General features: G+C 30.8%; 3 protein-coding genes across 3 annotated transcripts; 1 reads left to right on the plus strand and 2 right to left on the minus strand.

Annotated features, from left to right (window-relative positions):
- Nucleotides 1-2872: 2872 nt before the first annotated feature.
- LOC119612352 lies at nucleotides 2873-3557 on the plus strand (the record flags this gene model as incomplete). The annotated part of the gene is made up of 3 exons (XM_037968155.1): nucleotides 2873-2971; nucleotides 3031-3210; nucleotides 3273-3557. Coding segments are annotated over 3 exons (540 nt in total), but the record flags the coding sequence as incomplete, so codon positions are not given.
- Nucleotides 3558-7659: 4102 nt separating this feature from the next.
- Nucleotides 7660-67553, minus strand: LOC119612354. The gene is given in 8 exon segments (XM_037968157.1): nucleotides 7660-7761; nucleotides 7763-7912; nucleotides 7975-8154; nucleotides 8214-8311; nucleotides 8743-8749; nucleotides 18390-18512; nucleotides 18681-19187; nucleotides 67392-67553. Coding segments are annotated over 7 exon segments (1110 nt in total). The 5' UTR covers nucleotides 19131-19187; nucleotides 67392-67553.
- Nucleotides 67554-80017: 12464 nt separating this feature from the next.
- On the minus strand, nucleotides 80018-81699 carry LOC119612353 (UDP-glycosyltransferase UGT5-like). The gene is made up of 2 exons (XM_037968156.1): nucleotides 81388-81699; nucleotides 80018-81325 (listed from the first exon to the last, which is right to left on the minus strand). The coding sequence occupies exons 1-2, from the start codon at nucleotides 81638-81640 to the stop codon at nucleotides 80025-80027; spliced, it is 1554 nt and encodes a 517-aa protein (XP_037824084.1). The 5' UTR covers nucleotides 81641-81699; the 3' UTR covers nucleotides 80018-80024.
- Nucleotides 81700-103172: the final 21473 nt, after the last annotated feature.

Consider the following 103172-nt stretch of genomic DNA (forward strand, 5'->3'; position numbering starts at 1 on the left):
TAGGTCAAAATATATTATTAAATTATATGTAGTTATGTACTAAACATTTTGTTTGTTGTTTTTTAACCAAAAACAAATTATTTGTAGCATGAACATACCGCAAAAATTAGTTATTTTAGACTCGACATGGCTACTAGGTAAATCCCCAGTATTATTAAAAATAACTAAAGGTAATTAGTTTATCAGTATTTGATTTTTTTTTTTAAATTTTTTTTATAATAAAAATTTATGAAGTATGAAGTCACAGATGGTTTGCTGAGCAGCATACCGAAGTTTTTGCCACATTTGTAGTTAAATAATGTGACTAAAGCCACACAATTGTTGTAATCCAGAATTGTTTCAATTTTTAAAAATCTCAAAACACGGACATTAGTTACCTATGTAACTCGAGCAAATCGATTTCTCATTCTGTATATTGTTTATGTTTATTATAAATAATAATAAAATAAAACAAAAAAATATTTACTGATTCATAGCCACAACTACAACACATTTATTTTTGGAATACTTTAAAATAATTACGTAAGCTTTTTGCGGTAGACTCCGTCTTAAAAACAAACTCTAAAGAACGAGTTCACTCTATATGTTTATCGCCATCAGACATGCTACCACTATACCGCAAAATAAAAATACTGGGGTTCGTCTTTTTTTTTATGTTGTCCGTCCATCTCATTGTATGTGTTAAAAAAAAAACACAAAACACCAAGAACCAAAAAAAAAAAAGATTTTTGTTTAAATTAAGACCTTGACCTTAGTATTGAAATTGAAATGAATATATGTATACGAAAAAAAAGCGAAAAATTTATTAGTAATCCAGTGAATACTTGATTTTAAGTGTTTATTTTTATATGGGTCTTGATAATATTCTGTTGTTATTGTTGTTTCTCATAAAATAACTCATGTTCAAGGAAAAAGTTATCAACAGGGCTGAGATAAAGTTTCTGGAGCACTTCTGTTTCAGCTGGAATAATTAGAAAATAAAACTTGCCTCTTAGTCTAGTCTGTAGTCATGTCTATAGTCCAGACTACAGTCTATTCTATAGTCCAGACTATAGTCTTGTCTATAGTCCAGACTATAGTCTTGTCTATAGTCCAGACTATAGTCTTGTCTATAGTCCAGACTATAGTCTTGTCTATAGTCCAGACTATAGTCTTGTCTATAGTCCAGAATATAGTCTTGTCTATAGTTCAGACTATAGTCTAGTCTATAGTCCAGACTATAGTCTAGTCTATAGTCCAGACTGTAGTCTAGTCTATAGTCCAGACTATAGTCTAGTCTATAGTCCAGACGGTAGTCTAGTCTGTGGTCGAGACTATAGTCTTTTATATAGTCCAGACTATAGTCTAGTCTAAAGTCCACACTATAGTCTAGTGTATAGTCCAGACTATAGTCTAGGCCATAGTCTAGTCTATAGTCCAGACTTAAGTCTAGTCTATAATCCAGACTGTAGTCTTGTCTATAGTCTAGACTCTAGTCTTGTCTAAAGTCCACATTATAGTCTTGTCTAATGTCCAGAATATAGTCTAATCTATAGTCCAGACTATAGTCTAGTCTATAGTCCAGACTATAGTCTAGTCTATAGTCCAGACTATAGTCTAGTCTATAGTCCAGACTATAGTCTAGTCTATAGTACAGACTATAGTCAAGTCTATAGAACAGACTATAGTCTAGTCTATAGTCTAGTCTATAGTCCAGACTATAATTCAGTATATAGTCCAGACTATAGTCTAGTCTATAGTGCAGACTATAGTCTAGTGTATAGTCCAGATATAGTCTAGTCTATATTCCAGACGGTGGTCTAGTCTGTGGTCGAGACTATAGTCTTTTATATAGTCCAGACTATAGTCTAGTCTAAAGTCCACACTATAGCCTAGGGTATAGTCCAGACTATAGTCTAGGCCATAGTCTAGTCTATAGTCCAGACTCAAGTCTAGTCTATAATCCAGAGTGCAGTCTTGTCTATAGTCTAAACTGTAGTCTTGTCTATAGTCCAGACTATAGTCTAGTTTATAGTCCAGACTATAGTCTAGTCTATAGTCCAGACTATAGTCTAGTCTATAGTCCAGACTATAATTCAGTATATAGTCCAGACTATAGTCTAGTCTATAGTCCAGACTATAGTCTAGTCCATAGTCCAGACTATAGTTCAGTATATAGTCCAGACTATAATCTAATCTATAGTCCAGACTATAGTCTAGTCTATAGTCCAGACTATAGTCTAGTGTATAGTCCAGACTATAGTCTAGTCTATAGTCCAGACTATAGTCTAGTCTATAGTCCAGACTATAGTCTAGTCTATATTCCAGACGGTAGTCTAGTCTGTGGTCGAGACTATAGTCTTTTATATAGTCTAGACTATAGTCTAGTCCACACTATAGTCTAGGGTATAGTCCAGACTATAGTCTAGGCCATAGTCTAGTCTATAATCCAGACTCAAGTCTAGTCTATAATCCAGACTGTAGTCTTGTCTATAGTCTAGACTGTAGTCTTGTCTATAGTCCAGACTATAGTCTAGTTTATAGTCCAGACTCAAGTCTAGTCTATAATCTAGACTGTAGTCTTTTCTATAGTCTAGACTGTAGTCTTATCTATAGTCTAGACCATTGAGTTTTGTCCAGACTACAGTCTATTCTGTAGTCCAGATCTATGCTTTTATCTATTATCCAAAGTGTCTATATTCTTGTCTATAGTTTAATCTACATATATAATATAGTCGTTCTCGATTTTTTAAATATGTTCGTTTAAAAGATATTTTCCTGACTGTTAGTCGTCTTAGATATTTCTAGGGATAAGATTTTTAACAATATTTTAAAAACTAGTTCTATTCAAATGTACCACTGCTTACTTATAAAATAACCTTACAAATTTCAGGGACTTGCAGTAGAAATCGTACGTGTATTACCCGACAGTCCGCCACCTGGTTTAAGTAACATTTTCTGTAATGCCGATGAAGCCAATCCAGCTGATATGGTGAGTTATACAACGATTTAATATAATCGGTTAACCAAAATCTCTTCTATTATACACAGCTTATTACTTTCGATTGTGACGCCATGCCGGTATTGCAAGTTAAAACCTTCCGACAGAAATCAGGAAAAGTTGAGACTTCCCATTATAAGGTAACCGTTTCTAGATTCCGAGCACGCATAGCTAATGCCATGAACTACAATACCTTAAAGGGTGATATGAGAGTAGAAGGTTTTCCAGATGTAAGTTGAGACGGTATCATTTTATTCGATTAATTATAAAAATTCTACGTTTTTATTTTCAGATACGCATAGCCATGAACAGTGTGGGCGCTATTAAGCCCATGGATCAGGATGAACAACAATTCCAGGCCCAAGTTTCGGAAATTTTAACTAGAGCTTTACGTGATACCATTTATCCTGTAGATTTCTCTATGTATACCACTTGTCCTCGTGCCGATATTGAACCCATGGATTTGCCTGTAATTTATCCCATTCCATATGATACTATGGCGGTGAGCGTAAGAACATTGAGAAGAGAATTTTGCTTAAAATATAACACATGACATATAGACATGTGTCAGTAAACATTACCATGACATGTCATGTTTTCTCTTTTAATTTTTTGTTCATTTCCTTTACAATTTTTTTAATCCTGTTACTGTTATTTTGGTGTTATGGACTTATCTTTATGTTATATGAATTACTAAAGGGATGTGGTCCATAGTTCGGGATTATATTTATTCTATTCCAGACAGAAGTCTATAGACCACTATAGTCCATAGTCTCTAGACTAGACTATACACTAGACTAAAGACTAGACCATAGACTAGATTATAGACCATATAAACTAGAATATAGACTAGACTATAGGCTAGACTATAGACTAGACTATAGACTAGACTATAGACTAGACTAGACTATAGACTAGACTATAGACTAGACTATAGACTAGACTATAGACTAGACTACAGACTAGACTGTAGACTAGACTGTAGACTAGACTACAGACTAGACTATAGACTAGACTATAGACTAGACTATAGACTAGACTATAGACTAGACTATAGATAGACTCTAGACTAGACTATAGACTAGACTATAGACTAGACTATAGACTAGACTATAGACTAGACTATAGACTAGACTATAGACTAGACTATAGACTAGACTATAGACTAGACTATAGATAGACTATAGACTAGACTATAGACTAGACTATAGACTAGACTATAGACTAGACTATAGACTAGACTATAGACTAGACTATAGACTAGACTATAGACTAGACTATAGACTAGACTATAGACTAGACTATAGACTAGACTATAGACTAGACTATAGACTAGACTATAGACTAGACTATAGACTAGACTATAGACTAGACTATAGACTAGACTATAGACTAGACTATAGACTAGACTATAGACTAGACTATAGACTAGACTATAGACTAGACTATAGACTAGACTATAGACTAGACTATAGACTAGACTATAGACTAGACTATAGACTAGACTATAGACTAGACTATAGACTAGACTATAGACTAGACTATAGACTAGACTATAGACTAGACTATAGACTAGACTATAGACTAGACTATAGACTAGACTATAGACTAGACTATAGACTAGACTATAGACTAGACTATACTAGACTATAGACTAGACTATAGACTAGACTATAGACTAGACTATAGACTAGACTATAGACTAGACTATAGACTAGACTATAGACTAGACTATAGACTAGATATAGACTAGACTATAGACTAGACTATAGACTAGACTATAGACTGGACTATAGACTAGACTACAGACTAGACTATAGACTAGGCTATAGACTAGACTACAGACTAGACTATAGACTAGCTATAGACTAGACTACAGACTAGACTATAGACTAGACTATAGACTAGACTATAGACTAGACTATAGACTAGACTATAGACTAGACTATAGACTAGACTATAGACTAGACTATAGACTAGACTATAGACTAGACTATAGACTAGACTATAGACTAGGCTATAGACTAGACTATAGACTAGACTATAGAGTAGGCTATAGACTAGACTATAGACTAGACTATAGAGTAGGCTATAGACTAGACTATAGACTAGACTATAGACTAGACTATAGACTAGACTATAGACTAGACTATAGACTACACTATAGACTAGAGATAGACTAGACTATAGACTAGACTATAGACTAGACTATAGACTAGACTGTAGATAGACTATAGACTAGACTATAGACTAGACTATAGACTAGACTATAGACTAGACTATAGACTAGACTATAGACTAGACTATAGACTAGACTATAGACTAGACTAAGACTTAGACTATGGCCTACTATAGTCTAGTCTATAGTCTAGTCTATAGTCTAGTCTATAGTCAGTATAGTATAGTCTATAGTCTAGTTAAGTCTAGTCTATAGTCTAGTCTAGTCTAGTCTAGTCTATAGTCTAGTCTATAGTCTAGTCTATAGTCTAGTCTATAGTCTAGTCTATAGTCTAGTCTATAGTCTAGTCTATAGTCTGTCTATAGTCTAGTCTAGTCTAGTCTATGTTAGTCTATAGTCTAGTCTATAGTCTAGTCTATAGTCTAGTCTATAGTTAGTCTATAGTCTAGTCTATAGTCTAGTCTATAGTCTAGTCTATAGTCTAGTCTATAGTCTAGTCTATAGTCTAGCTATAGTCTAGTCTATAGTCTAGTCTATAGTCTAGTCTATACTCTAGTCTATAGTCTAGTCTATAGTCTAGTCTATAGTCTAGTCTATAGTCTAGTATAGTCTAGTCTATAGTCTAGTATATAGTCTAGTCTATAGTCTAGTCTATAGTCTAGTCTATAGTCTAGTCTATAGTCTAGTCTATAGTCTAGTCTATAGTCTAGTCTATAGTCTAGTCTATAGTCTAGTCTATAGTTAGTCTATAGTCTAGTCTATAGTCTAGTCTATAGTCTAGTCTATAGTCTAGTCTATAGTCTAGTCTATAGTCTAGTCTACAGTCTAGTCTATAGTCTAGTCTATAGTCTAGTCTATAGTCTAGTCTATAGTCTAGTCTATAGTGTAGTCTATAGTCTAGTCTATAGTCTAGTCTATAGTCTAGTCTATAGTCTAGTCTATAGTCTAGTCTATAGCCTACTCTATAGTCTAGTCTATAGTCTAGTCTATAGCCTACTCTATAGTCTAGTCTATAGTCTAGTCTATAGCCTAGTCTATAGTCTAGTCTATAGTCTAGTCTATAGTCTAGTCTATAGTCTAGTCTATAGTCTAGTCTATAGTCTAGTCTATAGTCTAGTCTATAGTCTAGTCTAGTCTAGTCTATAGTCTAGTCTATAGTCTAGTCTGTAGTCTAGTCTATAGCCTAGTCTATAGTCTAGTCTGTAGTCTAGTCTATAGCCTAGTCTATAGTCTAGTCTGTAGTCTAGTCTATAGTCCAGTCTATAGTCTAGTCTATAGTCTAGTCTATAGTCTAGTCTATAGTCTAGTCTATAGTCTAGTCTATAGTCTAGTCTATAGTCTAGTCTATAGTCTAGTCTATAGTCTAGTCTATAGTCTAGTCTATAGTCTAGTCTATAGTCTAGTCTATAGTCTAGTCTATAGTCTAGTCTATAGTCTAGTCTATAGTCTAGTCTATAGTCTAGTCTATAGTCTAGTCTATAGTCTAGTCTATAGTCTAGTCTATAGTCTAGTCTATAGTCTAGTCTATAGTCTAGTCTATAGTCTAGTCTATAGTCTAGTCTATAGTCTAGTCTATAGTCTAGTCTATAGTCTAGTCTATAGTCTAGTCTATAGTCTAGTCTATAGTCTAGTCTATAGTCTAGTCTATAGTCTAGTCTATAGTCTAGTCTATAGTCTAGTCTATAGTCTAGTCTATAGTCTAGTCTATAGTCTAGTCTATAGTCTAGTCTATAGTCTAGTCTATAGTCTAGTCTATAGTCTAGTCTATAGTCTAGTCTATAGTCTAGTCTATAGTCTAGTCTATAGTTAGTCTATAGTCTAGTCTATAGTCTAGTCTATAGTCTAGTCTATAGTCTAGTCTATAGTCTAGTCTATAGTCTAGTCTAGTCTAGTCTATAGTCTAGTCTATAGTCTAGTCTATAGTCTAGTCTATAGTCTAGTCTATAGTCTAGTCTATAGTCTAGTCTATAGTCTAGTCTATAGTCTAGTCTATAGTCTAGTCTATAGTCTAGTCTATAGTCTAGTCTATAGTCTAGTCTATAGTCTAGTCTGTAGTCTAGTCTACAGTCTAGTCTACAGTCTAGTCTGTAGTCTAGTCTATAGTCTAGTCTATAGTCTAGTCTATAGTCTAGTCTATAGTCTAGTCTAGTCTATAGTCTAGTCTATAGTCTAGTCTATAGTCTAGCCTATAGTCTAGTCTATATTCTAGTTTATATGGTCTATAAATCTAGTCTATGGTCTAGTCTTTAGTCTAGTGTATAGTCTAGTCTAGAGACTATGGACTATAGTGGTCTATAGACTTCTGTGGAATAGAATAAAATATAATCCCGAACTATGGACCACATCCCTTTAGTAATTCATATAACATAAAGATAAGTCCATAACACCAAAAATAACAGTAACAGGATTAAAAAAAATTGTAAAGGAAATGAACAAAAAAATTAAAGAGAAAACATGACTGTCATGGTAATGTTTACTGACACATGTCTTATGTCATGTGTTATTTTAAGCAAAATTCTCTTCTCAATGTTCTTACGCTCACCGCCATAGTATCATATGGAATGGGATAAATTACAGGCAAATCCATGGGTTCAATATCGGCCACGAGGACAAGTGGTATACATAGAGAAATCTACAGGATAAATGGTATCACGTAAAGCTCTAGTTAAAATTTCCGAAACTTGGGCCTGGAATTGTTGTTCATCCTGATCCATGGGCTTAATAGCGCCCACACTGTTCATGGCTATGCGTATCTGAAAATAAAAACGTAGAATTTTTATAATTAATCGAATAAAATGATACCGTCTCAACTTACATCTGGAAAACCTTCTACTCTCATATCACCCTTTAAGGTATTGTAGTTCATGGCATTAGCTATGCGTGCTCGGAATCTAGAAACGGTTACCTTATAATGGGAAGTCTCAACTTTTCCTGATTTCTGTCGGAAGGTTTTAACTTGCAATACCGGCATGGCGTCACAATCGAAAGTAATAAGCTGTGTATAATAGAAGAGATTTTGGTTAACCGATTATATTAAATCGTTGTATAACTCACCATATCAGCTGGATTGGCTTCATCGGCATTACAGAAAATGTTACTTAAACCAGGTGGCGGACTGTCGGGTAATACACGTACGATTCTACTGCAAGTCCCTGAAATTTGTAAGGTTATTTTATAAGTAAGCAGTGGTACATTTGAATAGAACTAGTTTTAAAATATTGTTAAAAATCTTATCCCTAGAAATATCTAAGACGACTAACAGTCAGGAAAATATCTTTAAACGAACATATTTAAAAAATCGAGAACGACTATATTATATATGTAGATTAAACTATAGACAAGAATATAGACACTTTGGATAATAGATAAAAGCATAGATCTGGACTACAGAATAGACTGTAGTCTGGACAAAACTCAATGGTCTAGACTATAGATAAGACTACAGTCTAGACTATAGAAAGACTACAGTCTAGATTATAGACTAGACTTGAGTCTGGACTATAAACTAGACTATAGTCTGGACTATAGACAAGACTACAGTCTAGACTATAGACAAGACTACAGTCTGGATTATAGACTAGACCTTGAGTCTGGATTATAGACTAGACTATGGCCTAGACTATAGTCTGGACTATACCCTAGACTATAGTGTGGACTAGACTATAGTCTAGACTATATAAAAGACTATAGTCTCGACCACAGACTAGACTACCGTCTGGAATATAGACTAGACTATAGTCTGGACTATAGACTAGACTATAGTCTGGACTATAGACTAGACTATAGTCTGGACTATACACTAGACTATAGTCTGGACTATAGACTAGACTATAGTCTGGACTATAGATTAGATTATAGTCTGGACTATATACTGAACTATAGTCTGGACTATGGACTAGACTATAGTCTGGACTATAGACTAGACTATAGTCTGGACTATATACTGAATTATAGTCTGGACTATAGACTAGACTATAGTCTGGACTATAGACTAGACTATAGTCTGGACTATAAACTAGACTATAGTCTGGACTATAGACAAGACTACAGTTTAGACTATAGACAAGACTGCACTCTGGATTATAGACTAGACTTGAGTCTGGACTATAGACTAGACTATGGCCTAGACTATAGTCTGGACTATACCCTAGGCTATAGTGTGGACTTTAGACTAGACTATAGTCTGGACTATATAAAAGACTATAGTCTCGACCACAGACTAGACCACCGTCTGGAATATAGACTAGACTATATCTGGACTATACACTAGACTATAGTCTGCACTATAGACTAGACTATAGTCTGGACTATATACTGAATTATAGTCTGGACTATAGACTAGACTATAGACTAGACTATAGTCTGTTCTATAGACTTGACTATAGTCTGTACTATAGACTAGACTATAGTCTGGACTATAGACTAGACTATAGTCTGGACTATAGACTAGACTATAGTCTGGACTATAGACTAGACTATAGTCTGGACTATAGATTAGACTATATTCTGGACATTAGACAAGACTATAATGTGGACTTTAGACAAGACTAGAGTCTAGACTATAGACAAGACTACAGTCTGGATTATAGACTAGACTTAAGTCTGGACTATAGACTAGACTATGGCCTAGACTATAGTCTGGACTATACACTAGACTATAGTGTGGACTTAGACTAGACTATAGTCTGGACTATATAAAAGACTATAGTCTCGACCACAGACTAGACTACCGTCTGGACTATAGACTAGACTATAGTCTGGACTATAGACTAGACTACAGTCTGGACTATAGACTAGACTATAGTCTGGACTATAGACTAGACTATAGTCTGAACTATAGACAAGACTATATTCTGGACTATAGACAAGACTATAGTCTGGACTATAGACAAGACTATAGTCTGGACTATAGACAAGACTATAGTCTGGACTATAGACAAGACTATAGTCTGGACTATAGACAAGACTATAGTCTGGACTATAGAATAGACTGTAGTCTGGACTATAGACATGACTACAGACTAGACTAAGAGGGCAAGTTTATTTTCTAATTATTCCAGCTGAAACAGAAGTGCTCCAGAAACTTTATCTCAGCCCTGTTGATAACTTTTTCCTTGAACATGAGTTATTTATGAGAAACAACAATAACAACAGAATATTATCAAGACCCATATAAAAATAAACACTTAAAAATCAAGTATTCACTGGATTACTAATAAATTTTTCGCTTTTTTTTCGTATACATATATTCATTTCAATTTCAATACTAAGGTCAAGGTCTTAATTTAAACAAAAATCTTTTTTTTTTTTTGGTTCTTGGTGTTTTGTGTTTTTTTTTAACACATACAATGAGATGGACGGACAACATAAAAAAAAAGACGAACCCCAGTATTTTTATTTTGCGGTATAGTGGTAGCATGTCTGATGGCGATAAACATATAGAGTGAACTCGTTCTTTAGAGTTTGTTTTTAAGACGGAGTCTACCGCAAAAAGCTTACGTAATTATTTTAAAGTATTCCAAAAATAAATGTGTTGTAGTTGTGGCTATGAATCAGTAAATATTTTTTGTTTTATTTTATTATTATTTATAATAAACATAAACAATATACAGAATGAGAAATCGATTTGCTCGAGTTACATAGGTAACTAATGTCCGTGTTTTGAGATTTTTAAAAATTAGAAACAATTCTGGATTACAACAATTGTGTGGCTTTAGTCACATTATTTAACTACAAATGTGGCAAAAACTTCGGTATGCTGCTCAGCAAACCATCTGTGACTTCATACTTCATAAATTTTTATTATAAAAAAAATTTAAAAAAAAAAATCAAATACTGATAAACTAATTACCTTTAGTTATTTTTATAATACTGGGGATTTACCTAGTAGCCATGTCGAGTCTAAAATAACTAATTTTTGCGGTATGTTCATGCTACAAATAATTTGTTTTTGGTTAAAAAACAACAAACAAAATGTTTAGTACATAACTACATATAATTTAATAATATATTTTGACCTAGATTTGATGCACTTTAATTTTAATAAAATTCAAATTAAGTTTTTACTTGTTTAAATAATTTTAAAAAGTGTCGCAAAAAAACAAACTACATAATTATAGTTTGTTAACAAAATTAAAATTATACTATAGCCTGGCCAATAGACAAGAATATAGAATGGTCTATAGTTCAGACTATGGACTATAGATATAAAGTTAAGACTATAGACAAGTCTATAGACAATACTAAAGTCTGTAGCTGGACTATAGACAAGACTAAAGTCTGGACTACAAACTAGACTGTCTAGTCTAGAGTCAATAGACAAGACTATAGGCAAAACTATAGACAAGACAGATCTTTGGACAAGACTATAGACTGGACTATAGACAAGTCTATAGACTGGTCAATAGAAAAGACTATAGACTGGTCTATAGACAAGATTATAGACTGGTGTATAGACACGAATAGACTGGTCAATAGACAAGACTATAGACTGTTCAATAGACAAGACTATATACTAGTCAATAGACAAGACTATATACTAGTCAATGGACAAGACTATACATTGGTCAATAGACAAGACTATAGACTGATCTATAGTCAAAACTATAGACTGGTCTATAGACAAGCCTATAGACTGATCTATAGACAAGACTATGGACTGGTCTATAGACAAGAGTATATACTGGTCAACAGGCAAGACTATAGACTGGTCAATAGACAAGACTATAGGCAAAACTATAGACAAACTGATCTATGGACAAGACTATAGATTGGACTATAGAAAATACTATTGACTGGACTATAGACAAGACTATATACTGGTCAATAGACAAGACTATACACTGGTCAATAGACAAGACTATACACTGGTCTATAGACAAGACTATAGACTGGTCTATAGACAAGACTATAGACTGGTCAATAGACAAGACTATACACTGGTCTATAGACAAGACTATACTCTGGTCTATAGACAATACTATATACTGATCTATAGACTGATATATGTATAAACAAGACTATAGACTGGTCTATAGACAATACTATAGACAGTACTATAGACAATACTATATACAAGACTATAGACTGGTCTATAGACAAGAGTATAGACTGGTCTATAGACAAGACTATAGACTGGTCAACAAAAAAGACTATAGACTGGTCAATAGACAAGACTATAGACAAAACTATAGGCAAGACTGATATATGGGCAAGATTATAGACTGGACTATAGACAGGACTGTAGACTGGACTATAGACAAGACTATAGACTGGTCTATAGACAAGAATATATACTGATCTATAGACTGGTATATAAACAAGACTATAGACTGGTGTATATACAATGCTATTGACAAGACTATATACAAGACTATAGACTGGTCTATAGACCAGACTATAGACTTGTCAATAGACAGGACTATAGACTGGTCAATAGACAAGACTATAGACATGTCAACAGTATATAGACAAGACTATAGACTGGTCTATAGACAAGACTATAGACTGGTCTATAGACAAGACTATAGACTGGTCTATAGACAAGACTATAGACTGGTCTATAGACAAGACTATAGACTGGTCAATAGACAAGACTATACACTGGTCTATAGACAAGACTATACTCTGGTCTATAGACAATACTATATACTGATCTATAGACTGATATATAAACAAGACTATAGACAATACTATAGACAAGAATATAGACAGTACTATAGACAATACTATATACAAAACTATAGACTGGTCTATTGAAAAGACTATAGATTGGTCTATAGAAAAAATTTCAGACTGGTCTATAGACAAGGCTATAGACTGGTCTATAGACAAGACTATAGACTGGTCTATAGACAAGACTATAGACTGATCTATAGACAAGACTATAGACAGGTCTATAGACAAGACTATAGACTGGTCTATAGGCAAGACTATAGACTGGTCTATAGACAAGACTATAGACTGATCTATAGACAAGACTATAGACTTGTCTATAGACAAGTCTATAGACTGTTATATAGTCAAGACTATAGACTGTTATATAGTCAAGACTATAGACTGTTATATAGTCAAGACTATAGACTGTTATATAGTCAAGACTATAGACTGTTATATAGTCAAGACTATAGACTGGTCTATAGACGAGACTATAGACTGTTATATAGTCAAAACTATAGACTGTTCTATAGTCAAGACTATAGACTGTTCTATAATCAAGACTATAGACAGTTCTATAGTCAAGACTATAGACGGTTCTATAGTCAAGACCATAGACTGTTATATAGTCAATGCTGTTCTGTAGTCAGAACTTCTATAGACTTTTCTATAGTCAAATCTATAGAGTACTTTATAGTTATGATTATACACTGATATACCATCAAGACTATAGATTGTACTACTGACATGACTGGAAGACTGAAAGAAAACATTAATTTAATTTTCCCTTAATTCAAGCAATTAAAGGGTCAGATCATATAAATTCTATTAATATAAATATTCTATTCTTTCATAATATTATTACTACATTTTACTATGTCATCTTATGACCCCGATAACAAGTTAAATGGCAAGAAATTGACAAGTGTCATTCATTCATACGAACGGTACGGATAGTTGCATGTATGCATGAAAACTTTTTCATTGACCTAGACATTATTGAAAAGCAAACTGTGACACAAGTCATCATACTATATATGGGCACATGAGATATTTTTACAATTAATGAACAACTAATGAGAACATAGTAGTATAATGTAAATCAAAACCAAAAGATGATGACTATTGATACTTGAACAAAACAGAAAAAAACTAATATGGTAAATTTAACCAGGCGTGACGTGAAAAATTGTTATAAAAAACCAATGCCACGGACCAAATACTTGTACGAATTAGCAACAAGTAGTATGAGTTGGAAAAACCAATGTTGTTGTAGGGGCCAAGAGCTTAGTGTAATGGTAGGGGGCTACAATTATATTAATAGTAAAACTATTATCAAGGTTTGTGATTTCTGATATGTAACTAATTTAATATTTGTTCTATTAAACTGTGATTACCCCTATTATGAAATATTTGCTACATTCTGGTTTATATTAATAAATATGCAAATAGCATATTAAACATATGATTGAAATGTTTATTAAAAACGAATTCTAAAAATTGAAACCAGAGTATATAGAAACTGATATGTAAGAATCTATAATTGCTGTAAAAATATGGATGACGTGTTGGTCATGACATCATATTGGAGAAAATTTCTAGTTCTTTAATTCGTAGATTTCATTGGAATAAACTGACGACGTATTCCTAATAGGTGATGTCACAGTTAAGGTGGGAGACACCATTTCAACTTGAATTTTTATATTTCATTAAAAACCTTAAACTGAAATGATTAATGACTGCACTACACTGAGAAAAAACTTCATAGTAAATTTCATAATTAAATATACTTTCGAATATTCTGGTCTATATCCTAGTATACAGTCTAATATATGTTGTAGTCTAGAGTCTAGTCAAGACTTTATACTATTCTGAAGTCAAGACTATAGACTGTTCTATAGTAAAGTTTATCGGCTGTTCTATAGTAAAGGCTATAGTCTGTTCTATGGTCCAGACTATAGACTGTTCTATAGTGAAGACTATAGACTGTTCTATGGTCAAGACTATAGGCTGTTCTATAGCTAAGATCATTGACTTTACTATAGCCAAGTCAATAGACTTTTCTATAGTCAAGAATATAGACAGTTTTAAATTTAAGACTGTAGACTATAGACTTTTCGATAGTCAGGACTATAGCCTTTTCAGTAGTAAAACTTTAGACTGTTCTATAGGTAAGACTATAGAATGTTCTGCGGTCAGGACTACAGACTGTTCTAAAATCAAGGCTATAAACTGTTCTATAGTCATGAGTATAGACTGTTCTACAGTTAAGGCTATAGGCTAGTCTAAATATAGTCTAGTCCATAGTCTAGCCTATTGTCTAGTCTGTAGTTTAGTCTCTAGTCTAGCCTGTATTTTAGTCCATAGTCTTGTCTATATTATGGTCCTTAGTCTAGCCTATAGTCTAGTCTATATTCTAGTCAATAGTCTAGTCTATAGTCTAGTCTATAGTCTAGTCTATAGTCTAGTCTATAGTCTAGTCTATAGTCTAGTCTATAGTCTAGTCTATAGTCTAGTCTATAGTCTAGTCTATAGTCTAGTCTATAGTCTAGTCTATAGTCTAGTCTATAGTCTAGTCTATAGTCTAGTCTATAGTCTAGTCTATAGTCTAGTCTATAGTCTAGTCTATAGTCTAGTCTATAGTCTAGTCTATAGTCTAGTCTATAGTCTAGTCTATAGTCTAGTCTATAGTCTAGTCTATAGTCTAGTCTATAGTCTAGTCTATAGTCTAGTCTATAGTCTAGTCTATAGTCTAGTCTATAGTCTAGTCTATAGTCTAGTCTATAGTCTAGTCTATAGTCTAGTCTATAGTCTAGTCTATAGTTAGTCTATAGTCTAGTCTATAGTCTAGTCCTATAGTCTAGTCTATAGTCTAGTCGATAGTCTAGTCTATAGTCTAGTCCTAAATAGTCTAGTCCGTATAGTCTAGTCTATAGTCTAGTCTATAGTCTAGTCTATAGTCTAGTCTATAGTCTAGTCTATAGTCTAGTCTATAGTCTAGTCTATAGTCTAGTCTATAGTCTAGTCTATAGTCCTAGTCTATAGTCTAGTCTATAGTCTAGTCTATAGTCTAGTCTATAGTCTAGTCTATAGTCTAGTCTATAGTCTAGTCTATAGTCTAGTCTATAGTCGGTCTATAGTCTAGTCTATAGTCTAGTCTATAGTCTAGTCTATAGTCTAGTCTATAGTCCTAGTCTATAGTCTAGTCTATAGTCTAGTCTATATCTGTCTATAGTCTAGTCTATAGTCTAGTCTATAGTCTAGTCTATAGTCTAGTCTATAGTCTAGTCTATAGTCTCTCTATAGTCTAGTCTATAGTCTAGTCTATAGTCTAGTCTATAGTCTAGTCTATAGTCTAGTCTATAGTCTAGTCTATAGTCTAGTCTATAGTCTAGTCTATAGTCTAGTCTATAGTCTAGTCTATAGTCTAGTCATAGTCTAGTCTAGTCTATAGTATAGTCTATAGTCTAGTCTATAGTCTAGTCTATAGTCTAGTCTATAGTCTAGTCTATAGTCTAGTCTATAGTCTAGTCTATAGTCTAGTCTATAGTCTAGTCTATAGTCTAGTCTATAGTCTAGTCTATAGTCTAGTCTATAGTCTAGTCTATAGTCTAGTCTATAGTCTAGTCTATAGTCTAGTCTATAGTCTAGTCTATAGTCTAGTCTATAGTCTAGTCTATAGTCTAGTCTATAGTCTAGTCTATAGTCTAGTCTATAGTCTAGTCTATAGTCTAGTCTATAGTCTAGTCTATAGTCTAGTCTATAGTCTAGTCTATAGTCTAGTATATAGTCTAGTATAGTCTATAGTCTAGTCTATAGTCTAGTCTAGTCTATAGTCTAGTCTATAGTCTAGTCTAGTCTAGTCTATAGTCTAGTCTATAGTCTAGTCTAGTCTATAGTCTAGTCTATAGTCTAGTCTATAGTCTAGTCTATAGTCTAGTCTATAGTCTAGTCTATAGTCTAGTCTATAGTCTAGTCTATAGTCTAGTCTATAGTCTAGTCTATAGTCTAGTCTATAGTCTAGTCTATAGTCTAGTCTATAGTCTAGTCTATAGTCTAGTCTATAGTCTAGTCTATAGTCTAGTCTATAGTCTAGTCTATAGTCTAGTCTATAGTCTAGTCTATAGTCTAGTCTATAGTCTAGTCTATAGTCTAGTCTATAGTCTAGTCTATAGTCTAGTCTATAGTCTTGTCTATAGTCTAGTCTATAGTCTAGTCTATAGTCTAGTCTATAGTCTAGTCTATAGTCGAGTCTATAGTCTAGTCAATAGTCTAGTCTATAGTCTAGTCTATAGTCTAGTCTATAGTCTAGTCTATAGTCTAGTCTATAGTCTGGTCTATAGTCTAGTCTATAGTCTAGTCTATAGTCTAGTCTATAGTCTAGTCTATAGTCTAGTCTATAGTCTAGTCTATAGTCTTGTCTATAGTCTAGTCTATAGTCTTGTCTATAGTCTAGTCTATAGTCTAGTCTATAGTCTAGTCTATAGTCTAGTCTATAGTCTAGTCTATAGTCTAGTCTATAGTCTAGTCTATAGTCTAGTCTATAGTCTAGTCTATAGTCTAGTCTATAGTCTAGTCTATAGTCTAGTCTATAGTCTAGTCTATAGTTTAGTCTATAGTCTAGTCTATAGTCTAGTCTATAGTCTGGTCTATAGTCTAGTCTATAGTCTAGTCTATAGTCTAGTCTATAGTCTAGTCTATAGTCTGGTCTATAGTCTAGTCTATAGTCTTGTCTATAGTCTAGTCTATAGTCTTGTCTATAGTCTAGTCTATAGTCTAGTCTATAGTCTAGTCTATAGTCTAGTCTATAGTCTAGTCTATAGTCTAGTCTATAGTCTAGTCTATAGTCTAGTCTATAGTCTAGTCTATAGTCTAGTCTATAGTCTAGTCTATAGTCTAGTCTATAGTCTAGTCTATAGTCTAGTCTATAGTCTAGTCTATAGTCTAGTCTATAGTCTGGTCTATAGTCTAGTCTATATTCTAGTCTATAGAATAGTCTATAGTCTAGTCTATAGTCTAGTCTATAGTCTAGTCGATAGTCTAGTCTATAGTCTAGTCTTTAGTCTAGTCTATAGTCTAGTCTATAGTCTGGTCTATAGTCTAGTCTATAGTCTAGTCTATAGTCTAGTCTAGTCTATAGTCTAGTCTATATTCTAGTCTATAGTCTAGTCTATAGTCTATATTCTAGTCTAAAGTCTAGTCTATAGTCTAGTCTATAGTCTAGTCTATAGTCTAGTCTATAGTCTAGTCTATAGTCTATAGTCTAGTCTATAGTCTAGTCTAGTCTATAGTATAGTCTATAGTCTAGTTTATAGTCGAGTCTATAGGCTAGTCCATAGTCTAGTCTACTCGTTTATAGGCAAGCAATAGATATTAATAATAAATATTTGTAAAGCGCTTAAAATCCCCAAACGCTCTTGGGTAAATTATAACTCCCTTTAATCCACCTTGACCAATATATTAACTATCATACAAATAAACTTTAATTAACACCTATTTTTAAAATGTCACTAAACCCATAAAATCCATAATATTATACAAAAAACATGTAAAATTTAAAATCAAATAACTTACCTCTTCTTCGTTTTTATGCAAAGTATCGTTAAGTGCGATAACCCAAGACATTAATAATTCGTTAACAATCACCAAGTCACTATAGAGCCAACGAAAAACTTGGCTAGTCCAAGTGACGGAAGTCTAAAATAACAACAATAAACAAAACAACAATATAAAATAAATCAATATATTTAAAAGCAAACAAAAAACCACTCTATTAAATATAATAATAAAATTAACATAAAAAAAAAAAAAATATTTTATAAAAACCACACAAAATAAATTAAACTAAAAATCCCACTAACTCACCGTTTCTGGTCCAACAACATTTGAGGGCGGTGGCACATAACGTTTTTTACGATTTTCCGGTCCTGTCGAACCCTGTCTCACCATACGTCTGCGCACACCCGGTCCACCGGCAGCAGCTCCAGGTACCGGTGGTCGTCCACGACCACTACCACCCGCCGGTTTTGCTAATAAATCTTTTATTTCACTTTTACTTGACAATATTTCACGCGGTTCCGAGAGACGTTTTTCAGTTTTAATACCACCCGGGGCAACACTACCCTGCCGACTACTGGCGGCACTAGCAGGTTTATCTTTCAGCACATATTTTTGGTATAAAAATTTACACAGCCATACTAAGAAGAGAGCCAATACGGCCCATATAAATATAAACATTGCTAATGAATCCATTGTTATATCACCGAGACCTTCAAATGTACAAATATAATCATCGATTTGATCGGCTAAATCCATAATAGTTTAAAACGTTAAGGGTGTTGTTTTAAACAGTTGGCGCCATGGGCATCATAGCTGGAAATGAGAAAAAACGGGGGATAAAGAGATTAGTTACAAAGTTAAAATTTGATTTAATGAAGAGTATATAAAAAGGAAAGTTATGACAAATCGTTTATAAGTAGAGAATTTATCAATCAGGACGACCTTAACTATGACTATAATCTGAGGTGCATAGTATACTGAAGTCAGGACTATATATTAGACTCAAGTTCGGATTATAGACTAAGCTATAGTCAGGAACTAGACTAGATTTTAAAATGAACTACCAACTTAACACTGGATTTTAGACCAGACCGTAGTCTTACTATAGTCTAGACTATAGTCTGAACTATAGACCAGACTATAGACAAGACTATAGTCTGAACTATAGACTAGACTATAACCTGGTATATAGACTCTACTATAGCCTTGATTATATACTAGATAATAGTCTGGATTATAAACGAGACTATAGTATGGACTATAGACGAGACTATAGTTTGGACTATAAACGAGACTATAGTTTGGACTATAGACGAGACTATAGTTTGGACTATAGACGAGACTATAGTTTGGACTATAGACGAGACTATAGTTTGGACTATAGACGAGACTATAGTTTGGACTATAGACGAGACTATAGTCTGTACTATAGACGAGACCATAGTCTGTACTATAGACGAGACCATAGTCTGTACTATAGACGAGACCATAGTCTGTACTATAGACGAGACCATAGTCTGTACTATAGACGAGACTATAGTCCGGACTATAAACGAGACTATAGTCTGGACTATAGACTAGACTATAATCTGGACTATAGACGAGACTATAATCTGGACTATAGACGAGACTATAGTCTGGACTATAGACGAGACTATAGTCTGGACTATAGACGAGACTATAGACGAGACTATAGTCTGGACTATAGAAGAGACTATAGTCTGGACTATAGACTAGACTATAATCTGGACTATAGACGAGACTATAATCTGGACTATAGACGAGACTATAGTCTGGACTATAGACGAGACTATAGACGAGACTATAGTCTGGACTATAGAAGAGACTATAGTCTGGACTATAGACGAGACTATAGTCTGGACTATAGACGAGACTATAGTCTGGACTATAGACGAGACTATAGTCTGGACTATAGACGAGACTATAGTCTGGACTATAGACGAGACTATAGTCTGGACTATAGACGAGACTATAGTCTGGACTATAGACGAGACTATAGTCTGCACTATAGACGAGACTATAGTCTGGACTATAGACAAGACTATAGTCTGGACTATAGACGAGACTATAGTCTGGACTATAGACGAGACTATAGTCTGCACTATAGACGAGACTATAGTCTAGACTATAGACGAGACTATAGTCTGCACTTTAGACGAGACTATAGTCTGCACTATAGACGAGACTATAGTCTAGACTATAGACGAGACTATAGTCTAGACTATAGACGAGACTATAGTCTAGACTATAGACGAGACTATAGTTTGGCTATAGTCTGGACTTTAAACGAGACTATAGTCTGGACTATAAACGAAACTATAGTCTGGACTATAAACGAGATTATAGTCTGGACTATAAACGAGACTATAGTCTGCACTATAGACGAGACTATAGTCTGCACTATAGACGAGACTAAAGTCTGCACTATAGATAAGACTAAAGTCCTCACTATAGGTAGTCTGGACTATAGACGAGACTATAGACTGGATTATAGACGAGATTATAGTCTGCACTATAGGCGAGACTAAAGTCTGCATTATAGACTAGTTTGGACTTTAGACGCGATTATAAACCAGATGTAACAAATTTTAATGACAAGTACTGCCAATATTTGTAAAAAAAATATTTAAACAAATAATTATTTTTAGTTTATTTATGTTTTAAAGAATTAATAAATTGCATATAATTTAAAAACTAAAATGAAAATGTGTTCATGTATGTTTAAACAAATGTATTTAAAACTTATTTATTCTACATATCACACTTTTGATAATACTTGTCACCCAGTTGTTGTTATTATTTGCAATGTGTCAAAATTGTATAAATATGTAAACAAAGCAAATATCGGGTATACGTATGTGTACCCGATTCATACATACATATAGAGCAAAAGAAAATAGTATAGAAGCACTTAAATAGGGCACGATTTCTTTTTGAAATTTTTAATAAATAGAATTTTGAAAGGAAAGAAGGGATGTATTTTTTAGAATCTGTCAGTTATTGAACCGATATAAACACTCACTAAATTGACAATTATTCTTATATTTCTGATATTTGTTAAATTTTTGACGAACATACACTTCAATTACAACAGTTTTTTACATTAGAGTTTTAAAATTTTTATTTTTTTATGAAATTTTTTTACATTTTAATTTTTTTCTTAAAAAATATTGAAAAATTATATAAATAATGCGTTTTGCTTTCGCCTAAATAACAGCACAAATTAAATACAAAAATATTGTTTTTATTTTGCTAAAATAAAATTTGCAAAACAACCGAACATTTTCTTTTAAAAATTAATATTTTTGTTTTTGCAATTGTTTGAAAATGTGAAAATATACATCTGGGATTTTTTTCTTCAAAATAAACACTTGATAGAGGGAAATAAAACAGAAAGAAAATACATAAATTCATGAGTAGAAAAATAAACATATATATTTATTTAAGAAGAACAGAAGTCGGCACACAGTACTTGAATAACCCAGTGAAATATTTGGCGGACTTTGGAAGGAAAAAGTAGGCATTTAGGGACCACTAAAAAGAATACTAAACCACAACACAAAGCAATCATTGACAAGAATATAGGCATGATTATAGACTAGACTATAAACTCGACTATAAACTGAACCATAGGCTAGACAATAGACTAGACTATAGACTAAACTATAGACTAGACTATAGAGTAGACTATAGACTAGACTATAGACTAGACTATAGACTAGACTATAGACTAGACTATAGACTAGACTATAGACTAGACTATAGACTAGACTATAGACTAGACTATAGACTAGACTATAGACTAGGCTATAGACTAGGCTATAGACTAGACTAGACTAAGAGTAGAGTATAGACTAGACTATAGAGTAGAGTATAGACTAGACTATAGACGAGACTATAAACTAGACTATAGACTAGACTATAGACCAGACTATAGACTAGATTATAGACATGCCTATGGACTAGACTATAGACTAGACTATAGAATAGACTATATACTAGACTATAAACTAGACTATAAACCAGACTATAGACTAGACTATAGACTAGACTATAGACTAGTCTACAAACTAGACTATAGACCAGACTATAGACTAGACTATAGACTAGACTACAGACTAGACTATAGACTAGACTATAGACTAGACTATAGACTGGACTATAGACTAGACTATAGACTAGACAATAGACTAGACTAGAGACTAGACTATAGACTAGACTACAGACTAGACTATATACTAGACTATAGACTAGGCTATAGACTAGACTATAGACTAAACTATAGACTAGACTATAGACTAGACTATAGACTAGACTATAGACTAGACTATAGACTAGACTATAGACTAGACTATAGACTAGATTATAGACTAGACTATAGACTAGACTATAGACTAGACTATAGACTAGACTATAGACTAGCCTATAGACTAGACTAGTCTAGTCTAGACTAGACTATAGACTAGACTAGACTAGACTAGACTAGACTATAGACTAGACTAGACTAGACTAGACTAGACTAGACTAGACTCGACTAGACTAGACTAGACTAGACTAGACTCGACTAGACTAGACTAGACTAGACTAGACTAGACTATAGACTATAGACTATAGACTATAGACTATAGACTATAAACTATAAACTATAGACTATAGACTATAGACTAGACTAGACACTAGACTAGACTAGACTAGACTAGACTAGACTAGACTAGACTAGACTAGACTAGACTAGACTAGACTATAGACTAGACTAGACTAGACTAGACTAGACTAGACTAGACTAGACTAGACTAGACTAGACTAGACTAGACTAGACTAGACTAGACTAGACTAGACTAGACTAGACTGTAGACTAGACTATAGACTAGACTATAGACTAGACTATAGACTAGACTATAGACTAGACTATAGACTAGACTATAGACTAGACTATAGACTAGACTATAGACTAGACTATAGACTAGACTGTAGACTAGACTATAGACTAGACTATAGACTAGACTATAGACTAGACTATAGACTAGACTAGACTAGACTATAGACTAGACTAGACTAGACTATAGACTAGACTATAGACTAGACTATAGACTAGACTATAGACTAGACTATAGACTAGACTATAGACTAGACTATAGACTAGACTATAGACTAGACTATAGACTAGACTATAGACTAGACTATAGACTAGACTATAGACTAGACTATAGACTAGACTATAGACTAGATTATAGACTATTATGACTAACTATGACTAGACTATAGACTAGACTATAGACTAGACTATAGACTAGACTATAGACTAGACTATAGACTAGACTATAGACTAGACTATAGACTAGACTATAGACTAGACTATAGACATAGACTATAGACTAGACTATAGACTAGACTATAGACTAGACTATAGACTAGACATACTAAGACTAAGACTATAGACTAGACTAAGACTAGACTATAGACTAGACTATAGACTAGACTATAGACTAGACTATAGACTAGACTACTAGACTATAGACTAGACTATAGACTAGACTATAGACTAACTATAGACTAGACTATAGACTCGACTATAGACTAGACTAGAGACTAGACTATAGACTAGACTATAGACTAGACTATAGACTAGACTATAGACTAACTATAGACTAGACTAAGACTAGACTATAGACTTTTACTATAGACTAGACTATAGACTAGACTAGAGACTAGGCTAGAGACTAGACCATAGACATGAATATGGACTAGACTATAGACCAGACTATAGACTAGAATATAGACATGACTATAGACTAGACTATAGACTAGACTAAACTATAGGATAGAATATAAACTAAACTATAGACTAGATTATAGAGTAGACTGTAGCCTAGAATATAGACTAGACTATAGACTAGACTATAGCACACACTGTAGACTATAGCCTAGACTATAGACTAGACTTCAGACTAGACTATAGACAGGTCAATAGACTAGACTAGAAACTGGACTATAAACCAGACTATAGACTAGCTTATATACTGGACTATAGACTAAACTATAGACTACACTAAAGATTAGACTATAGCCTAAAATAGACTATGGACTAGGCTACTGACTGGACTATAGACTAGACTATAAACTAGAATATGGACTAGACTATATGCTAGACTATAAGCTAGTCTGTAGGATAGACTAGAGACTGTAGACTGAACAATAGACCAAACTATAGACTAGACTATAAACTAATCTATATACTACATTATAAAGTAGACTTGACTATAGACTAGACTATAGACTATACTGTAGACTATAGAATACACAGACTAGACTATAGACAGGACAATAGACTAGACTAGAGACTGGACTATAGATTAGACGTTAGACTGGACTAAAGATTAGACTATAGAATACAGACTAGAATATAAACTAAACTATAGACTAAACTGTAGTTTAGACTAGTTTAACTACACTAAATAACAACAAAAACTATAATCAGGTACCGAATTATAGTATTATAGACCAATTTTCTTGTTTTATATAGTATTATAAAGAAATTTCTTATCTTAGTCCAATTTCAATGGTTTTCATATATTTGAACTCTCACTCTCCCGCACCGTTGTAAAAAATTATTTCATCACAAACACTATGAGTCCCCCAATTGTCGTTAAAACATTTGCGGGGCATCTCATTTGGTATTCCTCAAATACACAAAATTTTCAACAAGATATGAAAAACTATTTTTAGAATATTCAATATATATAAAAAAAATTTTCATAAAGTTTTTTGAAACTGTAATAATTTTCTACACTTTTTTTATAATTACACTCACTTTTTTAACAAAATTTTCAAACAAAAATCATACAATTTAATTAAACTTTATTTACAACAAAAAAAAAACTTTATAAAATAATATAAAATTAACCGAAAAAAATCAATAAATATCGAAAATCGCAAATGAAACAGAACCGTTAAAAAGGGAAATAAAGAAATCGTAACGAAAGAAAATAAAGCGAAAAAACCGAAAATTTTTCTGCTTTCAAAACTCAAAAGAAAACTAAAATGAATTTCAGAATTTTGATCTGTAAAAGCCCAAAAGCATAAACCAAAAGAGATATAAGATCGTGTGCCGTCGCATACTGCGTCGAATCATAGAGATAAATAATTATTATGAAAATGTTGAATGAATAAATAATAATGACGACATCATCATTATCATCATCATAATAACACCAAACTGTATATGCAAGACACTTCAAAAATACTCAATAGTTTTGTATAGAGAAGATGAAAACTAAAAGAAAAAAAAAAACTACAGGAAAAACTACGCCACAGTATGTTTGATTATTAATTGAAAGTGTGGCATGTGTGGCAACCAGCAAGCTACCAGTTGTTTAAAGAATTACATCACAATTTTTATAACACACACCTCATTTGTAGTCCCGTGTGACGTCATTATGTGAAAATTGTTAGATTTTTTTTTTTTTTAAGAAAATTAATTGTTTCAGTTGAAATTAATTTTATTGCAACAAAATAAATAAAAAATCAATAGAATCTGTTTCGCCCATAAATTTTATTTTTGTTTAAGATGTTTTCGGGCTTGACTTTTTGATCGACAAATGCCAAATTCTTACATTAGTGTAAAATGTTTTTCTTTTTTAATTTTAAATAAATTTAAAAAAATAGACAGACTTCTAGACTATAGCAGGGACTATAGACTATAGTAGGGACTATAGACTATAGTCGGGACTATAGACTGTAGTCGGGACTATAGACTATAGTCGGGACTATAGACTATAGTCGGGACTATAGACTATAGTCGGGACTATAGTCGGGACTATAGTCGGGACTATAGTCGGGACTATAGTTGGGACTATAGTCGGGACTATAGTTGGGACTATAGTCGGGACTATAGTCGGTACTATAGTCGGGACTATAGACTATAGTCGGGACTATAGACTATAGTCGGGACTGTAGACTATAGTCGGGACTATAGACAATAGTCGGGATTATAGACAATAGTCGGGACTATAGACAATAGTCGGGATTATAGACAATAGTCGGGACTATAGACTATAGTCGGGACTATAGACTATAGTCGGGGACTATAGACTATAGTCGGGACTATAGACTATAGTCGGGACTATAGACTATAGTCGGGACTATAGACTATAGTCGGGACTATAGACTATAGTCGGGACTATAGACTATAGTCGGGATTATAGACTATAGTCGAGACTACAGATTATAGTCGGGACTATAGACTATAGTCGAGACTAGAGACTATAGTCGGGACTATAGACTATAGTCGGACTATGGACTGTAGTAGAGACTATTGTCCGGACTATAGACTATAGTCGGGACTATAGACTATAGTCGGGACTATAGACTATAGTCGGGACTATAGACTATAGTCGGGACTATAGACTATAGTCGGGACTATAGACTATAGTCGGGACTATAGACTATAGTCGGGACTATAGACTATAGTCGGGACTATAGACTATAGTCGGGACTATAGACTATAGTCGGGACTATAGACTATAGTCGGGACTATAGACTATAGTCGGGACTATAGACTATAGTCGGGACTATAGACTATAGTCGGGACTATAGACTATAGTCGGGACTATAGACTATAGTCGGGACTATAGACTATAGTCGGGACTATAGACTATAGTCGGGACTATAGACTATAGTCGGGACTATAGACTATAGTCGGGACTATAGACTGGCTATAGGGTTAGACTATTGTCGGAAGTTATAGATATAGTCCGCCTTTTAAACTAAATTTTTCCCACAGTGTAGCCTTATACTAGAAAAAAAATACATAAACACAAACTATATAATGATAGCAAGATCTTCGTGCAACATGAAAATCTCTAAAACAAAAACTACGTACTAACTGCAAACGAAAAAAAAATCAGCTAAAACAATATTTTTTTCAAAATTTTTATCGCAAGTTGTAGACAGACTTGTATTAAAGATTGAGTGAAATTACAGATACTAGGTATACAATAATGATGAGATCTTATGAATACAACCAAGTATCTAGTTGTCTATCAACTAGGTACTGTAGCTGTTAGTTAATATTTATGTGTATTTGTTTGTAATTATTATAAAATTACATAGTTGTGCAATGATTTGTAAATAACTTATTTACATTAAATATAAGTTTTTGTTTTTAATATTATTTTGGTTTTATTTCAATGTTTTTGCTGTAATATCAAATGAAAATTTTATAAAATTATAAACAAACAAAACTAATAATCATATAACGTAAATAGTTTTACGCAGTGTTGCATTTTTCTTAAATTACAGTTTTAGTAATTAATTAAAATAACTAATATCTATGATATCTTATTCAGATATAGTGTAATTGATAATTAAAATATTGTGTTTCTTGGGGATGACATGATTTTTGAATTACTAATAGTATTCATAGTAAATAAATTTTAGAATTTCTCTGAAAAAAATACCTTATTTTATAAAGGTGTTAAGTTTACTTTAACTTTAAGTTATAAATTAATTAGATATTATTATCTTTATTTTATCGTAATAAATTTCTTAATAAATGACTCATTTCTTTTTTGTCATAAACTGTGAATACCCTTTATTTATTGTTCGCTAGTGCAGAAAATTTATGTTTGATTTTTAGCTGACAATTAAATTGAGATTATTCATACGATAAATATATATACGATATTTTGCACAATATTTTAAAAAATATTTATTTTATAATCAAATTATACATGGACGTGTGTTGAACTTAATATATCTTAGTTTAAATAAATATTTGGTTTAAAATATTGTGAAAAAATACATATTACGCATAAATTACAAATCAAGCAATGGAGTAGTAAACCATCAGGTCCCTATTTCCACCTTAGTTTACTTTTAAAATGTAATCGTTTCCCAATCAAAAAACGATTATTTCTTTCTCGTAGAGACCAAAAAATGTGATAAGAATTGCAAAAGGTCAAAATATAGACAATATTCGAGGACAGACCAGAATAAATTAAATACTACATGACTATATGGCTGGACTATATTCTATATTAGTTAGTTAGTTTGAAAGGAGGATGAATATACATCAAATCCGAAGAAATACACCTAGGCCTCTATCGGGCCTGTTGTGCGCTCCTTAACCAGTGCCTCAGGTGGGAATCGAACCCGCCACCTCCGGTCTACCAGACTAGAACACTAACCACTAACCTATCTCAGTATTCTATATTAGTGTATACTAAAGACTAGATTATACTAGAGCTTGTAGACCAGATTATAGTTTGGAGTATAGACTAAACTATATTACAGTCTAGACTATAAATAAGACTACATACTAAACTATATAATAGGCTCAAGATTCGTTTCCACATAGCCTATTAAATAAGCTAAGCTAGACTATATTGGCGTCAAGACTATAAACTAGACGATAGGTGAGGCTATAGTCCAGACTTTACACTGTATACATATCTGGACATCTTGATACATCGCTTAGTCTATAATCTGAACAACTGCATAGTCTCCGCTCAGTCTACAGTCTAGACTGTAGTCAATCTCTATTTTGGACTAATCCAGAGTTAGCATACAATTTTAACTATAATTTGTATAGTATATAGTCTATTCTTTAGTCTAGTCTATAGTTTAGTCTATAGTTTAGTCTATAGTTTAGTCTATAGTTTAGTCTATAGTTTAGTCTATAGTTTAGTCTATAGTTTAGTCTATAGTTTAGTCTATAGTTTAGTCTATAGTTTAGTCTATAGTTAGTCTATAGTTTAGTCTATAGTTTAGTCTATAGTTTTAGTCTATAGTTTAGTCTATAGTTTAGTCTATAGTTTAGTCTATAGTTTAGTCTATAGTTTAGTCTATAGTTTAGTCTATAGTTTAGTCTATAGTTTAGTCTATAGTTTAGTCTATAGTTTAGTCTATAGTTTAGTCTATAGTTTAGTCTATAGTTTAGTCTATAGTTTAGTCTATAGTTTAGTCTATAGTTTAGTCTATAGTTTAGTCTATAGTTTAGTCTATAGTTAGTCTATAGTTCTAGTCTATAGTTAGTCTATAGTCTAGTCTATAGTCTAGTCTATAGTCTAGTCTATAGTCTAGTCTATAGTCTAGTCTATAGTCTAGTCTATAGTCTAGTCTATAGTCTAGTCTATAGTCTAGTCTATAGTCTAGTCTATAGTCTAGTCTATAGTCTAGTCTATAGTCTAGTCTAGTCTAGTCTAGTCTATAGTCTAGTCTATAGTCTAGTCTATAGTCTAGTCTATAGTCTAGTCTATAGTCTAGTCTATAGTCTAGTCTATAGTCTAGTCTATAGTCTAGTCTATAGTCTAGTCTATAGTCTAGTCTATAGTCTAGTCTATAGTCTAGTCTATAGTCTAGTCTATAGTCTAGTCTATAGTCTAGTCTATAGTCTAGTCTATAGTCTAGTCTATAGTCTAGTCTATAGTCTAGTCTATAGTCTAGTCTATAGTCTAGTCTATAGTCTAGTCTATAGTCTAGTCTATAGTCTAGTCTATAGTCTAGTCTATAGTCTAGTCTATAGTCTAGTCTATAGTCTAGTCTATAGTCTAGTCTATAGTCTAGTCTATAGTCTAGTCTATAGTCTAGTCTATAGTCTAGTCTATAGTCTAGTCTATAGTCTAGTCTATAGTCTAGTCTATAGTCTAGTCTATAGTCTAGTCTATAGTCTAGTCTATAGTCTAGTCTATAGTCTAGTCTATAGTCTAGTCTATAGTCTAGTCTATAGTCTAGTCTATAGTCTAGTCTATAGTCTAGTCTATAGTCTAGTCTATAGTCTAGTCTATAGTCTAGTCTATAGTCTAGTCTATAGTCTAGTCTATAGTCTAGTCTATAGTCTAGTCTATAGTCTAGTCTATAGTCTAGTCTATAGTCTAGTCTATAGTCTAGTCTATAGTCTAGTCTATAGTCTAGTCTATAGTAGTCTATAGTCTAGTCTATAGTCTAGTCTATAGTCTAGTCTATAGTCTAGTCTATAGTCTAGTCTATAGTCTAGTCTATAGTCTAGTCTATAGTCTAGTCTATAGTCTAGTCTATAGTCTAGTCTATAGTCTAGTCTATAGTCTAGTCTATAGTCTAGTCTATAGTCTAGTCTATAGTCTAGTCTATAGTCTAGTCTATAGTCTAGTCTATAGTCTAGTCTATAGTCTAGTCTATAGTCTAGTCTATAGTCTAGTCTAGTCTATAGTCTAGTCTATAGTCTAGTCTATAGTCTAGTCTATAGTCTAGTCTATAGTCTAGTCTATAGTCTAGTCTATAGTCTAGTCTATAGTCTAGTCTATAGTCTTAGTCTATAGTCTAGTCTAGTAGTCTGTCTATAGTGTAGTCTATAGTCTAGTCTATTAGTCTAGTCTATAGTCTAGTCTATAGTCTAGTCTCTATAGTCTAGTTATAGTCTAGTCTATAGGTAGTCTATAGTCTGTAAGTCTATTTGTAGTCTATAGTCTAGTCTATAGTCTAGTCTATAGTCTAGTCTATAGTCTAGTCTATAGTCTAGTCTATAGTCTAGTCTATAGTCTAGTCTAAGTCTAGTATCGTTAGTCTATAGTCTAGTCTATAGTCTAGTCTATAGTCTAGTCTATTAGTCTAGTCTATAGTCTAGTCTATAGTCTAGTCTATAGTCTAGTCTATAGTCTAGTCTATAGTTCTAGTCTATAGTCTAGTCATAGTCTAGTCTAGTCTAGTCTATATTAGTCTAGTCTATAGTCTAGTCTATAGTCTAGTCTATAGTCTAGTCTATAGTCTAGTCTATAGTCTAGTCTATAGTCTAGTCTATAGTCTAGTCTATAGTCTAGTCTATAGTCTAGTCTATAGTCTAGTCTATAGTCTAGTCTATAGTCTAGTCTATAGTCTAGTCTATAGTCTAGTCTATAGTCTAGTCTATAGTCTAGTCTATAGTCTAGTCTATAGTCTAGTCTATAGTCTAGTCTATAGTCTAGTCTATAGTCTAGTCTATAGTCTAGTCTATAGTCTAGTCTATAGTCTAGTCTATAGTCTAGTCTATAGTCTAGTCTATAGTCTAGTCTATAGTCTAGTCTATAGTCTAGTCTATAGTCTAGTCTATAGACTAGTCTATAGTCTAGTCTATAGTCTAGTCTATAGTCTAGTCTATAGTCTAGTCTATAGTCTAGTCTATAGTCTAGTCTATAGTCTAGTCTATAGTGTAGTCTATAGTCTAGTCTATAGTGTAGTCTATAGTCTAGTCTATAGTGTAGTCTATAGACTAGTCTATAGTCTAGTCTATAGTCTAGTCTATAGTCTAGTCTATAGTCTAGTCTATAGTCTAGTCTATAGTCTAGTCTAGTCTATAGTCTAGTCTATAGTCTAGTCTATAGTCAAGTCTATAGTCTAGTCTATAGTCTAGTCTATAGTCTAGTCTATAGTCGAGTCTATATTCTAGTCTATAATCTAATATATATTCTAGTCTATAGTCTAGTCTATAGTCTAGTCTATAGTCTAGTCTATAGTCTAGTCTATAGTCTAGTCTATAGTCTAGTCTATATTCTAGTCTATAATTTAATCTATAGTCTAGTCTATGATCTACTCTATAGTCTAGTCTATTGTTTGGTCTATAGTCTTTAATATTGATTATGTATGTATTTTTTTAAACTTTGTTGCATTTTTATTTTCGGCTCTAAAACTGTCAAAATTTGTTTAAAAATTTGTCACAAACTGTAAAGAAAATAATTTATAAATACACAAGAACTAGAGCTATTTATAAACATATCTAAGACTTAGTGAGGCAACAAATTGACCTGATTTTTTTTTTATTTATACGTTAGAAAACATAACTCAACATAATTCTTCCGGTTTAAAAACAAAATATGTTTAAAAGAACTCATGTAAAACTAGACCAAAAGCATAAAATAAAGAAAATTTTTGTAAATTTAACGAAAAAGATACCCATTTTCATGAGATTCTTAAAGAAAAGCTAAAAGAAATACATAGGTATGTATATAGTAGAAGACTATAGAGAGAACTAAAGATCAAAGATCTATGTTGAAAAGAGTACTTATTTATAAAATGTATTTGTTGTTGTTTTATTTTGTCTAACAAAAATAATTTAATGTTTTTTTCTTTAACAGTTTTGTGGAAACATTTAACAGATGCTTAAAATGAATCACTTTTTTTTTAAACGATTAAAATAAGATATTTAAACAAACTTTGGTGGTGTTTACAGAATTTACTGTTAGTGTTTATTTACTTGAACAAATATGTTTAACATTTTCTTTATTGCAACCATAAGTAATGGTTTGTTTAAGAAATTTTCACAAAATTAGAAATGCATTAGAAATCTGTTAATAAAAACTAAATTGGGGTAGAGTAAAATATTTAAATGATGAGAGATGTTTTGCAACTCTTTTTATACCCTACACCACTTCAGTGGGGAGGATATATTGGGTTTGTGCTGATGTTTGTAATGCACAATAATATTGGTCCTATACCCACCTTAAAGTATACCGTCCGTCTGTCCGTCTGTCTGTCCGTCCGTCCATGTAAACCTTGTAATCAAACTACAGGTCGCAATTTTGAAGATAATTCAATGAAATTTGGTACATGATCTTCTATTGCACCAGGGACGAAGCCTATTGCAAATGGTTAAGATCGTTCCATTATTTCACCTAGCCCCCATACAACTGAACCCCCCAATAGGGCTTGTAAACCTTGTAATCAAACTACAAGTCGCAATTTTGGAAATAATTCAATGAAATTTGGCACATGATCTTTTACAGTACCGTAGATGAAGCCTATTGAAAATGGTTAACATCGGTCCATTATTTCACCTAGCCCCCATACAACTGAACCCCCGAATAGGGCTTTTAAACTTTGTAATCAAACTACAGGTCGCAGTTTTGGAGATAATTCAATGAAATTTGGCACGTGATCTTTTATGGTACCGTAGACAAAGTCTATTAAAAATGGTTAACATCGGTCCATTATTTCACCTAGCCCCCGAATAGGGCTTTTAAACTTTGTAAAAATTCAATGAAATTTGGCACATGATATTTTATGGTACCGTAAACGAAGTCAGTTGAAAATGGTTTACATCGGTCCATTATTTCACCTAGCCCCCATACAACTGAACCCGCCGAATAGGGCTTTTAAGTTCATAATTATGTTTAATATACCCATATCTCGAAAAAAAAACTGCAAAAACTAAGTTCTATACAAGATTTGATGACCCTTACGAATTCCATAATAATAGGTCCTCATATGACCCTAGCCCCTATGAAAAGCCCCCATCAAAATTTCACTTAAATGTCCACAATTTTATTCAACAATAGACGGCTTAAGTATGTATATCTGAGGCAAGGTAAAATTCAATTTAAATGCTTTATTATGGCAAATAAATCACATTATATTTTTGTCAAAGGTGTAGGGTATTATATGGTCGGCCTCGCCCGACTATAATTTCTTACTTGTTTTTTATTTTTTATAGTTCTTTCAAGTTTTGTTGTGAAATTGTTGAACTTTTCTTTCAGTGTAATTATGTTAAACAGTTATTAAACAGTCGCTGGGAAAGCTTATTCTTTCATTGAGGTCATTAATCTTTAAACAATGGTTTTAATTTACAAAAGTTTTTTTTGAACCAGTTAGTAGTTAAAACAACAACATTTTAATAACATGATTTAAATAGTGTTCACATCAAAAAAAAAAAAAAAATTTCATAAGAAAATTCTTAAACAATTAAAGAGCGAAACTATATAAGTCCAAGCGAAAGCTAGTTAAACCAAAAATTTTACATTTCACACAGTTGTAAGCAACTTATAACGCTCACTGTATCTATATATTAGTTTTTTGAATGACTATGACTATACCTTGATTCAGTAGTAGGTACCCAATGGTGGTTACCACTAGCTTGTTACTCGTACTAAATAGTACTTCTCTAAGTGTCAAAGTCTTTTGTTTAAAAAAATATATATATATTGTTACGCTTCAAAGCAAAAAAAAAGAGCCGCAACAACAACAACAATATTGTCAACAACAACATTATTATCAACAACAGCATAAACAACAATGACATCGTTCATCATCAACTTTGCCAACACCATCACCAGCACCACAATCGTCATCGGAAAACAAAACAACAATAAAAGCTTAATTTAAAGAGTTTTTTTTGTGGACTTTATGGGACTCTCACAGCCATAGATATGTTTATTTTTTGTATAACTAAATAATTTGATCATTAAAACTGTCTATAGCATGAAATTAATAAATAAAAAGTGTTAAATTATAGTCACCATAACATTAGATTATTGACCTATTTTGGGGGAATGTTTTAAAATTAATACTATCAACAGTAAGAGAAAGGAATGAAATCATTTACAGATTTATTAAGCTATAATGTTAGACCAATGACTTGACTATAGATCAGACTATGGATAAGACTATTGTACACATTATATCCCAGGATATTGAAGATAATATATTAACAATATAGGCTATAGATTAGACCATAGTCTAGTCTATAGTCTAGTCTATAGTCTAGTCTATAGTCTAGTCTAGTAGTATAGTCTAGTCTATAGTCTAGTCTATAGTCTAGTCTATAGTTAGTCTATAGTCTAGTCTATAGTGGTCTAGTATAGTAGTCTAGTCTATATTCTAGTCTATAGTCTAGTCTATAGTCTAGTCTATAGTCTAGTCTATAGTCTAGTCTAGTCTAGTCTAGTCTAGTCTATAGTCTAGTCTATAGTCTAGTCTATAGTCTAGTCTATAGTCTAGTCTATAGTCTAGTCTATAGTCTAGTCTATAGTCTAGTCTATAGTCTAGTCTATAGTCTAGTCTATAGTCTAGTCTATAGTAGTCTATAGTCTAGTCTATAGTCTAGTCTATAGTCTAGTCTATAGTCTAGTCTATAGTCTAGTCTATAGTCTAGTCTATAGTCTAGTCTAGTCTAGTCTATAGTCTAGTCTATAGTCTAGTCTATAGTCTAGTCTATAGTATAGTCTATAGTCTAGTCTATAGTCTAGTCTATACTCTAGTCTATAGTCTAGTCTATAGTCTAGTCTATAGTCCAGTCTATAGTCTAGTCTATAGTCTAGTCTATAGTCTAGTCTATAGTCTAGTATATAGTCTAGTCTATAGTCTAGTCTATAGTCTAGTCTATAGTCTAGTCTATAGTCTAGTCTATAGTCTAGTCTATAGTCTAGTCTATAGTCTAGTCTATAGTCCAGTCTATAGTCTAGTCTATAGTCTAGTCTATAGTCTAGTCTATAGTCTAGTCTATAGTCTAGTCTATAGTCTAGTCTATAGTCTAGTCTATAGTCTAGTCTATAGTCTAGTCTATATTCTAGTCTTTAGTCTAGTCTATAGTCTAGTCTATAGTATAGTCTATAGTCTAGTCTATAGTCTAGTCTATAGTCTAGTCTATAGTCTAGTATATAGTCTAGTCTATAGTCTAGTCTATAGTCTAGTCTATAGTCTAGTCTATAGTCTATTCTACAGTCTATTCTATAGTCTATTCTATAGTCCAGTCTATAGTAGAGTCTATAGTCCAGTCTATAGTCTAGTCTATAGTCTAGTCTATAGTCTAGTCTATAGTCTAGTCTATAGTCTAGTCTATAGTCTAGTCTATAGTCTAGTCTATAGTCTAGTCTATAGTCTAGTCTATAGTCTAGTCTATAGTCTAGTCTATAGTCTAGTCTATAGTCTAGTCTATAGTCTAGTCTATAGTCTAGTCTATAGTCTAGTCTATAGTCTAGTCTATAGTCTAGTCTATAGTCTAGTCTATAGTCTAGTCTATAGTCTAGTCTATAGTCTAGTCTATAGTCTAGTCTATAGTCTAGTCTATAGTCTAGTCTATAGTCTAGTCTATAGTCTAGTCTATAGTCTAGTCTATAGTCTAGTCTATAGTCTAGTCTATAGTCTAGTCTATAGTCTAGTCTATAGTCTAGTCTATAGTCTAGTCTAGTCTATAGTCTAGTCATAGTCTATTCTACAGTATAGTCTATAGTCTAGTCTAAGTCTAGTCTATAGTCTAGTCTATAGTCTAGTTATAGTCTAGTCTATAGTCTAGTCTATAGTCTAGTCTATAGTCTATTCTACAGTCTAGTCTATAGTTCTAGTCTATAGTCTAGTCTATAGTCTAGTCTATAGTCTAGTCTATAGTCTAGTCTATAGTCTAGTCTATAGTCTAGTCTATAGTCTAGTCTATAGCTAGTTATAGTCTAGTCTATAGTCTAGTCTATAGCACTAGTCTATAGTCTAGTCTATAGTCTAGTCTATAGTCTAGTCTATAGTCTAGTCTATAGTCTAGTCTAGTCTAGTCTACAGTCTAGTCTATAGTCTAGTCTATAGTCTAGTCTATAGTCTAGTCTATAGTCTAGTCTATAGTCTATAGTCTATAGTCTAGTCTATAGTCTAGTCTACAGTCTAGTCTATAGTCTAGTCTATAGTCTAGTCTATAGTCTGGTCTATATTCTAGTCTATATTCTAGTCTATATACTAGTCCACATTATAGACTAGACTATAGTCCAGGCTAATGACTAGACTATAGTGCTGTTAACTTTTTAGCTGACCCTCGTTTTCGTACTTATTTTCTACAATAAATTTGCATAAAAACGTATAAGGCTCAAAACAATCTCACACCATATTCAGTACAACTTGAGTACAGTGAACAGTTTTCATATACATTTAAATGCCACCATGAGCGAACAGTTTTCTTTTATTTTTGTTTTTGCAAATGTTTTAAATAATTTTAATAGTGTCACTTTCAAACGAAAGAAAACCGTTATAAAGACAGTTGAAGTTAGACAAACTAGAAAAAACAATATGAAACGTGTTGCAACAATAAATTGTTTGGTGGAAGAAAAAAATGGTTTAACTAGGTAAACATTAATATAGCAAAGTTGACTAGAATGAAGTAGTTAGACTCCAGTAAAGTGTATATTTTTCGAGTAACCATTTCAATAGAATAGGAGTCCATATATGCAAATTAGTGCAGAGAAAAAGAGGGATTAAAAAAGTACCAAGATTTGGTGACAATGGTCTACAATAGACTAGGATATAGATTAAACTAGTACATAGTCTAGTACAGTCAATAGACTAGACTATAGAATACACTATAGACTAGACTAGAGACTAAACTACAGATAAGACTACCAGACTATAAACTGGACTGTAGTCTAAACTATATACTAGACTATAGTAGACTAGACTATAGACTAGAGTATAGATTAGACTATAGACTAGACTAGCTAGACTAGACTATAGACTAGACTATAGACTAGACTAGACTATAGACTAGACTATAGACTAGACTATAGACTAGACTATAGACTAGACTATAGACTAGACTATAGACTAGACTATAGACTAGACTATAGACTAGACTATAGACTAGACTATAGACTAGACTATAGACTAGACTATAGACTAGACTATAGACTAGACTATAGACTAGACTATAGACTAGACTATAGACTAGACTATAGACTAGACTATAGACTAGACTATAGACTAGACTATAGACTAGACTATAGACTAGACTATAGACTAGACTATAGACTAGACTATAGACTAGACTATAGACTAGACTATAGACTAGACTATAGACTAGACTATAGACTAGACTATAGACTAGACTATAGACTAGACTATAGACTAGACTATAGACTAGACTATAGACTAGACTATAGACTAGACTATAGACTAGACTATAGACTAGACTATAGACTAGACTATAGACTAGACTATAGACTAGACTATAGACTAGACTATAGACTAGACTATAGACTAGACTATAGACTATCGACTATAGACTAGACTATAGACTAGACTATAGGACTAGGACTATAGACTAGGACTATAGACTGAGACTATAGGACAGGACTATAGATAGACTATAGACTAGACTATAGACTAGGACTATAGACTAGACTATAGACTAGACTATAGACTTAGACTATAGGACTAGACTATAGACTAGACTATAGACTAGACTATAGACTAGACTATAGACTAGACTATAGACTAGACTATAGACTAGACTATAGACTAGACTATAGACTAGACTATAGACTAGACTATAGACTAGACTATAGACTAGACTATAGACTAGACTATAGACTAGACTATAGACTAGACTATAGACTAGACTATAGACTAGACTATAGACTAGACTATAGACTAGACTATAGACTAGACTATAGACTAAGACTATAGACTAGACTATAGACTAGACTATAGACTAGACTACTAGACTAGACTATAGACTAGACTATAGACTAGACTATAGACTAGACTATAGACTAGACTATAGACTAGACTATAGACTAGACTATAGACTAGACTATAGACTAGACTATAGACTAGACTATAGTCTAGTCTAGACTATAGACTAGCTATAGACTAGACTATAGACTAGACTATAGACTAGACTATAGACTAGACTATAGACTAGACTATAGACTAGACTATAGACTAGACTATAGACTAGACTATAGACTAGACTATAGACTAGACTATAGACTAGACTATAGACTATACTAGACTATAGACTAGACTATAGACTAGACTATAGACTAGACTATAGACTAGACTATAGACTAGACTATAGACTAGACTATAGACTAGACTATAGACTAGACTATAGACTAGACTATAGACTAGACTATAGACTAGACTATAGACTAGACTAGACTAGACTATAGACTAGACTATAGACTAGACTATAGATTGCACTATTAGACTATGAAAAAACTATTTGTTACACAAAAAGTACTTTTAAGTTTGTTTACCTTGGTACTATTTAGAATTTTCATTTCACAACTCTGTTGTCTATTCACACCGCAATATCGGTGAAATAATACAAACATTCTTCTGTTAAGAATAGAAGGTAAATGAACTTCTTCAATTAAAATTGTTTTTATTTTTGCACACTTTTTTATACTCATTCTTTTTAAATGAATTACAGTATTTGTTACAAAAAAAACTTTCATTGTTGTGAGTTGCAAATTTTTGCAGAAAGGAAATCGCAAAAAATAAACTATTACAAATTTATTTGTATTTAAACTTTTGAGTCTTATTTGGTCTCCATTAATCTTTTTTTTTTTTGCTGTAGAAAATTGCATTTAAAATTAAACTGAAATTTCTTTAATAAATTTTCGTTTCGAACATGCCAAAATAGTTGGTCATATTAAATAAATTAATCGCCTGTAAGACCATAATGTCATTTTAGTGCTTTTTTTGTGGTGCTAGTGTTTGTGTTCATTAGTAATTATAGTCAGGGGAGTGTTTTATTTATTTAATTTTATTATTTTTATTTAATTTATTATAAGTTTTTATTTGTTTACTTTGGTATATTTTAAGCGAGGAATTTGTCATTATTCGTAATATTGATTTTTTTTTTTTTTTTTTTGAGTCTAAGAATAGTCATTGAAAAATTGTTTATTTTATGAAGTAAATTGACAAACTATTAATATTAATAAGTAATTTACATAATTTATTAATAAATTATTAAAATTGTTTTGACTAGAAATTGTAGAAATTTGTTAATGTCTCAAGGGAAATTTGCAAAATATACATATTTTGAGTCTTGAGTCTTGGCTATAGTCCGTCTAAAATCTTGACAATAGTCTGACTAAAGACTTGACTACAGTCTGGACTAAAATCTTAACTATAGAATGGACTAAAATCTTGAGTATAGTCGGGACTAAAGTTTTCCCTATAGTTTGGACTTAAGTTTTGACACAGTGTTGGGTATAGTCTGGACTAAAGTCTTTTCTATAATCTGGACCATAGTTTGGACTAAAGTGTTGACTATAATCTGGACTAAGCTCTTGACTATAGTCTGGACTAAACCCTTGAATATAGTCTGGGCTAACGTCTTGACTATAGTTTGGAATAAACTCTTATCTATAGTCTGGATTAATGTCATTACTGACCTAAAGTCTATAGTCTGCAGTAAAGTCTGAACTATAGTTTGATCTAACGTATTGACTTTAGTCTGAACAAAATTCTTGAATAAAGTATTGACTACAACCTGAACTAATGTTTTGATTATTGTTTGAGCTAAAGTCTTAACTATAGTTTGGAATAAAGTATTGAGTACAGTCTGGACTATAAACAGAACTATAGTCTGGACTAATGTATTGACTATAGTCTGTATTAAAGTCTTGCCTATAGCCTGTACTAAAGTCTTACCTATAGTCTGGACTAAAGTCTTGATAGTAATTACTGTTCTCTTGACTATAGTCTGTACTAAAGTCGCGAATTTGATCAAAAGACTTAACTATTGTCTGGGCTAAAGTGTTGAGTATATACTGATTTAAAGTCTTGTCTATAATCTGGGCTAAAGTCTCAACTATAGTATGGACTAAAGTGGACTAAGCTCTTGACTAAAGTCTGGTCTAAACCCTTGACTATAGTCTGGACTAAACTCTTAACTACAGTCTAGACTAAAGTCATTAGTATATTCTGGCCTAAAGTCTGCACTAAAGTTTCAATTATAGTTTGAACTAAAGTGTGGAATATAGTTGGAACCTAATTCTTGACTAAAGTGTTGACTACCTGGACAAAAGTGTTGACTATAGTTTGGGCTATAATCTAGACTATAGTCTTAACTGTAAATAGGACTGAACTTTTGACTATAGTCTGGATTAAAGTCGTGACTTTTGTCAAAAGACTTGACTAAAGTCTTGAGTATTGGCTGGACTAAAGTGTTGACTTAAGTCTTTACTAAAGTCTTAATTAACATATTGACTACAGTCTGGACTAAAGTCTTGACTATAGACTAGAAACTAGTATAAACTATAGACTAGAAACTAGTCTAAACTATAGACTAGAAACTAGTCAAAACTATAAACTAGAAACTAGTCTAAACTACAGACTAGAAACTAGTCTAAGTAATAGACTAGCAACTAAACTATAGACTAGAAAGTAGTATAAACTATAGTCTAGAAACAAGTCTAAATAATAGACTATGAACTCTTCTAAACTATAGACTAGTCTAGTCTATATTCTAGTCTATAGTCTAGTCTATAATCTAGTCTATAGTATAGTCTATAGTCTAGTCTATAGTCTAGTCTATAGTCTAGTCTATAATCTAGTCTATAGTCTAGTCTATAATCTAGTCTATAGTCTAGTCTATAGTCTAGTCTATAGTCTGGTCTATATTCTAGTCTATATTCTACTCTATAGTATAGTCTATAGTCTAGTCTATATTCTAGTCTATAGTCTAGTCTCTAGTCTAGTCTCTAGTCTAGTCTCTAGTCTAGTCTATAGTCTAGTCTATAATCTAGTCTAGTCTAGTCTATAATCTAGTCTATAGTCTAGTCTATAATCTAGTCTATATTCTAGTCTATAGTCTAGTCTATAGTCTAGTCTATAGTCTAGTCTATAGTCTAGTCTATAGTCTAGTCTATTATCTAGTCTGGACTCTATTCTATAGTCTTGTCTATCTTCTAGTCTAACGTCTAGTCTAAAGTCTAGTCTGTAGTCTAGTCTATCGTCTATTGTCTAGTCTAGTCTATTGTCTAAAGTCTTGACTAAAGTATCCACTATGGTGTTGACTAAAGTCTTTACAATAGTCTGGTCTATAATATAGATTGTGGTCTTGACCTGGTCGATAGCTTATATGATAGTGTTTGCCATCCTCTGTTTTTGGATATAGCCTGGACTATAGTCTATAGTCAAGGCTAGTGTAAAACTAGGGTGATCGATTATTCGACATTTTCCAAAAACCGGTTTTCGAATAGTTCGAATAGTTGACATTTAAAAAAAACCGGTTGATATTTTTCAAATACAGAAAAAACCGGTTAACCGGTTTTTCATTATAAATAAAAAAATATATTTTAATTTAAAAAACTTAATGTTTATGTTTAAATTTGATTAATAAAACATGGCCCGAAATGATTTTTAACAGTTTAAAAGATTATAACTTTAGATCTAGTCGTCTGATTTACATTATTTCTTTAATATAAAAAAAATTAGGAAAAAAGTGGGACACTTCTGTTAAACATAAGGTACTATGTAATCCTAGCTTATTCTAAAAGCCCTGTTTAGGAAATTTGCATAGGCATTCCAACACTTTTATAAAATTTCAGCCGTAAATTAATTATTGTAATTGGAATATAATCTTAAGATTGATAAAATTTTATCAAACAGTTATCAATTTTACAAATAAATTTTTTTAATTAATTAGGAAAATCAAAGAAGTTTAACCAAAGGCGCTGTAGAAAAATATACGCTAGTTCCTCGACTCCAATATTTTTAAAATTTAGACGGGCTGTATTATTATTTACTTAAAAATTTCATTTAAATAATCTTTGAATACAAAGCAAATAAAAGTATTCGAAACCGGTTTTTAAAAAGTGAAAAAACCGGGTTATTCGATATTCGAAAAATCAACATTAAGAAAAAACCGACACTGGTAAAGCAGAAAAAACCGGTTTTAAAACCGGTTGAAAAATCGAGTCGATCACCCTATGTAAAACAGATTGTAGTACTGACTATACGCTAGACTTCAGTAAAAACTAGACTTTAGTCTGGACTCGCCAGATGTAATAAAGACCGTAAATTAAATAAGACTATAGTCTGGTCTATAGTCCAGATTGTGGTCTTGACTATAGTCTGGTCTGGTCTATAGCCTGGATAATAGAGTTTACTGTTCTCTTTATTTGAGACTAGTATAGACCAGTCTGTAGAGCTGACTATAGTCTAGACTGCAGTAAAAACTAAAGCCTAGACTATAGTCAAGACTGTAGTATCCACACTAATCAAGACCATAATATAGTTAAGAAAACTAGGTCCATAATATGATAAAATCTATAGTGTTGACTATAATAGTTCAGACTACGATCAATCCTGTAGTAAAAATCCAACTAAAGTCCCTCCAAATTAAATACTAGAAGAAATACGAATCAGGCGTTCTGTATAAGACTTTATATTAAGTTCTACACTTATTGCAGCGGTGATCGTGGGTCTTTCCATCATTGCGTGTGAACATTTGCATTTTTTAATATTTATTTAAGAATTAAAGTATTAAAATGTTTATTGCATTTTTAAGTGTATTTTAGCTAAATAAACTTTTATTACTTTTTTATGATTATAGCACTCAACGGCGGCAAGTTCTATGGTTGATTTTTTTTTTTTGTAATAATTTTATTAAATATAGAAATCGAAATTCTATACTATAACGTCATTTTTATTTATTTAGAAATGAGAGGAAGAATTGTTTGAACACGATTTTAAAAATAGTTAAAAAAAACTTGAGATTTTGAAAGATTTTATGGAACCAGTTGGGAAATTATCATTTATAAATCTTCTGAAAAGAAGGGATCAAAGATCAGTTATTCATATCGATTGAAGGGTATTCAAAATTCATTGTGAACTTAAACATTTTATAAAATCTACGCGTTTTGTGGGTTTTTTCTTCTTTTGTTAAAACATTTAATGATGTGAGATCATTTTGAAAATGTTTATTATAAAAAAAAAAATCAAATAAACATTTCATTGTATGTATTTCAATTTATAATTTAAACCATTTAGGTATTAAATGATGAGATCATTTAAATTAACAAAAAAAAAAAAACAGAAACGCAACTTGAGCTCCAAATAATTGATCGATTGATTTTGTACGTGATATTTTTTTGCAAAAATTTCAAAAGACTTTTAAACTTAATTTAAAGAAATTTAAATTTGTTAACAGTTTATTAGCAAAATAATTGTTTTAATTACTCGCACTAGCATTTATTATTATGGAAATTTTAATAAATAATTTAAAAGTAATTATTATTAAGTTTTTTATTCAACTTTGCACATTGAACCGTGTTTTTTTTAAATATAGAAAAGTAAGCCAGTATTTTTTTTATAATTTGCTTTACAAAATCCATTTTTTATTGCAAAATAAAATAAAAAAAAAATATTTACAAAAACAAACAATACTTTAAGTCAAGGTAAACTCCATAGAAAGAAAATTTTATATAGAAAACCATATAAAGATTAATTGTGTATTTGAATGCATTATATTTAATAATTGATTCAATATTTAGGCTATTCACCGTATCTCTTTATAAAACTGTGTCAAAGTAACTTTTTTTTATGAATTTTTTTATGAATTCATACCTTTAAATGTTCATTCATAAAAATTTCGTTTGAAATGAAAATAAAAAAATAAAAATGACATTAACATTTATTTAATTTATTTTCTGCATTAGAACGGAAATACTTTTGGTATATTATATATTTGATAAATTTTTACAAAATACCCAGAGAACAATTTTGCAAATAAAAGGTTTAACTCATATTAACCCCATAAAATTACTCTAAATTATAGAGTATGCAAGAGACAAGAAACTAGTCTAAACTATAGACTAGAAACTAGTCCATTCTACAGACTAGAAACTAGTCTAATCTGTAGACAAGAAACTAGTCTACTCCATAGACTAGTAGCTAGTTTATTTCACAGACTACAAACTAATCTAATATATAGTCTAGAAAGTAATATAAACGAAAAACAAGTATAAACTATAGACCATAAATTAGTCTAAACTACAGACCGTAAACCAGTCTAAACTATAGACTAGAAACTAGTCTAATCTAAAGCCTAGAAACTAGTCTAATCTAAAGCCTAGAAACTAGTCTAAACTATAGACTAGAAACTAGCCTAAACTATAGACTAGAAACTAGTCAAAACTATAGACTAGAAACTAGTCTAAACTATAGACTAGAAACTAGTCAAAACTATAGACTAGAAACTAGTCTAAGCAATAGACTAGCATCTAAACTATAGACTAGAAAGTAGTATAACCTATAGTCTAGAAACAAGTCTACATAATAGACTATGAACTCTTCTAAACTATAGACTAGTCTAGTCTATATTCTAGTATATAGTATAGTCTATAGTCTCGTCTATAGTCTATTCTATGTTCTAGTCTATAGTCTCCTCTATAGTCTAGTCTATATTCTAGTCTATAGTCTCGTCTATAGTCTAGTCTATATTCTAGTCTATAGTCTAGTCTATAGTCTAGTCTATAGTCTAGTCTATAGTCTAGTCTATAGTCTAGTCTATAGTCTATAGTCTAGTCTATAGTCTAGTCTATAGTCTAGTCTATAGTCTAGTCTACAGTCTAGTCTATAGTCTAGTCAATAGTCTAGTCAATAGTCTAGTCTATAGTCTAGTCTATAGTCTAGTCTATAGTCTAGTCTATAGTCTAGTCAATAGTCTAGTCTATAGTCTAGTCTAGTCTATAGTCTAGTCTATAGTCTAGTCTATAGTCTAGTCTATAGTCTAGTCTATAGTCTAGTCTATAGTCTAGTCTATAGTCTAGTCTATAGTCTAGTCTATAGTCTATAGTCTAGTCTATAGTCTAGTCTATAGTCTAGTCTATAGTCTAGTCTATAGTCTAGTCTATAGTCTAGTCTATAGTCTAGTCTATAGTCTAGTCTATAGTCTAGTCTATAGTCTAGTCTATAGTCTAGTCTATAGTCTAGTCTATAGTCTAGTCTATAGTCTAGTCTATAGTCTAGTCTATAGTCTAGTCTATAGTCTAGTCTATAGTCTAGTCTATAGTCTAGTCTATAGTCTAGTCTATAGTCTAGTCTATAGTCTAGTCTAGTCTAGTCTATAGTCTAGTCTATAGTCTAGTCTATAGTCTAGGCTATAGTCTAGTCTATAGTCTAGTCTATAGTCTAGTCTATAGTCTAGTCTATAGTCTAGTCTATAGTCTAGTCTATAGTCTAGTCTATAGTCTAGTCTATAGTCTAGTCTATAGTCTAGTCTATAGTCTAGTCTATAGTCTAGTCTATAGTCTAGTCTATAGTCTAGTCTATAGTCTAGTCTATAGTCTAGTCTATAGTCTAGTCTATAGTCTAGTCTATAGTCTAGTCTATAGTCTAGTCTATAGTCTAGTCTATAGTCTAGTCTATAGTCTAGTCTATAGTCTAGTCTATAGTCTAGTCTATAGTCTAGTTATAGTCCAGTCTATAGTCTAGTCTATAGTCCAGTCTATAGTCTAGTCTATAGTCTAGTCTATAGTCTAGTCTATAGTCTAGTCTATAGTCTAGTCAATAGTCTAGTCTATACTATAGTCTCTTCTATGATCTAGTCTATAGTCTAGTCTATAGTCTAGTCTATAGTCTAGTCTATAGTCTAGTCTATAGTCTAGTCTATAGTCTAGTCTATAGTCTAGTCTATAGTCTAGTCTATAGTCTAGTCTATAGTCTAGTCTATAGTCTAGTCTATAGTCTAGTCTATAGTCTAGTCTATAGTCTAGTCTATAGTCTAGTCTATAGTCTAGTCTATAGTCTAGTCTATAGTCTAGTCTATAGTCTAGTCTATAGTCTAGTCTATAGTCTAGTCTATAGTCTAGTCTATAGTCTAGTCTATAGTCTAGTCTATAGTCTAGTCTATAGTCTAGTCTATAGTCTAGTCTATAGTCTAGTCTATAGTCTAGTCTATAGTCTAGTCTATAGTCTAGTCTATAGTCTAGTCTATAGTCTAGTCTATAGTCTAGTCTATAGTCTAGTCTATAGTCTAGTCTATAGTCTAGTCTATAGTCTAGTCTATAGTCTAGTCTATAGTCTAGTCTATAGTCTAGTCTATAGTCTAGTCTATAGTCTAGTCTATAGTCTAGTCTATAGTCTAGTCTATAGTCTAGTCTATAGTCTAGTCTATAGTCTAGTCTATAGTCTAGTCTATAGTCTAGTCTATAGTCTAGTCTATAGTCTAGTCTATAGTCTAGTCTATAGTCTAGTCTATAGTCTAGTCTATAGTCTAGTCTATAGTCTAGTCTATAGTCTAGTCTATAGTCTAGTCTATAGTCTAGTCTATAGTCTAGTCTATAGTCTAGTCTATAGTCTAGTCTATAGTCTAGTCTAGTCTAGTCTATAGTCTAGTCTATAGTCTAGTCTATAGTCTAGTCTATAGTCTAGTCTATAGTCTAGTCTATAGTCTAGTCTATAGTCTAGTCTATAGTCTAGTCTATAGTCTAGTCTATAGTCTAGTCTATAGTCTAGTCTATAGTCTAGTCTATAGTCTAGTCTATAGTCTAGTCTATAGTCTAGTCTATAGTCTAGTCTATAGTCTAGTCTATAGTCTAGTCTATAGTCTAGTCTATAGTCTAGTCTATAGTCTAGTCTATAGTCTAGTCTATAGTCTAGTCTATAGTCTAGTCTATAGTCTAGTCTATAGTCTAGTCTATAGTCTAGTCTATAGTCTAGTCTATAGTCTAGTCTATAGTCTAGTCTATAGTCTAGTCTATAGTCTAGTCTATAGTCTAGTCTATAGTCTAGTCTATAGTCTAGTCTATAGTCTAGTCTATAGTCTAGTCTATAGTCTAGTATAGTCTAGTCTATAGTCTAGTCTATAGTCTAGTCTATAGTCTAGTCTATAGTCTAGTCTATAGTCTAGTCTATACTATAGTCTAGTCTATAGTCTAGTCTATAGTCTAGTCTATAGTCCAGTATATAGTCTAGTCTATAGTCTAGTTTATAGTCTAGTCTATAGTCTAGTTTATAGTCTAGTCTACAGTCTAGTCTATAGTCTAGTCTATAGTCTAGTCTATAGTCTAGTCTATAGTCTAGTCTATAGTCTAGTCTATAGTCTAGTCAATAGTCTAGTCTATAGTCTAGTCTATAGTCTAGTCTATAGTCTAGTCAATAGTCTAGTCAATAGTCTAGTCTGGACTCTATTCTATAGTCTTGCCTATAGGATTGTCTTGTCTATAGTCTATAGTCTAGTCTATAATCTATTCCATAGTCTAGTCTGTTGTCTATTCTATAGTCTAGTCTATAGACTAGGAACTAGTCTCTAGCTTAGAAACTAGTCAAAATATAGACTAGAAACATGTCTCGGTTTTGGGCTAGGAACAAGTCTAATGTTTAGACAAGAAACTAGTCTAAAGTTTCGACTAGATTCCTGTCTAAACCATAGACTAGAAATTAATCTAAACTATAGACTAGAAACTAGTTTATACTATAGACTAGAAACTAGTTTAAACTATAGACTAGAAACTAGTCTAAATTATAGACTACAACTAGTCTAAATTATAGACTAGAACTAGTCTTAATTATACTCTGGAACTAGTCTAAACTAGACTAGGAGCTAGTCTAGAAACTAGAAGCTAGCTAGATTAGAAACCAGTCTAGACTTTAGACTAGAAACTAGTCTAAACTATAGACTACAAACTAGACTAGAAACTAGCCTATACTATAAACTAATCTAAACTATAGACTAGAAACTAGTCAGATTAGAATCTAGCCTTTTTTAAAGGTTTTCCTTTATATATTCCTTGTAATAAAATGTTAACTGGGTTATTCCCATATGATGTTAACAAATGATGATTTCTTTCAAAAGTATTCCTATGCGGCTGAAATGTTAGGGGCATGTGTGTTAATTTTTTTTTTTTTTTTCAAATTATGTTCAGCACGCATACTTACTTTTACAATAAATTATATTAAATGTAAAAAATTTACATATAAAAAACATATTAAAAGCAAAAAAATACTAAAAGCTATTTTCTTAAATTAAATTCCAAACATTTAAATGTTAATTTAGCATTAACAAAATTAACATATTTAATAAAAATATATGTATGTATGTACATAAACAGAGTTAACCACTTTAAATAGTGAAGAAAATAAAAACTAAAAATATTTTACTTCAACAATCAATTTGATATTAGTCTAGACCTGTCAGTCAAACTGTCAGTTGTCTATCAAAAGCCCTCAAAAAAAAAAAAAAGTAAACAAACTAATTTAGTTTTAAACAACACTTTAATATTTTAATAATTTAAGATTTATTTAAACAAATTTAACCTTTAAACAACAAAAATACTTCCCCCCTGAAAAAACCCAAAAACTGTTTTATGAATGAATAAATATTTTGTTAATTACACTCTGTTAATAATAATTATTAAATATTTATAAATAATTAGTTTTTAAATATGGCCATTTCGCCTAAAATATTAATTTATTTGTCAAATATATTATATTATTTTGAAACACATTGCGAGAAATAGTTGTTGTTTTACTATGAGTTAATTATGTCTAATTAAATTGTAATTGTCAATTGTTTGATTTATTCGCTTTCTGTAGGGAAATTGTTGTTGTTTTATTTATTTAATAACCAATTACTGTCATAACACTTCTAATTTTCTTTTTATTTATGTAATTTTCTTCAATTTTCTAATACATATTGCAGTATTTCCAATTAGTTAGACATTTTGCAATATTATTTATAGCAGGCAGGGTGACCGGAAATAAGTAAATGTTATCCATTACAGGAAAAGGGAATGTGATAACAGTCCAGTCAACTGACGAGAATATAGTCTAGTCTATAGTCTAGTCGATAGTCTAGTCTATAGTCTAGTCTATAGTCTAGTCGATAGTCTAGTCTATAGTCTAGTCTATAGTCTAGTCTACAGTCTAGTCTATAGTATAGTCTACAGTCTAGTCTATAGTCTAGTCTATAGTCTAGTCTATAGTCTAGTCTACAGTGTAGTCTATAGTATGGACTACAGTGTAGTCTATAGTCTAGTCTATAGTCTAGTCTATAGTCTAGTCTATAGTCTAGTCTATAGTCTAGTCTATAGTCTAGTCTATAGTCTAGTCTATAGTCTAGTCTAGTCTATAGTCTAGTCTAGTCTAGTCTAGTCTAGTCTAGTCTAGTCTAGTCTAGTCTAGTCTAGTCTAGTCTATAGTCTAGTCTAGTCTATAGTCTAGTCTATAGTCTAGTCTATAGTCTAGTCTATAGTCTAGTCTAGTCTATAGTCTAGTCTAGTCTATAGTCTAGTCTAGTCTATAGTCTAGTCTAGTCTATAGTCTAGTCTATAGTCTAGTCTATAGTCTAGTCTATAGTCTAGTCTATAGTCTAGTCTATAGTCTAGTCTATAGTCTAGTCTATAGTCTAGTCTATAGTCTAGTCTATAGTCTAGTCTATAGTCTATAGTCTAGTCTATAGCCTAGTCTATAGTCTAGTCCATAGCCTAGTCTATAGTCTAGTCTAAAGTCTAGTCTATAGTCTAGTCTATAGTCTAGTCTATAGTCTAGTCTATAGTCTAGTCTATAGTCTAGTCTATAGTCTAGTCTATAGTCTAGTCTATAGTCTAGTCTATAGTCTAGTCTATAGTCTAGTCTATAGTCTAGTCTATAGTCTAGTCTATAGTCTAGTCTATAGTCTAGTCTATAGTCTAGTCTATAGTCTAGTCTATAGTCTAGTCTATAGTCTAGTCTATAGTCTAGTCTATAGTCTAGTCTATAGTCTAGTCTATAGTCTAGTCTATAGTCTAGTCTATAGTCTAGTCTATAGTCTAGTCTATAGTGTAGTCTATAGTCTAGTCTATAGTCTAGTCTATAGTCTAGTCTATAGTCTAGTCTATAGTCTAGTCTATAGTCTAGTCTATAGTCTAGTCTATAGTCTAGTCTATAGTCTAGTCTATAGTCTAGTCTATAGGCCAGTCTATAGTCTAGTCTATAGTTCAGTCTACAGTGTAGTCTATAGTCTAGTCTATAGTCTAGTCTATAGTCTAGTCTATAGTCTAGTCTATAGTCTAGTCTATAGTCTAGTCTATAGTCTAGTCTATAGTCTAGTCTATAGTCTAGTCTATAGTCTAGTCTATAGTCTAGTCTATAGTCTAGTCCGTAGTCTAGTCTTTAGGCTAGTCTATATTTGACTCTACGGTCTGCCATCGAGTTTATAGACCAGATTATAGTGGAGTCTGTTGACAGGACTATAGTCGAGTCTACAGACCAGACTATAGTCGACTCTAGGGAAGTTTTTTATTTGATGACCCTGACTCACTAGATTACTTCTATTCCCGTGTTCTTCCAATTATGGCAGCAATTGCAGAAGAAAACTATCGAAAACCTATCAAGACATTCACTACTTTATTTGTATAATTTTAGCGATTTTTCCTCTATTTGCCCCCTTTTTGTGGTTTCTTTACATATGGACTATAAATAAAATTTACAAGTTCAATACACAATAAATAAAAAATCAACAACGACTACAAAAATAAAATATTCTCTTACTTGAATTACAATTTTATGTATTTTTTTTTTTATTCATGCGAATATATATTTGTGCATAAATTTTGTTTAAATACATAAGCGTATAACCAAATTTTTTGCCTCAATTTGTTTTTACAATTTTCTATAAATGGAATTTTTTTTTTTTTTTGTATTTTTTTTTTTCAAAAAAAGAGTGCGTGTTGAGTGTAATGGAAAATTAAAATATTTATTTAACATTAATGGGCAGTATGACTAGAAAAAATTTAACTAAATAGTGTTTAGTTTATAAAAATATGTGAATTTGAAAAATTTTGTAAAACAAATATGATGTATTTAGGTAATTAAGGCCATTTTAACAATGGATAGTATTATAAACTATTAAATAGTAAAATTACTAAACTGAAGGGTTGTTTTGTAAACACTAGTAAGCAATAGAATGAACAACTCTATGTAGTCTATAGTATATAGTGTAATCTTTAATAAAGTCTTTAGTCTAGTCTATAGCCTAGTCTGTAGTCTAGTCTATAGTCTAGTCTATAGCCTAGTCTGTAGTCTAGTCTATAGTCTAGTCTATAGCCTAGTCTGTAGTCTAGTCTATAGTCTATAGCCTAGTCTGTAGTCTAGTATATAGTCTAGTCTATAGTCTAGTCTATAGTCTAATCTACAGTCTAGTCTATAGTCTAGTCTATAGTCTAGTCTATAGTCTAGTCTATAGTCTAGTCTATAGTCTAGTCTATAGTCTAGTCTATAGTCTAGTCTATAGTCTAGTCTATAGTCTAGTCTATAGTCTAGTCTATAGTCTAGTCTATAGTCTAGTCTATAGTCTAGTCTATAGTCTAGTCTATAGTCTAGTCTATAGTCTAGTCTATAGCCTAGTCTATAGTCTAGTCTATAGTCTGGTCTATAGTCTAGTCTATAGTCTAGTCTATAGTCTGGTCTATAGTCTAGTCTATAGTCTAGTCTATAGTCTAGTCTATAGTCTAGTCTATAGTCTAGTCTATAGTCTAGTCTATAGTCTAGTCTATAGTCTAGTCTATAGTCTAGTCTATAGTCTAGTCTATAGTCTAGTCTATAGTCTAGTCTATAGTCTAGTCTATAGTCTAGTCTATAGTCTAGTCTATAGTCTAGTCTATAGTCTAGTCTATAGTCTAGTCTATAGTCTAGTCTATATTCTAGTCTATAGTCTAGTCTATAGTCTAGTCTATAGTCTAGTCTATAGTCTAGTCTATAGTCTAGTCTATAGTCTAGTCTATAGTCAAGTCTATAGTCTAGTCTATAGTCTAGTCTATAGTCTAGTCTATAGTCTAGTCTATAGTCTAGTCTATAGTCTAGTCTATAGTCTAGTCTATAGTCTAGTCTATAGTCTAGTTTATAGTCTAGCCTATAGTCTAGTCTATAGTCTAGTCTATAGTCTAGTCTATAGTCTAGTCTATAGTCTAGTCTATAGTCTAGTCTATAGTCTAGTCTATATTCTAGTCTATAGTCTAGTCTATAGTCTAGTCTATAGTCTAGTCTATAGTCTAGTCTATAGTCTAGTCTATAGTCTAGTCTATAGTCTAGTCTATAGTCTAGTCTATAGTCTAGTCTATAGTCTAGTCTATAGTCTAGTCTATAGTCTAGTCTATAGTCTAGTCTATAGTCTAGTCTATAGTCTAGTCTATAGTCTAGTCTATAGTCTAGTCTATAGTCTAGTCTATAGTCTAGTCTATAGTCTAGTCTATAGTCTAGTCTATAGTCTAGTCTATAGTCTAGTCTATAGTCTAGTCTATAGTCTAGTCTATAGTCTAGTCTATAGTCTACTCTACAGTCTAGTCTATAGTATAGTCTAGTCTAGTCTAGTCTAGTCTAGTCTAGTCTAGTCTAGTCTAGTCTAGTCTAGTCTAGTCTAGTCTAGTCTAGTCTAGTCTATAGTCTAGTCTATAGTCTAGTCTATAGTCTAGTCTATAGTCTAGTCTATAGTCTAGTCTATAGTCTAGTCTATAGTCTAGTCTATAGTCTAGTCTATAGTCTAGTCTATAGTCTAGTCTATAGTCTAGTCTATAGTCTAGTCTATAGTCTAGTCTATAGTCTAGTCTATAGTCTAGTCTATAGTCTAGTCTATAGTCTAGTCTATAGTCTAGTCTATAGTCTAGTCTATAGTCTAGTCTATAGTCTATCTAGTCTATAGTCTAGTCTATAGTCTAGTCTATAGTCTAGTCTATAGTCTAGTCTATAGTCTAGTCTATAGTCTAGTCTATAGTCTAGTCTATAGTCTAGTCTATAGTCTAGTCTATAGTCTAGTCTATAGTCTGGTCTATAGTCTAGTCTATAGTCTAGTCTATAGTCTAGTCTATAGTCTAGTATAGTCTATAGTCTAGTCTAGTCTAGTCTATAGTCTAGTCTATAGTCTAGTCTATAGTCTAGTCTATAGTCTAGTCTATAGTCTAGTCTATAGTCTAGTCTAGTCTATAGTCTAGTCTATAGTCTAGTCTATAGTCTAGTCTATAGTCTAGTCTATAGTCTAGTCTATAGTTTAGTCTATAGTCTAGTCTATAGTCTAGTCTATAGTCTAGTCTATAGTCTAGTCTATAGTCTAATCCATAGTCTAGTTTATAGTCTAGTCTATAGTCTAGTCTATAGTCTAGTCTATAGTCTAGTCTATAGTCTAGTCTATAGTCTAGTCTATAGTCTAGTCTATAGTCTAGTCTAGTCTATAGTCTAGTCTATAGTCTAGTCTATAGTCTAGTCTATAGTCTAGTCTAGTCTATTTTAGTCTAGTCTATAGTCTAGTCTACAGTCTAGTCTATAGTCTAGTCTATAGTCTAGTCTATAGTCTATTCTATAGTCTAGTCTATAGACTATAGACTAGACTAGACTATAGTCTAGTCTATAGTCTAGTCTATAGTCTAGTCTGTAGTCTAGTCTATAGTCTAGTCCAAAGTCTAGTCTATAGTCTAGTCTATAGTTTAGTCTATAGTCTGTTTCTTAAAAACACTATGATCATTTAACTTTAACAAACAAAGCAAAGACAGTTAAATATCGATTAAACCTTAAAAATCGGCTGTAGTATTATGTTCTTTAAACTCACAGCCAGCACAGCACACCACAGCACGTTTCTGTGGCACGTTTTTACTGCCTGTCAAACACAAAAAGAAACCGAAAACAAGTGAATACAAAAAATTATTGATTTTCCTCTTAACTCTCAACTTTGCTGACAGAGCAAACGACCTAATTTGAAGTTACCGAAAAAAAAACATAAAAAATGAACTCAAAAATACACACAGTCAAAAGCTCAAGGATAACCAGAATATTAAATGTAGTTACATGTGTATGTATGTATAAATTGCTGTAGTCATGTAATTTATACTAAAAAATACAATTTAAGAAATGGCTTAAAAATGTAAAAGACATGAAGACCGTGATAAAAATCCATTATATTATAATAAATTGAGGTAAGAATTTGTTATATTATATAGGCAGGTCATCAAAATTGTCCTGTAATAATGATTATGAAAAATGTACTTACTTTATAGTCTCATATCAATTATTTATGAAGGGTAATTATGTTGGAACTTTAAAGGATTTGCTGTTGTGATTACAATTAAGGCGACTTAACAAAGGGAAATTATTCATAAAGAACTTTTCGCGATTTTTTAAATTCTATTTAAAAAAAGAATTTATCACGAATTTTTTTATAAATTAGGAAATTTTCACGAATTTTTACAGATAAAGAATTTATTACGAATTTTCTTAATAACTTTTGAAGAATTTGTAGCAAATTTTCTAAAGGTAGAGAATTAATCGCGAATTTTCAACAAATACAGAGTTTTTTTTCGAATTTTCTATAAAAGGGAATTTCTTACTAATTTTATCGACATCTGGAATTCGTACCAAGTTTTGTATAATGTAAAGAAGAATTTATCTCGAATTTGAGAACCGAATTTTCTATAAATAAGGAATTTATTGCGATTTTTTTTTAAATTTTATTTAAATAGAGAGTTTTTTAGGAATTTTCTCTAAATCAAGTATTTATACCGAGTTTTATAGAAATAAAGAATTTATCACGAATTTTCTATTAATGGAGAATTTATGGTAAATTTTCTTTAAATAGAGATTTTCTCCAGAGTTTTCTTTAAATAAAGAATTTATTCCGAATATTCTGTACATATAGAATTTATCCCAAATATTTTTAAATATAGAATTTATTGAAAATTTTCTATAAATAAAGAATTTATCATGAATTTTCTTTAAGAATGTATTTCGAATATTTTTTTAATATAAAATTTATCCTGAATATTCTTAAATATAGAATTTATCGCGAATTTTTAAAAATAGAGAATTAATGCCAAGTATCCTTTAAATATAGAATTTATCCCGAATATTTGTTAAATAAAGAATTTATCGTGAATATTTTTTAAATAGGAAATTTATCTCGAGTATTATTTAATTATCGAACTTATCACGAATATTTATTAAATAAAGAATTTATCGTCAAATATTCCTTAAATATAGAATTTATATAAAATTTTCTATAAATAAAGCATTTATCGTGAGTTTTCTTTAAATAAAGAATTTATCTCGAATATTCTTTAAATAGAGAATTCATCTCGAATATTCTTTAAATAGAGAGTTTATCCCGAATATTCTTTAAATAGAGAATTTATTCCGAATTTTCTTTAAATATAGAATTTATTCCGAATATTCTTTAAATAGAGAATTTGTCTCGTATGATCTTTAAATATAGAATTTACCCCGAATATTCTTTAAATAGAGAATTTATCCCGAGTATTATTTAAATATATAATTTAACCCGAGTATTCTTTAAATAGAGAATTTTCACCCGAATATTCGTCAAATAGAATATTTATACCGAACATTCTTTAAATATAGAATTTATCCCGAATATTCTTTAAATAGAGCATTTTTCCCAAATGTTCGTTAAATAGTGTATTTATACCGAATAATCTTTAAATAGTGAATTTATCCCGAATATTCTTTAAATATAGAATTTATTCCGAATATTCTTTAAATATAGAATTTATTGAATATCTTCTATAAATAAAGAAATTTAAGCGAATTCTCTATAAATAGAGAATATTTCACGAAATTTCTTTAAATCGAGAACTTTGTCTCGAGTTTTTTATAATTAAAGAATTAATCCCGAATTTTCCATAGATCCAGAATTTATTGCGAATTTTCTATAAATAAAGATTATGTTAGGAATTTATAGAATTTATCCCGAATTTTCCATAAATCCAGAATTAACGCGAATTTCCTATAAATAGTGAATTTTCTATAAGTAGAGAATTTATCGCGAATATTCTATATTCTGCAATAAAGTTTATCTCATTAAAGTTCGCAAATAGTATTTTCTACTTTAAAAAAGTACTAGTACAGTCCCCATATTTAGTACTTTTATTTTAAGAAATCTCTACCCTTTTCCGCCCCATTACACTCCCTTCCCTTCCATGACATCCCAACCATATTAAAGAGTAACGTGAATAAAATACAAATTGCGTGTCCTGCGCACTTAAACGAAATTTATTTTATTTTGTTTTCTTTTCCTGCGTTTGTCTTCAGTAATGACACAGATGTTTCCAAAATGGTGGTTAATACACATTCCAACTTACAAGTGTATTTAGTTATCATTTTAAAAGAAAGATATACTTACTATATATGTATGTAAGTATTTAAATGGTAGAGTAAACATTATGAAGAAATTTGTTAAAAGCCAAAAAGTATATAGGTTAATGCAGTTTTGGTACGATGACAAGAAAGTGATTTTGAAAGGCGAAAAAAAGCACATGCGAAAAGTAAAACCATAGAAAGGAAAGTTAAAAAGAAATGGGTGAAATCTTTTTGTAGTGAAATCGGTAGAAATTCTATATTTAAAGTAGATTCGGGATAAATTCTCTATAGAAAATATGCGATAAATTTTTAATTTAAAGAAAATTCGGGATAGAATCTTTATTAGTAGAATATGTATTCGAGATGAATTCTTTATTTAAAGATAATTCGGGAATACTTCCTATATTTACAGAAAATGCGCAATAAATTCTCTATTTAGAGAAAATTCGTCATTAATTCTTAATTTATAGAAAATTCATGATAAATTGTCAATTTAAAAAAGAAATTCTGGATAAATTCTGTATTTACAGAAAATTCAGAATAAATTCACTATTCAAATGACGTTCGAGATAAATTCACTATTCATGGAATACTCGGGATCAATTCTCTATTTATAAAAACTTCGCGAATAATTCTTAATTTAAAGAAAATTAGGGATACATTAGCTTTTAGTATAGGATTCGGGATAAATTTTTTATATAGAGAAAATTAGAAAATTCAATTCTTTATTTATAGAAAATTCGCGATAAATTTTCTATATAGAGAAAATTAGTAATAAATTCTTTATTTATAAAAAATTGTTTATAAATTCTCTATTTAAAGAAAATTCGCGATAAATACTCAATTTAAAGAATATTCGGGATAAATTCACTATTTAAAGATAATTCGAGATAAATTATCTATTTAGAGAAAATTCCTGGTCAATTCTTTATTTATAAAATTTTTTTTTATAAATTCTCTATTTAAAGAAAATTCGCGATAAATTCTTTATCTATAATAAATCTTGAGAAAATATCATTTAGAATAAGATTCGAGATGAGTTCTCTATTTAAAGAAATTTCGCGATCAATTCACTATTTATAGAAAATTCGAAAAAAAATTGTCAATTTAAAGAAATTTCGGGATAAATTCTCTATTTTAGAGAATTCGGGTTAAATTCACTATTTGAAGGTAATTCGGTATAAATTCTCTTAGAGAAAATTCTTGATCAATTCTTTATTTATAAAAAAATTGTTAAAAATTCTCTATTTAAAGATAATTCGCGATAAATTCTTTATCTAATAAAAATTATTGAGAAAACATTTTTTAGAAGAAGATTCGTGATGAGTTCTCTATTTAAAGATAATTCGGAATCAATTCTCTATTGATAGTAAAAACGCGATAAATTCTCAATTTAAAGAAAATTCGGGTTAAATTCTCTATTTTAGAGAATTCGGGTTAAATTCACTATTTAAAGATAATTCGAGGAAAATTTTCTATTTAGAGAAAATTTCTGAATTCGGTATGAATTCTCTATTAATGTAGAACACGGGATCAATGATCGCGTTAATTTCTCTATTTGAAGAAAATTTGGCATAAATTCTTTAGTTAAAGAAAATTCGCGATAAGTTCTCTATTTACGGAAAATGGGGATAAATTCACTATTTAAAGAAAATTCAACATAAATTTGGGATTAACTATCTACTTAAAGTGAATTCAAAATCCTCTATTTATAGGAAATTCGTGATAAATTCTTAATTTATAGAAAATTCGCGATAAATTCTCTTTAAAAGTTCTTAATATTTATATTCGATTGCCTACGAGTCAAACTCAATCTCTTTTCTTTGTTTAGAACATATTTTTCAAAACAATGCAACTGATTAAAGTATTAGAAATTTTCAATAAATTGTTTTATAATGACTATTTCAGATTTTATATTTATAAAAGAATTTGTTTATAAAACTGAATCACATTCTATAAATACAAATAAGACGTATTATGTGTGAATGAAAAAATATCATACAATTGTGCGATTAACAAACTTAAGCTAAATAAAAACTGACGTCAGTTTTATTCAGGCTTTAAAAGCTTAAAGCAACCGTAATTCACACATTTATAGAAGACTACATACTATAAATACATTATAGACATGAACAAATTCATTCATTCCTGTTTTACAAAGCAGGTAAAAGAATTTATTACATTTTTGCACACACACGCAAAATAGGGCGTTTAATTTCCCCCAAAAATTTAGTTTCCTTTTAGGAATTTTCAGTTTCTAGTGTGTGGTACCAAAAAATACATCTTGTTGGAGTTTAATTCTAGCAACTGAAAATGGCAAGCAAAATACATATTATAATTATTATTATTGCTGTTGTTGTTTTAGCTGCTACTACTGACAGCTTGTTGTGTTTAGTACTACTTCGTAGTACTATTTGGCGTTTCCCAAGCCTATTAAATATTTACAAACAGCACGCAAAGCAGACGCCATTACTACTTTAGTGTTCTTCTGCCATCATGTTTATTTACAAATAATATAATGATAAATCACAGATTTAAAGGAATGAAATCATATAATGGATAAAAATCACGATATATTAGACCACAGACTAGACTATAGACTAGACTATAGACTAGACTATAGACTAGACCACAGACTAGACTATAGACTAGACTATAGACTAGACCACAGACTAGACTATAGACTAGACTATAGACTAGACTATAGACTAGACTATAGACTAGACTATAGACTAGACTATAGACTAGACTATAGACTAGACTAGACTATAGACTAGACTATAGACTAGACTATAGACTAGACTATAGACTAGACTATAGACTAGACTACAGACTAGACTATAGACTAGACTAGACTAGACTATAGACTAGACTATAGACTAGACTATAGACTAGACTATAGACTAGACTATAGACTAGACTATAGACTAGACTATAGACTAGACTATAGACTAGACTATAGACGAGACTATAGACTAGACTATAGACTAGACTATAGACTAGACTATAGACTAGACTATAGACTAGACTATAGACTAGACTATAGACTAGACTATAGACTAGAATAGACTAGACTATAGACTAGACTATAGACTAGACTATAGACTAGACTATAGACTAGACTATAGACTAGACTATAGACTAGACTATAGACTAGACTATAGACTAGACTATAGACTAGACTATAGACTAGACTATAGACTAGACTATAGACTAGACTATAGACTAGACTATAGACTAGACTATAGACTAGACTATAGACTAGACTATAGACTAGACTATAGACTAGACTATAGACTAGACTATAGACTAGACTATAGACTAGACTATAGACTAGACTATAGACTAGACTATAGACTAGACTATAGACTAGACTATAGACTAGACTATAGACTAGACTATAGACTAGACTATAGACTAGACTATAGACTAGACTATAGACTAGACTATAGACTAGACTATAGACTAGACTATAGACTAGACTATAGACTAGACTATAGACTAGACTATAGACTAGACTATAGACTAGACTATAGACTAGACTATAGACTAGACTATAGACTAGACTATAGACTAGACTATAGACTAGACTATAGACTAGACTATAGACTAGACTATAGACTAGACTATAGACTAGACTATAGACTAGACTATAGACTAGACTATAGACTAGACTATAGACTAGACTATAGACTAGACTATAGACTAGACTATAGACTAGACTATAGACTAGACTATAGACTAGACTATAGACTAGACTATAGACTAGACTATAGACTAGACTATAGACTAGACTATAGACTAGACTATAGACTAGACTATAGACTAGACTATAGACTAGACTATAGACTAGACTATAGACTAGACTATAGACTAGACTATAGACTAGACTATAGACTAGACTATAGACTAGACTATAGACTAGACTATAGACTAGACTATAGACTAGACTATAGACTAGACTATAGACTAGACTATAGACTAGACTATAGACTAGACTATAGACTAGACTATAGACTAGACTATAGACTAGACTATAGACTAGACTATAGACTAGACTATAGACTAGACTATAGACTAGACTATAGACTAGACTATAGACTAGACTATAGACTAGACTATAGACTAGACTATAGACTAGACTATAGACTAGACTATAGACTAGACTATAGACTAGACTATAGACTAGACTATAGACTAGACTATAGACTAGACTATAGACTAGACTATAGACTAGACTATAGACTAGACTATAGACTAGACTATAGACTAGACATAGACTAGACTATAGACTAGACTATAGACTAGACTATAGACTAGACTATAGACTAGACTATAGACTAGACTATAGACTAGACTATAGACTAGACTATAGACTAGACTATAGACTAGACTATAGACTAGACTATAGACTAGACTATAGACTAGACTATAGACTAGACTATAGACTAGACTATAGACTAGACTATAGACTAGACTATAGACTAGACTATAGACTAGACTATAGACTAGACTATAGACTAGCCTATAGACTAGACTATAGACTAGACTATAGACTAGACTATAGACTAGACTATAGACTAGACTATAGACTAGACTATAGACTAGACTATAGACTAGACTATAGACTAGACTATAGACTAACTATAGACTAGACTTATAGACTAGACTATAGACTAGACTATAGACTAGACTATAGACTAGACTATAGACTAGACTATAGACTAGACTATAGACTAGACTATAGACTAGACTATAGACTAGACTATAGACTAGACTATAGACTAGACTATAGACTAGACTATAGACTAGACTATAGACTAGACTATAGACTAGACTATAGACTAGACTATAGACTAGACTATAGACTAGACTATAGACTAGACTATAGACTAGACTATAGACTAGACTATAGACTAGACTATAGACTAGACTATAGACTAGACTATAGACTAGACTATAGACTAGACTATAGACTAGACTATAGACTAGACTATAGACTAGACTATAGACTAGACTATAACTAGACTAGACTGACTATAGACTAGACTATAGACTAGACTATAGACTAGACTATAGTCTACACTATAGACTAGACTATAGACTAGACTATAGACTAGACTATAGACTAGACTATAGACTAGACTATAGACTAGACTATAGACTAGACTATAGACTAGACTATAGACTAGACTATAGACTAGACTATAGACTAGACTATAGACTAGACTATAGACTAGACTATAGACTAGACTATATACTAGACTATAGACTAGACTATAGACTAGACTATAGACTAGACTATAGACTAGACTATAGACTAGACTATAGACTAGACTATAGACTAGACTATAGACTAGACTATAGACTAGACTATAGACTAGACTATAGACTAGACTATAGACTAGACTATAGACTAGACTATAGAATAGACTATAGAATAGACTATATAATAGACTATAGACTAGACTAAAGACTAGACTATATACTAGATTATAGACTAGACTATAGACTAGACTATAGACTAGACTATATAATAGACTATAGACTAGACTATAGACTAGACTATAGACTAGACTATACTATAGACTAGACTATAGACTAGACTAGACTAGACTATAGACTAGACTATAGACTAAACTATAGAATAGACTATAGACTAAACTATAGACTAAACTATAGACTAGACTATATACTAAACTATAGACTAGACTATAGACTAGTCTATAGACTAGACTATAGACTAGACTATAGACTAGACTATAGACTAGACTATAGACTAGACTATAGACTAGACTATAGACTAGACTATAGACTAGACTATAGACTAGACTATAGACTAGACTATAGACTAGACTATAGACTAGACTATAGACTAGACTATAGACTAGATTATAGACTAAACTATAGACTAGACTATAGACTAGACTATAGACTAGAGTATAGACTAGAGTATAGACTAGAGTATAGACTAGAGTATAGACTACACTATAGACTAAACTATAGACTAGACTATAGACTAAACTATAGACTAAACTATAGACTAGATTATAGACTAAACTATAGACTAGACTATAGACTAGACTATAGACTAGAGTATAGACTAGAGTATAGACTAGAGTATAGACTAGAGTATAGACTAAACTATAGACTAAACTATAGACTAGACTATAGACTAAACTATAGACTAAACTATAGACTAGACTATAGACTAAACTCTGGATTATATTATACTATAGACTATAGATGGGACTATAGACTAGACTATTCTATATAGACTATATAGATTGTTTAAAGAATATATTTTGTTTTAATTCCTTTAATTTACTGCCTTCATTACCATGACAATAGTTTAGTTTATTAAATCGTTTTGTGTCTGAATATGTGAATAAAATTTGTAACCATTTTACAACTCAGACACACACCCATTAGCCGTTAAATAACACGGTAAATATAAAAAAAAAAACTATTTATTTATGCCACTATTACACCTCAACTCAAAAAGTACGAGTAATTTTGCAATTATAGAATCGAAATTATAAACTTATAAAGATACTTAAGGCCCACATAACTCTAAACGAACTAACAAAACTTTAGACAAAAACTTTACATTGAAATTGAAGATTTTGAAAAAGTTAACTCATACTTAAAGTTTTTTAATAGACAAAATTTTTTCATAAAGGTTGATATTAGAATTTCTTGAAAAGTTGAACAAGTTAAGAACTTCAAGGTTCAATAACATTTGACCTAAACTCCAGTATGAAGAAAAAAAAAAACATAAAAACAACCATCTTTTTTTGTAATAATTTTACAAAGAAAACATTAATGGGAGGTCAGTTAAACAAATTCTAATAACAACACGTGTTCTATGTTTTTCTTCACTTTTAGAAAAAAAAACAACAAGAAAACAATTCTACTAAATAATTAATAAATACTAACAATTAATTGTTAATTACTAACTTATAAGACAACCGATAATAAACAGATATCTATCTACTTTTCTTTCAAACAACAAATTAATAAAATTTTATAAAAATTTAAATAAAACATTTATTTTTCTTCACAACTCTGGCGATGACATCATTTCAAATTATTTTATTTTTTTGTGTCAGAAACATGTAAGACAACCGACTGAACATTGGAGCCACTAAAGTAACGAAAAACAAAATTACGTCTTTTCATAATTTTTCATACTATTTTACTAACAAAGTATTGTTTTAACTAGTTGAGTATTAAAGAAGTTAAAAAGGTCAACTAAATAGTAAATCTCATGTTTTATACGAAGTAAAAGAAGAAGCAATGAAAATTATCCAGTATATTATACAGAAAACATCATAAATCAAGTAGTAAACAACAGGCTCTGGCAAAAGTATGTCGTCATTTAACCGAAATAACTTTAAGAATAATAAAAAGTTAATAAATTAAGTTCGCAAAACTTGACAGTTTAACAAAAAAAAAAAAATTGTTATAAAGTTTTATTCTTAATTTATAATTTGGAAAAAAAACTTTTTTTAGCTCCACTTTTATGTTTTGAGGCAATTAATATATTTTTATACCAGACTATTTGGCAATATATTCTAGTATACAGTCTAGAGTACAAACTACAATATACTAACTTAAAATCGAGACTATAGAATAGTGTCTATCCTAGAAAAAAAATCCAATCTATTCTGGACTATAGTGCAGTCCATAATCTAGCTTATAGTGTAAACTATGATCTGGACTACAGTGTAGTATATAGCCAATAGTGTAGTCTATAGTCTGGACATTAGTGGACTAAAATGTATTCTATAGTATGGACTATAGTGTAGTCTATAGTCTATAGTATGGACTATAGTGTAGTCTATAGTATGGACTATAGTGTAGTCTATAGTATGGACTATAGTGTAGTCTATAGTCTGGACTATAGTGTAGTCTATAGTCTGGACTATAGTGTAGTCTATAGTCTGGACTATAGTGTAGTCTATAGTCTGGACTATAGTGTAGTCTATAGTCTGGACTATAGTGTAGTCTATAGTCTGGACTATAGTGTAGTCTATAGTCTGGACTATAGTGTAGTCTATAGTCTGGACTATAGTGTAGTCTATAGTCTGGACTATAGTGTAGTCTATAGTCTGGACTATAGTGTAGTCTATAGTCTGGACTATAGTGTAGTCTATAGTCTGGACTATAGTGTAGTCTATAGTCTGGACTATAGTGTAGTCTATAGTCTGGACTATAGTGTAGTCTATAGTCTGGACTATAGTGTAGTCTATAGTCTGGACTATAGTGTAATCTATAGTCTGGACTATAGTGTAATCTATAGTCTGGACTATAGTGTAATCTATAGTCTGGACTATAGTGTAATCTATAGTCTGGACTATAGTGTAATCTATAGTCTGGACTATAGTGTAATCTATAGTCTGGACTATAGTGTAATCTATAGTCTGGACTATAGTGTAATCTATAGTCTGGACTATAGTGTAATCTATAGTCTGGACTATAGTGTAATCTATAGTCTGGACTATAGTGTAATCTATAGTCTGGACTATAGTGTAATCTATAGTCTGGACTATAGTGTAATCTATAGTCAGGATTATAGTGTAATCTATAGACTAATCTAAAGTCTGGACTATAGTGTAGCCCATAGACTGGACTTTAGTGTATTCTATAGTCTGGACTATAGTGTATTCTATAGTCTGGACTATAGTGTATTCCATAGTCTGGACTATAGACTATAGTGTAATCTATAGTCTGGACTATAGTGTAGTCTCTAGTCTGGACCATAGTGTAGTCTATATTCTAGACTATATGAAGTCTATAGTCTGGGCTGTAGTGTAGTCTATAGTATGGACTGTAGTGTAGGCTATAGTCTGGGCTGTAGTGTAGTCTCTAATCTGGACTATAGTGTAGTCTATATTCTGGACTATAGTGTAATCTATAGTCTAGACTATAGTGTAGTCTGTAGTCTGGACTATAGTGTAGTCTATATTCTGGACTATAGTGTAGTCTGTAGTCTGGACTATAGTGTAGTCTATAGTTTGGACTATAGTGTAATCTATAGTCTGGACTATAGTGTAGTCTCTAGTCTGGACCATAGTGTAGTTTATATTCTGGACTATAGTGTAGTCTATAGTCTGGACTATAGTGTAGTCTATAGTTTGGACTATAGTGTAGTCTATAGTCTGGACTATAGTGTATTCTGTAGTGTGGACTATATTGTAGTCTATAGTCTGGACTATAGTTTAGTCTATAGTTTGGACTATAGTGTAGTCTATAGTCTGGACTATAGTGTAGTCTGTAGTGTGGACTATATTGTAGTCTATAGTCTGGACTATAGTGTAATCTACAGTCTGAACTATAGTGGATAAAAGTGCAATGTATGGTCTGGATATTAGTGCAATCTATAGTCTGGACTGTAATGTTGTCTATATTCTGGACTGCAATCTATAGTCTGGACTGTAGTTTAGTCTATAGTCTGGACTATAGTGTAATCTATAGTCTGGACTATAGTGTAATCTAAAGTCTGGACTATAGTGTAATCTATAGTCTGAACTATAGTGTAATCTGTAGTCTGGAGTATAGTGTAATAAATAGTCTAGACTATAGTGTAGTTTATAGTCTGGACTATAGGGTAGTCCATAGTCTGGATTATAGTGTTGTCTATAGTCTGGACTATAGTGTTGTCTATAGTCTGGGCTATAGTGTTGTCTATAGTCTAGTCTATAGTTTTACTATTGTGTAGTCTACAGTCTAGACTATAGTGTAGTCTATAGTCTGGACTAAAGTCTAGTCTACAGTCTGGACTATAGTCCACTCTATAGTCTGGATTATAGTCTGGACTATAGTCTAGAGTATAGTCTGGACTATAGTCTGAACTATAGTCTAGTATAGTATAATCTATAGTCTAGTCTATGGTTGGTCTATAGTCTAATCTATAGCCTAGTCTATAGTGTAGTCTATGGTCTAGTCTTTAGTCTAGTCGAGTCTATTTTCTAATATAGTTTAGTCTAATATCAGAATCTCTTTAAAATTTTTAAACTGACATTCACCGAAACCAAAAGGACATTAACAACAAGTTTTTTTTACATCTTAAAGTGAAACTTATCTTTAAAAAAAACGACCCTCTTCAGGCGAAAGTTTCATAGCCTTGTGAAAGAAAAAATCAATATATTTCTTTTCACAAAAGATTTTTGACAAAAATCTTTTTACGGAAAAGACAAAACAAAAATGCCACTTTTATATGACATAAGGGTATTTTTCTTTTCGTTTAATATTAAAGTGAAACGTAAAACAGAAATCCTTTTTATTTGAAAACAAGTGTTTTGGAATAGCTATACTTTCAAGAGGGGTATATATATACATAAGTGTGGTGTTAAAAAATAAGGGAGGAACGCTTTTGTAAAAGTTTTCTACAATAAATGTTATAACAAAATTTATTCAATATAAAGAAATACTTACATTTCAAGACGTAATAATGAAGAAGGCAACGCAAAACGTAAAAATTAAAAGAAATTCCGATTTAAAGTTGATGATAAGTTGACAGATGACAGAAGTTTAGGCAGCGAGAAATCAAATTTAAATTTTTTTTTATAAATTAAAGTTGTTGTTTTTGGTTCAAATTTTTAAGTGTATTTTTTAAATTTTTTGTTATTTTTATTAAATTATAAATGAAATAAAAAGCAAAATTAAAAAAAATTCTTTAAAATTATTAGATTTGAAAGGTTTTGGTTTAAAATTTGTTTCAGTGTAATTAGGTTAATTTGTTGTTGTTGTTTTTTGTTATATTAAGTTATTAGCCATTAAAACTTGTTAAATACTTTAACGTTTTTTTTACCAATTTTGTTTTTTTTTTTTTTTTTTTTTTTATTAAAACACTTTATTAAATTTTGTTTTCGTTGCGAGAGAGAGAAATAAATATTTCATTAATTATTTTCTTTTAATTCCATAAAAGAAATCTAAGCCAAATTGTCTGCCAAAAAAATATTTATAATAGAAAAGTAAGCAAAAACAAAGAAGATAAAGATAAAAAAACACAAACAAAAAAAATTGGCAAAAATATTAAAAATATTATTTAGCAATATATGTATATACAATTGTAAATTTGTTTTTATGTGTTTGTCTAGAGTGTATGTATGAAAATTTAGCAAAATATATATATTTTATATTATATACGCACTTTTTGAAAAATAATTTTCTAATTCGTTTAATTGCGAGTAAAGTTGCTCTATATAGAATTTTACCTAAAGTGTAAAATTTACTAAAATAAAATATAAGAAAAACAAGAATTAATTAGAGTGTTTTTGTTGTTGTTGTAGTTTTTTACAAAGTTGAGAAACAAGTTAAGTTATCGGTTGAACCGATCATTTTATACCCTCCACCATATAAAGTAGCTCAACGTAGCTGAAGTATTCATATTGATGCTCAAACTTGAAACAGAAGGAATATTCCTTCTACTTGGTCCATAGTCTGGCTTCTAGTCCAGTCCATAGCCTGGAATATAGACTATTTCATAGTCCTGACTTTAGTTTAGTTGACTCATTGGTGTATCATCTGGACTTCAATTTAGTTCAAAGTATCTTTATAATCTAGAGAATAGTATGAACAAAGGTCTAGACTAAAGTCTAGATATTTGGTCTACAGTCTAGCCCATAATATGGACCCAAACCTAGTATATAGTACAAACTACAGTATAGACTAGAGTCTGAATTAAACTCTAACCTATAATCTGAACTATAGTTAGTTTATAGTATGAACTGTAGTTTACTTTATAGTCTGGATTATAGATCAGTTTATAGTCTGGACTATAATCTAGACTAGAGCCTCTTCTATAGTGTCTGGATAATAGATTAGTTGTTGCATGGAATTTAGTTCAGTATACACTCTGGACTATGGTTTAGTTTATAGTCTGTACTATAGATTAATCCATAGTCTAAACTAAAGTTCAATCTATATCCTGGACTATAGTTTAGTCTATAGTGTGTCTGGACTATGGTTTAATTCATAGTCCAGATTATAGTTTAGCCTATAGGCTGGACTGAACTATAATTCAATCCACAGTCCGTACTATAGCTTAATCAATAGTCCGCACTATAGTTTAGTCTATAGTTTAGACTACAGTTTATTTTATAGTCTGGACCATAATTAATTCTATAACCTGGACTATAGTTTACTCTACAGTTCGGTCTATAGTTAAGACTATAGTCTGGACTATAGTTTAGTCTATTGTCTGGACTATAGTTAAGTCTATAGTCTGGACTATAGTTTATTCTATAGTCTGGACTATAATATATTCTATAGTCTGGACTATAATTTAGTCTGTAGTCTGGACTATAGTTTAGTCTATAGTCCAGACTATAGTTTAGTCTATAGCCTGGACTATAGTTTAGTCTATATTCTGGACTATAGTTTAGTCTATAGTCTGGACTATAGTCAGGACTATAGTTTAGTCTATAGTCTGGACTATAGTTTAGTCTATGGTCTGGACTATAGTTTAGTCTATGGTCTGGACTATAGTAAATTCTGGACTATACTTTAATCTATACTTTGGACTATAGTTTATTCTATTGTTTAGTGTGGAGTCTGGACCATAGTTAATATATAGTCTGGACTATAATTTAGTCTATAGCCTGGACTATAGTTTAGTCTATATTTCGGACTATAGCTTAGTCTATACTGGACTATAGTCAGGACTATAGTTTAGTCCATAGTCTGGACTATAGTTCAGTCTATAGTCTTGACTATAATTTAGTATGGAGTCTGGACCATAATTAATATATAGTCTGGACTATAGTTGAGTCTTTGATCTGGACTATTGTTTAGTCTAAAGACTGGACTATAGTTCAACCCATAACCTGTACTATAATTTAATCCATAGTTTAGTATATAGTCTGGCCTATAGTTAAGTTCATAGTCTTGACTATAGTTTAGACCATAGTCTTGACTATAGTTTAGTCTATAATCTGAACTATAGTTTAGTCTATAGTCTGGACTATAGTTTAGTCTATAGTCTGGATTATAGTCAGGACTATAGTTTAGTCTATAGTCTGGACTATAGTTTAGTCTATATTCTAGACTATAATTTAGTCTATATTCTAGACTATTGTTTAGTCTATATTCTGGACTATAGTTTAGTCTATAGTCTGGACTATAGTTTAGTCTATAGTCTAGACTATGGTTTAGTCTATAGTCTGGACTATAATTTATTCTACAGTCTGGACTATAGTTTATTCTATAATCTAGACTATAGTTTAGTGTATAGTCTAGACAGGTCTAGACTATGGAATATAGTTTAGTCCATAGTATGGACTATAGTTTAGTCTATAGTCTGGACGATGGTTTAGTCAATAGTCTGGACTATAGTTAAGTCTATAGTTTGGACGATAGTTTATTCTATAGTCTGGACTGTAGTTTAGTCTATAGTCTAGACCACAGTTTAGTCTATAGCCTGGACTATAGTTTAGTCTATAGTTAGGAGTATAGTTTAGTCTATAGTTAGGACTATAGTTTCGTCTATAATCTAGACTGTAGTTTAGTCTGTAGCTTAGTACAGGTTTTGGTCTATAGTTTAGTCTATGTTCTGGGCAATATTTTAGTCTGGACTCTAATGTAGTCCATAGTCTTACCTATTGTCTAGTCTATATACTGAGCTTTAGTCTGAACTAAGTTAAAATTTTGAGTTTGAACTATATTCTAGTCTATATTCAGGGTCATTATCTGGACTAAAGTCTTTCTAAATTATTCCATAATTAGTTTATCTTTTCGATTCGTATTATATTGTCTTATTAAACAGAATTCCGTTGCTGACATTTAACCACTTATGTTTATGAAACGATAACACTCAATTTCGATTTGAATAGATGACAATAAATAAACATTTCAATTACTTAATTATTTATTAGTGACTACTTTAAACGTAAGGTTTATATAAATAGAACAAAAATATATGAATGTATGAGTATTTCTGTGTCTAATCACATTAAATATTAATAAAATTTGTAAATATTAATAATAAAAAAAAAAAATTCTTATCATTCTCAGGGTCTATTGTTATATTGCCGATGGCAGACGACAACATTCTTAAGTGTTGTTTAATGTGTCATTTTTGAAATTTATTTATTATTTAGTTTATAATGATTATAATTTTATTATTTAATTTGCAATAATGGTTTTCCACAAATAGAACAATGACGACACATGTGAGTTGCAAGTTATTTAAATGGACAAAATTTCTTTCAGTGTACTCTATTAAACCAGTAACTGGTTTTCAAACTTTTTTCAACGGAAGCTTTTCGTTTCGTTGTTTGTTACGAATCAGTTTTTATTTAGACAGTTTGAAAACAAAACCGGAAATTATATATGTTATAAAACACGAAAAGAAAAGAAAGATGTTTTAACTATAAAACAAACTAAACAAGTCCCTGTAAATCTTGTCATATTTAAAATAATTTTAATTAAATTTATTAATTGTTAACAACTAAAAACAACCGTTTTTAAAACAAAATTTGAATTTTTGTTCTCAAAATATTGATAAGAAACAAATACAAAAAACATTAAACAATTAACAAGGTTGTTCAAAAAAAAAAAAAAAAAACATTTTTCACTTTTATTTGTTGTTATTTTTTAACATAAGTCTTTTTTTATTATTAAAATCTTTAAAAAATTTATAAACAATTGTTATTAATTGTTTTTGTATTTATTTCTATTACAAATATTTAAATTTCATTTGTTAAATTGTTATTGTTATATTGTAATATTTTTGTATTATTTTATTTAGATTTTGTTTTTAGATAGTAAACAACATCAACAATTAACTTGGCCTTAATAAAAACGAAAAACCTTATGCAGTCATCGACTACTGAACGGGTTGGTTATGGCTCTTCACAACAAGAAGAGCCAAACAGTCATAAAATACCAATACATTTAAGTATTAAGTATAAAAGAGTGAAGTGGTTCAGGGCTTGAAAGGAATGTATTCGTCATATAACAAAAATCTGTTGTTCACACGGCAATTGAATCTTCACCACTCGATATTAGGCGAAAATATAACCAATAGCTTTTTTTTTTCTCTCAGTAAAGTATAGTATTGTAGACTATAGTCTGAACTATAGTTTAGTCCATAGTGTGGACTCTAGTCTTATCTACAGTCTGGACTATAGTTTAATACACAGCCTGGACTAATATATTCATAGTTTAGTTTATAATCTCGACTATAGAATAGTTTATGGCCTAAACAATAGAACAGTTTACAGTCTGGACCATGGAAAAGACTGTGGACTATAGAGTAGTCTATAGTGCGGACAATAGAATAGTCTATAGTGTGGACTACAGAATAGTCTATAGTCTGGACTATAAAATAGTCTATAGTTTGGACTATAGAATAGTCTATAGTCTGGACTATAGAATAGTCTATAGTATGGACTATAGAAAAGTCTATAGTCTGGTCTATAGAAAAGTCTATAGACTGGACTATAGAAAAGTCTATAGTCTGGACTATAGAATAGTCTATAGTCTGGACTATAGAATAGTCTATAGTCTGGACTATAGAAAAGTCTATGGTCTACACTATACAATAGTCTATAGTCTGGACTATAGAATAGTCTATGGTCTGGACTATAGAATAGTCTATAGTCTGGACTATAGAATAGTCTATAGTCTGGACTATAGAATAGTCTATAGTCTGGACTATAGAATAGTCTATAGTCTGGACTATAGAATAGTCTATAGTCTGGACTATAGAATAGTCTATAGTCTGGACTATAGAATAGTCTATAGTCTGGACTATAGAATAGTCTATAGTCTGGACTATAGAATAGTCTATAGTCTGGACTATAGAATAGTCTATAGTCTGGACTATAGAATAGTCTATAGTCTGGACTATAGAATAGTCTGTAGTCTGGATTTTATAATAGTTTATAGTCTGGACTTTAGAATAGTCTATAGTCTATAGCATAGTCAATAGTCTAGACTATAGAAAGGTCTATAGTATGAACTATAGAATAGTCTATAGTCTGGACTATAGAATAGTCTATAGTCTGGACTATAGAATAGTCTATAGCCAGAACTATAGAATAGTCTATAGTCTGGACTATAGAATATTCCATAGTCTGGACTATAGAATAGTCTATAAACTGGACTATAGTCTAGTCTATTGGCTGGACTATAGAATACTTTATAGTCTGGACTATAGAATACTTTATAGTTTGGACTATAGAATAGTCTATAGTCTGGACTATAGTCTAGTCTATTGCCTGGACTATCGTCTAGTCTAGTTTATCTGGACAATAGTCTAGTCCATAGTCTTGACTATAGAATAGTCTATAGTCTGGACTATAGTCTAGTCTATTGTCTGGACTATAGTCTGGTCTATAGTCTGGTCTATAGTCTGGTCTATAGTCTGAACTATAGTCTTGTCTATATTCTGGACTATATTATTTTCTATATTCTGGACTATAGCCTATAGTATATAGTCTGGACTATATTCTAGTCTATAGTCTGGACTATAGTCTAGTCTATAGTTTGGACTATAGTCTAGTCTATAGTTTGGACTATAGTCTAGTCTATAGTTTGGACTATAGTCTAGTCTATAGTTTGGACTATAGTCTAGTCTATAGTCTGGACTTTAGTCTAGTCTATGGTCTGGACTTTAGTCTAGTCTATAGTCTGGACTTTAGTCTAGTCTATCTGGACTATAGTCTAGTCTAGTTTATCTGGACTATAGAATAGTCTATAGTCTGGACTATAGAACAGTCTATAGTCTGGACTATAGAACAGTCTATAGTCTGGACTATAGAACAGTCTATAGTCTGGACTATAGAACAGTCTATAGTCTGGACTATAGAATAGTCTATAGTCTGGACTGTAGAATAGTCTATAGTCTGGACTGTAGAATAGTCTATAGTCTGGACTATAGAATATTCTATAGTCTGGACTATAGAATATTATATAGTCTGGACTATAGAATAGTCTATAGTCTGGACTATAGAATAGTCTATAGTCTGTACTATAGTCTAGTCTATAGTCTGGACTATAGTCTAGTCTATAGTCTGGACTATAGTCTAGTCTATAGTCTGGACTATAGTCTAGTCTATAGTCTAGTCTATAGTCTAGTCTATAGTCTAGTCATTAGTCTGGACTATAGTCTAGTCTATAGTCTGGACTATAGTCTAGTCTATAGTCTGGACTATAGTCTAGTCTATAGTCTGGACTATAGTCTAGTCTATAGTCTGGACTATAGTCTGGACTATAGAATAGTCTATAGTCTGGATTATAGAATAGTCTACAATTTGGACTATAGAATAGTCTATAGTCTGGACTATAGAATAGTCCATAGTCGGGACTATAGAATAGTCCATAATCTGGACTATAGAATAGTCTATAGTCTAGACTATCGAATTGTTTAAAATCTGGACCATAGAATAATCCTATGGTCAAGAAATAGAATAATCTATAGAATAGTCTATAATCTGGACTATAGAATAGTTTTAGTTTGGATTATAGAATAATCTATAGTTTTAATAAAATCTAGTCAATAGTCAGGACTTTAGTCTAGTCTATATTCTGGACTATAGTCTAGTCTATAGTCTGGACGCTAGTCTATAGTCTGGTCTATAGTCTGGACTATAGTTTAGTCTATAGTCGGGACTATAGTCTAGTCTATATTCTGGACTATAATCTAGTCTATAGCCTAGTTCATAGAAGGTAATCTACTCTGTCTGGTCTGCATTATGCTCTAGTCTAAAGTCTAGTATTTGATCTGGAATATATTCTAGTCTTTAGTCTGGACTATAGTTATTTATAGAGTCTATTTATATACTGGACTATAAATTAGTTTATTGTCGGAGCAAAATTGATTTAAATAGAGGGACAATTTACAATCTAGATATCAAATTTTTGACAGAATTTGCTTTTTAGAATATCTGATCAAATTGTTTAAAAAAAAGAAAACTTACAGAATTCTCTTTAGTTTTAGGTGGGGGGCATACAAAAAAAAAGAATTAATTCTTTTAAATAGCTGTTTAAAAGAAATACGGTTATGGTTTTGGGTGTTAGTAATGTATGTCAGCTGTTTGGGTTTTTGCGGCTTTTTGGTTTTTAATACAACAAAAATGTATAAATATTTTTAAATAAAATTTGTGTTTTTTCCCCAAATTCACTAAAATTTATATCTTTGTTTAAAATCTTTTAAAATATTTCAAGTATTTTTCTCTTTAATTTACGGTTTTTAAAGTAAAATAATTTTTATAAAATTTTATTAATTTTATTTTGATTTTACTAAACACCACACTTTTTTTATTTATTTATTAAAAATTTGTTTAAAATAAATTCTTTATTTTTTTGGGTTCACACTTTTAAAATTTTATTTTCGTTTTGTTTTTATTTTTCCATTTCTTCTTGCGTTTGTTGTTTTGTACGTTTCTTCTATAATATTTTTCAATTTTCGTTTTTATTTTGCTACAATATATTTATTGTACTTTTTTTTTGCTCAAATCTATATTTATAATTTCATTTTTATAACATTTTTTAAGGCAATTTTTTGTTTTTTTTTTCAAGTTGCCGCAACTTGATTGCAGTTACCAAAAAGTAAAGTATCTTAGTTATTAATTTAAAAAAAAACACACACTTTGTATCTTATAAATATCAACAAAATGGCCTCTATCAAATAGCCGAACACTCACGTACCTTACTCGTTGACGTTTGATTCTAAACTAAACTAAAAATCTGTGTGTTATTATTATGTTTGTACGTTTTGTTATTTTTCTTTGGCCACCACTTGTCGTTGTTGTCGTTTTGTTTGTTTCGTTCATATCAAAAATAGCACAAAACATGCTAAATTGTATCCAAGAAATACACTCCACTTCACTCTATTAGTATTTATTTCTGTGGAGCTTGTTTTAGTGAGCCTTTAACATCAGAGAGAGAGAGAGAAAAAGAGTGTGAGAATAAAGCTTTTTTAAGATTTAATGCGTATGTTTGTTTTTGTTTATTGTTTTGGGGAGTAAAAGCTTTTAATTCCATGCCAACCATGGCATAATTAGAGAGGTGACTGCATCACTACAATAAAAACAACAAGTATTTTACTTTTGTACTAGCATTACATTACTATCAAAATTTTCATATGATATGTAAACAAATAACATGTATAACATGTAAACAATAACAACTTTCTGTCAAAAGTTTTTACTCTTCACAAAAATAACAAAATAATCAGCTGCTTTATTACAGTCACCTTTGTAGTTATGCCATGTTGTGAACATTGAACAATTTTAACTTGATGTCAGTGATGGGTTTACATTTTGTGGTACTTTTTATTTAGTACTCTTTTAGAGCAGCCTATTTTCTAGTCTGTAATATACTATAAACTATAGTTTATAGTCTAGTCTATAGTGTAGTATATAGTCTAGTCTATAGTCTAGTCTAAAGTCTAGTCTATAGTCTAGTCTATAGTCTAGTCTAAAGTCTAGTCTATAGTCTAGTCTATAGTCTAGTATAAAGTCTAGTCTATAGTCTAGTCTATAGTCTAATTCAGAGTCTAGTCTATAGTCTAGTCTACAGTCTAATCCAGAGTCTAGTCTATAGTCTAGTCTATAGTCTAGTCTATAGTCTAGTCTATAGTCTAGTCTATAGTCTAGTCTATAGTCTAGTCTATAGTCTAGTCTATAGTCTAGTCTATAGTCTAGTCTATAGTCTAGTCTATAGTCTAGTCTATAGTCTAGTCTATAGTCTAGTCTATAGTCTAGTCTATAGTCTAGTCTATAGTCTAGTCTATAGTCTAGTCTATAGTCTAGTCTATAGTCTAGTCTATAGTCTAGTCTATAGTCTAGTCTATAGTCTAGTCTATAGTCTAGTGTATAGTCTAGTCTATAGTCTAGTCTATAGTCTAGTCTATAGTCTAGTCTATAGTCTAGTCTAGTCTATAGTCTAGTCTAGTCTATAGTCTAGTCTATAGTCTAGTCTATAGTCTAGTCTATAGTCTAGTCTATAGTCTAGTCTATAGTCTAGTCTATAGTCTAGTCTATAGTCTAGTCTATAGTCTAGTCTATAGTCTAGTCTACAGTCTAGTCTACAGTCTAGTCCATAGTCTAGTCTATAGTCCAGTCCATAGTCTAGTCTATAGCCTATAGTCTAGTCTATAGTCCAGTCCATAGTCTAGTCTATAGCCTATAGTCTAGTCTATAGTCTAGTCCATAGTCTATAGTCTAGTCTATAGTCTAGTCTATAGTCCAGTCTATAGTCCAGTCTATAGTATAGTCTAGTAGTAGTTAGTTAGTTAGTTAGTTAGTTAGTTAGTTAGTTAGTTAGTTAGTAGTTAGTTAGTAGTTAGTTGTTAGTTAGTTAGTAGTTAGTTAGTTAGTTAGTTAGTTAGTTAGTTAGTTAGTTAGTTAGTTAGTTAGTTAGTTAGTTAGTTAGTTAGTTAGTTAGTTAGTGTTAGTTAGTTAGTAGTTAGTTAGTTAGTAGTTAGTTAGTTAGTTAGTTAGTAGTTAGTTAGTTAGTTAGTTAGTTAGTAGTTAGTTAGTTAGTTAGTTAGTTAGTTAGTTAGAGTTAGTAGTAGTTAGTTAGTAGTTAGTTAGTTAGTTAGTTAGTTAGTTAGTTAGTTAGTTAGTTAGTTAGTTAGTTAGTTAGTAGTTAGTTAGTTAGTTAGTTAGTTAGTTAGTTAGTTAGTAGTTAGTTAGTTAGTTAGTTAGTTAGTTATGTAGTTAGTTAGTAGTTAGTTAGTTAGTTAGTTAGTTAGTTAGTTAGTTAGTTAGTAGTTAGTTAGTTAGTTAGTTAGTTAGTTAGTTAGTTAGTAGTTAGTTAGTTAGTTAGTTAGTTAGTTAGTTAGTTAGTTAGTTAGTTAGTTAGTTAGTTAGTTAGTTAGTTAGTTAGTTAGTTAGTTAGTTAGTTAGTTAGTTAGTAGTAGTTAGTTAGTTAGTTAGTTAGTTAGTTAGTTAGTTAGTTAGTTAGTTAGTTAGTTAGTTAGTTAGTTAGTTAGTTAGTTAGTTAGTTCGTTAGTTAGTTAGTTAGTTAGTTTAGTTAGTTAGTTAGTTAGTTAGTTAGTTAGTTAGTTAGTTAGTTAGTTAGTTAGTTAGTTAGTTAGTAGTTAGTTAGTTAGTTAGTTAGTTAGTTAGTAGTAGTTAGTAGTAGTTAGTTAGTTAGTAGTTAGTTAGTTAGTTAGTTAGTTAGTTAGTTAGTTAGTTAGTAGTTAGTTAGTAGTTAGTTAGTTAGTTAGTTAGTTAGTTAGTTAGTTAGTTAGTTAGTTAGTTAGTAGTTAGTTAGTTAGTTAGTTAGTTAGTTAGTTAGTTAGTTAGTTAGTTAGTAGTTAGTTAGTTAGTTAGTTAGTAGTTAGTAGTTAGTTAGTTAGTTAGTTAGTTAGTTAGTTAGTTAGTTAGTTAGTTAGTTAGTTAGTTAGTTAGTTAGTTAGTAGTTAGTTAGTTAGTTAGTTAGTTAGTTAGTTAGTGTTAGTTAGTTAGTTAGTTAGTTAGTTAGTTAGTTAGTTAGTTAGTTAGTTAGTTAGTTAGTTAGTTAGTTAGTAGTTAGTAGTAGTTAGTTAGTTAGTTAGTTAGTTAGTTAGTTAGTTAGTTAGTTAGTTAGTTAGTTAGTTAGTTAGTAGTTAGTTAGTTAGTTAGTTAGTTAGTTAGTTAGTTAGTTAGTTAGTTAGTTAGTTAGTAGTTAGTTAGTTAGTTAGTTAGTTAGTTAGTTAGTTAGTTAGTTAGTTAGTTAGTAGTTAGTTAGTTAGTTAGTTAGTAGTTAGTTAGTTAGTTAGTTAGTTAGTTAGTTAGTAGTAGTTAGTTAGTTAGTTAGTTAGTTAGTTAGTTAGTTAGTTAGTTAGTTAGTTAGTTAGTTAGTTAGTTAGTTAGTTAGTTAGTTAGTAGTTAGTTAGTTAGTTAGTTAGTTAGTTAGTTAGTTAGTTAGTTAGTTAGTTAGTTAGTTAGTTAGTTAGTTAGTTAGTTAGTTAGTTAGTTAGTTAGTTAGTAGTTAGTTAGTTAGTTAGTTAGTTAGTTAGTTAGTTAGTTAGTTAGTTAGTAGTTAGTTAGTTAGTTAGTTAGTTAGTTAGTTAGTTAGTTAGTTAGTTAGTAGTTAGTTAGTTAGTTAGTTAGTTAGTTAGTTAGTTAGTTAGTTAGTTAGTTAGTTAGTTAGTTAGTTAGTTAGTTAGTTAGTTAGTTAGTTAGTTAGTTAGTTAGTTAGTTAGTTAGTTAGTTAGTTAGTTAGTTAGTTAGTTAGTTAGTTAGTTAGTTAGTTAGTTAGTTAGTTAGTTAGTTAGTTAGTTAGTTAGTTAGTTAGTTAGTTAGTTAGTAGTTAGTTAGTTAGTTAGTTAGTTAGTTAGTTAGTTAGTTAGTTAGTTAGTTAGTTAGTTAGTTAGTTAGTTAGTTAGTTAGTTAGTTAGTTAGTTAGTTAGTTAGTTAGTTAGTTAGTTAGTTAGTTAGTTAGTTAGTTAGTTAGTTAGTTAGTTAGTTAGTTAGTTAGTAGTTAGTTAGTTAGTTAGTTAGTTAGTTAGTTAGTTAGTTAGTTAGTTAGTTAGTTAGTTAGTTAGTTAGTTAGTTAGTTAGTTAGTTAGTTAGTTAGTTAGTTAGTTAGTTAGTTAGTTAGTTAGTTAGTTAGTTAGTTAGTTAGTTAGTTAGTTAGTTAGTTAGTTAGTTAGTTAGTTAGTTAGTTAGTTAGTTAGTTAGTTAGTTAGTTAGTTAGTTAGTTAGTTAGTTAGTTAGTTAGTTAGTTAGTTAGTTAGTTAGTTAGTTAGTTAGTTAGTTAGTTAGTTAGTTAGTTAGTTAGTTAGTTAGTTAGTTAGTTAGTTAGTAGTTAGTTAGTTAGTTAGTTAGTAGTTAGTTAGTAGTAGTTAGTTAGTTAGTTAGTTAGTTAGTTAGTTAGTTAGTTAGTTAGTTAGTTAGTTAGTTAGTAGTTAGTTAGATCAGGTCAGTCTATTTGAAGTCCAAGTCTTTTTCCCTTTCTAAGTAAATATTCATTTCGAACATCCCATCACTAATTTTCCCATAAGTGCTTTAGATAACATTCCTCTTTCGATAGAGCTTTTGATAACAAAGCTTTTATGTTAACTTTATAACATAATTGTTAAATAAAATACGTAGTTCGTTTAATAAGTTCAAAGCGAAATGTTTTATTTTAATTTATTTTAACTTTAATGGGATTTGTGACAAAAATTACTTTCAAAATCTTAAGAAGTAACCAATTGAAGAAAATCACAACACTTAATATCATTAAGCCTAAACCGGCTAAAACATCCAAACCATGTTTCTGGAAATAACCCATTTTTTGAGCAGGACTTTGTAAATGTGCAGCACCATTATGTCTTAAAACATATTCCGTCCAATAAATAGCCAAATCTAAGGGTTTTATAGGTTGATCGTGGTACCTCACGGAAATTTCTTTGGCTCTTTGTCGATATTGGGGATTATTTAACATTTCTAGTATAGAACTTTTCAGCTGTTCCCGACTGAAGGAGGCAAAATCCAGCCTCAAAGCAAAACCCTGCTGTTGTGCTTTATTAACATTCTGTTGTTGATCGAAAAATACGGGCAGTCCTAATATAGGTTTACCATGATATACCGTTTCAAATGTAGACAAAAGACCGCCATGTGACATGAAAAGTTTAACTTTAGGATGAGCCAATATATCTCCCTGCGGGAACCAGGGAGAGATTAAAACATTTTTTGGTTTTCCGGGTAATTGAGGGTTTTCAAATTTCCATAATATTTTATAAGGTAACGAGGCAAATACCTCATTGAAAATGCGTAAAGTTTCCAAAGGAAAATCTTTACTTTTGATATTAGAACCCATGGAGAAATAGATAACATCTTGTGAGGAATTATTTAAGAAATCATTGATTTCTGCAGTTAAAGGTTTGGGTTCATGCTGTATTTGAATGCCACCCACTTCAATCATATTGGTGACATACGAACGGGGAGAACTTAAGGAAAAATGTTGATTCATTAGAAAGAGAGACATATTGCGGCGCAGCTCAGAAACGGGTTCTTTAATATGGGGCATATAACGATCCACTATATGCTGATGTCGAGGTACATGCACCAAATGATTGTGTATTAGTTCTAATACTTTTTGTAATAAGTTTTGCATACGATTTTTATAAGACATTTGCTCAGTGAAACCGGTAGACATTAAAGGTACATAGGTAAAGGGAGAAATATTACCCAGAAGTTCATCTATTATGGGATCAGTGCCATAGGAAGATATACCTATTATAGGGGCCTTAAAATGTGCACCAAAACTATACCAAGCATCGGTATTAATGGATTCCAGTATAATCAAATCAAAACTTTCAATTTGTAGTAAATTTTGTACCTGAGGATTCTTCATAACGGTGAGAGTAACATTGGTAAAGAAATCCGAAAGAAAAGTAAGTTCATTCCACATATTACGCTCCTCCTGAGCTCCATTAACAAAAACTAGAAAATGTTATAGTTAAGAAAGATATAGAGAAAACTGTTAACATGGATCTGATGCTTACATTCTTGTACATTATGAATTTCCATTACCGCTATATCTCGATAATTTTTAATATTCTCTTTACCGGGATAAGCATTAATAACGGTTAGTTCATGACCCCTTTGCGCCAAAGCTTTTAAGTACGGCTGCACTAATATATATTGAGATCTACCGGGAAATGGAAAAACTGCTAGTATCTTGGCACTTTCATTGATTTTAATAAAACTTAAGAAAATTTCTATAAAAATTATAAGAAATCTCTTATTTAACCTCATTCTTTTTTATTAAATTGTTTTATTTTAGAGAAATAATTTAAATTGCGTTGTTTTTAGCTCGAAATGTTTAATCTAACTGAAAGGGAAAATTAATCTCACTTTTTACAATGCATTACATTTGATTAAAACAATTTAGAATGAATCTCATTGCACCCAATATAGGGTTTTCAAAATCAGATTTGTTAATACCGACATTATAGGAATTTCAATATATAGTAATACGAAAAAAGTCACAGGTGTAAGCCAAAATTTCTATATTTACCCCCATTGTCACCACCTCCAGTTATCGTTTAACTGGTAGTTATTCTTTCAGTTAGACAATTTTTGTAAGAGAACTGTCAATATATCTTAAAGTTAAATTATAACTGAACTTGATGAAAATATGGGTTAATATATTTTTAACTTAAAATACCTCTTGCAACCCCTAATTCTTTCAAAAATATTTCTGAAACTGATAAAATTCTTATCTATTTCTATCTGTAATTATACGAACATAAAATGTATAGTATTTAGTGACGTTTATTAACCGAGTCATTTGTCTGATATTTGTTTTTTTTTTTTAAGAAAAGCTATATTTCACCAAAAAAAATCTCTTTCAGAAATAATAATACGGCAGATCATAATGTGAAATTGTTTTATAACCGATTTATTCTAGCTAAAAAAAGTTCAGCGAACGCCTTACCTTTATATATGAAAATTTTGCGCACTGAAGCGTGTGCCTTATCATTTAGAATATGTATTTGAATATAATAAAAATGTACTAAATATTTGTGATTTCTTTAAATTAAATTTAAATTAATTTTTGCAAATAATAGATTCAAAAATTTTTACTCCCAATCTGTATATGGTATGGACTATAGTGTAGCCTATATATAGTCTTGACTATATTATAGTCTATAGCCTAGGCTGTGGTTTAGTCTATAGTTTAGTCTATAGTCTGGACTATAGTGCAGTCTATAGATTATAGAATACTTATAATCTAGTAGTCTTTAGTTCGGACTAGAGCATAGTCTATAGTCTGGACTATGGTGAAGTCCATTGTTTTGACTAGGGTCTGTCTATAATCTTGACTATAGCTTTTCTATAATCTGGACTATAGTGTAATTTATATATATGTAATTTATATTTTGAACTATAGTTTAGTATACAGTACGGACTATGGAGTAGTCTATAAACTGTATTATAAAGAAGTCTATAGTCTAGATTAGTTTATATTTTGGACTACAGTGAATTCTGTAGTCTGGACTATAGTGTAGTCTTTAGTCTAGTCTGAATTCTGAACTTAAGTGTCTAGTATATGTCTGTACTATAATCTAGCCTATAGCCTAGTCTATAGTCTGACTTGTAGTAAAGCCCATAGTCTGAACTATAGTCTAGTCTATAGTCTAGTCTAGTCTATAGTCTAGTCTATAGTCTAGTCTATAGTCTAGTCTATAGTCTAGTCTATAGTCTAGTCTATAGTCTAGTCTATAGTCTAGTCTATAGTCTAGTCTATAGTCTAGTCTATAGTCTAGTCTATAGTCTAGTCTATAGTCTAGTCTATAGTCTAGTCTATAGTCTAGTCTATAGTCTAGTCTATAGTCTAGTCTTAGTCTAGTCTATAGTCTAGTCTATAGTCTAGTCTATAGTCTAGTCTATAGTCTAGTCTATAGTCTAGTCTATAGTCTAGTCTATAGTCTAGTCTATAGTCTAGTCTATAGTCTAGTCTATAGTCTAGTCTATAGTCTAGTCTATAGTCTAGTCTATAGTCTAGTCTATAGTCTAGTCTATATTCTAGTCTATAGTCTAGTCTATAGTCTAGTCTATAGTCTAGTCTATAGTCTAGTCTATAGTCTAGTCTATTGTCTAGTCTATAGTCTAGTCTATAGTCTAGTCTATAGTCTAGTCTATAGTCTAGTCTATAGTCTAGTCTATAGTCTAGTCTAGTCTATAGTCTAGTCTATAGTCTAGTCTATAGTCTAGTCTATAGTTTAGTCTATAGTCTAGTCTATAGTCTAGTCTATAGTCTAGTCTATAGTCTAGTCTATAGTCTAGTCTATAGTCTAGTCTATAGTCTAGTCTATAGTCTAGTCTATAGTCTAGTCTATAGTCTAGTCTATAGTCTAGTCTATAGTCTAGTCTATATCTAGTCTATAGTCTAGTCTATAGTCTAGTCTATAGTCTAGTCTATAGTCTAGTCTATAGTCTAGTCTATAGTCTAGTCTATAGTCTAGTCTATAGTCTAGTCTATAGTCTAGTCTATAGTCTAGTCTATAGTCTAGTCTATAGTCTAGTCTATAGTCTAGTCTATAGTCTAGTCTATAGTCTAGTCTATAGTCTAGTCTATAGTCTAGTCTATAGTCTAGTCTATAGTCTAGTCTATAGTCTAGTCTATAGTCTAGTCTATAGTCTAGTCTATAGTCTAGTCTATAGTCTAGTCTATAGTCTAGTCTATAGTCTAGTCTATAGTCTAGTCTATAGTCTAGTCTATAGTCTAGTCTATAGTCTAGTCTATAGTCTAGTCTATAGTCTAGTCTATAGTCCAGTCTATAGTCTAGTCTAGTCTATAGTCTAGTCTATAGTCTAGTCTATAGTCTAGTCTATAGTCTATGGTCTAGTCTATAGTCTAGTCTATAGTCTAGTCTATAGTCTAGTCTATAGTCTAGTCTATAGTCTCTATAGTCTAATCTATAGTCTAGTCTATAGTCTAGTCTATAGTCTAGTCTAGTCTATAGTCTAGTCTATAGTCTAGTCTATAGTCCAGTCTATAGTCTAGTCTATAGTCTAGTCTATAGTCTAGTCTATAGTCTAATCTATAGTCTAGTCTATAGTCTAGTCTATAGTCTAGTCTAGTCTATAGTCTAGTCTATAGTCTAGTCTATAGTCTAGTCTATAATCTAGTCTATAGTCTAATCTATAGTCTAGTCTATAGTCTAGTCTATAGTCTAGTCTATAGTCTAGTCTAGTCTAGTCTAGTCTAGTCTAGTCTAGTCTAGTCTATAATCTAGTCTATAGTCTAGTCAACAATACTAATATCGAATAAAAAGCATTAATTTTAGGTACATTGCTTTATTCCAACTACAATATCGTCTATATTTATTAAGATATTAGTATACCTACAGTATTGTTCGAAACCTAAGCAACTTTTTTTGGCATTGTATACAAAGTGCTATATTTTCTATTTTAATTGATTTATTCAAAATTGTATAATTGATAATACATTAATACATACATTATAATAACAACAACAAAAGTTTATTTCCATTTCGCCGTGAGTTACAAGAAAATAATAACTGAACTAACTCCATAAATAGCTGTTCGAAACTTAAGCAACTTTTTGATCTTCTTATGAAAATCTTTGGTCCTTTTTAGTTCCAAACACCTTTATGGAATAGATTAGTTACTAGTGTAGTTCGTAATGAATCCCAAGCGGATTTTAAGCCATTCGCAAGCTACAATGTTTTCTAAAACTGCTAGTTTCGACCCACCGCTTCAGAATGCCGAACAGCATCTCTAAGGGACTTGAGCCGGGATATTTTGATGGACAATCAAATAATTTGGGTCCCATTACTCGATAACTACTCTTAGATCAACTTTGCCAAAGGTTTTGGTTCATTATCATGCTGAAAATCGCAATAAAGTAAGTTGTTGTCAGTCATATAATTCATTTTGTTGGCGAAAAACGTCCCAAGAAGAAAAACAATCCAACTCTGTTTGTGTTTCAACATTAGAACTAACCCTCTTCAAAAATCATGGCCACAACCTTAAATTTTTGCTCTCCATTCATTATTGGGCCTTCACTAAAAGGATATGTTATAATATTTCCTTCAGCCTTTGAGCCTCGCATACTCTGTTTGAATTTAAGAAGGAAAATGTGGACCCGTTTGTAAATGAAACTGTTTTTATTAGTCTTGCGTAATCTATTTCAATATTCTATTGTACAAAATTTTTGAAAAAATCGAATTTCTTTAAGTAATCTCTGTGCCATGTCACTGCGGGATTCATATGCGGTTACATCATCGTACATCAAAGACTTAAAAAAGCATGGAGGTCAAACAATTAAGGTTGTGGGCAAGATTTTTAGTGAGTAGAGTAAGTCCTGATGTTGAAATACAAATAAAATTGGATTGTTTTACTTTCTGGGACATTTTTAGCCAACAAAATGAACCGTAGGATTAAGTACATTGAACAGAACAACTTATTTTATTGCGATTTTCAGCAAGATAATGACCCAAAACCTTTGGCAAAGTTGATGTAAGAGTAGTTATCGTATAATGGGACCCAAATTATTTGATTGTCCATCAAAATCTCCTGACTCAAGCCCCTTAGAGATGCTGTTCGGCATTCTGAAGCGCTGGCTCGAAACTCGCAGTTTTAGAAAACATTACAGCTGTCGAATGGCTTAAAATTCGATTGGGATTCATTACGAACTACACTAGTAACTAATCTATTCCATAAAGGTGTTTGGAACTCAAAAGGACCAAAGATTTTCATAAGAAGATAAAAAAGTTGCTTAAGTTTCGAACAGCTATTTATGGAGTTAATTCAGTTATTATTTTCTTTTAACTCACAGCGAAATGGAAATAAACTTTTGTTGTTGTTATTATAATGTAGACACATAATGTTATTATTATAAATTATTAAATTTTGAATAAATCAATTAAAATAGAAAATATAGCACTTTGTTTACAATGCCAAAAAAGTTGCTTAGGTTTCGAACAATACTGTATATCCATACATCAAATGAGAGCTTGAAATCTCTTCTACAATTTTTCCAATATTTATCTGTAACGTTATATATATATTATATATCGTTGGAAAGGTATTTCAAAGCTCTTTCTAATGATGTATATATTGTCCGGATCGGTTCTTAAATAGAAAAAATATATATATGTATATAACTTTGAAGGTCTATAAATCCATAACTATACATTTGTTGACCAAAAGACATATGTACATATATCATAAATCATAGAATTAAAACGTCTATAAATGGTAAAATTTTTGTCAAAATTGGAGAGTTATACCCAATGTATATTAGTTCCCTGGACTATAGTGTAGTGTTTAATCTGTGCTATAGTCTAGTTTATAGCCCAGTCTACTCAATAGTCCGGACTATAGGCTTGTCTATAACCTAGTCTACTCTTTAGTGCAAACTTTTCTCTGGACAGTAGTCTAATCTATAATCTGGTCAATTTAGATATCATGGAATGTTTTATTTAATTAATTAAACATATAAAAACTCACCTTTAACAAATAGTTGAAAATCCAGCAAATACTGCAAAATTACTATAACACTGCATTTGCCATCTCTGATGTAAATATTAATTCTAATAATACATATTTATTAAACCATTTTATATCTTTTATTAGTGAAAGGGCTGTTTACCAAAAACAACAATATGTTTATGCACTTATATACATTCTCCCACTTGCACTCTCTCACTTGATTTGCACTCATTTTTTTCTTCTTGTTGCTTTTAGGCAAATATAAACAAAAGCAACAACAACACAAAAACCTGCCGCCAAAATATTTTTTTTCATCTTGCTTTACATATTTTTTTGGCAATTTTTTACTAACTTTCTAACACTTTTTTCTCATATTAATTTAACACTTTTCATGGATATTTTTATATAAAACTATTAAGCCTTTATTAAAGAACAAATAAATGCAAAAATATTTTCAAGAAAACTATTATTTTACGCGTTAGATTAATTTTAAAACGACAATTATTCTTCACAACAACCGGCCACTTTTAGAATTTCCAACAAACTAAAGAAGAATGGCAGTAAGTAGAAGGAATAGTAGTTGTCATTGCCATTGTTGTTGTTATTAATATTATATTAGGAGTAATAAATGCAAAAATATAGTGACATTAGTAGAGTTGGATAAATTAGTCAACAGTTAATATTTTTGATAAAAAGAGAAATAAGGAGGCAGGAGGTGTTTTTGTAAATTAAGCAGTTTAATTAAATAGTAATTGTTTAAAATACTTTTCTTTATTTTTAAACTGTTTTTAATGTAAATAAAGGATAAGAATGTATGTAATTACGAAAAATACAAAAAAACTTGGTATTAGAAATCTTGGCCTGCGTAAAAGTAAAAGGGAAATAAAGTCAATAGTGTAGTATATAGTCTAGTCTATAGTCTAGTCTATAGTCTTGTCTATAGTCTAGTCTATAGTCTAGTCTATAGTCTTGTCTATAGTCTAGTCTATAGTCTAGTCAATAGTCTAGTCTATAGTCTTGTCTATAGTCTAGTCTATAGTCTAGTCTATAGTCTTGTCTATAGTCTAGTCTATAGTCTAGTCTATAGTCTAGTCTATAGTCTAGTCTATAGTCTAGTCTTTAGTCTAGTCTATAGTCTAGTCTATAGTATAGTCTATAGTATAGTCTGTAGTCTAGTCTGTAGTCTAGTCTGTAGTCTAGTCTATAGTCTAGTCTATAGACTAGTCTATAGTCTAGTCTATAGTCTAGTCTATAGTCTAGTCTATAGTCAAGTCTATAGTCTAGTCTATAGTCTAGTCTATAGTCTAGTCTATAGTCTAGTCTATAGTCTGGTCTATAGTCTAGTCTATAGTCTAGTCTATAGTCTGGTCTATAGTCTAGTCTATAGCCTAGTCTATAGCTTAGTCTATAGTCTAGTCTATAGTCTAGTCTATAGTCTAGCCTATAGTCTAGTCTATAGACTAGTCTATAGTCTAGTCTATAGAATAGTCTATAGTCTAGTCTATAGAATAGTCTATAGTCTAGTCTATAGAATAGTCTATAGTCTAGTCTATAGTCTAGGCTATAGACTAGTCTATAGTCTAGTCTATATTCTAGTCTAGTCTATAGTCTAGTCTAGTCTAGTCTAGTCTATAGTCTAGTCTATAGTCTAGTCTATAGTCTAGTCTATAGTTTAGTCTATAGTCTAGTCTATAGTCTAGTCTATAGTCTAGTCTATAGTCTAGTCTATAGTCTAGTCTATAGTCTAGTCTATAGTCTAGTCTATAGTCTAGTCTATAGTCTAGTCTATAGTCTAGTCTATAGTCTAGTCTATAGTCTAGTCTATAGTCTATAGTCTAGTCTAGTCTAGTCTATAGTCTAGTCTATAGTCTAGTCTATAGTCTAGTCTATAGTCTAGTCTATAGTCTAGTCTATAGTCTAGTCTATAGTCTAGTCTATAGTCTAGTCTAGTCTAGTCTATAGTCTAGTCTATAGTATAGTCTATAGTCTAGTCTATAGTCTAGTCTATAGTCTAGTCTATAGTCTAGTCTATAGTCTAGTCTATAGTCTAGTCTATAGTCTAGTCTATACTCTAGTCTATAGTCTATTCTATAGTCTTGTCTATAGTCTAGTCTATAGTCTAGTGTATAGTCTAGTCTATAGTCTAGTCTATAGTATAGTCTATAGTCTAGTCTAGTCTATAGTCTAGTCTATAGTCTAGTCTATAGTCTAGTCTATAGTCTAGTCTATAATCTAGTCTATAGTCTAATCTATATTCTTGTCTATATTCTAGTCTATAGTCTAGTCTATAGTTTAGTCTATAGCATAGTCTATAGTCTAGTTTATAGTCTAGTCTATAGTCTAGTATATAGTCTAGACTATAGTGTAGTCTATAGTCTAGTCTATAGTCTAGTCTATAGTCTAGTCTATAATCTAATCTATAGTCTAGTCTATAGTCTAGTCTATAGGCTAGTTTATAGTCCAGTCTATAGTCTAGTCTATAGGCCAATCTAAAGGCTAGTCTATAGTCTAGTCTATGGTCTAGTCTATAGTCTAGTCTATAGGCTAGTCTATAGTCTAGTCTATAGTCTAGTCTATAGTCTAGTCTATAGTCTAGTCTATAGTCTAGTCTATAGTCTAGTCTATAGTCTAGTCTATAGTCTAGTCTATAGTCTAGTCTATAGTCTAGTCTATAGTCTAGTCTATAGTCTAGTCTATAGTCTAGTCTATAGTCTAGTCTATATTCTAGTCTATAGTCTAGTCTATAGTCTAGTTTATAGTCTAGTCAATAGTCTAGTCTATAGGCTAAACTATAGTCCAGTCTATAGTCTAGTCTATAGTCTAGTCTATAGTCTAGTCTATAGTCTAGTCTATATTCTAGTCTATAGTCTAATCTATAGTCTAGTTTATAGTCTAGTCAATAGTCTAGTCTATAGGCTAGACTATAGGCTAGCCTATAGACTATCCTATAGAATAGACTCTATAGCCTATAGTCTAGTCTATAGTCTAGTTTATAGTCTAGTCTTTAGTCTAGTCTATAGTCTAGTCTATAGTCTAGTCTATAGTCTTGTCTATATTCTAATCTATAGTCTATTCTATAGTCTAGTCTATAGGCTAGTCTATAGGCTAGTCTATAGTCTAGTCTATAGTCTTGTTTATATCTATAGTCTATATTCTAGTCTATAGTATAGTCTATAGCTTAGTCTATGGGCTAGTCTATAGTCTAGTCTATAGGCCGGACTAAATTTTAGTCTATAATCTAGCCCATTGTATGATCTATGGTCTGGTCTATTGTTTGATGTAATAATGCAGACTGTACTTACCTGAATACTGGCACGTATATAGAAGTGGAATGGAAGAAAAAAGCTGCCTGAATTATCTCTTTGTTTTTGAAATAAAAACATTATTTCGTTAATACATTTTAAAGATTTTTTTATTTTATTTATGAAATATTTTCACATTTTCATTATAATTATTATTATTTTTTTATTTATTATTTTGAATACTTAAATAACTAATTGGTTGTATGTGTGTGTAAGTGTGTTGTTTTTACGCCTTGATCAAATATGATTTTTTCATGCGTTTTTTGTTGTTTTTGTTTAATTATTTTAATTAATTATTTAATTAATATAACTTAACTGTTAAAATATTATTTTCATACATGATAATGTTTTTTTGTTTTTTCTTTATGATTTATTTATCATATCAGTTTCGTCAATAAGATGTTAAACTATGTTTTGTATGCTTAAATTTTTTTCCTTTTTGTATATAATTTATTTATTTAATATGTAATTTGATTTATGTTTTGTTTTTGTTAATATATAATTTGTTTTGTTTTTGTTTTTTGTATAATTATATAGATTTAGTAACATTTAGCTTTAATTTTTGTTTGTTTATTTATTGAAAGATATTTTTTGGGTTTTTCATTTTTTGAATTTCAGACCAAAAGAAATGCAACAAATAAAAACCTGCAGCATAATTCTAGAATGTTTAATAAAGGGTTTCTTGAAGAGAAATCCTTTTTATATAGATATTTTGGTTTAGTGTTAGATTAAATGGTATTTTTTTGTATTTGATAGATTGTTAGATAGATTTTAAGATTTTTTTATAAAGTTTTTTTTTGTAAGTAGTTTATGGATAAATGAATTGGGTTTTTATAATAAAGATTTTTTTCAGTTTTTTTTTTATTAAATAGTTTTAGATAAGAATATTAATATATAAATAGTAGTGTAAATATAAACAATTACCTTTTTAGGGTTAATTACATTAAATAATTTTACAATTTTTAAGTTGGGCTTTCGAAAATATATAAATTTACATAAATTTGTAAAAAAATCTGTTTTAGATTTAAAAAATACATATAAAATATTAAACATATTTTAATTTTACTTAAAACTTAATAATTTTATTCGAAAACTAAAATGAAATGACGAGATTTTAACATACAGTTTTTTTAGAAATCAAATAAAGGACTAGCAGTTACATTAAATCCGAAAACTTAACATACTTCAAAGATCTTTTCAATATTCCCAGCAAAAACTTACCTTGAAATGTCATTTTAAGTCATTATTTTAACATTGCAGGCAAGTACTTACCACTCTCGCTTACAAATAGTAAGTTAGGTAAGTACTTACTACAATCGCCTGTTGATGGGGAAAAAAACAAAGTGCGAAAATATTATGTCAAGTAAGTTCTTAAATAATATATTATTTGTAAGTCATGACTAGACTCCTTCTAAGCAATGCAATGATCTTGTTTAAAATTTCAGTTTAGAAGCTATAAATACAATATGTCAAGCACTCAAAACACTTTATTTAAGAGCATATTTTTGGTTTCCCTGCTAATGAACTTTAGCGAAAGGTCTATTTTATATTTAGTTATAAAAGTTTAAGGCCTGATAACTCCTTTAATAAGCACATTTATTAGAATATTTAACCACAATATTAAACCTTAACTTGTTTACTATAATTCTCTCAAATTTTATTAAAATCTAAGCTATAGTTTACAAGTTATTAGCCTTTTTGTTAAGCTACTATTTTTAAAAAACTACTAATCACTAAACAACCATAAAATTCAAATCGTTGCATGATAGCAAAACAATAACAACAATCTATCAATCACAAGTTGTTATTGTAAATTACACACAATTTATTTTCCCTTTGTTTACCTTTTTCTTAAACTCTCCTTTAAAAACTAAAGTAAACAAACTCTTCTTCTTCTTATTAGTTGTTATTGTTTTTGGCAAAGCCTGCATTTGTTACTAAATTGCATTGTTTACCTTTTTTTTTTACTAATACTCTCTCTAACTCCCTATTAATTTGCATACTCTCCCACTCTCCCTGAAACTCTTCCCTATTTCTGATTGTTTTTGCATTAGCCTGCAATTGCTTCCTCTTTTTCTACAATTTACTTTAGTTTGACGCGTTACTTTAAAGAAAAAGGAACAAAATTTTATTAATTGTGAAAAAATTGGTAAAAAAAACCAATTTTAATAATAAAGTAAAAGTTTATAAAAAAATGTTAATATTTGTTTAAAAAAAGTGTTTTATTAAAGTTAAAATCGAAAATTCTAAAAAATAACTTTTCATGGCAGTTTTAAGACCTGATGTTGTTAATGGTTGTTGCTTTTCAGTATCAGGGATTGTTGTTGTTGTTGCCATGAAAGGCAACTAAAAAGTGTAAGTTTGTAGTAAAATAGTAAAAGAAATAGCAACAACAACAAATAAAGCAAAGCAAATCTAATCATGTTTAAATAGCTTCTTCTTAATGCAGTCTTTTTGTTTGTTTCTGTCCAAAGTGTGGCCCTGTTAGTGTTTTAATATGTTCAACTAAGTGTTTTCACAAGCTCATGTTAAAATATTAGTGAAAATTGTGGAAAAAATACAACAACAAAAAAGCCGGGCAATTTTTAGTATTTTCATAAGTTTTATAAGTGTCTTGTGATTTTGGTTAAACAAGTGTGGCTCTTTTAGTGTTTTTTAAAGCATTTTAATATGCCTAAGTTGGAGTATAAATAAAAAATCGCTAATATTGCTAAAAAAAATCTTCTAGCTCAAAGGAAATTTAAGTCTAAAAAAGGTAAGTTTTGATTTTATATTTAAAAATTTAGAAAATTAAAATGTTGTTGTTTTGTTATTGCCAAAATCAAAAATGGAAAATTGTATGTGGGAAATTAAGCAGGGATGGAAAAAAACTATATATTTGGTACTTTTTCATTTGAATTTTCTATAATATTGAACCTAGAAACATAAAACTAAGCATGTAGATCCCGGAGTAAATGAGAATTTGACTATATAATAGTCTCTAGTCTTGACTATAGAATAGTATATAGTCTGGACTATAAAATATTTTTTAGTTTTGACTATAGGATAGTCAATAGTCTTGACTATAAAATAGTCTTTAGTTTTGACTATATAATAGTCCTTAGTTTTGACTATAGACTATTCTATAGTCAAGACTCTGTAGTCTTGACTATAGAAAAGTCCATATAGTCTTGACTATAAAATAGTCCATAGTCTTGACTATAGAATAGTCTATAGTCTTGACTATAGAGTAGTCCATAGTCTTGACTAAAGAATAGTCTTTAGTCTTGACTATAGAATAGTCTATAGTCTTAACTATAGAATAGTCCATAGTCTTGACTATAGAATAGTCCATAGTCTTGTCTATAGAATAGTCCATACTATTGACTATAGAATAGTCTATAGTATTGACTATAGAATAATCCATAGTCTTGACTATAGAATAGTACATAGTATTGACTATAGAATAGTCTATAGTATTGAGTATAGAATAGTCTATAGTATTGACCATAGAATAGTCTATAGTCTTGACTGTAGAATAGTCTATAGTCCATAGAACATCCTATATTCTAAACAATATAAAATAGTCTTTAGTTTTGACTATATAATAGTCCTTAGTTTTGACTATAGACTATTCTATAGTCAAGACTATGGACTATTCAATAGTCAAGACTATTTACTTTTCTATATTCAAGACTATAGAGTCTTGACTATAGAAAAGTCCATATAGTCTTGACTATAAAATAGTCCATAGTCTTGACTATAGAATAGTCTATAGTCTTGACTATAGAGTAGTCCATAGTCTTGACTAAAGAATAGTCTTTAGTCTTGACTATAGAATAGTCTATAGTCTTAACTATAGAATAGTCCATAGTCTTGACTATAGAATAGTCCATAGTCTTGTCTATAGAATAGTCCATAGTCTTGACTATAGAATAGTCTATAGTATTGACTATAGAATAGTCCATAGTCTTGACTATAGAATAGTCCATAGTATTGACTATAGAATAGTCTATAGTATTGACTATAGAATAGTTTATAGAATTGACTATAGAATAGTCTATAGTATTGACTATAGAATAGTCTATAGTCTTTACCATAGAATAGTCTATAGCCTTGACTGTAGAATAGTCTATGGTCTTGACTATAGAATAGTCCATAGTCTTGACTATAGAATAGTCCATAGTCTTGTCTATAGAATAGTCCATAGTCTTGACTATAGAATAGTCCATAGTATTGACTATAGAATAGTATATAGTCTTGACTATAGAATAGTATATAGTCTTGACTATAGAATAGTCTATAGTGTTGGCCACAGAACTCGCGGCTATAGAATAATGTATAGTCTTAAACTGTCTATAATATTCACTATCGAACTGTATTTAGTCTTGACTATAAAATAGTATATAGTCTTGACTATAGAACAGCCTATAGTATTGACTATAGACTGGTCTATACTTTAAACCAGGGACATGTCTACAGACTGTTCGGCAGTCGACACTACATATCAGTCTAGAGACTTAAGACTTATGCCTTAAAGTATGTTAATATTTTTTTATTGTTAAGAGTGCTATAATGTAACTGCCAATCATTTTAAATATACATATTTCTTTAGTTTTGTTGATATCGAAGACTATTTTACATTTAAATGTTTGTTTAATTTTTTGTGATTTTTTTTCATGCGTATTTTTACGTTTTTAATGCTAATATTTTTTCGTTTGTTTTAAAATGAGACCTTTCTACAAGTTTTAAAAGATTTGTGAATACTTCAAACAAAGGTGCTATTAAAAAGTTTACATTGATAACATACATCTCTATATTAAACACTTAAAGTATATTTAAGCTTAAATGCCATAATTAGCATATATTTCAATTACTTATTGCAGTTTGTTTTATTTAATAAAGATTTTGACTATAATTTTTTGATTATCATTATTTTCTATAAAATTTGATTATGATGTTGGCCATAAAAAATTATTTAATTCAAAATCGGAACAATTTGTTTATACTTTATAACGATGGATTGGATAGAAATGTGATAAACATCGTTTTAATTATGACAAAAAATAGAAGTGAACTAGAACTGAATTAGAACTGAACTAGAACAGAACTAGAACTGAACTAGAACTGAACTAGAACTGAACTAGAATTGAACTAGAACTGAACTAGAACTGAACTAGAACTGAACTAGAACTGAACTAGAACTGAACTAGAACTGAACTAGAACTGAACTAGAACTGAACTAGAACTGAACTAGAACTGAACTAGAACTGAACTAGAACTGAACTAGAACTGAACTAGAACTGAACTAGAACTGAACTAGAACTATACTAGAACTGAACTAGAACTAAACTAGAACTGAACTAGAACTGAATTAGAACTAAACTAGAACAGAACTAGAACTGAACTAGAACTGAACTTGAACTAAACTAGAACTGAACTAGGACTGAACTAGAACTTAACTAGAACTGAACTAGAACTTAACTAGAACTGAACTAGAACTGAATTAGAACTAAACTAGAACTGAACTAGAACTGAACTAGAACTGAATTAGAACTAAACTAGAACTGAACTAGAACTAGAACAGAACTAGAACAGAACTAGAACTGAACTAGAACAGAACTAGAACTGAACTAGAACTGAACTAGAACTGAACTAGAACTGAACTAGAACTGAACTAGAACTGAACTAGAACTGAACTAGAACTGAACTAGAACTGAACTAGAACTGAACTAGAACTGAACTAGAACTGAACTAGAACTGAACTAGAACTGAACTAGAACTGAACTAGAACTGAACTAGAACTGAACTAGAACTGAACTAGAACTGAACTAGAACTGAACTAGAACAGAACTAGAACTGAACTGAACTAGAACTGAACTAGAACTGAACTGACTAGAACTGAACTAGAACTGAACTAGAACTGAATAGAACTGAACTAGAACTGAACTAGAACTGAACTAGAACTGAACTAGAACTGAACTAAAACTGAACTAGAACTGAACTAGAACTGAACTAGAACAGAACTAGAACTGAACTGAACTAGAACTGAACTAGAACTGAACTAGAACTGAACTAGAACTGAACTAGAACTGAACTAGAACTGAACTAGAACTGAACTAGAACTGAACTAGAACTGAACTAGAACTGAACTAGAACTGAACTAGAACTGAACTAGAACTGAACTAGAACTGAACTAGAACTGAACTAGAACTGAACTAGAACTGAACTAGAACTGAACTAGAACTGAACTAGAACTGAACTAGAACTGAACTAGAACTGAACTAGAACTGAACTAGAACTGAACTAGAACTGAACTAGAACTGAACTAGAACTGAACTAGAACTGAACTAGAACTGAACTAGAACTGAACTAGAACTGAACTAGAACTGAACTAGAACTGAACTAGAACTGAACTAGAACTGAACTAGAACTGAACTAGAACTGAACTAGAACTGAACTAGAACAGAACTAGAACAGACTATAACTAGAACTGAACTAGAACTGAACTAGAAATGAACTAGAACTGAACTAGAACTGAACTAGAACTGAACTAGAACTGAACTAGAACTGAACTAGAACTGAACTAGAACTGAACTAGAACTAGAACAGAACTAGAACTAGAACAGAACTAGAACTGAACTGAACTAGAACTGAACTAGAACTGAACTAGAACTGAACTAGAACTTAACTAGAACTGAACTAGAACTCAACTAGAACTGAATTAGAACTGAACTAGAACTGAACTAGCACTGAAAGAGAACAAAACTAGAACTGAACTAGAACTGAACAAGAACTGAACAAGAACTGAACAAGAACTGAACAAGAACTGAACAAGAACTGAACTAGAACTGAACTAGAACTTAACTAGAACTGAACTAGAACTGAACTAGAACTGAACTAGAACTGAACTAGAATTGAACTAGAACTGAACTAGAACTGAACTAGAACTGAACTAGAACTGAAACTGAACTAGAACTTGAACTAGAACTGAACTAGAACTGAACTAGAACGAACTAGAACTGAACTAGAACATGAACTAGAACTGAACTAGAACTGAACTAGAACATAACTAGAAATAGAACTACTAGAACTGAACTAGAACTTGAACTAGAACTTAACTAGAACTACTAGAACTGAACTAGAACTCAACTAGAACTGAATTAGAACCTGAATAGAACTGAACTAGCACTGAAAGAGAACAGAACTAGAACTGAACTAGAACTGAACAAGAACTGAACTAGAACTGAACAAGAACTGAACTAGAATTGAACTAGAACTGAACTAGAACTTACTAGAACTGAACTAGAACTCAACTAGAACTGAATTAGAAACTGAACTAGAACTCGAACTAGCACTGAAAGAGAACAGAACTAGAACTGAACTAGAACTGAACAAGAACTGAACAAGAACTGAACAAGAACTGAACAAGACTGAACAAGAACTGAACTATGAACTGAACTAGAACTGAACTAGAACTGAACTAGAACTGAACTAGAACTGAACTAGAACTGAACTAGAATTGAACTAGAACTGAACTAGAACTGAACTAGAACTGAACTAGAACTGAACTAGGACTGAACTAGAACTGAACTTGAACTGAACTAGAACTGAACTAGAACTAGAACTGAACTACAACTGAACTAGAACTGAACTAGAACTGAACTAGAACCTGAACTAGAACTGAACTAGAACTGAACTAGAACTGAACTAGAACTGAACTAGAACTGAACTAGAACTGAACTAGAACTGAACTAGAACTGAACTAGAACTGAACTAGAACTTAACTAGAACTGAACTAGAACTGAACTAGAACTAAACTAGAACAGAACTAGCACTCATCTAGAACTCATCTAGGATTGAACTAGAACTTAACTAGAACTTAAAAATATTCACAAATCTTTTAAAATTTCTGTTATTTTTCATTATTAACTCTAAATTTATTTAAATTTCTTATACACTAATATTTTTATTTGCTCTTAGTCCATGTATAAAAAAATTTACTACATTTATAGCAGACATTTTGTTTCTTTTCTTTTTTTCATACACTACAATGAAAGTGGAAAACATGTTTTTTTTATTTATTTTTTTTATATTTTTATTTATATAGAATTGGTTTTGTTACGCTATTTACTAACTTTTAAAAAAATTATAAATTTTATAAAAAAATAATACAAAAAAACTTAATTTAATTAGACATACAAGTAGGAGCAGTTAAAGGCAGGTGTAAAAAAGCAATTGGAAATAAATTTAAAAAAATTAATGAAGTAGTTTAAAAGTTTTGAAAATAATAGAAAAAACTTAACAAATTAAAAATTATTTTTATAATTTGAATAAGAAATTAAATTTTTATAAATTTGTTTTAAAAATGTTAAAAAGTGACAATTTTTACATTAGACATTATTTAGAGAAAAATTTTTGAAATTATTTATCAAAACTTGGGTTTAAAATCACAATATATTTTACCTTTATACCGCCTTTAAACTGCTTGAAGTTAAATATATAAATACAAATACTTTTGCTTTTTTAACATTAATATTATTACATTATGTAAAGTTTAAATTTTTATTTCATTTTAAATTTAAGGGACTTTTTTTTTTTATTAATTTTTATTTGTTTTATATTTTGTGTAGTTGTTGTGTATTGTAATCGTTTTTTTTTATATATCTGTAAATCGTTAGACGCTTTATTTGTGGGATTTAGCTAAATTTTATTTTTATAATTTCCGTTTTTTTTTAACATTTTCGTTTATCTAAATATTTGTATATTATTTTTTTGTTTCATAAAAAAAAATCATTTAAAACCCAAAACTTATTTATAAATAATACAAAAATTAATATTCAGTTCATTTATTTTTTTATATATAAAATGTAATTTATTTGTTTGTTTTTTTTTTTTTTTTTTGTAAATATTTCCTATATATTTGTTTTAATCTTAAATAATTTGTTAGTGTGTTTTAATTTGTTTTTGTTTAAAAGGATTTAATGATATTTTAGTAAAACGAAGATGGGTTGGTGTTGCATGAGGAGTGAGTGTATGAGTTTAAAAGAAGATTTTTTGTTTAGGTTTTAAAGAAATTAGAATGTTTTGTTAATTCTTTAGCTTTAAAGTTTCCAAATTGTATAAAATTTCGTTAAAAAAATGTAAAATTCTACTAGAGGTTCCTCAATATATCACCACACGTGTCGCCCCTTAGTGTGGACAATCAAATGGTGGCTGTCTAACGATCCCACTTGTGGCAGACGATAGATGAATGAGTGACTTTCAAGTACCACTTTCGCTGTACTTCCTGTAATTGTAAAATTTTTCTACAAAGGTCTTTAAAAACTGCAATGAATAAATGGATCCCACAAACAGTTGTGATATTAGGGTTAAGACTTTTCATTATATAGATAAGGAGGAGGTGGTAAACCATTCAGATACTGAGATGTTCTTGTATTTCTGATCTATCCAATGTTCTTTCACAACGATTACGGTCATTATTAAGTTTGTTTAATGGGGTTTGATTATACAGTCCTAGCTACCATTTAGTTATGAAGAACTCAAGTTAGTTGTTCTATATTTTCACATCTCTAACATTCGCTACTTCATCCTTTCCTACTCTCAGTTTCTCTCTGCCTTTCTTCAACTCTGTCTTCCGTAATTTCTTCTCTTCTTACAGTTATACTCATTGCGCTCTAACTGTACGCAAAAACCAAAATGACAAGGTTAGTTTTAATAGCTAATAGTTAAACAGAAGTGCGTTCCAAATTCAAAACCGGACTCTAACGTTCATTACGTTCAATAACGGCTTAAGGGAGGTTAGTTTTAAGAGCTAAAAGTTAAACGGAAGTGCCTTCCAACCTCAGAACCGGACTCTAAAGGTCATTACGTTCTATAGCGGCTTAAGAGAACATTGTCAGAAATTAACTAGTCAGAAAGCTGGAAATCTTTACCAAAGGTTAGTGAATCGGCTAATCAAAAGATTAGTCCATAGACTTGCCGAATAGGCTAGTATATAGACCAGTACATAGACAAGTAAATTGACTGATCCATTGACTAGGAGATAGACTATTATAGGCTTGAATAGTCTATAGTCAAACCTCTAATCTAGTCTATAGACAAGTATATATACTAGTCTCTAGTCTAGTATATAGTGGAATCTTTACTCTAGTACTAAGTGTAGTTTATAGTATAGTTAATTGCTCAGTATATAGTATAGTCTATACTTTAGTCTATAATCTAGCCTGTAGGCTAACTTAGTCCATAATTTAGTCTATAGTCTAGTCTATAGGCTAATCCATAGTCTAAACTATAGTTTTAGCTACAGTTTAGTCTAGACTAGTCTATAGTTTAGTCTACAGTCTAGTCTATAGTCTAGTCTATAGCCTAGTCTATAGTCTGGTCTATAGTCTAGTCTATACTCTAGTCTATAATCTAACCTGTAGGCTACCCTATAGACTTCCAACAGTTGGCTACAGTTTAGTCTAGACTAGTCTATAGTTTAGTCTATAGTCTAGGTTATAGTCTAGTCTATAGTCTAGTCTATAGTCTAGTCTATAGTCTAGTCTATAGTCTAGTCTATTGTCTAGTCTATAGTCTAGTCTATAGTCTAGTCTATAATCTAGTCTATAGTCTAGTCTATAGTCTAGTCTATAGTCTAGTCTATAATCTAGTCTATAGTCTAGTCTATAGTGTAGTCTATAGTCTAGTCTATAGACAAGACTATCTAGTCTATAGCCTATAGTCTAGTCTATAGTCTTGTCTATCTAGTCTATAGTCTAGTCTATAGTCTAGTCTATAGTCTAGTCTATAGTCTAGTCTATAGTCTAGTCTATAGTCTATAGTCTAGTCTATAGTCTAGTCTATAGTCTAGCCTATAGTCTAGTCTATAGTCTAGTCTATAGTCTAGCCTGTAGTCTAGTCTATAGTCTAGTCTATAGTCTAGTCTATAGGCTTGCCTATAGTCTAGTCTATAGTCTAGTCTATAGTCTAGTCTATAGTCTATCCTATAGTCTAGTCTATAGTCTAGCCTATAGTGTAGTCTATAGTCTAGTCTATAGTCTAGACTGTAGTCTAGTCTATAGTCTAGTCTATAGTCTAGTCTATAGTCTAGTCTATAGTCTAGTCTATAGGCTAGCCTATAGTCTAGTCTATAGTCTAGTCATAGTCTATAGTCTAGTCTATAGTCTAGTCTATAGTCTAGTCTATAGTCTAGCCTATAGCCTAGTCTATAGTCTAGTCTATAGTCTGGTCTATAGTCTCGTCTATAGTCTAGTCTATAGTCTAGTCTATAGTCTAGTCTATAGTCTAGTCTATAGTCTAGTCTATAGTCTAGTCTATAGTCTAGTCTATAGTCTAGTCTATAGTCTAGTCTATAGTCTAGTCTATAGTCTAGTCTATAGTCTAGTCTATAGTCTAGTCTATAGTCTAGTCCATAGTCTAGTCTATAGTCTAGTCTATAGTCTAGTCTATAGTCTAGTCTATAGTCTAGTCTATAGTCTAGTCTATAGTCTAGTCTATAGTCTAGTCTATAGTCTAGTCTATAGTCTAGTCTATAGTCTAGTCTATAGTCTAGTCTATAGTCTAGTCTATAGTCTAGTCTATAGTCTAGTCTATAGTCTAGTCTATAGTCTAGTCTATAGTCTAGTCTATAGTCTAGTCTATAGTCTATCCTATAGTCTAGTCTATAGTCTAGCCTATAGTGTAGTCTATAGTCTAGCCTATAGTGTAGTCTATAGTCTAGTCTATAGTCTAGACTGTAGTCTAGTCTATAGTCTAGTCTATAGTCTAGTCTATAGTCTAGTCTATAGTCTAGTCTATAGTCTAGTCTAGTCTATAGTCTAGTCTATAGTCTAGTCTAGTCTATAGTTTAGTCTATAGGTTAGTCTATAGGTTAGTCTATAGGTTAGTCTATAGTCTAATCTATAGTATATTCTATAGTCTAGGCTATGGTATATTCTATAGTCTAGTCTATAGTATAGTATATAGTCTAGTCTATAGTCTAGTCTATAGTCTAGTCTATAGTCTAGTCTATAGTCTAGTCTATAGTCTAGTCTATAGTCTAGTCTATAGTCTAGTCTATAGTCTAGTCTATAGTCTAGTCTATAACTAGTCTATAGTCTAGTCTATAGTTTAGTCTATAGGTTAGTCCATAGTCTACTCTATAGTATATTCTATAGTCTAGTCTATAGTCTAGTCTTAGTCTAGTCTATAGTCTAGTCTATAGTCTAGTCTATAGTCTAGTCTATATAGTCTAGTCTATAGTCTAGTCTATAGTCTAGTCTATAGTCTAGTCTATAGTCTAGTCTATAGTCTAGTCTATAGTCTAGTCTACAGTCTAGTCTATAGTCTAGTCCATAATCTATATAGTCTAGTCTATAGTCTAGTCTATAGTTTAGTCTATAGGTTAGTCCATAGTCTACTCTATAGTATATTCTATAGTCTAGTCTATGGTATATTTTATAGTCTAGTATATAGTCTAGTCTACAGTCTAGTCTATAGTCTAGTCTATAGTCTAGTCTATAGTCTAGTCTAGTCTATAGTCTAGTCTATAGTTTAGTCTATAGGTTAGTCTATAGGTTAGTCTATAGTCTACTCTATAATATATTCTATAGTCTAGTCTATGGTATATTCTATAGTCTAGTCTATAGTCTAGTCTATAGTCTAGTTTATAGTATATTCTATTGTCTAGTCTATAGTCTAGTTTATAGTTCAGTCTATAGTACAGACCTAGAACAAAACTAGAAAAACAAAAACAAAGCTAAAGAATTAATTTTACACAGAATTATATAGTATATTGAAATACATATAAGTATTGTAGTATATATATTTAAAAGATTTGTTTTTTTTTTATTTATTTTACAAAGTATAAAAACGTATTAACTAAAAACCAAACTAAATATATATGAATTATTTTTTTAATAATTATGTTTTAATGTTAAAATGTCTTAATCGAAAATGGTTTGTTTGTGTTTGTTTTGCGAACTATTTTTTTGTATATATATATTTTTTTAAATTTTGTTTTATATTTGATTGTTTATTAATTAATAATAAATTTTAAT

The sequence above is a fragment of the Lucilia sericata genome, unplaced genomic scaffold (genome assembly GCF_015586225.1).
Source record: "Lucilia sericata isolate MDLA Ls3-8-SP2 unplaced genomic scaffold, ASM1558622v1 Contig001659F_arrow, whole genome shotgun sequence".
Lineage (NCBI taxonomy): Eukaryota > Metazoa > Arthropoda > Insecta > Diptera > Calliphoridae > Lucilia > Lucilia sericata.

Coding starts and splice junctions, on each gene's coding strand:
- LOC119612353 (XM_037968156.1), bottom strand. CDS start 81,640: ATGAGGTTAAATAAGAGATTTCTTATAATTTTTATAGAAATTTTCTTA. Junction 81,326..81,387: donor AATTCATAATGTACAAGAAT/GTAAGCATCAGA, acceptor AACATTTTCTAG/TTTTTGTTAATGGAGCTCAG.